This window comes from Astyanax mexicanus, chromosome 7 (assembly GCF_023375975.1).
Source record: "Astyanax mexicanus isolate ESR-SI-001 chromosome 7, AstMex3_surface, whole genome shotgun sequence".
NCBI lineage: Eukaryota > Metazoa > Chordata > Actinopteri > Characiformes > Acestrorhamphidae > Astyanax > Astyanax mexicanus.
This window is the reverse complement of record NC_064414.1, coordinates 30,763,345-30,890,000: the sequence shown is the minus strand read 5'-3', so window position 1 is coordinate 30,890,000 and position 126,656 is coordinate 30,763,345. Positions and strand designations below refer to the sequence as shown.

General features: G+C 38.1%; 1 protein-coding gene across 1 annotated transcript; it reads right to left on the bottom strand.

The window, feature by feature from the left end:
- Positions 1-5,472: 5,472 nt before the first annotated feature.
- col13a1 (collagen, type XIII, alpha 1) lies at positions 5,473-72,324 on the bottom strand. Its single transcript, XM_049481168.1, has 41 exons — positions 72,304-72,324; positions 64,500-64,535; positions 62,561-62,587; positions 59,660-59,710; positions 57,062-57,097; positions 56,186-56,212; positions 55,824-55,850; positions 51,810-51,836; positions 51,700-51,726; positions 51,561-51,587; positions 47,370-47,432; positions 44,258-44,341; positions 44,067-44,108; positions 43,918-43,935; positions 43,119-43,145; positions 42,702-42,746; positions 38,769-38,795; positions 36,929-36,964; positions 30,591-30,635; positions 28,186-28,221; positions 28,051-28,095; positions 23,439-23,516; positions 23,273-23,299; positions 23,111-23,146; positions 22,948-22,998; positions 22,797-22,820; positions 22,660-22,704; positions 21,729-21,773; positions 20,334-20,468; positions 20,082-20,153; positions 19,898-19,942; positions 19,641-19,691; positions 18,108-18,134; positions 17,915-18,001; positions 14,792-14,827; positions 13,720-13,773; positions 13,414-13,467; positions 12,624-12,659; positions 9,889-9,975; positions 7,992-8,030; positions 5,473-6,914 (listed from the first exon to the last, which is right to left on the bottom strand). Exons 2-41 carry the CDS (start codon positions 64,518-64,520, stop codon positions 6,912-6,914), a joined length of 1,770 nt encoding a protein of 589 aa, XP_049337125.1. The 5' UTR covers positions 64,521-64,535; positions 72,304-72,324; the 3' UTR covers positions 5,473-6,911.
- Between the last annotated feature and the right edge of the window lie 54,332 nt (positions 72,325-126,656).

Below are 126,656 nucleotides of genomic sequence, written 5' to 3'. Positions count from 1 at the left end.
CACATTAATACTCACTAGTCTGCGTGCAGCTTGGTTATCAAGGCAACAATAATTTGACATAAATGTAGGGATGACAAAAGTCTATAGCTTTTTACTACCACAGTAGAAAGATGACTGTGTGCACATTATTTAGCACATTTATGTTTAAAAAGAAAAATCAAACATGTTTATTTTTTCTCAACCGTTTATTGAGTGACATTGACCTACATGGAAAATGCCTGAATATTTCAAAAACAGGTTTTCTCTATGAATGATTTAAAAAAAAGTTTCTATAGCAAAGGTAAGTTTTGACTTATAAATAAATCTTTGGTTTGCGTTGGATTTTGGTGTACCAACATGCATACACTGAATCTGCATTAATAAATCTTTACATCTCAATTCAGTATTTAATTTCAAACCATATGTTTGAAAGGATGATAAAACAAGAATTCAGTCCAGATCTAAGTCAGAGTGAGTTCAGAACATGTAAGCTAACAAAACTGTTAGGTGAACAAAATGAAGTGCATAAAAAACACATATCAGCATGCAAGTGATTGTTCCTGATAGCATGTCATTTTAAACTGTGTTACTGTGCATAAATGCCCTTATATTTATATTTACTTGGTTAAATTGTGTAAGAAGAAAACCTACAACTAGTCCCATGTGTACATGCTTTCTGTAAATGTGATATTTAGTGAACTGACTGACTATCACTCAAAGAATCAGTACTATCCTGGTAAAGGTAAAATGAGATATATGAATTAAAATCAGAATGAATCGAACATAGACTGGCATTCAAGTCTACAACTGTCAGGTCTTGTCTATGTATCCAAAAGACTTGACAGTTGTTACAATACAATAAAACAGAGAACATCAGAGAATATTTTAGCCATACAGAGTGAATTCAGATGAAGTGTATTTGTATATATTTTTATACACAAAGACACATATTGCAACATGTGTATTTAAACACAAACTGGATCTGTTTATTTGTAAAATTCCCTTAATGGCAACAATGTAAAACTGTGTATTTTCAAATATTAATTGTAGCAAGAATGTAGCAAGAATTGTTTTGTTAAAATATTTGGTAAATCTCACGCATGTTCATCAACACTGTTTCACAGAGATGGCAGAGGAAATCTCCCCAGTGCTGAACTTTACCTGGATCCACCCTGTATGCTGTGTGTTCAACGCCATCATTGCAGGTATGGCATGCATAAAAAAAAGAACTTAAACAATCTACAAAATGTTCAGCTGAAGACCACCTTCAGCTTCCAAAACAAACAAAGCAACACATAACTGTCTAAAGGATTCCAGTTTCCAAATAAATGATTGCAGGTTTACCTTCTAATATTAAATATCCTAACCACACAACAAATACCCTGTACAAAGGACAAGATAAGATCAAGACACAGTACAGGTTGTGTCATTAGGGAAATGTTTTGTTTAAAAAATAAAAATAAATGACATACAGTACAAACATTGCAATATCCATACACACTCCTTACAATGTGACAATGTGCAAAATCAACAGTCAAAAAGTAAAATTATATACAGTATATATTGTATGTTTTGGTGTAAGCAAGAAATTCCATTTGTTGTTGTAATTGATTTAATGGGACATTTTTAAATACTGATACTACATAAATCAGAAGCATATTTTTGCCACAAACTGCTATTTTCAAAACTGATTTTGAATCCTAAACTATTATTCTGAATATTACTGAATAATATTACTGCTTCAGAAATTGATTGTGTGTATAGGTTGATTTCCTGGTCATGAACTTAAACAAAAGAAGCCAAATTTGTGTTGTTTAGGAATTCCAAATGGAAAAAAGCTGCTTTTACACATACATGAATGAAATTAACAAAGCATTGAGAAGCTGCAAGTCTCAAAATGTGACTTCCTCTTTAATAATAAACATTTACTGCATACACTGGATGAAGTCTTGAGCTGAGGACAGCTGTCAAAATACACAATGACTTCAGGAATGCTTCTGTGCATTAATGAACACCTCATCATCATCATATCCAGATTTTATACATAGAACCAGGTCACAGTGTTGCTTTGAAAAGTGAACAATATTTCCAGAATTAAACTGTGGTTGGTATTATAATGTATGGTTGCCTTTTACATGCATTTGCGGCTTTGATAATAATAGCTGTGTACCGGACAACTAAAAATAGGTTGTTACTGCATCGACAGCTGTTCAGAGTCTCTAAACAGAACCTAGAGCTCCCCTTTGGCCTTCCATAAAAAGTAAACCTTTAAAAATGTCAAATAATCATCTTGAGGATGATTAAAAATAAAGATCATAAACATCTTTGTGGCCAGAAGGCTGAAAAATACATTTTCGGTATTTAGCTGACGCCCTTATCCAGAGCGAAAAATATATTCTGAATTTAACAGCAAAAGTAATGTTTAATGGATTATCAAATGCTGTTTAAAGGCAATCAACAAAGTTTAGCTGCCCAGCAATAATAATAATAATAATAATAATAATAAAAAAATCCTCATACCTCATACCATAGATGATATGTTTCATTACATTTGTGATCTACCGTGTTCATTTAAAGCAAATGTAAATCCACATTTCTCGAACATTTAAACTTCTTACTGCATTAGAAGTTTAACAGCATAGAATTTCACTAGCATAGAAGTACTGTATTAATTCTACACTTGTATAGAAGTATTGTAGTACCGCAGTTCTACACTAACTTTATAAAAAAAAAAGATCTAAAGTGTGAAAGGCTGTAGCTATTTCTGAACGCAGGTGATATAGCTGTACATTGTTTATGTTACATTACATTAATGCCATTGTGAGCTGTCATATATTATCTTAAATATATAGATATATTTTTCATTTTACAATAAACCAGTTTGCATTCCTTGTATATACACTTAAACACACTGTGAAATGAATGGAGAAGTCAATCTTTGAGTGAAGGCACAAACACTTTTCAGACTTGGCCTCTCAGATCGATTAAACGGCAGTGAAAAACTGAAATCAGGAATCATCAAAAATAGCTCGTTTTGCTCGTTTGTTAGTCTGGAAAAACATGATCATTGAGATGTCATGTTCGGTGAGCTGCACTGAATTCTCGGATCACAGTTATTGGTGTTAAATAAAAAAATAGAAGTACAATACTACAAAATGTTCTTTTTTTCACATAGTGAACAAGATAAGAAAGAAATGAACGTGTACAAAATGTGGTGAAAGTGATACACTATTGGTGTCTTGGCAGTTTCTTCTGTGAGGGCCTCAGCAGAAAAAGGGCGAATGAAAATTCCTTTTGTAGGTCCTATCAAAGTCAAGTCTGCTCACCTGAGCCCTTCTGTGGGGCCTATCGGTAATGCAGGGCTTGCTGTAGCCCACTGGAACATCCATCAAACAGCCGCCACAGAGCACAACTCAAAGATCTCTTGCAATCTCTTCAAGTTTCCTTGCGTAGCTTAAAATAAAGACTCAGCAAATCCAGGTGGGTCTGTTGGTAGTGTTACTTCTTGGCCAGCTGGAAAGGATTCTGACCCTTTTAATGAAATAAAGATGAATTACTCAAAATGCTGCAGGTCCTTTATCTAAACTACACATATAAATTAAAGGGGCCATATTGTTAAAATAAATGTAGTTGGTAAATTTGGTTTTATTTTCCCAACAAAATAATAATATTTAATTTAACCATACCTTTTTAATCTCTTGTTACAACCTATTTTTAATTGTTGTATTGTTTCTTTGTTCTGGTAGTTTACCCTGTACTGTGCTTTATTTACAGAGAAGTCCAGTCATTACTTTTCCATTGGAACTGACCAGAATGGATTTCTGAAAATCACCCTCTGATGAAGGTAATTCTTAAATGTCTCTAATTCTAAAATTGTTGTCTTTACCCATTGAGATAACCTTAACTGTAAACTACTTTTGGCAAAATGTGCCCAGGCTTAATTTTAGAATTAAATTTAATACAATTAAAATAACAAAAATAGTTACAATTTTAGATTTTCCATTTAGACATTTGGAACCTTTAAATGGTTCCCCCTACATCTTCTCATCCCATTACTACAGCAGTGCTCACCAATCCTTTTTTGAAACTTTTTGGACTTTTGAGAATAATGAAATGGGTCAGGTGGGCTTCAGTGAGCCTGGAGCAAAATGTCTGCATTCTGGCAGATCTCTTGGAGTAGGTTTAATGTCCACTAAAGGGAGCTAGGGGTGTGTCACATAGTATCATTCGAGATATCCCTAATAATTATTGAAACAATAAAAAAAATAAGGCTGATTTCCGTTATTTCAGAGCCCTCTCTGGTGATAATGCATGAGCATGCGGAAGAATCATTTTAAACTGGGTGGGTGTGATGCAGTCTCCCTTCTGAGCGGATGAATTCCAGGTTATGTTAAGTCAGAGAAAGGGAAAGAGAGAGAGAGCATGCTCAGTCAGAAACTTCACTTCAGCTACACACTTTGTTTTTTTACTATGAATGAATGAGCTACTGAGCTACTGAGTTTCCCCTTCTGAAGTCTCCACTGCTCCACTAACTGCTCGCGTTCAGTAAAACTGAGCCGGATCCTCTTTTAGAGGCCGTATGTGTGATGTAAGTACCCAACACCCCAGTTTTTAGAATGAATTATTAGGCTTAGGAGGGATGGTCATTCCCTGGTACCAATAAATCCCTTCTTCACTCAGAAATGCTTCTGCTTTCAGTTTAAAAACAAAATTATACGGACTGCCACTTTAACATGGAGATTATATTGAAATTATAATTATTAAATTATTGATATTATATCTGTTTGAAAGCAGTGTATTTTGTATTTGTTTTGCTATTTACTCTGAACCTTTGAGGATGTGTTTTGTGTAATTTTTTGTTTTATTTCATACAAAATTACAGTGATGTTAAGTTACTGTTACAAAATAGACAAAAATGTTCAGTTTCAGTTTCTACTGAATTTTAACATTTATTTGTTGCAGTAGTATGCTCGTAATTAAGTATTTCTCAGTGTTTTTTATGTTGGCATGAATAATGTTAATACAGAAATTGCTTTAAATATTGTAATTTATTTTTTAGATATTAATTTTATTTATTTTGATTTATTTTATCCCTCCCTACACTAGTCTACAGCAACAGCTTTTTGAAACACATCTATATGAATTACCAGTTACATCTACATAAACTAGGTATGTTTGTGGCTTAATATTTAATAATAATTTTATACCAAATTTGACAACCTTTTTCTTTCAACTTTCAGTTTCATGGCCCCTTTAATATTTCCCAATCTATACATGGTTTAATAAGATCATAAGATCAAACCAAACCACTTTCTTTAGTCACCAAATGCAAGTTAGAATGACACAAACCCAAAACAAGGCCAAAGTGAGTAACATACAAAAACACTCATGCACAGGAAGTTCTTTCTATTGACTCATCCTCAGATTAAGTCATTTGTAGATATCAGACCTTTTGGCATTCAGAATCAAAAAAGAATTAGGCTAAAACAGAAGGAGTTTGACTACAATTTATTTTCTTTTTGATGTTCATGTAGATAGCTTTTCTGACATTGACACTTCTTATGACTACTATGGCAGGATAGAAGCATTACAGCACATGTTAGTGTGAGGTATTACAGGCTGATGATAAGTTTACTGAAGCGGAATATTATATACCAGACTGAAGTTCATCTCAATGACAGGCAAAAAAGAATTCAGACAGAGCTTTTCATGGTAAGCAGCAGCAGTCGAACACAAAACAACAATTTTATCAAACAAATCACTTCTTTAACACTTGTTACACAAACATTATCATCACATGAACAGAACACATGAACACAGACAAACAACTGTTAGCTAGGGGCCTTCCTCACGTGACCCTAACATACTGAACTGTATGAACGAAAAAGCATAACGTGTCCGTTAAGTAAAATGCGTGTATTGCTTGGCTTCTTTCTTCATTTTCGCTGGCCGGATGAGGTACAATAGGGCACAGGAGCGTAATAGCAAAATGCAGCAGCTTGCTTGTCAGTGAGCAGCAATATACATAAGATATAAATTAAAGGAAGACTTCATGAGTATTGGTCAGATGTGTAACATGGCTTTGGTACTATTCTAACACAAGATCAAGAGCATAAAAAAAGGAAGTAGTTGCTTAAAGCAAGATTCAGAACCGTAATTGCTTAGTTATGTCTCCATGTAATGCACGTCCTAACAAGGCACAAATAATGCATAAGGCTTTTGCATAGAGAAAAAGAGACAATCTTTTTAAAGCTGCCCAACAACTGCTCTGTTAATTTGTTAACTTGCTTAAACTTTGGACTGCAAAGATTTATACAGAAAACCCTCTCAAAGAGATTAAAATATTTACTGAAGCTGTGCCTACAAATACCAATAATTTATGCACTGTAAGTCAGACAAGTAAAGCGTTAGAGAAATCTCTATAGTTTGATGAAACATATGGTGAGCACATTTTTATAAACGAGCCCCTGTAGCTTCCAGTAAACATTAGAGATTACAGTGTTGCATCTATCAGTTCTATGTAACTGCTGGTGTCAATTTTAATCTAAAAAAACTAGGGTTTTCCTCATGGAAGGCCACTTCATAATTCCAGCTCCACTGATCAGTGCAGCGTGGTCTGATACAACTCATCAAAACACCTTTATAAAATAAGTTAATAGGCACATATCAGTTAACATAATGCACAAATATCATGCATATGCTGCCACAGTATGCTTCCTCCTTAAACAAAACATTTTGACATAATGCATAGGCACAGTATAAAATCCATTACTTAAACAATATTACCAGTATTAAAAATAAACAATCTGTACAAAAGTCCTGTCAGTATTTTTTTTGCGTTTTTCTGTATTTTTTTCCATCATATAACAAAGCAAAACAATACAAAAATAAATATTCTATATACAATCAAACAAGGCATTCCGGAGTTAACGTCACTGCAAAACAAGAAGCAGAGACAACACAGCACGTTATTTCATGCATGGAGGTGAAGAAGTATTTCATTTATATTTTGTATTCTAGACAAACAAATACGTGTCACGACAACTATGTTTTTATATACAACAATATATTGCCCCTAAAAATAATTGCAATAAACAAAATTATTGGCATTTTAAGAATATTTAATGCTAGTGATATAATGGTACTTTTAATAACATAATAATGCAGTTACATCCTTTTAAAGGAGAATGACCTGTATGTATGAAGACATCATAACTAATGCACTGATCATTGTGTTTTTTATTTTTTATAAAAAAATAAAAAAGAAATTCCCATTTTTCCCCAATTTAGCTAGGCTAATTGTCTCACCCATTCAGCTGCTAGTCAGCTGTATATCTCCATTACTGGTGATGCCACAACTCGAGGAGGGTGAAGACTAGCACATGCCTCCTCTGATACATGTGAAGTCAGACACCGCCTCTTTTCGAACTGCTGCTGATGCAGCATTGCTGAGTAGCATCACAGCACACTCAGAGGAAAGCGCAGCGATTCAGTTCTGATACATCAGCTCACAGGAGTTTTGCGCTGGTGCCCTATGGAGTGATGTGGGCTCCGGCAGCTGATGGCAAGCTGCATGATTGGGATTCAAATCGGCAATCTCCCGATCACAGTGGCAGTGCTTTAGACCACTTACATACTGCTGAAGTTCATTTGTACGTTAACAAACATACAAAGAAATACAATGGTCGATGTAAAGGTTTGCTTGTTATGTCCAATAGTTTTACGATACACGATTTACAATTTAATGCATTAAAACAACATATATTAAAAATAATGTCAGTTAAACTATAAAAAAGCTAATACAATCTAATGGGTAATCCTGTACCAAGTGTAAGTTTCATTTAGTATGCTATAATGATAAATTCAGTTTTAATATCTAATCTATTTTAGAAAAGACACCTTCATTTCTAGTGTGATATTTCATTATGACATTGGAGGATTAGTACATGATTCACACTAACTCCAAGCAAAAACACTGCAAAAAACAAGGTAGGACAATAAAATGCACCTACTTTATTCCAACACCCTGGTACTGGTAGACCATCATCACCCTGAGAAAGAGAGAGGCAAGCGTGAGATAAATGATACTCATTCAAAATCTATGTACGTAAAAAAATGACAAAAGCATAGATCAGCACACAAGCAGAAACAAATCACATTTATACAGGTGCACTGTACAAGTACCAACATTTTACCTTAACATTTTTATTATTAAAATCAGTGCTTGAAGTGGAGCAAAAAAAAAATGCTGGTATCCATCCTCCTTACTGTTAGAAACTTCAGTTTCCCTCATTTTTTATCCCAGTTTGTCTAACAGCATGAAGATACATTACAGAGAAATATATTTGTCATTTGCCACTGTCTGTTTCTCTGCAGAGTTGACTTTCTTTCATTTGGCTTGGCTATGTGAAGGCAGAACTTAAACAGATTAATTTCATCCTGTTACATTTCATACATAATTTAATGTACTGGTAGCTTGTAAGTCTCATTACACAGGAAAAAGTTCCAGTACCCCAAAGAGTAAAATGTAAACATTCATAGAATGCATACTAGTGCTGGGTGGTATACCAGTTTAATTTTAAACAATAATAATAATAATATTAATAATAAAAATACAGTGATATACCGTAAAACTGTCAAAATCTTGAAAAATACTGTGATAGCAGAGCATACAGGCCCACTTCAAGCACTTATTTCAATATGCTAACAGCATAAAACATACAGATGTGCACATACATTTAAAATTCCTGCATTTTCTTGCATCTTTAAAGAATAAAGCAACTCCACTTCAAGGATGCCAGGCCGAACTGCTCTTGTTTGATGACCCATGTGGATGTGCAGTGGCTAAGTAGGTTAGTTTATGTATGAAGATGTGTGTTTGTATAGAATATGGGGTATAAGAATGCTCATTAAGAATGAATTATTTGTTATTAGCTACACAAACTGGGTATCCATACATTGATGTAAGAATCAAAGATGTGTAAGAAAGATTTTTTTATTTTAAATTATGTTGCATGCATATTAAGATTGAGGTTAAACAACTGTTGCAATTAACTTCTAACTAATTGATTATTGCAGCATTAACTCATTTATTAAAGTATTAATATAGGATTTTTTACTGCAAAAAGATTTTAAATTTGTTTTCATATCAAGGAAATTCAGTGGTTAGTGGTTTTAGTGCAAAAAGATCCAATATCAGCATCAGCACATTAAAGTGTTAGTAGTGTGTGACCTGAGTGTAAGAGTGTAGTGTGAGGTGTTTTGTAAGCCGGTGAACGTGCTTTAGAAGGCAGGTACACGTAGAGAGCGAGCACCATACCACAGGGCACGGGGCATCCAGCCCGTCCAGGCCTGGCAGACCTGGTTCACCTTTCTCCCCTTTAAAGCCTCGGAAACCCTGTTCACAAAATCAGTCACGTAAACATCTTCCTGTACCACAGCGCCCCACGCAGGGCGCTGCTGAAGGCATGGCCACTCCACCCAGAGCAGCCTGGAGCGAGGCCAGTCTGGAGCATGCAGACTGGGCCTGACACTGACAAGTAGGGGCCATGCTTCCAAGCCAAGAACCATTTATGCGCCTTGATTAAGAACTAATGGAGATGAAGTTCACTAGATACAGGAATTTGCTAAATGAATACATTTAAATTGAATGGTTTCTGTTTAGTGGACTTAGCAGGACCCCCTTTCCTGTCAGTGCTAATCCTGAAAATAAAATAAAAAACCCATAGAAAGTTCTGGACCTTAAGCCTCTTAAAACTCACAGACTTGGTCCAGAACCTCTTGGATGATTGTTATTTTATCACACCGAGACATAAGGTGATATCTGTGACTGCTGGGGAAGCTTGTTCTTCATCCCAACAACCACCGTCACCTTTAGCCTTAATGTTCCACATTGAACAAAGGACATACCAATGGACAGGGGGCATCTAATCCAGGGGCTCCTTGGTCTCCCTTATCCCCTTTGGCCCCCCTGTTGCCTCTCTTGCCCCTTTCCCCCTGCAAACGACAGTGCATTAAAAAAAACAGACTTTAGTCCTCCCATTAAACTAAAGCAGTAAAGATAGTAAATATAAGTTCATTAGAACTTATCAAACAGTAATTTAAGACATGTTTATATGTTATATAGGTTTATTTATATATATAAAAAGAGTTGATGTACTTTTGTACTGACCTATAATAAAGCATTATGATAGAGGGATTGAGGTGTGAGTGGAGGGGTTAGGGAAGAGGGGTTTCAGCCAAAGCTGTTGGTGTGCAAACTCTGTACATTTAATCATCATTAAATATTTAATTATATTACATTTTACATGTAAGTATCCCAAACATTAGTCCTGGGAACTGTTACATTGTTGTATACACAATTTTTACCCATTGCGTAGTAAATTGTAATGTTAAATTGTAATAATTGTATTAATAATTTTTTTAACAAACATGATGAATTTGTAGCTTAATAGCACATACAGTATTTCCCAAGACTGTCAAATAGGCCAGGAGATTTAAATATGGTCAAACTAACTCTTATTGTGTAAACTGTAAAAAGATTTTTAAAAAATGCAGATTAATGCTTAGATAAGCATAAACATAATGTGGACCATCTACTACGCAGTATTTAACAGAATTACAGAGTTACAGAGAAGATTTAAAGGGTGATTTAAAGGGTGAACTGCTCTTCACATGAGAGTGTAGAGAGAATGTAGTACTATTAAGCAATACAAGCTCTAGGTTCAAAAACTTAACCAAGAATAAAATATTTAAAAAGTTTATTTGCAAAAGTAGTTAAATTGTATTCTTTAAACCTCCCTTCTTCTGTTTTTGCAAATTAACTCCTAATTTATAATAGCGTTAAGACACTGTGGTTCTTTGATGAGTCAGTAAGCCTCACAGTGAAGAACGCTAAGCTGCAGTTTCCTTCTTTAGATCGTAACAGGCTACAGGATGAATGACAATTATGTCTTAAATCTTAAAATGTAGAAAATCTATGAAAGTCAAAAGCAAGAGATCATTAGGTAATTTGAACTAAGGAACAACAAAGCACAAAATACAGTAAGATAATAGAGAAAAAATAATCTAATAGTTCTAAAAGACAAATATATTTTTTTTCCAAGTTTTACTTGAGGTCTATGTGTAGAATATATTTCTCTGTCTGCACACCAAAAAGTCTAAGGCTTTGGGAATTTGGGATGATTCTGTCTCTAGACCAGACTGCACAGCTGAATACAGCCATTATCCATTAAATGTTTCTTCCATGCATAATATTATGCATTCATATTAGATTGTCCTGTCTCTTTTAAAACATTTTTAGGTTATATTGTCACAAATATTTTTTTTTATTTTACTGTTAGGAATTATTTAAGGAAATTAAATCTAGTCCTGGATTCAAAGAATAGAAAGCTTTCTTTACATAATTGGGTATAATTCTTGTCCTAGATACCGTTTGTTTTTTTAATGCTGTGTATCTTTGTGCAATATCCTGTTAACTCATTTTATTTATTTGTGTATCAATTTTATTTAGTTGGAAAGCCAAAATGCAAACCTCTTTTTTCATGTTTTAGCAGGCTCTGAACAGGGTAATATCTTAATTTGGTTTTATAGCTTTGTAACGATAGAAAAACAGTGAGAGCTGTGCACACTAGAGACAGAAAGGATCAAAGGCTAGTTGTCAGGGTGGTAAGTGGAGGAGGAGAGGAGGAAGAGGAGGAATGAGGAGGAGTATTAACCCAGGCTACAACATTAGAGGAGCAGGAGGAGGCCAGGGAGGGAGAGAGGGACAGAGAGGACGACCCGGCCCGACAAAAAGAGCCAGGGGCTACAGGCCAAGGTGCAGGGGAGGAAAAGGGGAGAGGAAGACCTGTGGAAAAAAGAGAGGAAGACAAAAGGAGGAAAACAGTAAAAACAGCACCGTGTCCGACAAGCCCACCTCAGCACCTTCTACTAAACCACCTGTCACTAAATGGATATAGATCTGCCATTTATATCAATGGAATTTAATATAGAGTATCTTGATATGTGATCCAAAATCTAAAGGCAATCAGTGATGGTTTCTGGTTCTGCCAGTAGAGGGTGCTGAGAGGAACACTGACATGTCCTGACTTTCAAGGTGGAAGTTATTCAAGCAATAACTCAGGAAATTAGTGTTAATAGGAAGAAAACAGATATTCTGGAAGGATGAAGAGATGTAACAGATGCACAGCATTTTAACATATACTAAATGTATATATTGAATATGGTATTAAATAGAAATATATGTTGATGAATAAAAAGACATTTAAAAAACTAAAGAAAATTTAAATAGAATAAATATTATTACTAACACAACATTTATATCTGTTATTTTAAATGGCCCTTAGTTAAATATATAGTAGATTTGTGAGCATTACTACCACAAGCACAAAGTCACTGAACCTAGCATGGTCCTGCTCATTTTACCAGCAACTGCATTATGAAAAAAAGAATAAAATGAATAAAACTAAGTGCAAAAAAATCACTATTTCTAAAATGTCTTACTATGACATTAACCTGTGAATTTGACTCATTGGATGGTAGCAGAACCATGCTGGTTTTAAACTTCACCCAAACCACACTTAAGACAATAGAAGACCATTTACTTTTACTTCAGATAGCAGTCAAACACAATCAGATCTTACCCGATTTCCTTTTAGTCCTGGTGGTCCTACTAAACCCTGTTAAAGTAAAAAAATGTGTGTTTATATGTGTAAATCAATCATTATATCTTTATATTATTTATCCATATATTTGACATGACTTTTAAACATATTTAAAAGTACTGTTCTTTATATTGAGTCAGTACTGAAAAAGGTTAATGATGAATGGACCAAAAGAAATGGATCAGAAAAGATTTGGAGTAAAATATTATTAAATTAACTTCCGCTTAAAGCTAAGCAGCGTTTTTCTCCCCTTGTAAAATTGCATTTACAGTGTAGTTTCATAAGTATGAACTTATAAGGTGTACAAACAGAATGCACTCTTGGCCAAGTTTAAAAAAAAAAACAATCAATTACTAAGTTACAAAGTTAGTGTCATAAAATTAATACTGTATTCTTCGCACTATAAGGCGCACTTAATAATGCACACTTAATATCCTTTAATTTTCCCAAAAATCATCAGTGTGCCTTATAATCCAGCATGTCTCATGTATGAATTTTACCAGACAGATCGTAAGGAGCAATAAAGCCACTGAAGTAAGTTACAGCATTTTTCAGGACTTTCATTTTAGTTCTCCAGCACAGAGACTCGAGACTGGAGCAGTATTAGCATTAGCCGCTAACTGCGCTAAGCGCTCGCTTTTTCCCGTTTTTCTGTTGAGTCTAAACTTTTTCATAAGACTCTAAATAATACATTGACTGCTATTGTGTTGATCGCTTACAAAAACACTTAAAGTCAGGATGGCTGCTGATATATACTAAATATACTTACAGGGATGCCTTGAGGCCCAATTGGTCCTGCTACTCCCATGTCTCCTTTCTCTCCCTATAAGCATAAGATTAGATAAACATTTGCATCATTATAAGAGCCAGACTTTGGTTATATGTTTTTGTTGATATGTATTGATGGACTATGTGCACAGAAACAAACAACCTTTTCTGAGGTATCTGATAATGAAAGATGTTATGTTTTTTGCTTTCAGTAATATTGGTAATGCAGAGTGGTTGAACATATTGGTTCAGAAATTACATTCTAACATTATGACTTTGATGGAGGTCAAGAAAATGATGTTCTTACCATTTCTCCTTTTGGTCCTGCTGGTCCAGGTATGCCAGCCGGTCCTATTAGACCCTTTAAACATATAGACAGCAGTTAAATTTAGTCTGCTTTAAACAGAATCCAGGGCACGGGGTGTCGGGGTCATCAAGGGAGAGAAAGGGTTAAGGCCCAGTAGATCAACAAGCTTTTTAGAGCTGTAGAGGTTTTTAGAGTTAACTAAAGAAACAAGGTCTACTAATTCAGATACCTAATATCCATTAATGTCCAATATTCGACCAAGATTGTAAAGATTATTGATCTACTGGGTGATGAACAGACACATGAGAAGATAATGACGAGTCCATCTTCAGCCGTGATTCCTTGACTTTGCACAGGATTCAACAGAGGAGCAGTTAGACTTTATAATTATTTTTTTTTTTATTATTTTTTTTTTTGCTTTTCTTGCAGTCTTCTCATCCAGGATATGCCATTCTGTAACAATACTACATGCAGCCGCATCCCAGCATGCTCTCCTGGTATGACATCACAAGGTCAAAGCTTTTCTGTTTAAAAGAATACAGCTCTCATGGCGACGTGGTTATTTCAGAGGCCAGGCTTGTTTAAAGACTGAGTATGGTGGGCTGGAAAGGCATGGAAGTTCACAGAGGAGACTATTCATCTTTAAATTGGAACTGTCAGTGTGTTTTGTTTATCAGAATTTACCCAAACTCCCAATCAGTTAGCTACATGCTGACAGCTTGAGAAACAAACTGAGTAGCCTGTTTTAGAGACATTAGGAACATTAGGAGGCCACAGCTAAACAGGCTTATGTACAACGTCATTGTGAAATTATCCTCATGCAAGTCCAGCCCTCACGAAGAGTCTAAACAAAGGCCCTGACCAGCGGACAACATGAAACACAAGAAAGACAAAGACAGGCAGAGACGAGGACAGCCAAGCAGACGTACGGACACAAATGCAGACAGACAGACAGGCAGTGGCAGGCAGACAATGGAGGCAGCAGGAGAAGATGGGGAAAGGAGAGAGACAGGTAGAGAACAGAGAGAAAAAAGAGAGAAGGGGTGAGGGGAACGGGTCTTGCGCCACTCACCACTGGACCAGGCTTGCCGTCTAAACCATGAGCCCCCTGGACAGTGTGTAAACAGTTAGAGAGCAGAGAGGAGAGATGGAGATGGTGGGGGAGGAGTGTGGGGAGGAGACGAGGGGGTGAGTGAAGCAGTGACTTTTGTGACATATAAAACAAAACTAGTTTTGATGGAAGGGTAGTGACAGTCTAGATGATGATGATGATGATGATGTGAGAAATAGACAGTAACTCCTTTTAACCAGACATGGAACAACATCACAATGGCACATCTTAATTTCCTTTCCAGTACAAGTACTGGCTAATACTGGAAAAAAAATACGAGACCACTTAAAAATGATGAGTTTCTTTGATTTTACCCATTTAAAAACCTCTGGAATATAATCAAGAGGAAGATGGATGATCACAAGCCATCAAACCAAGCTGAACTGCTTAAATGTTTGCACCAGGAGTGGCACAAAGTTATCCAAAAGCAGTGTGTAAGACTGGTGGAGGAGAACATGCCAAGGTGCATGAAAACTGTGATTTAAAACCAGGGTTATTCCACCAAATATTGATTTCTGAACTCTTAAATCTTTATAAATATGAACTTGTTTTATTTGCATTATTTGAGGTCTAAAAGTTCTGCATCTTTTTTTTGTTATTTCAGCCATTTCTCATGTTCTGCAAATAAATGCTCTAAATGACAATTTGGAGAGATATGTTCATTTTACTCAAACATATAATTAACAAACTATAAATAGCAAAATCAGATAAACTGATTGGTCTCTTTATTTTTTCCAGAGATGTATACGTCTTACTATATTTTCGGAAATTAGCTTTTTTAAGACTCAATTTTACACTGCAATGGCTGATAAGACATACATATTGTATGTATAGGCTGCAGCGTAGATTGGACACAGACGCATAAATTGGCCTCAAGAAGCAGTGTTTCATTTAATTCACCATTAAATAAATAAAGCAATTTTTAATGTGAAATCATATGAAATACATAGCCTATTTTAACCTCAAAGCTGCCAGTTTTGTGATGTGAAAATTTTACATGCAAAAGGAGTTACTGTGCCATTGATGGTGTGACTAAAACAAATATACCAATGACTTGAACACCAAAAAAACCCACCAAAAGTTAGGAAAAAAAGAACCCTTTAGATCAACACTGAAGCAAATAACAATAACATAATAGAGTAATACTGAATAATACTGTTTCAAAATGAGACACTTTTTACCCTGTGGTTCAATATTCTTGACCTAGCATTATACCCATATACATTCATGCCAAATGTCATGGGACAGAAACTACTATATTATTGACCTGTCTTGTGGAATATTCATGTGTGATCTCCTGCATTGAATGTGGATGTGATTTCTGCCAGAGTCAATTGTGTTGTTGCACAGACAGTTCTAACCAGAAGCTGCCGTTTACCATCTTTATCACCCACTGCTCTGTCTACTGTGGGCAGAAATGCCTTCTATGACATATTCCTGGTTTACACATGACACTGTAACTACTTTAACTAATTTTACTGGCATCCACTGTCAGGCCTCGCTCCAACAATAATTCAAATCGCCTTGCCATGAGCATGATGGCCAATGTTCAACCTCACTCAAATGTTAACACTACACACAAGTTATACAAGTGGGGTTATTTACAGGCCATCTGATGTAACACTTTATGAGCAATTCACATATTGCTATCCCATGACTTGGTATGTCAGTGTATACAGATACAATATAAAGGAAAGACTGTGATGTTTTATTTAACCTTTGCTAAAAAGTCTATAAAGGCAGTTTAAACATTCACACATTAAAAGTGTTTATCCATTAAAATGAACAAAACCTTAAATATCTAAAATAACCTAAATATCTCTTACTATTTTATATAATAGATTCATTTTTTTTTTTACATATTTGTAAAGTGTAGGTACTTACATAGGTAGTAAAACAATAAAATGTAATGCCTGAAGGCAACAGTGATGTAAGCCATTCAAGCAATGACCCACAAACAATACACTGTCCAGATTGTTGGACAGTTATTTTAAAAAACAAAACATCAAGAAATGTAATATTTAATCCACCTTACAGGCAAATCTGTTAACTAGCTAGTTACGGAAACTCCCAACTGTCAAATACTTTAATTGTGTTGTCAATTAAAATGTAAATAAATGTGTAATTTACTATCTGGCCTATATTTAATACTTATAAGCTGTAAATCTAAAATTCTTAGACAATGTCCAGCAGTCTCTCTGTTTCAGTAGGTGTGTTTAACAGTGTTTGTACGGTCATAAAAAACCTGGAAAACTTATGGAATATTAAAAATAGCAATTTCCAGGCCAAGATTTGGAAAACTAAAATTATCGTGAAAGTTTTGGAAAAGTCATGGAAGTTTGGTCTACAAATATTTGTGTTTCAGTTTATCGATGGAGAAAATGTATTTTGAGCTAACAAATTCATCAGCACTGAGTTAATTCAGTAATTTAGCCATACACAATGGAGCTCTCAGGATCTGACACTCATTATTGAAGATTGCGTGTCAAAATTGTATCTAATTTATTTTAGGCCTACTATAATCAATTGTAATTATAGTATTTAGTGTCCATGTCTGCACTGAAGTTTTAAAAATCAAATGTGCTTTGAAGGCATGGAAAATTCATGAAATTATCATGCCAATTTATTGTTTAAAATGTGTATGAACCCTGGTTTAAATATTGGAGCTCCAAGACCAGAAGTAGAACCCTGGTCTGGTTACTTGTTAGTGTAAACGGTTATAGCTGAACAGTTTGCCCCTGAAAAGCTGACTACAATTGCACAGGAAACACAGAGACACTCACTGATTCATGCAAATTGACACCACTGCAACCAATAAGCCATTAGCCAGTGATGCCCAGTGTAAATGGCAGAGAACCCAGTAGTACATTAGTCAGCTCAAAGTGTTTTTATGGACACAACTTTACCTCAAAGCATTTAGATAAGAGGACAAGTTCATTTCAGTTGGCATATATGACATATTGGAATGTTATGGAACATGTCATTAGTCAATATGCCTACCTACAACATTGTATTGTTGTATATGACTATATTAATATTTACTTAACCTGTTATCTGAGTGTTATATTAGAAGTTTGTACTTACAGGGAGTCCCAGATGGCCCCTGTCTCCCTTTTCTCCTTTTTGTCCAGACGCCCCTTTCTCTCCTCTAACACCAACTCCTGCATCCCCCTGACAAACACAAGCAGACGATTACTTCAGTCAACGAGGTTCATTACCACAAAGAAAGTACTTGAATGTGCTATTGATTGATACTGCAGTACAGAAATGTCCTCACCTTTGGCCCTGACAATCCTGGAGGTCCCTGAAAAGTCATTGAGAATGTGTATTTGAGTCATGTCTTTAATTATGGGGTATCAAAAATGTAAATGCAATCATAAGTCTTCAGGAATGCTGTAAATCTTCTCTATAGCTGCACTATAGAGATTCTTCTCGCATTGGGACATGAATAAATCTCACTGATAGTCTATCTGTCTTAATGACAGTCCCACTACACTGGGGGTGCCAGAAAAGAGGCAGGCCAAAACCATCACATAACTGAGCTCAGCAGGTGTTTTAAGATCTTTTCCATGTATGCAGCTCACTTTCTCGGGCTTGGGTTACACTGATGCATTGCTAAAGTGTTTTTGGGCTTTGTTACATTATTGAACTGAAAGATCAGATTGCAGTGATTTAATATGAATGCATTTTGATATTTTATATTGGATTGGGAACTTACAGAATAATACTATGCAATACTATCCACTAATGCAATTTAGATATGTATACATATACAGCATTGTGCAAATGTTTTAGGAACCTGTGAAAATTTTAGGTAAGGAAAAAGCTTCTTATCTGTGAAGTAAGTGTTTATTAGCTCAGTAAAACACTAACATTACAATAAATTCAAACAGCAATTTTATAAAAAGCAGTGATTTTACATCTCCTTATCTCTTCTCATCTGAGTTTAATAGAGTTCTTTCCTGTTCTCATCATCATATCAACACCTGGTTTGGTAAATTGGTAAATTTGGTAAATCAGGTGAGCTGCTGACGGAACTGAACATGTACACATGCTGGCTGAGAGCATCCAGAAGAAATCTGCAACTAAACTTTGTTCTTCAGCTTGGCTCACAGGATATAATATACTTAGTTAAAAATGAGAATTTCTTGTTACGTTTTACTGTATGTTTATTTGCATCTGTTTAAATCATATGTGGTGTTTTTTTTTTTTTTTACAAACAGTCATAATGCTGAGATAAATGGATTAGTGTAATTTGCTTAGGTGCCTAAAACTTTTGCACAGTACTGTTTATTTATTGACCAAGGAATTGTTACAAAAAGTCGTACTTAGAAGGAAGTGTCAGATTGTAATGCCATTCAGAGGGAAGATAAAAGGTTGCCAGAAACAATAAATGATTAAATATGTGTAGTTGCTGATAGTTATTGAGCTACACATGCATAATGTGTAATGCATTTGTAACATGTGTAACTCAACATGCTAGACAATCTTGGCATTGAGTTGTAGAGGTTCCTAATGGTGTCCTGCAATAATCTCTAGTAGATACGTAATGGAAAATGAGAACAGTGGAAAATAAAAACAGCAAAATAGTAGTACCCTGATGTGATAATTAGATAATTAGTTAATGTGTTAATCAGGGTAATTCTCAGTGTATGATGTCGGTTACAATATTAAAAAATGTTGCCAATATTATTGCGTACAATACAATATGACACACCCCTAATGACTAGTGTGTTTTGGATGTCTAGTTTACAGTTTGGGTTGGTTTTTCAAAAAATAATATTAGTCAAATAAGTTATAACATCCTTACCATTGGCCCAACTGGCCCTGCAGGGCCGGGAGGTCCCGGAGGTCCATAGACCTAAAAAAAAAAAAAATAGAGGAAAAGTAGTGTTATTAGTCAATATTTATCAATATATCTCAATCTTTGACTCTCACTATAAATGATAAACATACTGCTACATTTTGCCAGTTTAAATAGGAATATTCTTTTTGAATCAGAACTACTTATCGTCTTTTTTTTTTTACTAATTTACTAATACATAAAATAGTGAATTAAATATTTACCAGGTCTGCTTTCTCTCCTTTCTCTCCAGGTTCACCTTTCTGACCCTGAAGAACCAAGTAAAAAACATATTCAACCATTTCACTGATAGTCTTCATGATATAATTGGAAGAGCATCACAATACACTGCACACTGGTGTCCTCTGATGCCTCAACAATGTCATCTTGAGGGGCACCATTGCGTACCATTGAGCCTGGTAATCCAATGGGGCCAGGAGGCCCTGCAACCCCTTTTTCGCCAGTAGGGCCATCTAAACCCTACAGAATACAAGAAATTAATGATTGAATTCATAAAACTTTGTATAAACTTAATTTGCTTTTTTTTGATGAACGCAATGCTGCCCACACAACAATATTTCTAGCACTATTTCTTAACCCTAGCATCAAAACCAAGACTTAATGTATTTAAAAGTAGTAAATCAATGTTTAAAAACGTACAGCTGATCCAGAGGGACCCATGTCTCCTTTGTCTCCTTTAGGCCCAGGGAAGCCCATGACTCCGCCTTCTCCTCGTGGGCCCTCAGGTCCTGCGGGGCCGATGGGTCCTGGCTCTCCTGTTTTTCCCCGAGGACCCTGAAACAATAAATAAACTAATATTAGTCGTCTGCTTTGAAAAACCACAATACATGGACACAATATGGACAAAAGTATTGTAACACCTGCTCATTTGTCGCTTATTATGCAATCAATCGGATTTAAAAAGAGTTTATCCTGTCACAAGAGCATTAATGTGGTCTAGAAGTACTGGATGAAGCAACATCATTCCAGAATACACTGTTCCTCTGCATCACAGCTCTAAGTTGGGGGATTTATACCCCTTTGTTTCTATTCCTTGTCATGTTCTATAGCCAATATTTTTGTACAGGGACTAGACAAGTTGTGTGTGTGCATTTGCATATTTTTGTCAGCAATGGGCAAATCAATAAAGTTCAGTTGATTTTAGAAGTAGCATTAAGCATGAATACTGCTGTATTTTTTGCACTATAGGGCACACTTAAAAGCCTTTAATTTCTTTTCCAAAAATCAACAGTGTGCCTTTTAATCCGGTGCGTCTTGTGTATGAATTTTACCAGTCAGGTTGTAAGGAGCAGAAAAGCCATTTCGCTTTAGTACAGTGCTATTCAGGAGTTTCAGTTTAGTTCTCCAGCACCAGGGCTGAAGTATCATTAGCATTAGCCGCTAACCACTACTCCCCTGTTCAGAGGGGAGTATTTTCTGCCTGTAGCCTGCTGCTAACCTTGGCTAGCACTGCTGAAGTGCTCGCTATTTCCCCATGCAGAGGGGAGTATTATCAGCCTGTAGCCTGCTCCTAACCCCCGCTAACACTGCTGGTACGGTTAGCTGCTAACGCTAATTCGCCAGCCTTAGTGCTGCAGAAATTCGGAAATCTAAGCTTACTGTAAATAAACAAAAGTGCTTTACTCACCAAAAAAACTGTTTTTTAGGAGAGAAATCTGTGTAGATTAACACCCAGCGCTCGTTTGACTTTAAAAGAAAGTATTTTTTTACTACATTTTATTTACTTAGCTTTGCCTAGTTAGCTACCCACTCATCAACACCCAGCGGTGAGACCTACTTAATTAGAAGTTCCTTATAGTGTCTTTAAAAATGCGCCTTATAATCCGGTGCGCCTTATATATGAAAATAGACCAGAAAATAGACACTAATCGATAGTGCACCTTATAATTTGGTGAGCCTTATAGTGCTAAAAATATGATAATGCAGTCTTTAGCAGAGGTGCCCAAAAAACACTTGGACACACACTCGCATGAACCAACAGACCTAAAACAGAACTACAGTCTATAAAGTACAATAAGGAAGCTCAGTTTGTACCTTTTCTCCATCAAGACCAGGAGGTCCAGGAAGCCCAACTTCACCCTAAGCACAAAGAGAGACAGTTAGAATATATGTGAAAAAAATATGTAAAATCTCACTGAATGTCACTGAATCTGCCGTTACATACATGACTACTGCAATAATAATAATAATATATACTGTAACTGTTAAAACAGAGTAGCAGTCAAACACACCTTCACCATTCAAAGTTTTTATTTTTTTTATTATTTTAATGTTTTATTTTCCAAAATACCAAACCAAAATACTCTGTGAAGCTTTTAGTTGGGCTCTTATCTGGGTTGCTGATCAACTTATTGAACTTATCCTGTGCAACAGAGGTGACTCTTGCTGTTCCTTTTCTGGTGCAGTTCTGATGAGAGCCAGTTTCATCATAAAGATTTTGATGGTCTTTGCGACTGCACTTGAGGATACTTTTTAAGTTTTCGAAATTTTTTGACTGACCTTTATTTTTTTTTTTATTTTTTTTTAAATATTTTTTTTCTGTTCTTAGTTGAGTAGTTCTTACCATAATATGGATTAGAAAATTACTCAAATAGGGCTGTTCACTGTATACCACCAACTATACCTCTTCACAACTGATGATCTCAAACACATTTAGAGGGCAAACAATTCAAGTTATTAACATTTTTATAAGGCACAGCTGTTAACTGAAAGCCATTCCAGGTGACTGAAGCTTTCATCTAAGCAAGCGGAGCTAAAATATAAAACATTTTTTGACAGGTACTGTTATATCAGGCATTTCTATTGGTTTGTTCATCATGAAAGTTTGACATGATATTAAGGACCACTATTATATATATGTTATGTACCTCAAATGATATACATAACTACAAGTCTTCAAAAATGAAGGTACATGATTCTTCTTTGACTGTAAAGATATATGAATATATACATATTTATTCTTTACCTTGGTGCCAGGCAATCCAGGAGGGCCAGGTAAACCAGGTGGGCCCTAGAGTCACATCATCATCATTTTAAGTATTAGCTTAATTAATATAATATGTAGATATGTGGAATTACTGTTTTAGTATACTGACTACTTACCATTAAAGGCACATTACGAATGTCCTGAAAAATAATCATGAAAAAAAACAAACATTTTATTTGGTGTCTCTATATCTAAATAAGCAAATAACTGTATAATGTAACTGAACAATATAAATGTTTAAAGATGCAAGATGGAGCGGTAAATTACATTCTCATTGATTAAAGCTTTTCCTGGTTCTCCTGTCGGACCTGGAGGACCCTGATGAGTAGAAAAAAAGAGAATATATATAATACACACAGTATATTAATACATCACATACTGAACAAATAAAACAAATACAACTCAATAAAAGGATTGAGTTTGAACTCACTCTTGGTCCAGATGGGCCTTCAGGTCCTGCTTCACCCTGCAGACAGAAGAAGAAGCAAGAATGTTACATGTTACCATATCTGTATAAAAGGGAATAAGAGAATGAGACCTTCTTGTATAACACAACATTAATCAATAGCAGTGATAAACAAGCGCTGCTAACCTTAATGCCTTGATCACCTTTGTCACCCTGTTAAAAAAACAATTATGCTGCTGGTCAACACAATGATTATGGGTCATAATAACTGGTCATAAGTAGTAATGAGTGAGAGAGTGATGGTAATTGTAGTAATAGTGGAACCCATTCTTCAGTCATGGTTCTACATTACCTTGGGTCCAGGAAATCCTGGTGTTCCCGGTTCTCCTTTTATGGCAACTCCTGAAGAGCTCGGCTCCCCCTTTTCACCCTGCAACGTAAACCAGCTCAGTGTCAAAAAAGCATTTCTCAAAAGCAGTTCTAGCATCCTGTATTAATTGCAATATACAAGCAATATACAGCAATATGCACAGTTTTTAGTTATTCATCTTCAAAGTGAAAAGAGGTAAACAAATCCTCTGCAGAAAACACAGGTCTAGACATTTTATTGCACAAATATTTGTTTATTTGCTTAACACATTTATGCTCATGACTTTTATAACACCCTAAGGATTACTATTTTGTCACTACATGAAAAGCAATGGGACTTGGCTGAAAAGCAACTTGGGATTGGCTGAGTTAGGAACTATTGGAGCTTCTGTGAAGTTTCAGAGATTAATGCAACATTTTTGGGAGAAAAAAAAAGACAAAAAAAAGGCATAGACAAACGTTGTGGAATAATTAATAGTCTAAGGCTACGTTCACATTACCAGGCTGAAGAGACTCAAATATGATTTTGTGCTCAATGTGGTTTAGATCTGATTTTTTCATGGCTGTGTGAATGCGCCAAATCCGATTTTTTCCCAATCAGATTAGAGTCACTTTTATATGTGGTCCTAAATCAGATACATATCTGATCCACAAACATGCGACATATATGTGAAAGGTCAAATCAGAATTCATGCTCCTTTTTGCTTGTACCCATCTGTTTGAGCAGCTCTGCAGCTATAGCTGTAAAAACAGCAAAAGCAAACCGCCTGGCCTTTTTCACCTCCTCGACCTGAGCATGTACTTCACACCAGCTGTTTGCTGTTTTTCTCCACTCCAGCAAAAGATGCTCCACATATGAGCATATGCTAACACAACTATTTCACCTTTATAAAGGTAAGAGTCGTCTCTCAAATATGAGTTTTTTTGTTGTTGGTGAAGAAGGCGACATTTATACATGTATTAATGTGCGCATGTGAGCCGCTTTAGAGACAGATTCGTTCACATTACACACAAATACAGGTCCCTTACATTTGTAAATGTGAACCGTCTATTCTGAAATCGGATTTGAGCAATGTAGCTTGTAATGTGAACGTAGCCTACTATGGCAGAAAATGCCATATTTAAGCTTTTTTCTGTGGATGATAAAATATGCTAAAATATTTCACTTACAAACTAAAAAGGGGAAAAGGTAAAACATGGCATAAAAGACTGTGACATATTTGAAAACCTGTTTTTTCTAAGATATTTTGGTAAATGTGCAAAATGAGTTTCTTTCTCTTTCAAAATGCATTTTATTTCTGTAGAGGGGGTGCAGATATATTTTCACTTACAAAATAAAAACAAAAACAAGAAAAAACCCCAACCTAATGTGATTGAGGTGTTCAATTTATGCTTGTTTATATTGTGGCGGCTCTGGGTTGTGTGTGTGGCTGCCTGCAGGCATGTTTTCTGTTCTGTTTCTGTGTGCCAGGATGACAGGGGTGGGGCATCTCCCTTGGGAGGGGTTATGCAGAGAGGGTGGGCACCACTCTGGATCTGCCATCTGGGAAACAGACAGCTGGGTTGGTGGCCTTTGGGCTGTTTGAGCTCTGTGGGGTTATGGTTTTAGCTCTCCTAGTCTTGTTCAAGACTGTAAGTGAGTGGCAAGCCGGTTCAATAAAGGAGCTGTTGAGCATTCAGCATGAGTCTCACGGGTCTTCCTTCCTCTTCCACGCCACATTTGGTGTCAGAAGTGACCCTGCTGGAAGATATTGAGCTGCTGGCAGGGGAAATCAAACGGCTGAGGAGGAAGACAGCGGACCAACGGACTAGAGGCAAGGCTCTCCAGCGGAGTGGACTCGGACCTGACGGCGCCAGCTCCGCCTTACCCCCTACGACGGCAGCGCTGACTGGACAGCCTTCGAAGCTCAGCTTGAGATCGTGGCGGGCGGTGCGGGCTGGACGGACGCCGAGACGGCAGCCAACCTCTGCCTGGTGCTGCGGGGCGACGCGCTGAGGGTACTGATCGAGCTCCCCGCCGAGTGCCGCTGCGAGCTGCCTGAACTGACGCGGGCGCTGAGAACATGTTTCAGCCGCCAAACGTCGGAGGCGGCCGCCAAAATGCTAGTGGTGGACAGACAACGACAGCAGGGAGAGACACTGGGCGTGCTGGCATCGGAGATGGCCCTGCTAACCCGCCAAGCTTACCCAACGTTTCCGCGAGCTGCCCAGAGGAGGCTCGCGTTGGATCACTTTCTGCGCGCCCTCGAGCCGAGCAAGCTGCGCAAACACGTGAGGCTGGCCGACCCGCAAACCCTGGAGTCCGCGGTGGAGGTGGCGGAGCGGTCCGAACTCATCCTCTCAAGCCATCCTGGACCGTGGGGGGCGTCGCCGGTTGCCCGTGATTCGCAGAGGTGGGGTCGGAGCCGGTCTGATGCCCAACTGGAGTGCTGGCGCTGCGGGGGGCGTGGCCACAAGCGAGCGCACCGCAGCCGGCCGGGAAATGGAGCCGGGACCACCCAGTGAGGGTTACGGTCGCCCCAGGAACGCTATGCTTACCCTCGGGATCTGATTCCGGAACTGCCGGACTCAGCGGCTATTTCCTGAAATGCACATTGAATGGAGTGACGGTGAACGCGCTGGTGGACACGGGCTCGTCAGTCTCACTGATACGGCCCGAGCTAGCGACGGAGGTAGCGGCCGAGTTTGTGACTGACAACAGCCAGCGCATCGCTCTCTCTTCAGTCACCGGGGATCCTATAGGTCTCCTAGGATTAACGGAGTTGACGATTGATGTCGGCAAGGGGCCCTTTCAACAACAGTTCTGGGTAGGACGCATCAACGACCCGTGCATTCTGGGCAAGGACCTGCTCTCACGCGTCGGAGCTATCATTGACTGTGCACGGGGCTCGGTGCTGGTCACTGGACTCCCCGTAGAGATACGCGACGAGTTAGGGGTAAGTGAACTGGTGGGAGGGAATGTGTGTGATTCGGTGCGTGATACGGTAGAGGATCCGCTGGATGCGGGGTTGAGTGTAGATCCGATGCTCAGATCAGATGCTGGAGCGCAGTTGTGTGGGTTTATCTGGTCCCCAACAACTCCGTTTGCGCGAACTGATCGGCCGTTTTCGCACGAGTTTCGCTGTGTCTGAGCACGAGTGTACTAAAACTAGCCTTGCAGTTCATTCGATAAACACGGGTGACGCCCAGCCCATCAGGCTGAGGCCGCACCGTCTGGCGTTAGCAAAGCGCGTAGCGGCGGAGCAGTTAGTCCGCGAGATGGCGAGTACGGGCATTATTGAGCCTTCGAGCAGCCCGTGGTCGGCCCCGGTGGTCCTTGCGAAAAAGAAGGATGGAAATTGGCGCTTTTGCGTGGATTATCGGCGACTTAACGCTGTCAAGAAACTTGACTCCTACCCGCTCCCCAGGATCGACGATACGCTGGACCAGCTGTCTGGCTCAGCCTGGTTCAGCTCATTAGACCTGAGGAGCGGATATTGGCAGGTGCCCCTCGCGGCGGGGGATAGGGAGAAAACCGCTTTCTCGCTCGGCTCAGCCCTATGGCATTTCACGGTGCTTCCGTTCGGATTGTGTAACTCACCGGCTACTTTTGAGCGTCTTATGGAGCGTGTTTTATGCGGGGTTCCGAAGTCGTGCTGCATCGTTTATTTGGATGATGTCTTGGCGCACGGAACCGACTTCGACTCCGCACTGTCTCACCTTGAAATGGTGCTCGGCGCGATTCAGGCGGCTAACCTGAAGCTCAATCCGGCAAAGTGTACTGATTGCGACTGATTGTAAAAAAAAAATAAATAAAAAAAAATGTTTTGTTGTACACGGGGTTTGTGTTGGGTTGGTGGGGTCGCCGGGACGGCTGACCCTTGGGAGGGGGGCTATGTGGCGGCTCTGGGTTGTGTGTGTGGCTGCCTGCAGGCATGTTTCTGTTCTCCTGTGTGCGAGGATGACAGGGGTGGGGCATCTCCCTTGGGAGGGGTTATGCAGAGAGGGTGGGCACCACTCTGGATCTGCCATCTGGGAGACACACAGCTGGGTTGGTGGCCTTTGGGCTGTTTGAGCTCTGTGGGTGGATGGTTTTAGCTCTCCTAGTCTTGTTAAAGACTGTAAGTGAGTGGCAAGCTGGTTCAATAAAGGAGCTGTTGAGCATTCAGCATGAGTCTCAGGGGTCTTCCTTCCTCTTCCACGCCACAATATTATTGCTTTGTTAATGTCCTTGGTAACACACTGAACACACTAAAATGATTTTTGTTAAGTCAGTGCACTGTACAGAATTAGCATTCATAAACATCAATCTAAAAACAAAGAACTTAACTTAAGTGTAATAGCTACATACAACTAACACAATGGAAGATGTTATAAAAAAAATCAAAGAAAACAAAGGTATTCACTGCACAAAATCAGGCCATTGTACCACACTGTCATGCACAGACATGTGGGAATGACATAAACCCATGAAAGTAATGAGCAAATAAGTAAAAATAAGAATTAATATGAAATACTTTTTCTCAGTAAGTGACACACAGCATGTAGCACACAGCATGAAAACAATCCAGCGAGAACTTCATGCTACTTTCATGCCCACTTCAGGCCTCAAATACCTTAAATCCTCGCTTCCCGGGAATACCAGAAAGACCTGCTTGACCCTTTGCAACAACAGAAAGCACCATTATTTTATTTATCTTAGTTTTCCATCCAGTTAAGCCTAAGTTTTTCTACATTTTCCAGGCCTTTACCTTTCTCCCAGGAGTACCTGGATAACCAGCCTCTCCCTGAAGCATGTGACCAGCAGGGTGAAGGACAGGAAACAAGAAGAAAGGATGTAGCAAGAAAAAGAGGAGAACAAAAACTATAAGCAAACTCTTGAACTCTAAAACTCAACGAACACAATTCCCCAGGCAGCAGGCTGTGCCTCATCTCATCAACAGAGCTGAAGATCATTTTTTGTAATCATGACTTTTTTTTTTCATACATGCAGTATCAATACAAACGGCACGGGTCGAAACAAACAAACTCTGACGTTAACTGTAAACCTTCTGCGTCCCTCAGACGCCATCTTTTCTATTGCAGTGATTAAACAACATGCTTTGATATCAATATTTGGATCGGCTTGTCAAGCTTCGCATGTTGCAAGCACGCAAATAGCTGATCACTGGCAGCGGCGCAGCGGCCCGCGCACTATCACCATGTTATTCATAGAGAAGAACACATGATAGTCATTTGTTTCATGTCTGGCTGAGCTCGGCCTAATGAGCAAACATCAAGCGAGTGATCTGCAGATACAGCTGGAGTTGAATTACACACAGTTAGGCTCTTCACATGCTCTCTCGCTGCTCAAGACTACCGAGCTACAAATAGAGAGGGGGAGCAGGAGAAGACCGTGCTTTTAAAGGAAATGCTGTGTAATTGCTGTAGTCAGATTTTTGCTTGTTGTGGGAACAGTGAGACCCTGTATACAGTAATATCTTAGGTTTCATGCAGAGTGAGTGTAGGGATAAAAAAGTACAAATGAACAATCTGTCCTAACAACAGGTCAGCTCTTCATCAGCATGCATACAAGTGGAGAATGCGTTTGATCACCCATGGCACTCGTATAAGCCACATTGAAAACCTCTGGAATATAATCAAGAGGAAGATGGATGATCACAAGCCATCAAACCAAGTTGAAATGCTTGAATGTTTGCACCAGGAGTAAAGGCATAAAGTTATCCAAAAGCAGCGTGTAAGACTGGTGGAGGAGAACATGCCAAGATGCATAAAAATTGTAATTAAAAAACAGGGTTTATTCCACCAAATATTGATTTCTGAACTCTTACAACTTTATAAATATAAGAAAAGTTTTCTTTGCATTATTTGAGGTCTGAAAGATCTGCATCTTTTTTGTTATTTGAGCAATTGGGGGGAGGCAACTGGCTAAAACTGATCAAGTACCAGTTGGAGTGCCACTACTTGCAATAAATTATAATGATATGCCCACTAGGTCATCAATAATTTGATAGTATGTCTTAATGAATGCCCATTTAATGGTGTCTTTCTGCCCTTCCAGTAGATAAGGGTGCTGTTATGAAGAACCTTTTATGCCACCCACACAAGACTGAAAATGGGGTGCTCTATAGGATAAACTCATAGTAAAATACAGTAATTTTCCAAGTAAAGTCAATTATGTTTATATAAGTTTAAATATAAATGAATTTTCATTGTTTATTTTTTTTTTCCACCTAGTCACCTAGTTAGTATTTTTCACACTTTTATTTTCTCAAAATTCGGCGGTGTGCCTTATAATCTGGAACATCTTATGTGTGAATTTTACCAGTTAGGTTGTAAGGAGCACTAATGCCATTCCGCTGAATAACAACATTATACAGGAGTTTCAGTTTAGTTTTCCAGCACTAAAACTGGAGTAGCATTAGCATTAGGCGCTAACCGTTATTTTCCCGTTCAGGGGAGTATTATCGGCCTGTAGTCTGCTCCTAACCATGGCTAGCAACACTGGAGTAGCATTACCTGCTAACCGCGGTTGCTGTTTCAATCGTTCAGAGGGAGTTTTATCTGCCTGTAGCCTGCTCCTAACCCTGGCTAGCACTGCCAGAGTAGCGTTAGCATTGTCCGCTAACCATGCTCACTATTTTTTCAGTTCAGAGGGGAGTATTTTTGGCCTATAGACCAAAAAATAGACGTTCATTGATAGTGTGCCTTAATATTATAATAGTATTTAAATTTTCGGTTTCAGCAAAACGAAATACTTACTATGAATCCTTTATTTATGATAAATTTGTAATAAAATTAAAGATGTAAATACTGAGTTTAGCTTATAATAATGTAATGTTAATCTTAATCAAGGATGAAGACTATTTTATCATACATGGTGCATAGCTTTTATTGTGCAGTAGCTGCCACTGTTTGCCACTTTTTATCTGCCAATGTTTTCTTAATACAAAAATGTGCAGCAAATTGAAAAATCCTGCTTGTGCCCATGTTAGTGTACACACCTGCATTATTGTCTTGCAATCAATCAGATATGCACTATAATATGAACACACACATATTGGATTTGGTTTTGTTGTAACATGCAGTATGGACTGAGATTGCTGTTTAAATAAAGCCATAGTAGTGGTGCAAAAGCAAATCCCAGGCAAACTACCTTCAATCCATGTTTCCCAGGAATTCCAGGCATCCCTAGCTCACCCTGAAAAACCAGCATAGGTTTTACATATTTTCAGTGCTTGAGAGAACATGAGATTAAGTCAAAAGCTCATCCAAACCATGAATGAAATATTGGACGGGCCTGTAGATGTAGTCATGCCGAACACGCAGTTTAAATGCCAGCTCACTTCTGTTATTAAGTCATGCTCAACCACAATATTAGCAATTCAGCAAACAGCCCAGGAATTCTAAAGGCCTCCAAAGAAAGCAGCAGTGCCAGGCAGACAACGGGCACCCCGGGTGGAGTCTGAGAGGACAGGGCTGGAATGCAGACTCCAGCGGGTCTGAGCAGGAGGCAGGTGGCAGAGCCCGGCTTTGGCACACTCCTCTCCTCTCTGACCACACGCCGCTCTCTCTCTCTCCACACACTCGCTGATTATGTGAGACTCTAACAGGTGCTGTGGGCAGAATCCTTGGAAGGGTCACGCATTGTCAGGCGATATGGAGACACGCTATGTGTGTGTGTGTGTGTGTGTGTTTGTGTGTGTGGCATGAGCGTGTGCTAATGATCCCAGGCACTTCTGAAGGGCTTTGGTCTGGAGTTAGGGCTGCTGCATGCTCAGCTGACACCATAACCACCAACCTGTCATGGACAGTCTGTGGGGACAGGGTCACCAATCGTCTGTAAATTTATGAACCGTCAGTAAAAATATCTTCATATTTCATGGTCTATGAAAATTCATACTAGTGCATCTCACAAAATTAGAATATAATTTAAAAGTTGAAAATGTGAAACTCATATATTATATAGATGTATTGCACACAGAGTGATCTATTTTAAGCCTTTTTTATTGTTGATGATTATGGCTTACAGCCAATCAAAACCCAAAAATCAGTGTCTCAGAAATGTTTTATATTATATAAGGCCAATTGGTACATTTGGCAGTGTGGGCAGTGTGCCAAGTACTGCTGGAAAATGAAATCTGCATCTTCATAAAAGTTGTCAGCAGAGGGAATCATGAAGTGCTGTAAGATTTTCTAGGAAAACACTGCACTGACTTTAGACTTAAAATATAACACAGTGGATCAACACCAGCAGATGACATGTCTCTCCAAACCATCACTGCCCACACTGCCAAAAGTACCAGTTGGTCTTATATAATATTCTAATTTTTGCAGACACTTATTTTTGGGTTTTCATTGGCTGTAAACCAGAATCATCAACAATAAAAGGAATAAATGCTTAAAATAGATCACTCTCTGTGTAATACATCTATATAATATATAAATTTTACAATTTGATCCGAATTACTGAAATAAAGTAACCTCTTCAATATGTTGCCTTCTGGATCTGGTGCCAGAATTCAGATGCACCATTACTGTGACAGACTGCTGCTCTGTGTTGAGATTTAGGGAATTGTTACTGTAAAAAATAACAGTGGCAGTAAAACTGTATTCAACATTGTCACATGGTTAAACTTTGGCAATTAATCTGCGGTCAGATTAAAGTGATGAAAAAGCCCAACTGTGCTCATTTCAGTGGAATTGGGCAATCAGCCCAGACTTTATTTAACAGACATGTGTGAACAAGATAGCAGTAAAAATTTGGGATGCACTGACATGAATTACTGTTGGCCAAAACTTAACAAAATACACTAGCAAATACTAAACTGTTTTGATTTTTTTGTACTTTTGCCATTTGTATTTACCCATGCTCCATTTTCAAACAGCACCTTACTACTACTTGTTTGTACTACTAAATTTATTCATATTAGTTTACTATAAATGATTAGGTATTTTCATTTATTCAGACAAATAATTTAAGTTGCCAGAAGTTTTTATAGTAAAGTTTGACATGATCTGTATTTTTTGGCCCTGTGAGGAATTTACTGATATATGATGGAATTGTTACATAGAAAACGTAGTATCCAATACAAAATACAATAAGAGACCACTTAAAAATGATGAGTTTCTTTGATTTAACCAAATTGAAAACCTCTGGAATATAATCAAGAGGAAGATGGCTGTTCACAAGCCATCAAACCAAACTAAACTGCTTAAATTTTGCACCAGGAGTGGCATAAAGTTATCCAAAAGCAGTGTGTAAGACTGGTGGAGAACATGCCAAGATGCATGAAAACTGTGATTAAAATCCAGAGCTATTCCACCAAATATTGATTTCTGAACACTTGATTAATTTAAAACTTCATGAATATGAACTTTTATTTGGAATTTGCGAGTTGTCCGTAGTTTATAGAATAAAACAACAATGTTCATTTTACTCAAACATTTACCCATAAATAGCAAAATCAGAGAAACTGATTCAGAAACTGAAGTGGTCTTTTAATTTTTTCCAGAGCTGTATACCAGTGAAAAGTTGTCTAAACTGATCAGTCAAACCAGTAGAAGCCAGTTTAGGGCTGTTAATCCTGTATGGGTCAGCAATGACTACAGCAGATGAAAAGGAGCCAGAACTGACTTGGGGAGAGGGCTTTGTGTGCACAGTTCCTGGAAGATGAAAGAGTGTGGCCGTGTGGTGGTGGGGAAAACAGAGGGGTATGGTGATGAGTGAAATCTTTAATCACCCAGAGAGAGGGAGAGAGACTCTGCATCCCCAAAGCATTCGGCGGGAAGCGGAAGTCTCTTTGATCCGCTTCTTTTCCAGTCAAGTCATACTATACTTGTCATCTTTGCTATTCGTCATCATCATCTCTTCATCCTCTGTGAGCTTCTATTTTAGCACAGGATCACCTGACACACTGCGGACAGCTCGCTGGGCTTACTGTGTGTAGATTGATACAGGCTGCAGATGATTTATCAGTCTATCAGTGAGTGGACTGAGATGATATGGATGAGGAACTGTGGGAGGGTGAAAACAGCTTGATCTCTCAGCTTGAATCTCAGCACCTGACGCACTGAATTTACTTCATTCAAGCATCAACGTCATTTTCATATAAATAAAACAGATGCTAACATTTGTTCTTCAGTCGATCTATTTTTGGAATCAAGTCTATTAATATAATGGTGCTATGTAATAGGCAAAATTCTGGGAAAATGTCCTGTAAAACATTCTAAAAACTGTACAAATTTGTTGAAGGAACGTTCAGGCAACTGCCCCACAACCATGTTTGGCGAATGTTCTAAAAAATGTCATTTTGATAGCTGGCTAAGCATGTTGAAACAGTTTCTAAAGAGCGAATTCAACTTAATCTTAAACTTAACTTTATCTTGTACAACAGAGGGAAGTCTTGGTCTTCCTTTCAAAGTTCTTAAACTTGTTCAGATTGACTGACCTTCTTTTTTAGAGTATTTTTTTTTCTTTACTTAGTGGAGGAGAAAATGACAAGATGTGCAAAGCTGCCATCTGAGCAAGAGGTGCCTACTTTGAAGAATCTAAAACATAAAACATGCTGGTTTGTATACTTATATATGCAAACTATACTTTTTTTATATACTTTTTGTAACTAAATCATTCCATATGTTGTTCTTTATAGTTTGGATAGTTTGACCTTAGTCATTTAATCTACACTGCAGAACATTTTAAAATAATAAAACCACTGAATTTAGGATGTGGCCAAACTTACGACTGGTACTGTTTGCTGGAAAAATAAATGCCTGTGTTTTTATCTTATCTGTTAAAGCAGAGTTATTAGAAGGGTTATTGGGAAATTCCAAATTATTCCACATTATTTCCAAGTTGTTATTCCATCCACTCTTAAAATCATAGTTTCCTATTTTTTCTTTTTGGTTCAAAAGTCTTTAATTGGTAGTGCTTCCTGACTTGAGATGTGTGTAATAAAATAAGTATCCAAATGTGAATTTATAGATGTAGGTACAAACAGTGGAACAACGTGTTTCTTGAGGTCCTATTGTTCACATTAAAGTTAATTAAAAAACTAGTGCAATGAGATATATGTTTTTTATGATTAGTATTAAAAGTACTAAAACATGGAGGGGTGGTTGTATTAGAAGCTCACAGAGAGCTGCAAACAGGCTTGCTGGTTGACCTTTTAGGTTGGATTGGGCAGGTTTAAACAGAGAACCACTGCCTATTGGTGGTCATTCACTCTCTTTCTCATTCTAAACAGAGTATAGTCAAAGGAACTATGGCCTCGCCTTACTGATTCATTCATTTCTTTCACCTTAGTGATGAGAGGAGCACCACACCAGTGACAGTGTGGTACTGTTTTTGTCAGTACAGGCGAGTATACTCTCTCTCTCTGTCTCTCTCTCTGTCTCTCTCTCTCTCTCTTCTTATCCCTCAGGGGAAATAGTCAGACATCAACAGTCTGATTAAACAGAGATCTGAGACTCAGACTGAGCTTCTGTCAGCCACTGAAGCTGTAGTCGTCTCCTCTCTATCTCCTGAACTTCCTCTGAGTCTCGCCAGTCTAACGACTGCAGTGCTGACAGCGTGTCTATATTATGCAGCTTTAGCCGAGGCGCTTTTCCCTCTCCGCAGACGGTCTTGCTGAGTTTAATGAGGAAAACAGACACACAAAACACACACGCTACTGCCACGTGCTGAGCAACCTGCACGAGCCATAGTCACGGTAACGGGCCTAGCTAGCTACAGCACGGCAGCGGACTTGGCAGCGGGGAGAACAGGTGGGAAAATAAAGTGGGTACGGGTCATCAAGGTGCAGAAAAACAGGAGGCTCCAGAGGATCAACATGAGGAGAACAGATAGCAAGAGGAGCAGTCACTCCCAGTCAGCCTCTCCTCTCAGCAATGAACATAGCAGCTTCCTCTTCCATAAAACAGCCTTTGGCAGAGCATCTTCACGACTGACTGTTTGCATGCAGCTGTCTGTGTCAGGTCACATACTGTAGCTATAGCTATAGCATTCTTTTTGCAGTCAATAGAGACAGTTAAGATTTGTACGTGTGTTTTAATTGGAATCAAAGTGAGCTTTTCAAATAAGCCCTATAGTTACAGTCCACTTTAATCTAACCTGGGTTCCATCTAGGTCCCATGAGTAGTGTACAACTCAGATGGGGTTAGCACTAGCATTAGCTGCTGGAAATGGAATTAGCATTAGCTGCTAACCGCTATTTTCTTGTTTAGAGGTGAGTATAATCAGCCTGTAGCCTGCTGCTAACCCTGGCCAGCACTGCTGGAGCAGCATTAGCATTAGTCGCTAACTGTGCTAGCTCTTTCACCGTTTAGAGGGGAAATATATCAGACTATAGCCTGCTGCTAACTTTGGCTAGCACTCCTGGAGCAGCATTAGCATTTGTCGCTAACCGTGCTAGTTCTTTTGCTGTTCAGAGGTGAGTATTATAGGCATGTAGTCTGCACGTTTACCATGTTAAAACAAGCTACGTGGGATGAACCACTAGCTAAACTCACCCTGGCTTAGTGCTGCAGTTTTACTGTAAATAAAAGGAAGCACTTTATTCAGTTTTCAGGAGAGAAATCTGTGTAGATTTATATCATTGCTATTTGACTTAAAAATATATATATATTTTTTTGTTATTTATTACAGTTTTGTTTACTTAGCTTAGCTTTACTTAACTTAGTTAGCTACACCCCACCAGCACCCAGTGGCGAGACCTGCGGAATTAGATGGTTCTTATATTGTCTCTTAAAATGCGCCTTATAATCCAGAAAATAGATGTTTATTGATAGTGTGCCTTATAATCCAGTGCCCCTTATAGTGCGAAAAATACAGTATGTGTGTTTACTTCAAGTATTCAGCCACATTCAATCTGTACTTCCAGCACATGTACAATGAGTATGGTTGTTTATGGTTATCTAAGAAAGTGTTAGACCAACTTTGAACAATTTTTTTAAATCACGGTAATGCTAAAAAATCTAATTTCACAGCTCTGTAACTGAGCAGGCAAGGGATATTTAGAAATTTACAGTGTTAGCAAGATTGCAGTGGAACAATAAGAGTATGTAGCTAACAATAAACAAAATCTTGCAGCTAGTGCTGCTTATCACTGCATAAACTGCAAGCTCACATGTCTATAATCATTCACTGATGTGTCTAACCCATATTATGCTGTTAAGTAATCTATAAAATGGACAAAAAAATCTAGCTATTAATTGCTAGCTCCAGCTAGCATTAGCCTATTAGCTCCAGTGCAAAGCTAAGCAACAAGCAAGTGTTGGCTATGTAATATACTCATTTAGGGTTAGAAAAATAGTTGAAATGTGGTAATTTGTCCAAGATATCACCGTTACACTCCAATACAAACAGTTATATTATAATAATAATCAATAGAAAGGTAAATAATTATGACTTCATACACGCTATTAGCAAAAAATTGCCCACACTCAAACCATGCTGCACTGAGTAACATTAAACAAGTTCCTCAGACAGGATACCTTCTCTCCTGGAAGCCCCACACTCCCCTCTTCACCCTACACAACGTCCAGGCAGAAACATTGTCAGCACAGCGATGGACGAACACACACGGGACACATACACATTTTACAGCAGGACCAAAAGGGACATGTTATCTTCTGAAGGCATGAGTGACCATCATCTAATGGCACGTTCTGGAAAGAAGCCATGTGCTGTAAGTCAGGGAGGAAGCACTAACATCTAAGAGGAGGCTAACTCTTGATCTAAGCATCAGGTCCACACAGGGTGGTCCTGAGAGCCTGAGACAGAGCAGGCAGGGGTGTGTGTGTGTGCGCGTGTAAATGTAAGTGTAAGTGTACTAAAAAATACTGTATTTTACCTCAACAGTTTTTCCTTTCAGTTTAATAACTCAATTTAGTGGCAATAATTATGTAATAATAATAACTATGTAGCATATTTTATTAGAATATTTATCATGTTTTTGGTCATCCTAGACCAATAAACCTTTTGTTAATTTTCCAAAAAAAAAAAAAAAATGATTTTAAATAATAATACTCATTGCATTAATTTCCCACTATTAATAATGCTTGATGTATATTTAAGGCATAATTAATATACAACATAGTATCTAAATATTTATATTATTTATACATTATACCCACCCCACAAATAATTAACTATTGTTACCTCCTGATTTAGACATTCTGCTTGAGTTTTATATTAAATAATTAAGCCACATTTTCATTATTTTGTGTTACCTCTATAAGAGATACAAAATCAAATAAATCGAATATATATTCTCTAGTAGTAGTAATTTTAGTATTCAAAGAAAACTGATTTATTTGATGTTCTTCTCTACTCAGAGTTGTCACTTATTCTCTCATTACTTTGTATAAAAAAATTGTCTTAATTATTTTTCTGATTTGTTATTGTGTTTTTGAGCAAATCTCCCATTCAATTTTTAATAAATGATAATGTTTTGAAAATACATAAAATTATGTTTTTAGATTTGCTGTGTCAAATTGAGCTTAAGGTCAGAACATTGAGTTATGGCACAAAATTGTGTAAAATATCAACTCTGCTATCCTCAATTCGGTTTACTTAGAGACGACTGATGGTTCATATGTTTTAATTTTAAAAAAGTAAAAAAAAAATGTTTCTACCAAGATTTTACAGCACTGAACTCCAAAGAAGGGAACACCTAAGAAGGCTGCAGACGCCGTATCACAGCGTCATTATCTGTTCTGATATTTTCTGTTTGGTCTCAGACCAGCAGACCAAGCTCCAGCGAACCCCCCCACACACACTGATAAGAGCCCAGGGTTTATTTAAGATATCACACCCAGCTTCTGTCTCTGCTGCTCGCCAGCCCACACACACACACACACACACTTTTTGGTGGAGCTTCTCTAGCGCTGCTGGCGACGGAAGACAATACTCAGCATTCATGAGATAGACAGGCAGAATAGTTTCTGGCCTCTGGGGGCTATTTGTGCACAAGCAGGTGTAAACTTAATGTACCACCCACACATGTTTACAGACTGAAAATATTCCCGCTGAGAAACGGCCAAATGACACTACGTAATCACTCCTGCAGACGCACTGGCCTACGTACTGCACTCTTATTAAAATAGGCAAGTTAACAGGTCCATAAAGCTGAATGGAATACTGGGAATGAAATGGATGGTCCAATCATGCCTAAATGCCTCCGCCTACTTCCAATGAGGAGGGAACTAAGCCTTCTGAATCTAATTTCAATGGAGTGCAACCATGCCGGTAATCTTCGCTGCTTGGAAAACTGTCATGTGGGCCATCACAAAACATCCAATCCAGAAACACAAAACACACTCTTGGCCTTACCTTCAGCCCTTGATCCCCTTTGGATCCCTGTGAAGACAGATAGAAGGAAAAAGCAGAAATCAGTCATCATGACATGCTGTGCTTTAAACATTAATATGCCAAAAAGCCAGCATGATAAGCCTGCGATCTGAAAATAGAAACTGTAACCAGGCCTGTCATAATAATTACATTATTGACTAACCATATGACAGATATATAGACACAATCTAAATCATTTTTCTCATGTCAATATTGCTTGTTGTATTTCATTGTTTCAGGAGTGCTCGTTATATGTATCTTATATGTGAATTTTGTTTCAAAACAGTGTTTTTATTTTATTAATGTTTTGTTTTCTTAGGATATTCAAACATTTTAATATTGCAATTCCAATGTCTAAAAATCTCATTAAAGAAAAGTTGCAGTAACATTGTTTATCGCAGTTATTATTGGGACAATACAGCTCTGGAAAAAAAAATAAGAGACCACTTAAAAATGTTTTTCTTTGATTTTACCAAATTGAAAACCTCTGGAATATAATCAACAGGAAGATGGATGATCACAAGCCATCAAACCAAACTGAACTGCTCGAATTTGTGCACCAGGAGTGGCATAAAGTTATCCAAAAGCAGTGTGTAAGACTGGTGGAGGAGAACATGCCAAAATGCATGAAAACTGTGATAAAAAAACAGGGTTATTCCACCAAATACTGATTTCTTAACTCTTAAAACTTCTTAAAACTATAATAATGAACTTAATTTATTTGCATTATTTAAGGTCTGAAAGCTCTGCATCTTTTTTTGTTATTTCAGCCATTTCTAATTTTCTGCAAGTAAATGCTCTAAATTACAATATTTTTATGTGGAATTTACAACAATGTTCATTTTACTCAAACATATACCTATAAATAGCAAAATCAGAGAAACTGATTCAGAAACTGAAGTGATCTCATAATTTTTTTTCCAGAGCTGTATATGTAAATTAAACATAAATTAAACTGTGTTTTTATTTATGTTTTAATTTTTAGGATATTGAAACATGTTTACATTTCAATTCCAATGTCTAAAAAAAATTATTAAAGAAAAGTTACTGTTTTTTAACAAGAATGTGTAAACGCATTATTATGCAACTGTTATAATTATATCAGTGGAATGCAATGTTCTGCAAATGACAATAATATTGTTTATCGCAGTTATTACTGGGACAATTTACTGTACAACAACAGGTTAACCTGAAAGGTCCATAGCTAACTATTCATAACAGCTGATTTACTAGTATAGTATTAAAACTAAAAAAACACAAAAATAATGAACAGTAGGACATTAGCAGTACATTCTCTATACTCTCTACAACATTACCCAATAAATATAACCCCTGCCATTTCCTTTATTCATTAGAATTAGAATAACACATAGGAACATGTTTATGTCTTTGCTTAGCAGCATAACTTGGCAATGTTAAGTAGAAATGAAGACATCCAGGCACTGGACAGGTACTATATTATATGATATAATTGCAGAAGAAGAAGAAAAGGTAGAAGAAGAAGAACAGACCACTCTTTGATTAACAGTGTTGGTAATGTACTGGAACACATTTGTTTTCTCTAATTTTAAGCTTCGTCTTGTAAAGTCATTTCCTCAGCTCAGGGGATTTGAGTTGTGAGTGCTTTGTGAAAAAGATGTATCTTGTCAAATTGAGAATCAGGAGTGTGGTAGAAAACAGTCTTAATTCTCAAAGGAGAATGTGTCATATTTATTCAGCTCTTTTTGAGAGATTCACACCAGCAGAATTCAAAGCAAGCTTAGAGTAAAGTCCTACAAGGTCCTAAAAACACCACCAGGTGGTGCAGTTCATGTACAAAAGCCTGCTAGATTCAGCCTTCAGCCCCTTTAAAACAGCCCAGGATGCACTTTGTGTGCTTGGATTATGTTCCACCTGGGCTGACTTGAAACATTTCTCAATCAAAAAAAAAAAACATCTGAAAAAACTTAATCCAGTGTTCAGTGTTTTGAAAAGGATAACAAGGCGTTCTCCCGCTGTGCCCCATATGAGGTGGTTACTCATAATCTGGCCTGAGATGTTATCTGGATGCGTGCATGGGAAAGTATCCACGCCGTCTGCGCCGTCAGCCGAAGTTTACAGGGCCGGATAGTGAGGGAATAGAGTAGCAGGTTGTTCCAGGGTTCAAATGTGTAAAGACTTTATCCAGAATCAAGGTTACACAGTACAAAGCGTGTGGGTTATTTCACAGTCAAGTTCATTGAAATTCAAAATCGAAAAACATATGCAGCCAGAGCTACAGTGAGCAGTCCTCACAAAAGTGTCAATCACATGCTCTGCTCTTCTGGCAGGAGCTGTTCCGAGGGAAATGACTACGGTGGGATACATATATGTGTGGAAGTGTGTGTTTGTGGGTGTCCGTGAGCGCACATAAGCATTTGTGAATAAGGGGAAATTATGACACTGATAACAGAAACGAATACGAGGCGTGAGGGGGAAACGTGAAGAGAGTTATTGTGGAAATATCATGCAATCACGTAAGCCGAGCAGCATTAGCTGGCTATAACTGAGAGAGGAAGATGGAGAGACTGGAGGGAAAGTATGCATGTGGGAGTCTGTGAGAATCGCTTAAGCTTTGGGAAGAGAAAGAGTCAACTGATTATGATGAGATATCAAGAGATAGGGTGTGCACTGCTTGCTCCTAATAGTCTCTTCCTTTTTGCATGCATGGATTGCGCAGATCTTTGTGTTTTTAAGTAGTTGATACATATTTGTTTCTATGTGTCATATCAACTTTACTAAGATTCTCAAAAAATGTGGTAAAATGTAACAAGTATATTGTCAGTGTTAACTTTTTTAACTATTTTTGATGTATTCTGATGTTCTTATTTGATTGTTTTTGAATTTGGCAGCTGTTCTTTACATTGTTTCGAATTTCATAATGAGAAGTTCAATAGAAGTCCTCCAAAATGACTCAAATGCCTTTCTTGGAAATACAATGCTTTTGCATGATGCTGTCAATATACACTGAATATACACATAGGGGTGGGCGATATGGCCCTAAAATTATAAAACGATATTTCGTGGTATTTTTGTTATAATGATGCTCTGTGAGATATGACAAAACATATATTTAAAGAATACACTATTCTACTGTACTTTTTATTGCATGCAATATGATATAGCACTTTCCTAACTAAGTAATTTAAAAATACAAGAATTTTATCAGATTTGTAACAGAAGTAAATGATCCAGAATGTCATGATACTAATAATAGACTCCATATATCTCCATATATCCAGGATAAAAGTAAATTAATAATACTGGACAGATATAATCTGTCTCTAGTAGATGTATCATGGGTAATGAGAACAGTGTGACGTTTTTTTTGCTAAAAACAGCAAAAAAAAATAGTTCCCCTTATGTGATAATTAGGGATGGGTGATATGGCAAGATATTTCAGGGTATAATATCGTTCACGATATTCAAAAATGTTAGGGATATTATTGCGTTCGATGTGATATGGCACACCCCTACACTGAAATATAACATGTTGTAGGACAAGAACTTTTTTCATGTCCTAAGGAAGCTTAAGAATACTGCAGTGACCTACAGTGTATGTTTGTGAGGCCTTCACAGCACTGAATGAGGATGAATTTGGTTTTCAAACTCACACACCAGATAGTACCTCACAACTTACACAGGTGTGGGCCTTCCCAAGCCACCCCTTGAAGTAATGCTTCATTAACAATGTACGTACTGCTTGTGTATCCCATGATTTTGATGGCAAGATTAGTATTTATAATTTAATTACATAAATTTGATGCTTTTATTTAATTGTGTTTCCCTTGTCACAATGCAGAGTGAATACAATTAACAATAATTATTGACAACAGTACCCAATAAAAGGGTTCCACAGTGAAGCTAACATATGAGAAATGTATTGTCTCTGCTCACCTTGGGGCCTTCAGGTCCACTTGGGCCTGTCTCACCACGATCACCCTGAGAGAAGAGAGAGAGAGAACACACAGCAGGAAGTTAGTCTGAGGGGTGCGGTAGAAGAAGAGAGAGAGCCAGCAGGATGTGGAACATGTAGTAGATGACTTGACTGCTTTGTAATCATCCAATATGTCTTCAACACATATTAACGGCTGTGAATCGCCAAGTCTCTATCCCCAGTCGGTAACTCCTGAGCTGATCTGGACAACTGAACTGTTAATCACACTTTCACGAGTGTTTCCATCAAGCTTCTGGATATCTTAGTGATATATCTGCTTCTTGTGTGTTCTGTTCTCATGCACAATTATTTAAAATTATATTTTACAGACAATCAGAGAACAAATCCATTGTATTACTGTATTTTTATTAACCTACCTTTTGTCCTGGTACTCCTGGTTCCCCCTTTTAATTAAAATAAAATAAAAAAAGAAACTTCAATACTGACATAAAATGTAAAATTACATGAAACACTTCATTATTATATTCATTATTATTTCATTTTTCCCAGGCTGACTGAAACCACTGGACTGAGATCATGCACATAAAACACAGATGTTTTTTGGAACAACGCTAAACAGCTTTTTTAATTTCCTCATTTCCTCATATTTTTGATCACATGGAGTCATTTCCGAACCATAAAATGATGCAGACACCTTTTTCAGGGAGGTATTTGTTAATAATGAATGGGATATATCCAAAACCAAAAACACTAAGCAGGTCTCCAGCTCCTGCTGAGATATGAAGTGGTGTGTTGTTTTTATGGAGAGCCAGGGTGTGCTGCTTTATGGCTCTTGCACGTCTCAATGTACCACAATTAAAATTCTCCAATCTAAATAACCCATGGCAATTAATGCATCAGGGGAAAATGGAGTGGAGTTCTCCAACGCTAACACAGACGAGGGAAATGCGGCGTATCCACCCCTTCTGTGCTGGCAGCGGGAGACGGGACCCACCCTGCAAAACGGCAGAACTTTGCCTGAACTTTAGGCCTGTTTACAACCCATTTCCACTCTCAGAAGGGGCGAAGCTTCAACTCTTGAAATAGTCTAAAATATTCTAACAGGTCGTAATATGCAATTAGGCTTAGGGTTTTGACAAGCTGCAGAAATTAAGCACTATTTTCTCAGTGTCTCGCAATTTAATATAACATTCCTTACATATCTAACAAGCTTACCTTCATTCCTGTTAGCATCTGTCAAAATATAAACAAAAAAAACATCTTAATATTATCTTGAAACATGAAATAACAAGGACAAGGTAATAAGTAACATACAGTACGTTTTGATATTTCACATCTGGCTTCTGGACGACACAAATACTCACCCTTGGGTCCTTTCCAGGTTTTCCAGGTTCTCCAGGTTTTCCCTAAATCAGGAACAAATGGTTGAGTACTCTATAGGCCGCCTATTATTATACTCAATTGGATCCCTTATGATTAGATCTATCTGCAGTAAGAATGACGTCAAAAACTGTCAAGAACTGTGACATAAAAAAAAGAAACTCATCAGACTTACCGGCGGTCCTCCAGCGCCATTCAGACCTGGGGGCCCCGGGGGGCCGGGAGGGCCGGGCGGTCCCTGCGCTCCAGGCTCGCCCTGCTGAGAGACAGTACATTACCATCTGAGACCGAGAAGCACGTGAACATTACACATGAACATAACAATAAATTCAACCTCAGCATCAGGGTCCTCTCAGTTTCAAGCCAAGTCAGTCACTAATTTATAACATAACTGAAAACTGAAAACATTTACCTGATTAACTGAGCCTTGAGCTTTGAACGAATAACCATATATCACGCATTGTGGTGAATATTGTGGGCAATACATTCTTTTCCTTTTAAATTTAATAAACTTTATACTTTTTACTAGACTTATATGTCTTCATTTGTGAAGAAAATGACTTACAAAAGTAAAAAATAAGTGAAAAAAAGAGAAATGGTTGACAAATAGTTATTCGTTGGAAGGGCTCAATTTCAATGACTGAGAGGGAAAAGAAGAGCACCCTTAAAGCTGAGTTAAAAAAAATATGTAATGAAACATATCAGTTAGTTTGTAGCTAGGAAAATGACAGGGGAATGTAAATGATTATTCTATTTTACCGAGTACCATGTTTGGAAAACAAGCTTAGCCATCAAATTTTGGCTCCATTGAAACTTAATCATGGGAACATGGGTTGGGCACAACTAAAAACCTTCATCCTCCTGACCAACTGCTGACCAACAACTGAACAAAGCCTACACTATTAGACTTCACAGACCTCTCAGAACGCTTTCTCAGACCCCTTTTTTTAACAAGGTCATTTGGATCCAAATCCAAGTGGTCTCTTAGTTGAAACGTACTTTGGTGCTTTAAACTTTCAGCCAGAGTAAAAACACAAAACAGAAGAGGAGACTAAACAAAATCACTACAAGAAAGGTAGTTACACAAGAAGGAGGATGAAGACATAACAAATAAGACTGGGCTACCAACTAAACAAAAACAGTTGAAAAAGTGGAATAAGAAAAAAATGCTTGTCTAGAACTAGAAATATATATTATGCTAATAAATCGACCCATGTTCTGTTATTACAGAGTAGGCTTAACCCTCCTATTATGTTCGTTTGTCAGGAAAAGCAATGGTTTTCCCAGGTTAATTTGACCTGGTGCATGTTTAATTATCCAAAAGACATCTGAAACTAAAAAAATCTTAACAAGCATTGTGAATATTTTATTACTAACATTGCAAATTTTTATCAATATAGTCAATATTTAGTGCAGTGGTGTTCCTGACCTATAACAGGTAATGGTTCAATTAGGATCGTTTTTCATAAAAAAAATAATGTTCAAACTTTCACTACTTTTTTACTTTTGAAAGACCAACATATAAAATAATAGTTTTACATAACATTAAAACATAACTTTGCAATTTTGTTTTAGTTTTTTGCAGGGGGTGGTTGCAAATACGTGAGATGATCCATTTTCATATTATATGTTGATTACACTAATTAAGGCAAGCAGAAAAAGTTTCATACTGAAAAAATACTTTGAACTATTTTTCCTAGTTTTTCAAACCTTAAGACGGGTCAATTTGACTCGTAACATAACAGGAGGGTTAAGATAATATCACTCGAACTCTGAAAATGTATTTAAATCTACAGTAATCTACAACATCAATTAACATAACCCTAACAAGACTCTAACAAGACCCAGACCCTCAGACCCTTTTTTTCACATTATCTCTGTAACTCTGTGTGGTAGCTAAGTTTAAAAACCAGATCCAAACCCAAAACCCATCCATCAGCCTACGAGCCATATTTTATGCCTTTATTTCTTGACAGGACGTGTCTAGATATGATTTATTATCCCAGATGCAGATCCATTAAAAGAACACATTCCACTATCCCTATCCAGAGCACACGCAAAAACCAGCACAGGAAGCCCAGGCTGTCAATGGTGGAGTGATTTCCACTCTCCTTTTAGCCCTTTCTCTGGCCCTCCACAGTGTGGACTGGACCGTTGTCTCCAAACATGGTGCCCTAATCTGGCACGCAGACAGTACACCTGTAGAAACAAGATGGAGGATGGATGCCAGCCGGGGTCAGCCTGCGCCAGGCCTATCTGGAGGGAGCGGGCCAGAGAAACAGAGAAGCCTGAATGCACAGAGAGGCTTTGAGAGCAGAGGGGGAAAAGGGACTGGCAGGCCTCACCCTTTTGAGAGTCCTGCTGGTCCCGTTGCCAAATAAGCTCTCTGTCTCTCAGTTTTGTTATCTTTAGACTGACGCGGATTACAGAATGGGATTTTTTCTTAACGTTTGCTTTCTCCGAGGCGCTAATTCTTATACGATGCTCGATCTGTGTTCACCGGGTTTATACAAATGTCAGCTAGACACGATCTGTTCTAGGAAGCCGTGATTGAAGCGGGTGTTGAGATAACATCATTTGTCTCGTTCAGCCGCTGTCGTAAACCCTCCGTGGCAGATGTGTTTTCCAACCTTTCATCACTGAAAGCACTGGAAAAGAAAAAGCTTCCTACGGCGCTTCATTTTTGAGTTTCTCCAGATAACTTCCTGCGAGTGTGCTAATAATTAGACATTTCCTTGTCTGACATTTCCATGGGGATAGCCGAGACAGAGGACGAGCGCGAGGACAGAGGATCTGCAATTTCTAGGAACGTTTTTATTGGAACACTGTCAGCTAGCTCAGCTCACACAGGCAGCTGTTAGAGCTTGATAGAAAGACAGACAGACAAAAGGTTGACTCTCTGGGCACGGCATCAAGCTATAAACACCCATGGCTTTGAAAAAAGAAATGCCCTTTCAGTGTTCCGCTATTCCGCTATTCCAGTTTTCCTAACAAGCGCAAAGTCACAACCGCAGCCATCGAATTGCTTAACTATTGTAAAAATCTCAGATAAATCAGATTTATTGGACTGCAGCCGGAACAGCCTGATAAAAACCTGTGTAACAGTTCCTGTCCTGTTCTCACATTTCCAGTGCTGAGTGAGAAGGTTAGCAAACACGCTCGTGCCAGGGGAGGGTTACTACAGGGCCAGGACTTTGGCTGGCAGACGGCAGACGACGGTTGGCATCCTTGGCAGGGGGTGTGTGGGGTGGGTGGAAGTGGATGAAGGGTGGCAGAGATAGATGTACCTTCAGGCGCTTTAGAATTAGAGGGCTTATTGAGGGCATGTTGCGCACGGTGATGGGCAACATCTGCTCAGGTCACAAAGAACAGGTGGGCCGCGGTGCAAGAAAGGTCAAGAGACGGGGGAAAAAAAAGAGGGAAAAGAAATAGAGAAACAAGTGAACACTATAGTGAATTGCAGGGGAACAGCAAGGCAGGGAGAAAGAAAGAGAGAAGGAAAGGACTGGAGAGCCAGAAAGAGAGAGAGAAAGAGAGAGGAGGAGAGACAGAGGCATAAGAACTGACCAACAAGACCCAGTGATCTGAGTTTGAGTGGAGAGGAAACTACTGCAAAAACTTACTGAAGAATCCGAATGAATAAATGTAGCATCAGTGGCCACATTGAGCAAAACTGTCACTGTCATAAAAAGACCTTGCATCTCTGAAAAGCAAAGATATTTTCTAAATGTTATTGTCTACAAATATCTCATCTCATCTCATCTCATCTATTCATTGTTAAATGGTGGTTGGTGTGGTGCAGTGGATAACATCACTACCTGCTAGTGAGCTACCACGTCATGTAGGAGACATGTAGGTTCAATTCCTGGTCTTAGTGACTGTGCTGAGTTACAACAATAAGAGCAGTAGGGGTGGGTGATATGGCTGTAAAATAATAATGGTATTTTCGCGAAAGCGATACTCTTGGCGATATGACAAAACACAGAATTTAAAATAATTATATATATATATATATATATATATATATATATATATATATTTTTTTTTTTTTTTTTTAAGAATACACTACTGTAATACAATATCATATAACATCTCTATATATACAGGATTAAAGTAAAATAAATGATACTGGACAGATATAATCTGTCTCCAGTAGATACAGTATATAATGGGAAATGAGAACAGTGTGAATTAATCTTTTGCTAAAAACAGCAAAAAAAAGTAGTATCCTGATATGATAATTAGGGGTGGGTCATATGGCATGATATTTCAGGGTATAATATCGTTGGAGTTCAGCTTAGCCTGAGACTAAGATAAGGCTGAGTCCAAATGAGTTTGAGAAAGAGACGAGACAGAGATGGCTCATTTAACCATATAACACTACTAATGAGAGTTGCTAGGTTTTAATAAGACAGTGATAACACACTCATTGATTCTTTTTAGAGTTGTTCAACCCATTATCTCCACTGTGACTTGATTGCTGGGTCCTGCAGCTCAAGAACTACAGCTGTACAGATCAGGCTGGCTTCAGTCTTGCCACAAAGAGAGTTCAGCAACAGACTTACTGTGGCCTGTCCTCCAGCACAGGGGTGGACAATACGCCGTTTCTGTTGAAATCACCAGCATTATGAAGTACAGATTGAAGAGTTATTGGCCCATTTCCCACTGATGTAAAGCAGTTTACTTAAGACTGAACGCAGCTTGCCTTCTTTCTGAGATATGTGTTTGCATTTCATGTCTCACTGGGCATGTGAATATATTTGTTCGTAGAAAAAAGCTTTTAAATCTTAAAATAAACCCTGTTAATTAGACCATGCCTAATTTCAGTTAATTTGAGGGAAAAGTAGGCAAAGAAATGCAAACAAAGAAAGTGGGCACGTGTTTTCAGGTTGACCCTCTCCGTAAGTAGCCAGTTGCTCTATAATTAGCAAAAATGCTTCAAGGTGTGCTACGATGAAAATGGGCAACTTTAACAACTGCACTAATTATATATAGTGGATTAAATAATGAAAAAAAATGCATTAATACAAAGACAAAAAAATCTTAAAAAAATAAATGTTTCATTATTTAATTAATCATGTATTATCATTTTAAATGTGGATCTCTCGTAGCATAGCACACCTTTAAGCAGACAATTTACATAACTGCCAAAAGTCCCACAGCAATATAAAAGCCCAGAGGCTCAGTCAGAGGACAGGCCCAGGCCGGCTCTCTCTCTCTCTCTCTCTCTCTCTTTTTTTCTTTCTCTCTCTCTCTCTATCTCTCTCTCTTTGCAGCAGGGCTGGAACACACACACAGTTCTGGGCATTAGGGACAGGAAGGACCCCACAAACCTTCAACATCAGAGCCTGACTGGAGCGTAATGCTGCCAGAGTTTTCAGTGGAAGTCCCTGCTTAAAGTGGCCCAACACGCACACACACACACACAAACAAGCACATATATATATATATGCACGTACACACATATACACACACACAAGCGCACACAAACACATATAAAAAAGTGATTCCTATCTCTCTTTCAATAGTAGGTCCTTCCAGTCTAGCAGAGACTATGCAAAGTCTATACAGAGGCCCCCCCGACCATAACCTCTGTGTAACCACCTACCAGACAAGACCTCCCATATAGAGCCCCTCAGCCCCTCATTCACTTTACTGCTGTCCAGAAAAAACTGCCTGTCAGGAACCTAATTTAGATTTCCCTAGAGATATTTGTTATATGTAATTATCTTTAATGTTCAGAAGTCAAGTTGACATGATTTTTCGATACAATTTAAATGTAATTACATAATTCTACCACCAATTACACACAGTCATATTTAAATTCTGTAAGGAAATGTTTAAGCCTGATTTTATGACCTCATTTCCTTTGTCTGATGTCAGCCCTTACAAAAAGCTGCACAGAGCTTTGCAGGTAAAACTATCAATAACCACATGTGATTCCAAAATCTTATATAATACAATTTACATGTGATGTTACATATGTGAAATTGTCGACAACATCATGTGTCTGTTTTCATGTTTTTTTTATATAAAAGAAAATTAAATTTAAGGTTTATTTCTTTTCTAAAATAAAGAAAGTAGATAAAATTTTTTGTTTTTCATTACCTTGAAAAAAAGAATCATTAAATACTATATACAATATACAAATACGCTAACTTATGTTCATATTTTTTACTTAGTTAATATAGATACATATAAATAGAATTTTTTTAAATTAAATACATGTAATAAATAAGCTGTAATTGAGAAACCATGTCTTAATGTCACACAAAAACCTCACATGTTCAAAAAGGTCTCCAAGCTTTACAGAAAAAAATAATTTCTATTTATCCATTTACTATAAAAAAAATGGAAAAAAGCAAAGCCGGTTTTAATGCCATAAAATTACGATTTTTGTGTGACGGTAACAATTATCCAATTATAACATTCTTTTTCTGCTGTTTGCAATAACTGATAAATCAATAAAAATATAAGGTTAATGCTGTTTAACTTGTTTTTAATTTAATTTGGAAATTGAAAGTTTGTATTGCTAAAAGCTAGGCCTTTTACAATAAGTACATGATCTACTTATTATACAATATACTGTATATGCAAGACCTCAATCATTTTTGCTGAGGTCAATATTGCCAATTATATAGTTTTTAGGAAATGAAGCCCATTAACATTAATAAAGCCAGTATGACGAGTTTATACTAGTGATTTTATTTTATTTATGTTTTACTTATTTAGAATATTTTTTTATATTCCATTTCTAATGTCTAAAAATGTATTGCTCTTTATGCTATTATGTCAATGGCATAAAAAGATTAAGATTATAATAATTCTGTGTATCGCAATTATATGTTCAAAAACATAATAATGCATTTTTTGCTGTAAGCTTTAGATAATACAGTTTTACTTTACCGCAAACTGCACGTCAAATATTACAATTTTATAATATGCATGCCATTTTTACAATAATCTAGGGTTCAGAAAATGGAACGCATCTTAAAATAAGACTGAAATACATCTAAATTGGTCAAGAAAATCATTGGAAAAATCCCTCACCACATAAGAAAGTCTTTTTCTTGGCAGCCACCTAAAATCAGGCCTTATCAAATGTGCAGTCACAGCAGGCTGCTGGTATAATTGTCTTGTTTGCAGTGGAGTGGTGTTCCCCCCGAGAAGGCTTTGATTTACGCTGCAGGCCTCTACATGTGCTACTACATGTGCTACCCATCATGGATTACAGCAATTTGTCAATCCGCTGTTCTTTTCTTCCTCTTTTCGTTTCACTTTGCAGACAGGCAATTACTCTGTTTATATCTTCTTTGGGGGCAAACAAGACAAATTGCTGAGGTAAATAGAGGATCAGCGTACTGTACAAGCTGGAACACCAACAGATGCTGATGTATTCTCAGGGGTTCGAGGCACAGCAGAGATTTTAGATTGCACAGAGACGAACAGAAACAAAAGAAAAGCTGCTGCTCACTTACCCGATGTGTATAATCGCCACACACACCCTGAAACACATGTACATAAATATAGCATGTAAGATGGAGTGGAGATTCCTCTTGTACAAAGCTTATTTACTGTGAGAACAGTTTAAATAATGAAGATAAACTGCTTATTTACCTTCTCTCCTTTTGGACCTGGTTCACCCTGTAAAAATATACAAATATGTGTAAACATATATGCATAAAAATAGTGCAATGGAATTGATGTATCAGGAGGTAGATACTTACAGGGGCTCCTTTGGGGCCACGAGCACCCTAAAAAAAAATAATAAAAAAAAACAATGCAACAAGTATTCTTGGTTAATTTGTTGTTTAATTCAGTTTATGTTTAGTGTTTGATAGCCGTTATTGTTATCAGGAAGATACCAGCAGTTAAGGTCTTATAGATGTTCTGTGTTGTGGAAGTATTTAGGTGGCTATTCTAGATGAAGAGCTATAATAAAGTAGCTCCTTTTAAAGCGACAGTACATAAGTTTGGGGATTTAGGGTGAATCCCATTTCTCCCCTTGGCCCTACCCCTTACCCCTACCCCTCTGTTTTGCGCGTGCACGTCAAGGGGTAGGGGTGTCCCGATTCCTGTTAGGATGAAGTGGTAGGGGTAAGGGGTAGGGCTAGTTAGCCCTTCAAACTGAGATTTTCCAGACCCACACTTCGTACCGAGGGGTATGAGAATGACTGGCAAGATGGCGGAACAAGCGACCAAAGAAAGTATTTTCCATGTTAAAAATTACGATTAGCACTGTATTACCTTAGTTTATTGTGTAGTTTTGATGTTTTATGACTGAATTCTTCGTAACAAGCATAAAAAGTTTGCTAGTAGTTCGTTTCGGTAGCTAGCTAGCTAGCTAACTTTCCCGTTCCACCTTAAATGGGGCAACAGACGGCAGGCGCTACCGCATTTAAGGCGGAACGGAAAAAATAAATCAAATAAAAAATAATCAGAGCTAATTTCAGCTCCCCATCACAGAGGAATTAAGGAATGGACAATATTAATTAATTTCTGCACCTCCTGCCCCCTTTCTGTACACATACCATGCCCTAAAGTTAACTAGTTAACCAGCAGCTAGGCTACTGAACTTTAGCGCTCCACTGCTATCATCACATCAGCCCAGCAGGGTCACCTACACACCACCGCTAGTAGCCTTGTCATAAATCAGTGCTATTTATTTATGTATTTATTGTTCATTGACAAACGTCATTGTGATATACCAGTGATTCCTCTGTCACTGAGGACCCACATTCTTGCACATTATATTGTTTTTGTAACACATTACCTGCTCCAGGACCAGTGTTGGGAACCAGTGTGATATACAATTTCTAGTATATTATGGAGGCTATTTTCAATAAGATTCACCTTTCACCGGGTGCTTGAAGGGTTGTCCCAATTCCTAGGGGTAGGATTTTACCCCTTCCCCTTGTAACTCCGTTCCAAGGGGAAGGATTACACTCGAAAAGAAGGGGTAGGGGTAAGGGGTAGGGCCAAGGGGAGAAATGGGATTCACCCTTAGAGACCTCTCTGGTGAGAATGTGTAATTGCAGTGAGCATTCGGTAACATACTTTTAAAAATGTGCGCTATGGTAAACTCTCATTTCGGAGAGGATAAATCTGGTGATTTTTTGCATATGCCTCCTGAACATGCTCTCTTGTAGCTTGCCAGCTCTCTTCAGATCTGATTCTTATATACAGCTCTGGAAAAAATTAAGAGACCACTTAAAAATAATGAGTTTTGTTGATTTTACCAAATTGAAAACCTCTTAAATTTAATCAAGAGGAAGATGGATGACCACAAGCCATTAAACCAAGCTGAACTGCTTACATTTTTGCACCAGAAGTGGAATAAAGTTATCCAAAAGCAGTGTGTAAGACTGGTGGAGGAGAACATGCCAAGATGCATGAAAACTGTGATTAAAAACCAGGGTTATTACACCAAATATTGATTTCTGAACTCTTAAAACTTGAATATGAAATTGTTTTCATTGCATTATTTGATGTCTGAAAGCTCTGCATCTTTTTTGTTATTTCAGCCATTTCTCATTTTTTGCTAATAAATGCTCTAAATTACAATATTTTTAATTGGAATTTGGGAGAAATGTTTTCTTTAGTTTATAAAATAAAACAACAATGTTAATTTTACTTAAATATAAACCTATAAAAAACAAAATCAGAGAAACTGATTCAGAAATTCAAGAGGTCTTAATTTTTTTTTCCAGAGCTGTATATTTTTTTGCTTTGTCGATACATGAATAAGCAGAAGAAGACTGCTGAAATCAGCCTTTCTGATATGTCTACGTTTGCAGTAGCTCTTATATCAGCATCATTAGCAGCATCACAGTTGCTCAGATAAGTAGCAAAAGCTGTTGGAAAAATGGCCCAGCAGTAGAAAAATGGCTGGAAAAAAATCCTGGGAAAACCTACCAGATCACTCAGTTTTTAGAATGAGCATATTTGGCTTTGCAGGGATGGTCGCAGAAGCACACTGACGCCACTTATTAAAATATTTTGTTCCCTGCACTCAGGAATAAGACTTCTTTCCATTTAAAAGGAAAAAAAATCTTAAGGACTGCAGCTTTAAAAGGATGTGATGAAAATAATTCAGTTTTCACATCAGATTGCTCAATACACATAGCATTTCTACACTTGTAAAGTTTGTCAGCCAAATATGTGAAACACAAAACCATGAAAATCTCAAACCAAATGCCATATAGCCTATCCACAAAATAAATCAATACAGTGTCCATTCCAACACAGTCTTGCAAATATGCTTCACGTTAAATCTCTCGGCGCCTTTTAAAACATTCCTCGACTTTGTTGAAGAGAGAAAAGCGGAAAGGAGCTCACAGTAAAAACATGAATCAATTTTTCAGCTATTCGGCATCGGCAGCAGACGGACTGGTCCAGGCCTGAAGTGGACAGCCGTGTAAGATTGTTTTGGCAGGTGGGAACCAGCTTCTGTACGCCGGCAGCAATCCAGAGCCAGAGATGGGCCGAGCGCTCTCACAGAGGAGCTGCCAGTGCCCTCCAATAAAACTAATCCTCCTGTGATAACCTACACACTCTGAAAAACATCTAACGACCTGAAACATAGACACTCTGGGCCTCGGACACGGCCGCCGCTGGAATGATGAAATGGACGGAATGACTCCAAGCTTCCAAGGTTCCATGATGTTCGTCGTCCAAAAGCATTGGTTAATCTGCTTACTGCACTGCTACTCTGAGTGGAATGAGGAGAGAGGCAGGGGCTGAAACTGAGAGGGGGTTACGTGTCATTAAAAAAAAGTAAATCAAAATCCCAGATGAAAGTGCGTTCGTAGGCTTTTTTTTTGAGTCACTGTGTTTCGTTCAAAAGCTCTTCAGGGGCCTTTCAGTGGTGATACTGACCCCATAAAGGTGTCACATTGATTGAGGGGGGTGAGGTTTTATTCATGGCACCTCGTTGGAGGACTGCCTCACATTTTGGTTTTCACAGTAGTTCATGGCTTCCTGTCTCTGCAGCCACTTCAAAGAAAAAAAAAAAGCCATTTTGCTGCATTTTATGACCAATACTTTGGAATGCATGGAGTATTTCGATATATACAGTACAGTATATATTAAGCCTGGAAGTGCCTTTCAGCACCTTAACTGCAGGCAGATTCTGGAAAACATTATGTCTTATAAATAAGATCACAAGCACACAAAGCATGGAATTGAAAAAAAAATAAAAAATCATTTTATTTTTGTATTACTGAAGCCAAACGTTAAAAAAAAAAAAGAATCTGCTAAAAGCCAATCTACGTTCACTTAAAAAAAAGATCCACAAATGCTTCCTCTTCTCCAAACCACTGGCATCATACAGTTATTAAGTTACTCAGCCAATAAATCAAAGCATGCTCTCCTTCTCCCACAAGAATCACGCGGCCACTTTAACTGAGCTAAATAAACACTGGCGATACAAACCACCTTCAACATCCAGAGGACTACTGCTGAGTTTTATGGACTCTGACACATTTCTCTTTAGGATAATCTCTTCTGTGAGTGACTGAGAGCCTGTCTTGGTGGGTTTAAAAGCTCAGTATTTCACGATGCATGAAAAACACACTGGGGGTTAGAATATGTAGAACATGTAGCCTCATGAGTACTAGTATTTACAGTAGTTTCAGTGTTTTTATATGCTTGTATATGAGAAGTATATGAGAATATATCTATAAAAATGTCCACATTGCACTGCAGTTTTTCTGCTTTAAATGCACACAAGGCATGCTTACCATATCTCCTTTCAGACCGCTTTGACCCTGCAGAAATAAAGCAACAACATTTGGCTCAGAAATGCTGAAAAGACTTCAATTATTATTTCCTAAGTGCAGACGGCGATTCATTTCACACACACACTCACACATACCCCTCACTACCAATCCCATTCCCTGTCAATAATGTGGTAATAACAGTCAGTGTATTACAGAAAAGTGCCATAATCATGATTAGCACAATTACGCCTGTCATTATTAGAATGACTAATGTTAACAATTAGCCCCATTTACAAAAAATTGCCACAGCACTCAAACCCGACTAAATGAGTTTAAATAGCTGAATGAATCAAAAGTAAATCAAAGTGCGACGTAAAACTCACAGGCTTTCCATCCAGACCAATGGGACCCTGTGAAGGAGAGCAGAAACACAGTTAAACAGGCTTCATAATGAGAGAGCGTGGGCATTCACATGGCCGTCTAGACTGTTACTGCTCTGATGTGAGGATGTTTACAAGAGAAAAAAAAAATGTACGTAGGTACGGTATTTCCTCGAGGGGTCAGGTCAAGGCACAAGTCAAGTGTACAGGAGTAGCGCACTGCTGGAACAGTAGGGCTACTGTATTCTGTATTCTAGTGGGGCCCAGTGTGTATGTGTGTGTGTGTGTGTGTGTGTGTGTGTGCGTGTGTTCAGCAGATTATTTCATTCTTTATGGATAGTAATAAACACCATAAGAGCCTTTAATCCCATTTAATTACATACCACTTCAGTTTCCGAATCAGTTTGTCTGATTTTGCTATTTATAGGTATATGTTTTTTCTATAAACTACGGACATTTTCAAATTTATATTTTAATTCATAAATATTTGGTGGAATAACCCTGTTTTTTAATCACAGTTTTCATGTATCTTGGCATGTTCTCCTCCACCAGTCTTACACACTGCTTTTGGATAATTTATGTCACTCCTGGTGCAAAAATTCAAGCAGTTCAAATTGGTTTGATGGCTTGTGATCATCCATCTTCCTCTTGATTATATTTTAGAGGTTTTCAAGTTGGTAAAATCAAAGAAACTCATCATTTTTAAGTGTTTTTTATTTTTTTCCAGAACTGTATATATAAAAAATATATATATAGTGCTTTTACATAACTCAAACATATGTAAATGTAATATAATCACATTAGTATTTAACATTTGTTACATCAAGAAAATCATTTCAGATTGCTTATTATAGTTAAGGTCAGGTCACAGAGACATACCGGAAAGCCAGGAAATCCTCTAGTCCCAGGCTGTCCCTGAAGAGAGACAAAAAGAGAAAGGGAGTAAAGAAATTGGATTATTTTCTGCACACATACACACACACACTTACACAAACACACACATATATACACAATACAGGCACAAAAGTCACATTCTCACACACATCCACAGAAACCACAGAGTGATGTGAACTTGTTGAGAAGAAAGGTCATTGTTAGAAGCTCAGTTGTGCAGTACTGTAATTGAGTTTGAAAGCAGAAGGACTTCCTGCTGCCTATTGGGAGCGCTATGTGTGGGACGCAGAGAGAAAATGAACACCAGTCTAAAACACTGCAGTACACACTGAAATCCTACACTACACTACAGTGCAGAACACAGAAAACCAAAGCTAACAGGGCCGCACTGATCCAATAAACCAACGGCCAAAGTGGAAGTCAACAAATTTAATGGGTAAGTGTCAATAATGATTAGTGCTACATTCCCGTGAACACAATACCCATTTTGCCTTGCTGGAAAATCTTTTACTGCCCTTGAGACAGGAAGAAGCCATTCAATACCCCCGAAAAGAAAGGGGCAGTGGGCAGTGAAGGAAAACCGGGAGAAATTACAAGGAAGAGGCGAACGCAGCTAATGAAAGAGATTATATGTCTGGCTCTCAGGTAGTTATTGAGAACACAGAGGACATCCCAAGGGAACGCAAATCAGAGGTCTGGAATAGTGAGAATAACAGCAGTCCGGGAGTTCGGAAAATTACTAATATGACAGAAAATGATGGACAGCTAAATGCACGCTAAATCTGATTATACTATATATATAATTTGCATTATAGAAAATATAGAATAACCTTATTCCGGCTTGTTTTTTTTATTAAAAAATGTCAGCTGCTTTTTACTATGTGTGACTGTTCTATGCAGAATGGCCAAAAATATTTATGTAACACTTATATATAAATCCTGTATTTATAATACATTATAAATGCATGTATCATGCATTATACAGCATACAGTACATACATGATACCTTACAATGATTGTAATAATCATTATAATCTTGTATGATGACTTGTAAGTGCTTATAGGGACATAAATAACATGTTATAAAATACAAGCATGTGACCACCTTATACTTTATGATAGTATAATTTTAACATAACAACAATGAACATACTTATATGCATAAAAGTCATTTTAAATGTATGACGTCAGATTTATATTGTACTTTATAATGTGTACTGTATGATGCTCTAATGAGAAAATACTACAGCAATTATTATAAGGAATTATGAATGCTATATAATGCATTTATAATGTATTATACATACAAAATTCATAGGAAGTCTTGCCAACATTCTTAGGTCAGCTCTATACATTTAATGGCAAAAACCACAATATCATCAAAGTACACATCAAATGACAGCCCAAATGATGTCTTTGTCATTTTCAGTGAAGGTAATTACAACAGCAATCTGTTAAGGTAATCCCTCTGCGTGTGAAAAATGCAGCACCGCCGCCCCGGTCGGACTCACCTGGCTGATTTAAGCCACCATTTCTGCCAGATTCTCCACACTTCACCTTCAAATCAACCCCCACAACCTCTTCTGAGGTCAGAACAAAGCCTATGTTGTCAGCTTCACCTGCCGGGAGAGGCCCCCCCAGCAATCCTCTTCTGACACCTTGCTCTGCCATGACCCTTCCTGTCTCGGCCTGCTGTCTTCTCCTAATGCCTTATTACAAGTGGTGGGCCAAGGGTACAGAGAGGCATGCAATCAGCAAACTGAAAACCAGATGTGCGCTCCTGCCTGAGCAGTCTGCCGATTCTGCCATAAGGTATCCCCGGCCCGTCAGCCAGGGGTGCTGGAGGATGGATTGGGAAACCGCAGGACAAAGCGTGGCCAAAGCCCTTCACAGCATAATCAGAAAGGAAATTGCACTTCTGAGGGGGGAAACATTACCCTTTTGTCTTACTTCTGCTCGGAATGTGGGGAGAAGGAGGAAAGTGGGTGCCGGGGTTTTTGGGACAAGCCCCATTTCATCTGGAGTCCGACCGTGCACTCATAGACACTGCACAGCACAAAACCGAGCAATCTAGGAGTCCAGTGTCTGGATCATTATCTCACAGGTCGGGGATGTTTTCATTTCTTTCACTAATGAAGATGGGATTTCAAATGACCATCATTACAGGCAAATCAAAGCCCCTCAGTGCTCAAACGAAGCCTAAGTATTTCCATACAACCTGCTATGGGATTTCTGTCTAATGCATCTCCATTAGTGAAGCGACATGCTTCAAATGCAATATGCTTGTGCACTTGAGCTCTTGATTGGGCAAGGAATCTTTTCTGAAAAAAATACTGCTCACACATGAGAGGGTGTGACACAAATACAAATGCCTTCTCCGTGATGTATCCATAGTAACCCACCCATGCACACAGAAAAGGTGTTGTAAATCTGCTGTGTAGTATGAAAAATTAGATAAAGGTCAGTGTACCTCAAACAGCAAAAGGCAAAAAGCTAAGCTAAGCGCTCATTCAAAGCCAACTGTTTCTCCCTGGAAGTGATGTAAGATTTTAAGGTTTTATTAGTGGTGGTGAAGACACTTACAGGAGGTCCTCGTGGGCCAATGATAGACAGACCTGGCTCCCCTGGCACTCCCTAAGGACAGATAGAGAGACAGAGAGGTGATGAGGAGAGGAACTGACAGAGGAGAAAAAGAAAGTGGCACTCTCTAATCTACTTTCTGCATTTAAGGCCAAATACAGCACTCAGCGAATATATAAATATATATATATAAATAAATGTGTACACCCAAAAACCCCCTCTCTAAAACACTTTGTGACATCTGTTGAACATAACTCTTGCCAGTAAGCTTCCACACAGACAGCAGTCTTAGGACACTTGCTCAGGGAACATGCATGCGCCTGTGTGGTGAACGTGTGTTTTTCGGTCTAGAAGTACTTCAGCAGACTCTGTTCTTGGTTCTTGTTTCAAGGTCATACTTTACGTCTTGACAGCACTGCTGGGAGGGTTAGGGAGCGCTGCAGAGTAAACAGCGCAGGGCCCGGTGGACCGGTTCTCTGGCACAAGCCGGCTGATTTGCGCCGTGTCAGCCAGTCCACAGTGCTGTACCCAGCCTCCCAGCACAATCCCACAAAACTCAGAGGCCAGACTGGAATGCTATCCAGTTTCCAGCACTTTCCCTAATTAGCTCTCTCTGACGAAACCTTATCAGGGAGACATCTGTGATGACCCAGGCATCCGTCAAATTGCAGGTGAATTTAATGTTTCTGAGCGAACGCTGGTTTTATCCAGGGGCCGTATTTGCTTTCACAATCAGGTTTTGTACATCCGTGGCCCTTTCTGGCTACTGGAGAGCGAGGCTGACGGTGCCCACGCCGGGCCATGGCCAATTCAGGCCAGAGAGAAAAGAAAGCTTTGCCCTTGGGGTTTATGGTTACCCACATAATCTTAGAGAGATCTGTGCAATTGGACAACTGAAGATCTAGAGATATCCTTCCTAGTGGCTTGAGTTACCGGTCCTTGGCAGCTGGGAACGGCCATGTAACAAAGAGTCCAAATATAATCAGCCAAAGCAAGAACACATTCTCCCTAGGAAACGAAAGGCAAAGAAAATGCACCGCATGTGAAGGTTCTACCACACTAATGAAAGACGTTGGCGTGGAAGATTTAATTTCCTCTTGTAAGGCATCTATTGTGATGAGGGAAAACTGTGTTATGTCAGTGATGCTTGAAAGATCCAGCCAATTCATTGCTAATTAACCAGCTTTTCCACACTACTGCCCTTCCACATACTCCCCCGAAAAATCAATATTAGTCTTGTTAAATGGAAGAAGTCGAATCGAGCTTGCCAGTTCCAGGGCTGGTAGAGTCCCCTGTTTCTGTGCCAGCTTGCGCAGTAGAAGAAGTTGTTTGGATATCTAATGAAGATCTATATCCAAGATCTGCTGTTCAATCATGACTTTCCCCCAGCAGGAAGCTACAGCTTAACCACACTTAAGGGGAAGTGGCTAAAAATGAACTCCTGGAACAATTTGTGCAGAGAATCATGAGGGAAGCTCATGGATTGTTTTGGACGAGGATCTATTGAAAATCTCTAAAACCATACCTTGTCTGCTTCTCCATTTCCAGACTTGGTGGTTAGGCTATTTCAATTTCTCCATCGTTCCAGAGAGACTCTAGTATAACCACGATCTGCTGGAATGCAAGGTTAACCAGCTTGCCCACTGCCTCTCTCTGTGGTGCTGAGGGATAGGTTACATGTTTCTGCTCTGGATCCATGTTCTGTCTCAGACACCACAAATCACAGAAATACTGGCCTAGACTGATGCATAGATTTAGTTTTGTGACAACTACACAAAAATCTAAACTCCTAATGGAGCGGCTGGAAATGTTTCATGTTCAAAAAAAAAATGGGGAATAACAATTTATTAAAATCTTAATATTTTTTTAACAACAATGATTATTGATGGAAATAAACAAATATATTAGTTAGAGTGGCTTACTACTGGGTCGGATCAAATATTTTATGGCTTCATGAATTTTACAGTTTTTTTTTTTCATTTGGACTTTTCTCAAGAAAGGTAACAAAGGTAAAATTTTAGGAATGTATTGGTGAATAAGGCCCATTGTTATTCAGGCAAGATGATGTTTAACTAAGTATTAGAGAAGAAATGATGACTGCTTTTTTTATAAGATCGAAATTTTAAAAGAGCAACAGACAAATGAATTAAATTTAACATATTTAACTTTAACACTTATAATTTAACCATACATTGACTTTGAGGTTAAGGTTGAATAGTGGCCAACTGCTTATGGAAATATGATAAAAAATTATTATCGAACTTGTGATCATTTAAAATGCCTCGATCCACAGTGGTGTCATGTGTGTATTGAAAATACGTCATCAACATAGAAGACATTACCATCCACAGTGGACAGAGCAATGGGTGGTAATGATCGTGACTGGCAGCATCTGGCTAGAAATGCCTGAGTGAACAGACAATGGACATTTGAAAATCCATCAAGCTAGAAGCTTCCATTAAATCGACCAAATAATCAAAGTATTCGTGACAGCAGCAATTACTGTATAGCAAAAATGCACAGTTATGCTTTTTAAACTTTCAAATGGGATTTTGGAATAAGAGGATAGCCTTTCTAAATTGCCTCCATTCCAAACATATCTATAAACACAACAGGGAGTTTTAAAATAGAGGGGTTCAAAATCTCCAGCCCAGATTTTACTGAGCTGCTGCACAGAGAATAAACGCAGGTAATCCAAGCATTGTGGGAAATGTGTTCAAAAAGTATCCCCTCCCACACCCCCCAAACCCATTCAAAATAAAGCCCAAAGCCTCCCTGATATAAATCACGATACCTGACTGCACTGTACTTTGCACTAAGCCTCCCCCTTTCAAATTAACACAACCACCCACAGTGAGAGAGAAGTCTCAGTTATGCTCAGGCAGGCTGTCGTCCTGCACTTACCTTTTCCCCCGTGTTTCCCTTTAAGCCCTGGTCAGTCACAGCAGTCGCATGCACAGTGTGAAGGAGAGACAGAGAGAGGAATCGGGGTTAGAGAGGCACAGAGAGGACACGGACATGCAGCAGCCTGAGTGTGGGGGGGCGTTTGGGAAGTTGGGGAAATGGGAGCATTGGGATGTGGAGGAATCGGAGCATTTGGGGTGAGGAGAGCAGGGATACTGAGATGGGAATATGTCATGTGATTGAGGTCATGAAAGCCCTGGATGCCAATAATGTTTTCTCATAGGTAAAGCAGTCATTCGAGGAGGTCTGGGGGAAGGAAAGATAAGTTATGAATAATTCAAAAAAAGCTTCCTTTGAGGATCGGCAGGACCACCGAGTAGCTTAAAACTGGGTGAAATATGGGGTGCTTGGTTCAGGGCTCACAGTAGGAGTTCACTGCTGCTAAAACCTGTTATTAGAGAGAGGAGAAAGTGACCACACAAAGAATACTGGAAGGCCTAGAGGGAGCATAAGTGGTCCGATATGAATCAGTCCGTCTAAAAACCGCCTCTGTAACTACATTATTTATTGCAGTAATTACGCTTTTGCTTATTTTGCCTGAAAATGTCAATTTTTTGCCAGAAAAAAAGGACTACTTCATGGGACAGAGGCTAACGCACAGCTCTCGCTAGCACTGGCTTGATTTCTGTAATAGCACACAATGTGTTGAGTTGGTCTGAAAAGATACGGCCAAATTTAGAACCCACAAATCTTCGTAAACAAGGAGGCTAAACTGTGACTTCAACAAGGGATCACGAGTTGTCCTTAGTGAAATCTGCTTTTCTCATCTTGAAAATGAAATACGTGCTTGTGTATTGTATCTCCACGGCTGTTTTTGGTAAACATCCAAAGCTTCCATTCCAACAACTCCTCTTGGGATCACCACTGATTTCAGGCTCTCAGAAGATAATGAACAACTAGAAAATCTCTTCTGATTTAAAGTAGCCACATAAAACTATAGCAATAGGAAAGAATGAAAATGACTTAATTAAGAATATAATTAATTATTGAAATAATGAGAGAAAGCTGTTTTTCAGACCCTATTTAAATCCCATAAATCACACATGGAGAGAGTGTGGTCTGGTCGATTTGTCACAGCACTGCAGGACATTTCCTGATCATTACAGGGGAAGATAAATCACTGTGATCATCACAGTTTACACAGATGGTGGTGGTATATGATTATTTCTACAGGGCAATGACCATTGGAATTTATCACTATAGTGAAAGCTCTAACAAATAGAAAAAAGAACACTTTCAAATTCAAATAAGCACAGCATTTAGATTTATGGAGTATTCAGCTATGTACACTCATCATCAAAAAATATTTGCACTATTTTTTATAGAAGGTGTCAGGCTGCAAAATCATTTGGTGGGTAGATAAAGTTTACTAGGACAAATGAAGGTTTAAAAAATTAGCCTGATATGGGCTATCTTTCTTGAGTAGTGTGTAATGCATGTGTAACACAACATGCCAAACGTCTCGGCAAGGACACACTGGCATAGCAACTGAGTCTCCAAGGCAGCAAGCGGAGGGCCACTTGTTGCAGGACCTTATTAATGCTTATTAACACCAGGCTCTCAAAGTGTCTATAATTAAGACCAATAATAATTCTCACAATTGCAACCCTATCCATGAAGCTTCATTCCTTTTGAAAGCATCTATTATTTGATGATGAGTATAATCGACTACAAACTGACTCCAGAAGGGTCCAGACATTTCTCAAAAGTAAAGGCATGACCTTTTTTATATGGTTATAGCTGCTATATGGGAGCTTTTCTTTAGATTGATGTAGACAGCATGCCACTGAGTATTACATACTAGTTACTGTAGAGACTATAAACAGTTTGTGGAGACTAATTAAGTGGTCTTTGTGCACAAATCTCTCAAATCACTCACCATTCTTCCAGGAATGCCCATTGATCCTTTGTCTCCCTGATGGGCAATGCAAAGTCAAGAGGAAAGTGATGAGCAATGATTCTCATTTAACGGATCTCTACAACTACTATCACCAGTTTCTATCACCAGCTTCACTTTACAAACACATTAGAAGGCCTGTCACGATAATTATGTTATTGACTTATACCTCAAAAACTTTGGATGGCCCTAATTTATTTCCTCTTATAGAATGCACATTAATGTGAATGATTGAGTGTTTCGTTTCATTTTATAAAAAAAAAAACAATTATATTCCGAATGCAATGTCTAAATATTCTTAATTTAAAATCAAATGTTTATTGGTCTATAAAACCATGTAATAGCCCAATATTGCAATCACAAAATCATTATATCATTAGCATAAATAGTTTAATCGTTTATTGTTATGTTTTGACCGGTATTTCATCCAACAAAAACTAAACAAAAAAATACCATGACAGGCCTACATATACAGCTCTGGAAAAAAATTAAGAGACCACTTAAAAATTATGTTTTTTTTTTTGTATTTCTCCAAATTGAAAACGTCTGGAATATACTCAAGAGGAAAGCAGATGATTACAAGCCATCAAATCAAGCTGAACTGCTTGAATTTTTGCACCAGGAGTGGCATAAAGTTATCCAAAATCAGTGTGTAAGACTGGTGGAGGACACATTAAAACTGTGATTAAAAAACAGGTTTATTCCACCAAATATTGATTTCTGAACTCTGAAAACTATGAATATGAATTTGTTTTCTTTGAATTATTTGAGGTCTGAAAGCTCTGCATCTTTTTTTGTTATTTCAGCCATTTCTCATTTTCTGCAAATAAATGCTCTAAATGACAATATTTTATTTGGAATTTGAGAGAAATGTTGTCTGTACTTTATAGAAAAAAAACAACAATGTTCATTTTACTCAAACATATATCTATAAATAGCAAAATCAGATAAACTGATTCAGAAACTGAAGTGGTCTCTTAATTTGTTCCAGAGCTGTAAGAGTTCTATATACTTAAAACTTTCCCAAAATGATTTAGTAATATTTAGTACTGTGTATCATTTATAACATATTGTATGCATACTTTAAAAGACATGTCGCTGTTGGTAGAGTCAAGCTGGTCAAGTCAAACTGAATTAATGCAGTGCTCTGGACTCCCAAGCATTATCATAATAGCTTGTTGAATATTGGCAATATTGACAAAACTGACAATATTGAATATTGGCATGCCATAGACTGCCTGTTTCATACAGTATGGGTCAATGCCCAACAACTATGCAAGAAACAAAGTGCACAGAGGGGAAAACTGGTCAGAAAGAACGGAAAGCTTCATAAGTGATTATTCAAATCCAAATAGAAGCATAAGAAGGTTAATACACTCAACCCCTCACTATTACAGTCAGTCCATCCAAAAGCCCTGACACGATATTGGCTGGCTGACCACATTGTAGAAGAAATTCTGATGAGGTGGCGAAAAAAGAGATGACAGCCATGCATGAGCATGCCTGAAGGTCAGTTTGGAAACCCCTGGGTTTGATTCAGTGTTAGAGAACGTGATGGGGCCAGTAGAGTCTGCACCTTTTCTCCTAAAGCTGTAATCTGAATCAGATATGAAGAGCTGAAATGCTGCCCACTCTGTGCAAAAGCTATAAAATCAAAACGGTAGTCTCCCAAGTGGCTGATAAAAATACTGCATAGTATGCAGAGGTATGTCATATACATCTGCAGGAGGTTGTTCCAGCTAGGGCTCGAATCTATTCTGCACTCAGTGCAACTGCTTCTGAAATAAATATAAAATAATCTTTATGAGCTCACATGCCCAATATTTTTTTTAGGTTTATTTAAAAATAATAATCTGTAACTGGATTAAAATATTATATATCCATCATTAATAATCTTTTCCCATCATTTTTAGGTCTCTCGCTTTACGTGAAGGATTAAAACACATTTATATTACAATATCCATGACTATATGCTATATACGCTTCAAGATAGCTACAGTATAAGTATAAGTAATTATGAGTTCCTTGTTATTAGTGTAAAAAATACCTAATGAAGCATTATGACAACAGTTTACGCATTATAGCGTGTCAGTAGTGACCAGCACTCTTGGAAAAATGTTAATGGTAACTTTCTATGAATGTCTGGTCTATTATTTCTATGAATATCTGGTCTATTAGATCCATAAGGTATTACAAACATTTATACATATTTATATAAATGATGAATGTATAACATTTTATAGCCATGTTCATTTTGCATTATGAATTGGGATCATAATGCATCATAAGCTGAGCTTTTATATCTGTCAATCTGTCAAAAAATTAAGAGACCACTTCAGTTTTCACTTTTTAATCACAATTTTTATGCATATTGGCATGTTCTCCTCCACCAGTCTTACACACTGCTTTTGGATAACTTCATGCCACTCCTGGTGCAAAAATCCAAGCAGTTCAGCTTAGTTTGATGGCTTGTGATCATCCATCTTCCTCTTGATTATATTCCAGAGGTTTTCAGTTTGGTTAAATTAAAAAAAAAACATTAGTTTGAAGTGGTCTTTTTTCCCATTATGGACATCTGTCACTTTATTTGGAGGAAATTATAAATGAATATGAGCAATTATAATATTTAACATAAACATAATTCATGAGTGGATAAAAGTAATTATAGCATGCTTTGTAAAGGCAGCTTTGCTAAGGTTATTAGTATTGACATAAAACATCATATAAGCACAGCCAATGATGCATTATGATAACAATTCACAATGCATGGTAAACATGGCCATAATGTGTTATGCATTTTTATAAATATTTACAGCCATGTTTATAATGCTTTATAGATACATTATAAGGTGTTAAGAGTATGTTTGTGTTTTATTATGAGTGAGTCTAATAGACATGACACTCATAGAAAGTGTTACCATGTTAATTTATTGATGATAATTTGTTGGTTTTGATTCATTAAGCTTAAGCAAAAAGACATTACATATATTTTGGGTATCGGTATCGAATTCAAAGTATCAATGACATGATAGTAAATCCCATGCTCAATGCCGTATGCTAATTATGATAACGAATGATTATCTCATTCTTAAAGCTAGTCTTCTACTAACACGCTGAGTTAGTGGACGAGGGTGATAGCTTTCCGCCAGTGGTGACAGCTTTCTGATGTCTTACTCCACTGATGTAACATGGAAAGAGAGGCCCCTGTAACCCTGTAGCACAGCCCATTAAACTACAGGATCTACACTAGCTCTGGAGCTCTGGATCTCTCCGGCTGGGTTTGGTTTGTATGTTTATGACATATTAATGGTTGCCAGTTATTTGAAATTTAAAGCTCTAGGAAAAAATAACTTATAAATAAAGCAGTTGGTCCTCAGCCCTTATTTGACCTTCAGCGTTCATCTGTTAGAAACTGTTAAATGCCCCCAGAGGAATGCTGACTCAGTCCAGCTGGATCTGTCCAGGGTGCTGATTTCAAGAAATGATATTTTAATTTTATGAGTCTGTGTGAATTCACATTAATAGATTAATGAATAATGATTGTGCATCCACCAGCACAATGTTTGCAAGCCTTACAAACCAATTTTGAATCCAATGTAAGTGGGTGTGACAGCTGAACAGTACCAGTTTTCTGACTTTCTTATATCTAAAAGTGCATGGAATTCTTGATGGATTTAATGATTCTTTAAATTAAGATTTAAAAACAAGAACAATAGTTCTCTCCTTCAATTCTCGATTTTATTTAATCAATCACATTTCATTATTTAATTAATCCCAATTCACTAGCCGGGGCAGCAATTGGAAGAGAAGTGAAGAGAAGTGTTTATTTATTTATTTTTTCATTTCTTCTTGGGTTTACCTGCTTTGAGATCAGCTGTTCTGCCATTGGGTTCAACAACACTCTGGGCTGGAGAGCTGTTAGTCTGTAGCACTCCACATCCCATTACACTTCATTTTCCAAAACAGATTTTTTTTTTTTTTTTGTGGCCCGCCACGTAATGGCTTGGAAAATAGCTGGCCCACAGCCAAACTTAATTGCCAACCCCTGCTTCAGAGCAGTGATTCTCAAACTGGTATGTGAAGCATCCTAAAATGGCTTACCAGAGGGTCTCAGAAATTGTACTGTATTCACAAAATATTAATTATTCTATCATTTTCTAACTTTAAACCTGTTTGTATTTAGTGCTTAACCCAATAGATATTATATTCAAGCCCACATGTAAGTTATTTTCTTTTATAACTACAGTTCTATTATTGTTATCATCATCATTATCAGTTTCATAGGCCCTACCATAGAACCCTGTGGAACGCCACAATTCCCAATAGCTTCTGTATTAGATTTATAGCTGAGCAATTAAAGCTAGCATTAAAAAAAACACTGTAGAAACTTTTAGACACTGTAGTTCATTACTTTGTGTCACACTCCTGTTGATTGTGAAAGTGGACTATCCCCTCCCCCCCAAAAAAGTTTGAGAAGCACTGCTTTAGAACATTTAGAACATTGCCGAGACCAGCTAATTCATTTTTGTTTGATTTTGAGGTCAGAAGCAAGAATGTTTACTGTCTATCATCTATAATGCTTATTTTTTTGCTGCTATTATTCCTCCAAAACTATTAACGTCCCACGTTTTTATAGCTGAAATACACTTTCTAGAATACGGAGGGCTACAATCCAATAGGCTTTATTTTGACAGAAACTGTCCAAAGGTCAGTGAAGAGGCATTAAACATGTCTCTAAAGTGACGGAATGTAGACATCTCTCAGGTGCATTTACAGGGAATATGGGATTCAGTTGGACGGAGTTTCCTCTCTTAACCGGTCCACGTTTAGTGCAGCCAAAAGCACCTGCCCTACCCGTCCCTCTTTATAAGACACAAAGGAGGCCTTGTTAAGAATATACTGTATATGCAGCTCACATATCTGACAGTAGTCTCTCCAGTGTAGTCACCTCAAACCTGAACTCATTTTAGACTGAACCATGCAGCCCCACTCTACTGCAACACTCAACAAAAAATACATCAATCTTCTGTACCATGAGGAACGAATCGTCACTGTCATGAAAATAAAACCCTGTGTCTTTATTGTAGCTGGCTTTGTATTTTTGACATAATTTACATCTTTATGATGTTTTTAAATTGTGATGAAAAGTCATTACTAATGGACCAATAGAAAATAAGTCCAAAATGAGTGAACAAAAAATGACATTGACTTTCATTGAAAGACAAGAATGTTTTTTTATTGTGACAGTAACATATATTATGTATATATTCACCTCTTATACTATAAATTTTGATTTATTTACATGTCTGTCAATCTTATGGAATAACATCACAAAGTAATATTTTGAATTGTGTGGTCACAAATTAATAAAATCCAAATATTTTAATACAGTAATCAACTAAACTATCTGATCCTCTAGAACACATAAAACTATCAGTTTTAAAATTTAATTTGAAATAACAAATTCAATAGCAATAATTTGTTCATGTAGATACAATTATTTGGCTTTGGTTTATATCCATTTTTAATTTGTCTATTTTGCTATTTAACAGCTGTCTTGTCCAATATATAATCTATATGTACAACAACAAAAAAAATATTTAGTTGTGATTCAAATGTGGCTCATATTTGTCTTTTTAATGAATCCAATAATGTATCGATACCTATAAAAAAAAATCATACTTATTATTAAATACTTAGAAAGTTGAACAATTATTTTTTACTGTAAACCATAAGCTGTGTTTTAAGTTTCCATGTAAGTAAATAGTTAATTTTACAATTATTTATTTAACTTTTTAAAATATTTTTATATTTTTGAATAATACATATGTTTTAAATGTACAAATATTTGTTATTAAGATGAAGAAAATAATTTGGTCAGAAAGGTGTTACTTTGCTTAAATATGACATTCTTTAACAATGAAGAGCAAAAAAATAGGGCTCTTCTGTCACCTAACAGTTGTAATAGAAATCAATACAAGATGCATTTAGTGTGTGAATATGGTTTAGATCAACACATTACAGTCCTGCAATGACAGTATCCATGCCAATGGCATCATGCTGTGATGGATATATAATTATACAGTATATACATTAAATATCGCTATACTGTGTATCCTTAAAAAAATATTTTTCTTGCACAAATAATCATAAATCTTATGCAAACACTGACAACTTGACCAAGTATCACACAAAACGTCAGAATGAGTGACCTGTTTCTTCCATTTCAGCCTCTTTTTGGGAGGTTTAATGATTGGGTTTCACAAGCAGAGCTGTCATGAGTGAGGGGGGTTGCCAGTTATAATTGGCAGGTGAGAGCAGAGTTCAGCTCTAGGGTAGCCTTCTTACTGCATGCTATGATGGGGACCAGATGTGTTTGGGTCTTTGTTAGTAATATTAGCATTTCACCAGAACCCTCTAAAGAGAGAGAGAGGTAAGGTAAACAGCAGAGAGGCTGAGAAGATACCAGCTAATGCAGAGACATCGTTTAAAATAAATGACAAAGTTAGACAGCATGTGTAAACCTGAAATGAGTTTACTTTAACGTTTACAGAAAAAAGGTCAGTAACATTGTTATTACATTAGTAATGCAGTATATACTGAGTCTCTCTGCTGAAAGGAGTTCTCCTTGTGTCTTACTGGAGAAACTGAACCAACATTTTTTGTTTGTTTATTGTGGAATTCATAAATATCAAATATTGCTAGTACCACATCTTTTGTACTACGAGGCACACTTAAAATCCTTTAATTTTCCCTAAAATGTTTCTCTAGCTCAATACCTTTTGCCAATCAGAGATGAGTATATTAGACTGTAGTCACGTATTACAGTGTTAAAACAAGCTAAATGGGACTGACCGCTAGCTTATAGCTGCCTGGGTTACTGAAACACTCAGGGTTCTTCAGTCTACCACTATTGGGCGGCATTTACTAGCGCTAACCATGGCTGGCTTGTGCTGCTAAACAGGACTGGCTAGTGCTGCTAACTGTGGCTGGCTATCACTGCTAACCCCGGTTGGCTTAGCATTTGCCAACCACGGCTACCACTCACCCTTGGACAAAATAAAGAGTTTTCTTTAAGAATTACAATTTTGTTATTTCGGTGTCCCCCAGCGAAACATAAAGACACCCTTTAAGTTAACCCTTAAGTTCACTTTAAGTATACATTTTTACTAGTGTCGCTTAATGTGCCTTATAATATCCTTATGTATGAAAATAGACCTGTGCCTTATTGTTCAAAATATGGTACTAGTAATAAAAACATTTAAAGGTGCTTGAAATAGTTCTTTGAAGGATGTCATAGAAGAACCACTTTTCTTTCCATAAAGCTAAAAGGTACAAGCTGTACAGGGCTAGGAAAAGTAACATAAGCTGAGATAGCTTAGCCTTAGCATTTGTTTGTTTACCAAAAAAAATGGCTGTCGTCTAAATACCTTCTTTATGTCTCTTTCCCTCATGACCCTTCCTGTATACCCCGTTTTAAATGAAAAGCCCTCAGTAAACTTCTGCAATTATTATTCTATAATTTCATAAAACTTTAAAGACATATAAAAAGGATACAAATAGATTCACTTTATGTAAACACTTTTTAATGGAACTAAATGTGGTTCTTCTATGGCATCACTCAAGCAACCATTTGAAGCACCTTTATTTTAAGACTGTAGTGTAAACTGTGCCCAATGTGGGTCAGCTTCTCAGTAAAAAGACACAAGAGAATGGGAAAGTGCCACTCTTGAAAAAAGACAGACAGACAGACAGACAGACAACAGGACAGTTCTGAGAGAGTTACCGGAAAGCCAGCTCGTCCAGGAGGACCCTGAAAAGGGCGAGAGAGATGGGTACAAAATAGAGAAAGAACCTGTCAACATTGCAAATCAAACATCCAGTCATCCAGCCAAGCCATAATAAAATGTTACTTTTGTCAGTCCAAACCAATTTAGAAGGATTTTAATCATGCGACTTATGAATGCAACTAAAGAGCTTTTGGATACCTTCAGATTTTATTATGGCAAGCAGGCAAACACACAGTGAGAGCATTCCACAAACCACGAAACACACTCCAACACCAAACCAACAGGCTATCATTACATTTAGACTCTGAAATCTTTTACAGTAAGACATTCTTCTTTCAGTGTATAAATTCAAAGCTAAAATGGTTTAAGGTAAGATACTCTTGTATCTTGTATTGTTTAATATGAAAGAACAAATGTCTTAATGAAAAGAGAATTGATTTTTTTCAGATACACACACATGCAAAGAACATATCACAGATTTGGTTTAAGTGCAGGCAAAGTTTTCCCTTTTTTCCCTTCCCCCATCCAGCCATTCTACCTTCTATTTCTAAAGTAAATTAGTCAAAATCACTTGTTCTGAAAAGACAATGAGAACAGAAATTTGTTCTTTTATCTTCAACAAAAACTGATGTCAAATGAAAAACTGTGCTTTTTCATTTCTTCACAGAAATAATTGTGGGTAAACAAGGGATAAACGGAGGGATACATCAGTTGCATCCTTCAAATTGCCTCAAAAGTTGGATGCATTTCTCAGCCTTCACTTTAGGACAGCCTTCTTTGATGTAGCAGCTGAGAAATGGAGCCCACCCTGGATACAACCAAGACTCCTGACTCTACATAAAGGCAAATCTTAGGGTGTATTCAAAATGCTTTCTAATTACTAATACTAAGTCATATTTGAGTGTAAAGTATGTACAAACAGTATAAACAAAAGTGTTTAATTGAAAAAGTTGAGTACAGTATACTCAAATATCCGCTCTACATACTCAGAATCGGTCATTTTTTAAGTGTGGTTATGGTGTGTAGTATGCAATTGGGACGCAGCCTTAAGTCTGCTTTTGTGTTTTCTAAGCTTTGAGCAATTTGTATCCACTTATCTTGTGGCCCTATTTTAACAGTGTTTAGGGGAGCAACCACACGTCAAGCGTGCACCACACCATGCAGCTTGATTAAGGGCATGGCAGTGTGTCTTTGCTATTGTAACGACGGGAAAAGTATGGCTTGTGCTGAACGTTTGACTGTTGACGTCTGCCTAGGTTGTATTCATTATGTGGTGCACTTATGTTTTCTGCTGCCGAGATAGAAATACACCAGAACCTAAACACACCTCATTTTCAGACCACCACGACATCGGCATGAAAATAGACTGTTGGTCAGGTGAAAGATAGCAATGAGCATTGCAACGCTCTGATAATACAGATTGATATACAGTTTTCTGGTTCTTAGATGTTTTTTAGATATATTTTGCTTGTGGAAATAAAGATGACGTTTATAATGCTACACTCACTACAGCCAAAACCTGACAGATGTTTGATCACTCAAACAGAACTACACTTTCCATGACCAATAAACTTTTTGACACACTTCATCATTAAAAGAGGTGTGGTAGGAGATGTTTTCACTCTGAATAATTGTGCGGGTCTGTGTGTGTGTGTCTTGTGTGTGCATTCATTTGTATGTGTATCTTATTCTTGGCCTGCAGTAGAGAAAGGGAAGTCATTTATCAAATCTCAGCCTGAGAGGAAACTGTTACAGGGAGACGAAAACATCCTTACTGCCATCCTCAGGCTGTGCTCTTTGATCTGTCTCTACTCCATTGAAAAGCAATAGGTTGTACTCAGCCATGGATGACCATGGAAGTGATGCAGAAACAATTGAATAACAGCTTTTAGCAATGAATTTCTGTAGAGAGAGAAATATCTTCTGAAACATGTTATTTTTTTATGACTGGAGAACTAATCCGCTTACACACTCAGTATTTCATAAGTGCAGAGCAGCTCCCTAGGTGGTGCTTCTCTACTGAGAATGAACTGTGAGAACTGATTTGGGCTGGTTTCTGGACGGATACGGAATAATTTGTTTGCATACTTAATGCAGTACAAAGTCAAAGGTTTGGACACTCCTCCTCTCGTTCAATGTGTTTGCTTTTTTAATGATTTTTTACATTTTAAATTTAATATTGGTGATATTAACCTTTTTTTTTGCTTGGTAATTTAACAACCTCTCCCAAATATTACAAAGAAGTCTCAGAGATCCTAGACTATTTAAATATGTCTTAATTTGATCTGTAAATATTAACAGATTATTGATTTTTTTTATTAATTGATGATTTTTTTTTTGTCATATTTTTTTGCTTGCAAGGACTATAAAACAGTTTACATCTTATTGGGAATCTTATTGGGAAATTATAATCTATGTTGTTTTTAAGATGAACATGCAATAATTTTAATGTTGGGTTGTAATTGTAATTAACAGATTGATAAATAGTTTAATGGTACATAATGATAAAGATTAAAAATAGACATTTATTAAATAGACATATAATAAAAACACTGTATTTTTATTATATTTTAACATTAATCATGATATAATAAAATAACAACCCAGTAAGCCCCATCACCACAAACTTGCAAAATAATGTATAGCCTTATAATTGTATAACCTAATAAATGAATGTAGAGGTCTATAATATAGTGTTTATATGAGTGATAATGACAGAAATGAGCTGTGTGTGATGAAAGATCATGAAAAGAGCATGTGAGCTCTGAAAGCAAGGTGACACAATGTGCATGTGAGAGTGTGTGAGAGCGGCAGCGTGAGGTGTGTGTGAGCTGGAAACAGCTGTATGGAGTGTTTATGTGTAGCATATATTCCTCAGGAGAGAACGACCTCTGCTGGGTACCGTGTTATGCAAGTGAGTAGGTGTGTGTGTGTGTGTGTGTGAGGTCTAAGGAAGAAACGTGCATATAAGCATATAAGTAAGAGAGGGGGTTCCAGAGCATCTGAAAATGTGTGTAACTTACCCTGAACAGAAAGCAAAGCAAAGCAATGGATTTACTAAAATTAAATGTGTTTATAACAGGGATATAATTTAAGTACAAAAATGTAGTCATATTTTTTTTGGTAGGAAATAATTAAATAATTTGTTGTATTCGAAATCAAAACTTAACATAGCAAACTTGCATTGTTATGTTATAAAACTCGCTGCTAATGTTAGCTAACCTAGCGCTAATCTTAGTACTCTCCCTGGTAACGTAGCTAACTTGACACTAATGTTATGTTAGCTAGCCCTCTGCTAAACTTAGTTCTCTCCCCGCTAATGTAGCTAACTTGGCGCTAATGTTTTTATGCTAGCATATAGCTAGCTTGCTGCTAATGTTACTATGTTAGCTAGCCCTCTGCTAACCTTAGTTCTCTCCCCGGTAAAGTAGCTAACTTGATGCTAACGTTACTATGTTAGCTAGCTCTCTGCTAACCTTAGTTCTCTCCCTGGTAATGTAGCTAACCTGACGCTACTGTTACTATGTTAGCTAGCCCTCTGGTAACCTTAGATCTCTCCCCAGTAATGTAGCAAACTTGACGCTAACTTTACTATGTTAGCTAGCCCTCCACTAATCTTAGTTCTCTCCTTGGTAATGTAGCCAACTTGCCGCTAATGTATTTATGTTAGCATGTTAGCTAGCTTGCTGCTTATGTTCCTATTGTGGCTAGCTCTCTGCTTACCATAGTTCTCTCTCTGGTAACGTAGCTACTTGATGCTAACTTTACTATGTTAGCTAGTCCTCTGCTAACCTTAGTTCTCTCCCAGGTAACATAGCTAACTCAACACTAACATTACTATGTTAGCTAGCCCTCTGCTAAACTAGTTAGCTAACTCACTGCTAATGTTTCTGTTACCGTGTTATCTTGCTCACGGCTAATGTTACTATGTTAGCTAGCTCTCCGCAAATCTTGGTTCTCTCCCCAGTAATGTAGCTAGATAACTTGCTGCTAATGTTAGTATGTTAGCTAGCTTACCACTAAACTTAGTTGTCTTTCTTGTAACCGGCATTAAACGCACAGTCTGAAAATTTAATACCTACAGCAAATTTACAGTAAATTTAAGAAAATTAAAGACCTTATTTTTAGACCTTATATATTTTACCTGGATTTTAATTTAAGACATTTTAATACTTTTTAAGGACCTGCAGGGACCCTGTATAATATAATAATTCTTCTACATGAATAAAGTGTAATGTAAAATGATTTTACTGTAATTTAAACAGAGCTGGGAGCCCAGGTGCTGAGTGGGAACAGGCCACAAGTGGGTTCCGGGCACTGCTCAGACTGGCCAAGCAGGGCGTCTGGTAAGGTCAAAGGTTGCCCACCGGAAAGAACCCCTCATTTGAGCTGCACAGTAGCTGGGCACATGTGGCTCTCATTAAAGCTGCATCGCTTCTGGGCCAATGAGTAGGAGATTCAGAGTGGTGAGTGCACTCCAGAGCACTACAGCACAACGAGGGCAAGAGGAGGCTACGGCCCGAAACGTTCTAGAGACTAACATAAGATTGGAATAAGCAGCCAATGCTCATATTTGTATGAAGCTTGGATTAGCCCTTCCTCTGCAGATTTACACCATGCAAACAGTCTGCGCAGCTGTGCAAAGTCTGGGGGAATATGACTTATTTAATGATAAGACTTTTTTTTGGTTAATCCTTTCAGGAGGAAAAAAATCTGGAGAAGTCCTCACTACGTAACTGTGTGTTTGAGAAAAGTTTAGGATTATAAATAATTTTTATGATATTTATAAAGCTGCATATTTTTGCTACTGATACAGAGCTTTTCTCTGTTCCTCTGAGCATATAATACACTGAGTATCTGTATTTTTAGCATCAGCATATGGACGAGCATTGTACTGTTGGAATAGTGTGCAAGAAAAAGTTTTTATAAAAAGTTGGGCTGCCAATCTACCCACCAACATTCATTCCTGTCAGATGATTCTTTCTGGGTGTCTTTGGGACTTTGAGACAATTTTTCTGACGATGAGTGTACTTTCTGGACCTGAATTTGCTATAGTATTTCAGGTGGTTGCTCTGATATCTTAGGTGGTTGCTGTGGTGGTTGCTAGTTAGGCAATATTAGTTGGGATTGCTATGTTGCTGGTTCAGTGCTGATACGTGGTTGCTCTGGTGTTGGTACAGTAAGTAGGTGGTTGATATGGTGTTGCTAAGCATTTTTTTTAATGATGTTTACTAGGGTATTGGTAGTTGATTGGTGACATAGTTGCTATGATGTCCCAAATTGGTGAATATAGAGAGTATAGGTGGTTTCTATGGTGTTACCAAGAGGCTGCTGTGATACCCCATGTGATTGGTAGGGCTTTACTGTACATATTGTATTTGTATCGTCACGACGTAAACTTATGGATATAAACCATAATTACAGAATTTATATATCCTAAATTGCCTGTAAAATGTTAACAGGTAAAATTAGCTGGTATGATATTTATACATTTAGATATAAACCCAATTTCTAGAACTCTCATATTATTATGGGATTATGGTAGTGCACATCGGACCTTTCTGAGCATGCTCTAATGGTTGTCAGGCTCACGTCACTCCTGATTGGTAAAGGCCGTGTTGAAATAGTCCTGCCTCAAACGCAGCTAAAGGCTATGCCCCTGTGAGCTGACCTGTAAAGAATGAGCAGCAATTATGTATTTAAACTTCTCAAAGTGTTCGCTTTTTCCCAGAACAGGAAAAGGCCAATTTGGCAAAGTTGTACAGTTGCAATCACACCTGTAAGTATGTTATCTTAACGTAGACCTACTTGTGTAAATGTTGGCCTAGGATAATCTAGGCACCTCAGCTCCTTGCTCTTTTCTCAGAGCTGTCTCAAGCTATAGCAACATATCAGCATAAAGCAGACAAGCTGAAAGCTAGGACCATCCATCAGTTCACACGAGTATTGGACGACTAGTGAAAACGTGCACTGCACTTAAGTCACATTACCACTGATTACCAATGAATCACTGGATGTGACAGGGATTGATACCTATGGTTGTTACTTGCTTACCCAAAGATTGATAGTCCATGTTTTAGGTGGCTGCTATGGTGTTGCTAGATGGTTGTTGTAGCATTGCTAACATGTTAAACCATATGACAGTAGCACTCTAAAGTAACACTCAGACACTCCACAGAGGTAAGCATTACACAAACTAACTAGGGGAAAAAATGAGGACAGGATTTAACATGCTTTTATGAATAGTAAAACTGAAATTTGAATATGAATATATTCTTATCTTAGCTAAAATACTTTCCACTAAATATTAATTTCGTACCTCTTTATGAAAACGTTAGTTTCCTTTGCATTATATGAGGTTTGAAAGCTCTGCATTTTTTTTTATTTCAGCAAGTAAATGCTCTAAATGACAATAATTTTATTTGGAATTTGGGAGAAATATCTGTAGTTTGTAGAATAAAACAACAATGTTCATTTTATTCAAACATATACCTATAAATAGCAAGATCAGAGAAATTGAAGTGGTTTCAGAGCTGTATATAAAATACAATTAAATAAATGTTATATTTATGATTGTACAAATTTGCTTTTAAAGGTTTCAAAAACTGGATTGTTATATAATCAAGTGTGATGACTCTCTTGGTCATCTGACTTATCTTTTCCTCCACATCTTGTCCTATTTTGTTTTATGTCCATAAATAAGAAAAGGACCTGACCAGCATGTGATCTGTTTAGAGAGGTCTGTATCTGCAATGATATTGATTTTGTATATTGCTAAAATAAAACATGCTTTAAAAAAAATAACTTTTATTTATTTAACCTATTCTTTATTCCAGCTTATTGCCGTTTGATTGCACCATAAAAAAATCATAGTTTAGTCTTTTCACTTATATGTCTGAACATCGAAAGCATTTTTGGACAAAAAACTTTGGTTGCCAAATATTCTGTGCATTTCTAACCACAATACATGTGCATGTCTTTATTTTTGCTTCAGAATTCCAGCTGGTAACTAAACAATGAGGTGACAGTCCTGCTGAAAAGTTTGTAGTCCTGCTGTTTTGGAGAGACCTGAATGATTGATGCGGCTCTGTGGAAAAACATCAAGCGTATTTCTCACGCAAGTGACAGTTCAAATATCCCCTTGTTTCTAAGGCTAATTTACGATGTTGTGATTATTCATCCTTTAGAAATAAGCACGGACGCTGTGAGCAGGTAGTGGAACGTGCGTCTGCATGTGTGCGTGATCTCGCAGGGCACTGAGGCCGCTCTGTGTTATTTGTCTGTGGCCGCTGTTGTTTCATTAATCACTGCCAGGGCTCATAGCAGGGGCTCGACCTTCAGTCTCTCGCTGCAGGGACGCAGCTGTCCAAAACCGCACCTAATTTTAGTCTGCTCCTGCCCTCCGCCGCTCACCTCTTCTCATCAAGATGTCCCACACGCACACAGAGCGAGGACCTCTGTACTGCAGAGTCAGAATACTACTGAGACACTTTGATCTTACCCTTACAAGTTAGGGGTTTTATGGCAGGAATAACAAACGCATGGTGTAAATTAACATTCATGTCCATTCACTTGTAACTCATTAAAATGAGACAAGAAGTCCTGATGAAATAGTAAAGGTGCTTCAAATGGATATTGTCTAGCTTTGTCTTCAAATTGAATAATGTCTTGAAAGAACCTTGTTTGGTTTCATATAGAAAAAAAGGTTGTAATAGAGATAGATGTGTGAGTGTGAAGAAACTTCTGGTCTGAAGTTTCTTCTGAGGAACCTTCCTAACTAATGTAATGGGTTTTCGCATGCTAATTTGGGGTAGTGTACCTTATGGAGAGAAACCTTTGACATCTAGACATGCCTCTACAATACACTCAAAGGGCCCTATTTTAGTGATCCATGCACACTGGTCAATTGCGTATCGCGCTGCTGGATTTAGGGCTCTTTGGTATCGTGAGGGCACAAAAAAACTAATAATGGGTGTGTCTTTGGGCGTAACATGGCATAAACCAAATCAGTGTGCCAATTGTTATTCCCTTTAAGAGGCAGGTGCACTCTTATCTTAACAGCGCAGCACTTTGTGCATCTCAAAAGAGATACTGACCGGCACGTTCACACTGTGAAGGTGTGTCAACAGCAATGTTATTTTATTCTTTATTCTGTTTATTGTTGAGTTTAAAGTTGGGTTTGTGCTCTGCAGAGCGTCCATATGTGTGTGATCATAAATGCAAAGAGCATTGCTACACGCCTTGTGCAGTGTGTACTATAGGGCCCAAAGTCTTTTTGCACAGCTGACAGAGTGAAAGATATAGGATGAATGCTTTAACAAATTGCCTGCTGCCTAGTCCATCCGTCAGACAGCCACTACTCCCTTTGTTGGCAGGGTTGTTGTGAATGAGAAACCTGGACAGCTATACACTGGAATCCTATCACTTTTGGCAAAGAACTCAACAACGACAGTCAATATCGAATATGGAGGCACTCTCAATTCTGCCTTCAGTGTGGAGCAACACAATGCCCCTACTGATGGTGTGACGACCTGGGGATTCATCACATATGGCAGTCAGTCACCCATAGCGATGATACCAGGGACACTAACAGCTCAACAACATGTGCAATACATCCTGTGGCCACATGTTTTGCCTCTCATGGCAACCTGGGATTCCAAATGGCGTTTTTCTGCAGGATAATGCTCACCCACATACAAAAGTTTTCTCAGAAATGTCTCTGCCAGATTGTAACTCCTTCGTGGTCTTCCTGGTTGCCAGATTATTGCTAATACACAGGATGCCATACAGAGGTGGTAGAACGTGATACTTGTACAGTTTTAATCAAAAACCTTATCCTTTTGTTCTAATGTAATAATTAATAGCAATAACTCCAACAACTGTTCTTTTTGTGAATGAGTCTAAACACTTGAAGTTCTGTTCAGTTCAGTTACTGTGGGATAATAATAGTATTTTGCGCACTATTAGGTGCACTTAAAAATAAGTACAGCATTATACAGGAGTTTCAGTGAAGTTTCTCCAGCACCGAGGTTGGAGCTGTATTAGCATTAGCTGCTAACCGCAGCACTAGCTCTTCTGCCATTCAGAGGTGAGTATATCCGACTGTAGTCAGCGTGTTGACCGTGTTAAAACAAGCTATGTTTTATTAACCACTAGCTGATAGCGCCCTGATCTCTCACCGGATCTCTCAGGGTTCCTCAGTGTAGCACTGTCAGCATTTACTAGCGCGAAGCACTGCTAACTGCAGCTAGTGCTATGGCTAGCACTGCTGCTAACCGCACTGTTGAAAATATTGGAAATCTAAGCTTACTGTAAATAAACAAAAACACTTAACTCACCCAAATGAACAGTTTTTAGGAGAGAAATCTGTTTTTTTAAGAATTACAAATTTGTTTACTTAGATAGGTCAAACAGGCCATCAATACCAAACTCACTGGTTGGATATTTAATCTTCACAAAAGGTCAAAAGGAGAATTGTGCTTTGATGATTTTGACGTTCCACCTTTTAAACTGGTATGAAACTTAACTAAAACTTTTTAAACCAAATTTAAATTCAAGTTTCAATTTTAAGGATATTTAAAGTTTGCTGACAGCAGACAGGTATCAGATTTGAAGGTGCGTGTAGGTGCAGTAGTCACATGATGAGCGGGAATGATTTGTAGAACACACACTGTGCTATTGTGTAACTCTATTCAATTCAACAATCACACAAACACACAAATGCCACAAAAATTCACGTCACTTTACCACAATCCAGTCAACAAAGGCAACAGGTCTGCTGTACTTACAGGAGGTCCTGAAACAGAGAAAAGAGAGAGAAGACATCATTAGAGAGATGAATAAAGAATTTCTGCTGATCTTACTGAATACTGAATATCACTGTATCCCAATGAAAAACATGTATCTCTAGTTTTGTCTGTATTTAGATTTCTCTTTCGCTTGAAGCCCATAACTCTTCTGGGTAACACTTTCTATAAATCCTGCACTTATAATGCAGTAAGAATGCATTTATAATGCACACATAATAGCTTATAATGATTGTTATAAGCTTGGATAATAATACGTTTGAACGTTCTCATTCATCTAATTTTTTCTACATGGTAAATGAATAAATTAAGTCATCCAGACTATTAAGGAACACATAATAAATCATGTAGTAACTTAAACATGTTAAACAAACCAAAATACTCTTATATTGGGTCTGATGTTATCTTGAGGTTTCTGAGGCTGGTAACTTTTTCAATCCTATTCAACAGAGGTAACTATTGGTCTTTCTTTTCTGGGGCAGTCCTGATGAGAGCCAGTTTCATCATAAAGTTTTTAATGATCTTTGATACTGACTGAGAAAATGCCAAAATGTGCAATGCAGTACAAGTATGTTTATTAAGAGAGGTGTCATAATGCCTTATATTAGTATACAATGTTTTTTATAAAGAGATCTTATTATTATTCAAACACTCCAAAATCACATAATTTTACTTTAGTAATGTGCTATGTATGTCGCTGTTAGCACACATTGATTATTCCATAAGCTGACAATAATTATAAGGTATTATGTCAGCCATATGAGGCATTATAAAGGCATTCATCATTTATATAATGTATACAGGAGTCATAAGGAGTGTTACCCTGTTCTGTACACTGTAAAAAAGTTTTACTTTTTTACATTAACTTTCATTCAAAGTTAGGAACATTTTTGCCTTCTTCTTTAAAGTCACCATTTTAAAACATACTAGTGTTTCATTGGACAGTGATGATATTTAAATGATCTAAGCCTCTCCTGCTTATTTATTCACAGTCAAACAGTCAAAAAATAACAGCTTGAATTGTTTAAATATTAAAGGTCAATAGAATAGGGTCTAATTATTTATACTGGGTTGAGTCCGCTGGCATTGTATACATCTCATTCGAAGCAACAAAGGATGAACCTGAATTTCCACACAGCGGACCGGCCACACCTCGTGGACGGCATATATTTTCTGTCACGTTGAGCCCAGCTGAAATCAGTGTATCATCAGAGCCTGCTTTCTCTCCCTCTAAGTATACAATCTAAGGCTCTCTGAGGAGAACTGGAGCACAGAGCAGGTAAAGGTCTTCAGTAGTGAGTCATTCTGGCAGCTCGGTACATAAATAAAGGTTGTTTAATTTCGGCGCAGTGTTTATAGTGTTGTAGATCACAGGGCTGATCTGAGTGCACTTCTAGAGAGCCGGCTGCTCTCTCTGGCAGCGAGCTACAGAGTCCACCCACAGGCCTAGAGACAGAGGCTCTTATACACTGGAGCTTTTTATTGAATGGGACAAAGCTATCATCAAGCACATAAGAATCTGAATTGTTAATTAGCTTAGTACATTTTCAGAAACAAATAATGTACAATATTTGTGTGCAAGTGGAAGCAATGACTGTATATACTATACAGTCTACTTAATACTACTGTATTTAAATAAAAAAAGGTTATGAATAGTATTTGTATGTAAAATATTAAAGGTGGGTAATTTTACAGATCTAGGCCTTAGAATAGGCAAAAAATTAGGATACATAAAATAGACTGTATGTGCACAATACAAAATTAATAAGAAAAGGGTGTATATGCATGCATAAGTTATGTGTTTTTGCTAACAGTATAGGGTATTGTATCTGCACTGTGTATCTGCATTCTTATGCTCATTGTTATCTTACACCCCACCAGCAGTCTATTTTCAAACCCTCCGCCTGCGTTGTTTAAATAGCAATGATACTTGTGAATATATCTATGTTGATGAGCGTGGTGGTCATAAATTTCGTGCGTATTGCTATCTTGTCAACACTAAAGCACCACTGACTGAATACAACCTAGGCAGGTGTCAACAGTCAGACGTTCATTGCTATCTTGGTAGTGAATTATCAACGCAGCAGTGCACAAACCCATAGCGCACAAGCATGAATGAGCAGGTCAGTTTCCTCTGATGAGAAGTGTTGGACATGTCCAGAAATCAATGTGCCAAAGTCAGAGCACACCTGGCTCTTAAGGGGAATGGCAAGTAAAACACCCATGATTAATTTTTTTACGCCCAATTTTTTTACGCCCAAAACACACCCATGATTAATTAATAAGAGAATTAGCCGACTATTGTTCAGCACCTCCAGGAACTCCTTCAGAAATCTGTCCTCAAAGCTAAATGCGACTACTTACAAGAATCTGAAGTATAAAACATATTTTGCATGTGTTCCTATAGAGCTTTAATATATTTATTATTACATTTCCAATGTAAATATCATAAAAATAAAGAAAACACAGTGAATTAGAGGGTGTGTCCACATTTTTGACTGGTACTCCATATGTTCCATCAATGCACAAACAGGGACATCCATCACAATGTTTCATACTAGTCCAGACCAAAGCTCCCATATTTGATGTTATTTTAAGTAAAAGTCATTTTCATTCAAAATCAAAACTAAACAAAACCTTCCCCTCTTCCATCTGATGTGTGTAGTAGTAACTGTATGTGGTTTTACTCCCATGAGAACGAGGCTCACCATAAACACTCACATTAGGACACCGGCATATTCTACATCTTAACTCTTTTTACCGACAAACCGGAAAATCAGTGGTGACAAATCGTTTCCTCACGTCACATAAAATCATTCAGGTCAGCTCCTCCAGGGCTTTTTTTTCAGCCTCCTCCCTCTGGAGAGAACTGGACAAATGCAAACCAAACCATCAAAACAATCTGTGACACGCAACAAAACATTTCCAAAAGCTAAAAATCAAATCAAGCTGTTGAGCTGCCATAAGGAACAGCTTACAATAGGGTTTTTTTTTTCTTGGCTGCTTGCGTTTAAACGTGCACGAAAATAGAAGCTGGCGTATGATGGCTTTGCTCTGAAATGGCCTGGGAATGAAGAGAGATGAAGAAAAGGACATAAACCTCTGGGGTCAGTAACTGAGAAGAGCGGAGAAAACAACGAACAGGAACTGTTTTTAAATCTGACCCTGCAGACCTCACAGACAGAGATGTCTCCAAACAAATTGTCCTCCAGTATGGAGAACACTGACCCGACCACTCCTTCAGGCTGCCCATAATTCAGACGCGTGCAATAACCGAAGCAGGCATAAGTAATGGTGCGGTCACGCCGGTGACAAACCTTTCCTATGGGCCCTGCATTATGCCTTCCTTTCCTGTTTTGGGAGGCTTGTATTTTTCTAGTAATCAGAGCAGACATTTATCAAAGCCGCTGCTGAGGCTGCAAGTGCAATTTCAGACCAGAAAGCGGCAATCTGTCAGAACCAGAGTGGATACAACACACGCACAAAACGTATGATCCCGCAGCCATGCCAAACCAATTACAGCCACTTGATCAAAAATGGCACGGCACGCTACTGTTTTTCCAAAGTCACTCCATAGCAACAGCTTAAAAAGTGCAACTGCAATTAAACACACACAGAAAACAGAGTGTAAGATTTATGTTAGAGGCCTGGCATTTAGAGGTCAAAGATTTAAAGCATTTCTACACTTTTACACTACTACACTTCTGAGCTGAAACACTGTAGAACATAATAGCTCAAAAATCTCTTTTTTTCCAATTAAATCATTCTTTGGTTCTATAGAGAGTTATCATGTTGATGTGTACAGCTCTGGAAAAAAAATTAAGAGACCAATTTAAAATGTATTATGAGTTTCTTTAATTTTACCAAACTGAAAACCTCTGGAATATAATCAAGAGATAGATGATCACAAGCCATCAAACCAAGCTGAACTGCTGGAATTTGTGCACCAGCAGTGGCATAAAGTTATCCAAAAGCAGTGTGTAAGACTGGTGGAGGAGAACACGCCAAGATGCATGAAAAAAAACTGTGATTAAAAACAAACCAGGATTATTCCACCAAATATTGATTATTTCTGAACTCTTAAAACATTATGAATATAAACTTGTTTTCTTTGTATTATTTGAGGTCTGAAAGCTCTGCATCTTTTTTGTTATTTCAGCTATTTCTTATTTTCTGCAAATAAATGCTCTAAAATATTTTTATTTGGAATTTGGAAGAAATGTTTACTTTAATGTGTACTTAAATATATAATTGCTATAAATAGCAAAATCAGAAAAAACCTTATGACCAAATGCCATCAAATTATCACAGAAATGTTTCACAATCTAGTGTAAGAAATGCCTTTGCAGAAGACTAAAACCTGTTACTGCACCAAGGGAAAAAACCTGCTTTTACCCTTCAATTCAAAAGGAGACCTAAAGGAACAGGCATGACACAGGCCAGCCAATCAGAAAAGAGTCCTTAAGTTTAACAGTATTCAAATGTTTATTTCTTAATAATCATGAATACATTAATGCATTTGTTTGCTATATAAACCTATACTAACATCATAAACCATCATAAACACTAAAACCCCAGGGTGATGTCAACCATCCAGAAAAAAAACTGCTTTGCTATGGTGGTGGCACAACTGCTGGCACAAGTGTCGTTTTTGGTGCAGAGTTGGGGCACTGAGGTCTGAGGGGTGGAGGAGTGAAAGGTGAAACCCTACACACAGGCATGTGGAAGCGTGTACTCGGATGCCTGGCGCATTCTGGGCTCACCACCACTTCCTGTCCGGCAGCCTACTCAGGGACATCTATAGACAACCTTCGTCCCCAGACACATTCAGCCCCGGCTTCAAATATACCGCAGGGACTGGTGTCTAAAAACTCCCACTCTAAAGAGGTTTAAGCTTTTTACAAGGCAACCCCACAACACATGCTGCCTACACACTAACACCATATATAGCAAAACATATATTTATTCCGTTTGTTAAATATTTACACAGATGCACTTGACACTGCTTTTAAACAGGCTGTTTAATGCACAGGCTGTCCTCTCTCCAACTTTGGCTCGGACTCATATCTCAACCACCTGTCGCCTAGTCCTTATGCAAGGACCATAAGATGGAACCGGACACTTTTTGGATGCACACAGAAACACATCAAAGCTCCCGACACACCCTGACTCTCTTTATAGAGCTGAACTCGGGAAATACAGTACTGTCTTGTGGGGGTGGGCGATATGGTCGTAAAATAATATCAAATCATTTCTGGGTATTTTTGCGATTTATAGAAAAATTATATTCTTGGCGATACGGAAAAACTTTTTTTCAAAACTTTTTTTCAAAACATACTGCTGCAATAAAATAAACCTTAAAGTTTTAGTGTCATTTAGTGTAACAGTTTCAGATATTAAGAAGAAACAAAAAAAAAACATGCAAGTGCAAACATTTGTTTATCTACAAATTAATAAAGTGTAGTATATGTAAATATTTAATGCAATATGTGATTTAAATCTACTTAGAATGCAACACATATTTTGCAGTCAAAATTAATTGGCTAACAGTGGCAAAAAAAACACTTCCAGGGTTTAGCCAAACAAGTGAATAGTCAATTATTTATACCAAAACATACTGTTTTGATGACTCGATTAGTAATCGCAATCAGCAGCAATGTTAAAAATGCTCGGTATTCAAAAAATAAATTTTAAATTGTAGTTTTGTTACTTTTCTTTTCAAAGCAAATTTAACTATTGCATTGGTGACAAATGTGGTAAAGTTAATGAAAACCTGTAAAAAACTGTCTTTCGATGTTTGATGTTTAACCAAATGTTGAACAAATTTTTGACCTAGTTTGGTTTCGATTTTAGCCTAAAATGTTATGTTTGGTATAATCCCTCTAAAAATTAAAGTAAATAAAATCACAGTGATTTTACTATGATTAAAGTGTGACAAGCTAATGCAATGTAATATCAAATCTTCTGTCATATTATTTAACTATTTAAACTATTTAAGTCCAAACTATTTAACTATTAATAACTAACTCTGTACGAGTATTTATGTAGTGTAGTAATCACCAACATGCCAAAAGTTATGGGATAACAGAATTTGAACTGATCATAAAGTGTTTTCCCAGGGGACGATTTTTTTGAGATGTTAGCCAACATGCTAACACCCGACAGCAAGAGGAAGTGAATTATCAGAGTTTGAGTAAGCCTGATTGTGAGTGGGCAGGATGGGTTATTCCATTTCTGCAGTTGTGCACGTATTTATCATTTCTCAACATGTATATGAAAACATCATAAAATGCATTCCTACACACAGTGGACAGTGGGCTCAGGGGGGGGGGGGGGTAAAGATCATGACCAGTAGCATCTGTCTAGAACTGTCTATTCAAAGATATTCAAAGTGGCTCTAGCAGAAAATAACATCAACATTCATTGCAGGACACTTTACATGCAAATTTAACAGGTCAGTGCAGTGTTCTATAGCTCCCATTGGACATGGCAAAAGTAACAAAGTCATGACAGAATTTCAATCAATACAAAGTAAAAAACACAGTAATGTAACCGCTATGTATTAAAGTGTATCCAAATTCAAAACTGTGATTTTTTCCTTAATATATCCTTTAACACGATTAATAATTCCTTTTCTGAAGGAAGCTTTACACAAAGCGAAATTACAAAATGACTCCCCTAAAGGGTTTTTAAGGTACGCAGCCCAGGTCAGGTGGGGCACATCATCTCCAGAGCTCTAGAGATCCAGGAATAACCATGGAATTCCATGCCCCAAAAATATCCAAGGCCCGTTTCCCACCACCACTCCCCTTATCCTTGGCCAGTCTCTCGAATTCCCATCTTCTCCAATAGCCCCTGTAAACACACGGCACCGGCCAAGAACAAATGTGTCGTCTTTCAGCCTTCCGCACTGTAAGCACAGTACAGGAATGTCACGGCGCTGGAGGAGACAGGGCACCTGAATAAAAAAGCGAGACGTTTAGCTTGGCCACTGAGGCCAGTGTTTAAAGCATGGAGGAACTCCGGGATGCTTCTGCAACTTCCAATTAGAAGATGCACAAAATACTGATTTTACTCCTCAGTTGCACTGAAGCATGAGGTGTGTGTCCACTCGCAGGCTTTCTGTCTCCACAGAGCTCCACATCTGTCTTCATCAGGATTCACATTCCGTTCCTTTGGCCACAGGCACGCATGCAACCAGCGAACTGGTCCTTATTTCAGGGTGTGAATCAAGCGAATGAAAGAGAAATGAACTTTTGCACCTTCCCTTTCCAAGATATCCTACTGAATCTGGAAAAACCATTGAATGCACTTCATGCCTTTTCACAACTCTTATATATAACCTTGTCAAATATAAACGTGCCCAGGCCCCAAATAAAAATACGGTTATGTGACCACTGCAGACAGCAGGAGAGATTAGTTGACTTGCCTGAAACAAAGCACACCCCTACCGTCCTCAGGGAGCCAATAAACTTTAAACAAAGGCCCTATCAGGTTTAGATAGCTCCACAAAAACCTCAAATCTTGAAAAGCCAACAGTCCATCATGCTCACTCCTCCCGCAGCGAGGCCTAGCTCACTCCCGAGAAGCCCTGTCCTCAAAAATGACCACACTTCCAAACGCACAATGGAGGCCGGGACACGGGGTTAGATGGCAACGCCTCCGCTCCTGACCACGAGCCCACTGTTGACAGTCGATCTGCTCGTGAGCATCCCTTGCTGTGTTGTTGCCTTGTTAAACACCAGTCCCAGTTCAAGAATGGATCAGCAGACAAAGCCATTTTTCACCTCCAGCCTTGGCTCCCACCACACTGACATCATGCACTGAGAACTCTTCACTGAACAATGGGAAGAATAGGAACGCAAGCCTACATGAGCCAGCTGTGGCAGGAGACAACACGGAAACATTGAGAAGATTGATGAAGAGAATGATGATACTGTGCTCAGATGATACTATGCAGCAGTATGAGATTTTTACGGTGCGATAGCCGACCAAATAGTGTATATCACTTTATCATTTTAACTAAGCTTTGCTATAGTTAAAGCATGAAATAATTTATTAATGGAAGGAAATTTAAAGAAGATATCCAGTGTGAAATGGACTTGGGTTGTCAAATAGTTTGTCAAATAGTTCACCTCCATTCTTCCCCAGGATTCCAAAATACAGCATGTTTAGCCGATGCTCCAAACAGGCTTATAATGCTAGTGATATGGGGCATAGTGTTGCCCATGCAAAGAAATGCATGAATATTCCCTGAATTAAAGTTCTCAAAGTTCTTAAAGTTTCTTGTTTTAAATGTCAGGGCCCTCGGAATTCTACCAATAAAATGTGAAGCTACTTTGAGCTTGATAATGATGTAAAAATATAGATTTCTTTGCATGGACAAACAATATGCCCCTATCACTAGTATTGTAAGTCTGTTGGGTGCCTCAGCTTAAAGAGTTTTATTTTAGAATGTTTGGGATGAACATTGACAACATTCTGGGCTTTTCAATAAAGTTTGTACTTATCATATTTCACTACACCCATCAATGAATCAATTGACTTTCAATTGTTTTAATTTTTTTTCTCTGGCATTCTCTGTTCAGATTCGTTTTTATATAATACCGGTATTATGCAGATGTGTATGGTATGATAACCATCCATTTCTTATTACACTGTATATGACTGCAACACTAATTTAGATCTTTTCCAAGACAATATAACAGAATAACTGCATTTTTTGTAAGATTTTTCTTACTCAACTTCAAATTCAACGCAGACTGTTGTCTTGTTTTCTAAAAAAAAAAAAAAAACCTATTATGCTCTTTCAGCCACGAGCTGTGGTGAGGCCGAGACTGGAATATTTCCCCAAATAGTCCTCAGAGCTGAAAAAGTGAGCCACTAAGCCTGAGATTAAATAATTACAGCAAGCCTCTTACAGGAGATCGCCACAAAGACGCCATTGTGCTGGTGCCAGAGCAGCCACTATTAACCTGACTTTACCATTATTCTCCCAAATTGCTCTCAGGAGGGAAAAGTATACATTAAAAATGTGAGCAGCTCCTCCAGTCTGGGGTAGAAGAAAGGCTTCCTACTCCAATCCACTGAGCTGACTTGTGAGCTGGAACAGCACATAAATCGTATTCTTTGGCTCTTTTCTGTCCCTCCGTCTAAATCAAAGGCTTGGGGCGCCAACAACTGAAATGTGGCCCTGGAGAAATCCATCCGTAATTGCAGGCCTAAGATATGTCCAGAAACAGGCGCTGGAGACTGCATTTGAACACCTATCGCTACTCTGTAATCCAATTTTGACGTGACTGCGCATGGAAACACCACATCACAGCTCTCGTGCCCCGTGGATGGATGTACCAGAAATTCAGAAAAAAACAATGAAATGGACCTGGTGTCGCTTCAAACACCAGGTTGGATTTCCTTGACTTACGATGTACTATAAAAGAGTGGTCAGAATTTCACTGTGGGGCACCTGGTTTAATGAGCGTTTGCCCTGTCTGCTCTTCATTTCGATGGCAGAGAGCTAAATTCAGTGGGCTGACGTGGCTAGGTTTTGTTTGCTCTGCACTTTTGATGGGTCCTGCTCAATGGATCACAGGGACAAAAGGAAAAGGCAGGAAGCAAAAGAAGTATTTGACTTCATTAGGAGAAAAGGAGAGCTTTGAAGTGACAGGAATGTCAACGGGGCCACAGAGAGAAGTAGCTTCCCATTTTTTATCCACGCCCTTCAGAAATAAGCCTCTGTTACAGGCCCTCAGGTCAGCTTATCTATCACGAGTAAAATGCAGATTGAAAAGAGCAGAATTGCATTAACACCTGCTGGATTGCACAGATGCGTAAGACATTATACTTAAGCAGAAAACTGCCAGAGGCACAGACTGACATAACTGCATGTGCAGAATAGAGGAAAAAGAGAAAGAAAGAAAGAAAGAGAGAAACACTGGAGTATATTTGGGGTCCCGGATGAAACAGAGGTTCCAACCATACATACTATCTTTATGGCTAACACTGATGTCAAAATGTTTTTTTTTTTTTGTGTAATGCCATAAAAGGATCTTCGCTCCTTAATTTGTGCCCTTTTTCTTTCAGCAAATTTGGTTTTCTTTAAGCAAATGGTTGATTAAAAATCTCTAAAGTTAAATTCTCTCAAGCTTATTAGAGCTATTTCAGAACAAAACTCTTTACCTGACTTACTGCTCAAAATTGATTATAAAATATGGTTTAAAAAAACAAATAAAAAGACACTAATAACTGGTTTCTGACTGTTAAATTTAATAAATAAAAGTGAAACGTAGAGTAGGGAAATTATTTTCAATGGCAATAGTGAGGTTACTGGATTTATAATGACACTTTTTCGTTTCTTTTTTTTTATACTTCTTTCTACTTCTTTTTTTCTTACTTACCTATGTTTATTTCTTTTCTTTTACATACATTGGGAATGTACTTAGAGTATGTTTTCTTTAGATTTTTGTGTGCATGTATAATATTTGTGTGTTTTACGTCTGATGGACCCCAGGAAGAATAGCTGCTATCATTACAGGAGCTAACAGGGATCCAAATAGGATAAACAAATAAAAGCCCAAAAGATTGTTGGTGATCTTAAAGTGTCTTTTTCTCTGTCTCTCTTCAATCGTTTTTGTTCATTTTATTTTAAAGCTTAAGCTGGGGTTAGTCTATGTGAATTTAGCTCTGAATTTAGCCCAGATTCTCAGCTTGGCTTAGACTTTACTATAGTTGATTCTACCCATTTAGCATGTGAAGAATTGGGCCAAACTCGGCCGATGTATAGCAGCAACGGCTGAAACTTGGCGTTGGTCATGTGAATTTAGGCCCAATGTGGTTTATACTTTTCAACCAGAGAGTTGGCAAAAGCGGCACAGATGCTTGTCGTACAAATTGGGGTGTCGGCAGATGTGGCTTGGGCCAATTGTTGTATTATACTCTGCAAATGGGGTTGTTAGCACACGTGGCTTGTGCCGATTCCCATATTATACTCAGCAAATGGGGGTGTTGGCATATGCAGACCTCGACCCAGATATGAGCCAAGCATTTAGGCCAGCCGGGGCCATGCAGCTCAGACTGGCATGTGGTAGTCAGGCCAGAAATGGCCCAAATGATTATTGCTATCTGTGTAGTCTGTAGAGTTTTTGTCGACCGTGGTCATCAGGTTTTAGAATAGTCTTTTACCCAACAAGACTAAGCATGAAAATCCATTTACAAACATTTAGATTGTACAGACTATTTTGACTGCTCCTTTCCTCAAATAAAGTAGTTTTTTTTTTTTACTTTTGTTTTCAATCAGTATAAAAAAGTGATGCAAACTTCAGTAGCCGCTAATACTGTGCTTTCAGGTTTACTTGGGGCCTCTTACATAATGTTTTGTAGGTTTTGGGGCCATGTTGTGATGAAAAGTCAAGTAGTGTATGATATTTTCATTTCATTCACTATAAAAACAAAATCAGGAGTATTCAGTGGGTGAGAAGTGTGAGAAACCAGTTAGTCCATAATCTGCTACAACTAAAAGTTTTGCAGTTTACCCAAAGTTTGGGATTGGGATTTCTAAAAGAAGGACTTTAAAGGAATCCAGCTCAAACTGTCTAAACCATCTCCACTAACTACTCAACCTAACAAGCAGAACTTTATGTGGCCTCACGCTGATATTAGCACAGTGTCAAATGCTTGATGTAACTGTGAGAGAGCAACAAACAATCTTTATGGTGTGAACTATCCGGTGTAGAGTTGGATCTTAGCCCTGAGAGGAGAGCAGGATGACTGAGAGGTGTCAGAAAGGAAAATCCGAACCGGATAGAATTTAGACCGGATATATTGTTGTTATTATGTAAGCTCTGATTTGATTTTAACTACGTATTTACTGTAATTACTTTACAGTAGGTCCAAGATGACAAATGCTGAGTAAACAGAGTGAGTAAGAGGAGAGTAAAAGAGATTTGAACCATATTCAGTGATGAAGTACTAAGTTCTAAGTTTGCTTTAAGGCTGTTGTCTTTATTATTCATGCTAAATATCTGCTGAAAGAGCAGAGGTCCCTGGCAAGAAAGAGCTAACATACACACATACATACAGTACACACAGACACACACTTAGAGCAACAAGGAAAACCCCACCACTTCTCGGGTAACAAACACTACATTACTTATTGAAGACAAATGATTGCCTGAGAAAGGTTAAAACAACATCTCCACTACTGCTGGACAGACATTTTTACGCTCGCAGTGTGCAAGAATGAAATTTAGGGTGTTTTATGCTTCTGCTATGACAATACTAATTGCAGGGTGCATAGGGTACATATTTTGCAAGGCCTCCTTTAACCTTTGGGATCGTTAAGTACGACAGTTGTGTTAAGAGAGTGATAAAAGGCAAGATTAGTGCTCTTGTTTTGAAACTGATGTCTTTCTCTCTCTATGTATTCTAGTAAAAAAAAATCCCTACTTAAAAGGAAAGAAAGCACACAATCTAATCCATCAACAGTAGAAAAATACACAGTAACGCTGACAAATGTCGTCATTTCCAGGCAGAAAAAGAAGCAGCGTATTCTGGAAATACCAATTAGTCTCCTTTATGATCTGGCCTCGTGTTATTGCGTCGGAGTTTCTCCGAGCGAAATTCAAACAAGCTCCGAGGAGGGCTGAAAAGTGGTTTGACCCAAAAATGACATCAGTCTTCGCTCAAGTCCGTCTCAGACAAATTTGTTACTGAATTTTGTCGTTGGTTAAATGAAAAGCTGCAGACGCGGGGCCGTCCCAGAAGACCACCATGCTGAGGGCCTAACCGCCAACATTTAAACAGTGTAACAGTGTAGCAGACAGCAGAAACGAGCTGCGATGAGATCTTAGCGAGACTGTGTCTACTGCTATTGGGTTACTGAGGGAAAGCGGCGGCATCTTGCCATGCCAGGAGTTATTAAAACAGAAGCTTGATGAGCAGGCTTCGGTGGCATTGCTGAAATAAACGGGAAGCACCTTGATGCTTTTACCATGTGTATTCGAGCAAATGGCACCTAGCCAAGAACGCTCCACATACACACACACACACACACACACACACACATGCACACTGTGCCTGGTGTTAAAAGTGCCTATCAAATGAGTGTTGCCTGCCGGCTGATTGCAAAAACAGAGCGCTTGGGATAAACATCACACACAGGCACAAAAGTGTTAAAAGAACCGCACAGGACTCCTGCTGGGGGGCCAAATGTGGAGTAGCTAGGCAGAATTGCCTGTGTAATGTATTTATAATATGCTCGCATGTGTTTCTCTAATGGCTGAGAAGTTGAAAACCCTGGCAGGAACCTATCCACCATTACTGTACAGTGAGTACGGTTATACAGTTGTAGTTAGTAGAGTTCTGGCAACAAGGGTGAGACAAGTCTACTGGGGCTTATAGCCAGTGGCATAGGTGAGCATTCCAATTAAGCTTCTTAAAAATGTTTTTCTGGGCCCCTTGGTTCATAGAATGGTGGAACACTGCAACCATGATACCATAAATTCCAAAAATGGGACCATTATATCACTTATTGCACCTTTGTAACTATAAAGCTATGCCTCATGGTAAGCTATAATAATGTGCAACCATTGTTATTACCATATGCAATTTTGTACAATGAAAAATCATAATTTATCTTCATAACAGGCACTTTGACAGCCTAATGTTACAGACTATAAGAGTTTTTCTCAAATAAATACCCAAGGATACCCAAGGAAAATGTGTGGGATACTATTGGATGCATTCCACCCAAACTACTAAATCTAAAGGAACTACGTGAATTTTCAAGCTGACTGTAATGGATTATGGCAGGACACCAATCCCTCTACAACTCCATGCCAATTGATTGTCATTTATTGTCCCTGCTAACCTTTGTCATCCTTAGCATCGCAATCCGAAGTGCAATCTGACCCATCCTTCTTGGGGTTCAACTATTTCTGCAACTATTTCTTTGATGGTGAGTGTATGCGTACAGAGTGTAATGAGCATGGCTTATATTTTCCTCGGATGGCTTACAGCGGCCCAACCAATCCTAAACGACTGTATAAAACAGTTTACAGTGCGCATGGCTTGGATTTTCTTAGGGTGGTTTACAGTGGTGTAACCTTCTCTCCTGTGAGAGAGGGCGCACTCCATGACTCGCGGCGCGACTCTTGGATGGAAATGCGGGCCGAGCTGTTCCTTCAGCTCTGAGAAGAGAAAGATGAGCCAGCGGCTGCGTCTCAGATGCTGCTTGGGCCTGACAGCTGAAATGCTTTGACATTCGGGTGTCGGGAGGGCAGAAATAATGCAAGCCATGTCGCTGGGCTCCTTCTCTTTCTATTAATCCTCAAAAACACAACAGTAGGATGAAAATTTAATGGAAGATTAAATTTAGAGCAAAACATCAAAGGAAATTGGTTTAATTCTGAGAAAGAAACGTCATATATTAGACAAATTCCATCTCAGCGTGCTCTCCAACATTTAGCTGAGAACTAGGCTAATCACTGCTAAACTCCAGCAGAGCAGAGTCTCGTATTGTGCGCTGAGAAATGTAATAAATATCCGGCTACTCGCTGAAAGTGTTCCCTTTTAATCTAAAGTGAGCCTACTGTTTTGGACGAGGGAACGGGTTCCGATAGATTCGGTTTCACTGATTATGGCCTTTTTCCAGAATCCGTTTCTTGCCGACTGCAGAGGAAATTGAGTGAATGGAACTAAACTGTGAAGAAATCCAGCTCGAAATGAAATCTTCTGCAGATTTGAAACACTTATAAGCATTTAAATCTCTTCATTCAGGGCCACAGGGCACCATTTGGTCCATGACGAAGAGAGGCCTGCTCTCAATCAGGCCCGTTCACGAGCCCCTCTAACGGCATATCAAAATAAACACAGGCTTGATGAGGGATGACACATCTAGCCAAAAAAAGAGGCAAACGGGAGTAGAAAGGGGAAAAAGATGGGAAAAAGTCACATGAAAGTAGCAGCTTTCCTCGAGATGAGAGAAACAGGCCCAACCTCAAACACTAAGCCGCATCCAGAGAAGTCAAGGTATGACTAACACGCTAGAATTCCTCTATTCCCCCAACACACAAAGGTACAGAGTGTGCCTCCGTGGCCGGCGTTCGCCGCAGCTGCGGCTATGGGATCTGTCTGAGAAATCTCAAGAAACAACACAAATAATCAGAAGCGAACCCGAGCGTAAGCTGCTTGTAAATTGTTGCTGCTGTGTGCAGCGACCCTCGCCGCCTTGCAGCCGGAGACGTAGCTGTTGCCGGGTACAGCGAGAACATTTTCAACACCCTTCTCCATTGCAGCCCAAAATAATCCCCCAGTGACACCAACGCTTGTGTGCCGGGCTGGGAGTGTCAGACCAGGGTAGCGTTTCAAACACACGGAGTAAAAACCAGCCATTTCCTCCTCGCTCTACTGTAAACCATCTGAGACGGATCAACGCATATTAACAGCTGAATATCTCTTTCAATAAGGCTCAAGTCAGCAGTCACAGGATTTCCAATGCAAGAAACACTTCAGTTCTGATTAGAATGCAACACTTTGGCTATGTTCAGACTGCCAGCCCATATCTAGACTGAATCCAGATGAAACCACATGTAATCTGATTTTTGCAAACCGCATTTCGAGGTGGTTTGAAATACGATTGTAATTAAACTTGTGACTCATTCTCGACAGTCAGTGTTTTCTTAACCCAAATAAATTAACATTTAGGATGACTTTTCTATTTCTAATTCATTTAAATTTCAGATGTCCAATTTCCAATTCCAAGAGTGCTTTTTTCTGGGGCATGAATAAATGGATAATTGGTTAAATGGTTAAATGGATCAATTTTAATGCCTTATGTTTGGGCAGTGCAACCTTGATGAGTAAATCTCACCCTTTTCTCACTGGCTCCTGGCACCATCTATTTGCATGCTTGGTGTGTGCACCCCATCATTCACCAACAGTGTGTAGTCTTTCCCTGTTGGCTACTTTGCCCTATCTGGTTACGTATTTATCATTTATCTTGTGTTGTGCTTGCTTCGCCTCAGTGTTGAAGTCTGTAAGAGCGAGTTACAGCTTACTCTGCTATTGGGTGTGGCTGCTGGCTGAATACTACAGTGACCAATCCTGTAGTTATGCCATACTCATTTATGGCGATTTTTTAAATGTAAGTTATGTCAAAATAATTGAAATAGGTCATGATATATATATATATATATATATATATATATATATATATATATATATATATATATATATATATATATATAACAGCCACGCCCAATAACAGAACAAGCTGTAAATTACTGTTTATAGACTGCAACACTGAGGCGAGTCAAGCACACCTCAATATAAAAGATAAATAAGTAACCAGGGAACAGGGAAAGATTACAAACTGTTGTTAAATGATGGGGTGAGCACACCAAGTATGCGAATAGATGGTGCCAGGAGCCAGTGAGAAAAGGGTGAGATTTACTCATCAAGGTTGCACTGACCAAACATAACTGATGCAAACAGGTTTGCAAACAGTGCAGACATTTAAAAGTGTGGCGCCATCTTTTACCTTTCCCTTAAGTTGTCGGCACCCAGAGACAACAGTATTAAAAACAGTGTTTTTAATATGCTTCCTGTGCACTTTTAAAGCTATTAATGCCTCGTTCTAAATGTCAGGGCTCTCCGTATTCTACAAATGAGGAGTGAAGCTACTTTGAGCCTGAATAACGGTGTAAAAAAAAGCGATTTATCTACAGGGGTAAAATATGCCCCATATCATCCACTCTAAGGCACGTTTGTAGACACTGTAAAAAAATGACTGGCTCTCAGAAAGCTGCAGGAGAATGAAGGTAGGCTATTTAACAAAGGTAAGTACTCTTTATCATGTATTACAGCACCCAAAGTCAATGTTACTCCAGAGTTCTCCTTTAAAGGTTTAACAAGTACGATTTGCCTGCCATCTAAACAAGCCTTTGCTCTGCATGTGAATCCACTGTGATGGTTCTGTTCATAAACTTGGACCCAGATCCAGAGGTTTGAATTAAACATAAAAAATAAAGGATAGTCTGTGCTGTGTATGATTTACGCTGCCACGGGGACGTCAACGGGAGGAAGCTCTGAAATGTGCTGTGTTTGGGAGCGACTCGGTTCACTCCATTCACGGCCTGCGTGCAGGAAGCAAACATACTGACCACAGCAAGTTCCCAAAAACCAGAACACACTCCCAGAACACACTCCATCATCACGAACAAAACACAAGAATTATACTGTGTTTCCATGTGTCTTTTTATATAATCTCATCCCTGTCTTTCTGCCTGAGAGCAACAGAAAGAGCAGTGTGTCTCTGCAGATGTTCGTCCCGTGAGCGTCCGTCCTCTCCTCATCACCCTACACAACCATGTGCCACCCCAGCCCTGGAATCCAAACACACTGCCGTCTCTGCTGAGGCATAAACCACTCCACTTCACCAGAGCTCACTCTGAGGTCAGCTCCCATGTTAACATAACTATAGATAGACTTACTACCCAAAGGAATATATAGAAACGACTATAAGTATTACTGAGAAATAACCATTTTATATATAAATATATATATTAAATATTATCCTCATTCCTGTTGTGTTCCTAGATTAACTAACTAGTTTTTGGCCAGTATAGTTGATAAAAAATCCAAAATAAAACATATATCATCACCTAATATTATAGCAGATACTAAATCAACCAAGGTTGGTGTAAACGTTTCAAGTTTTGAACTTTAATTTGAAAGTATTTATGGCCTGTAAGTCTCGCTGACCTGTGCTTGTTTTTGAGTAAAATGAGCATAACGTTTTGGTCTATTTTGATAAGGGGTGGACCAATATATCAGTATTGCGATATGTCATATAATTCTGAATGCATCAAGTCGTGAAATATCAATATTTTTACTGTAACCTGTTGTGAAGAATATCAATGGTTGGTAAATTCACAGATAAATATATATTTCACAGATGGTGTGAAGTATGGTAGAGAGTTATCTTGTGATATATCGAGTATCGCAGAATCACAGTATCGATATATCATAGCTACCATGGGCAATGTATTGTGATATCATATTGTGAGATTACCCGTGATTCCCAGTCCTAATTTTAATTATATTAAATATGTATAGTGATTATTATTATTACAGACAATTTTTTTGTTAATGATTAGCAAGAATACTTGTTTTAAACCTTTCTAATTCTATTCTTAGAAGTAATAATATTTTTTTTTGCCAGCCAACATTACTGATATGGTTTTTATTAGAAAATAAAAGACATGAGCCAGAAATTACTTTCATGATTAAACACATTAAAGGACAATCGTAAAAAGCATTAAAAGCCTTTCCTAGAGGATAAAAAAAATGATGCAAATTGATGAGTGATGTAGCTTAAGTTAGGTTTCCATTTCCATTTTTAAGAGCTGTTTAATGTTTGGTAGGTAGTTTTGGTGGTGTCCCAGATGGTTGCTAAGGTGTTACCTGTAAAATCGTTGGAAAAATTATGTAATATTTATACAAAAAAATAAATAAATAAATCCAATATTCTGCAGGCCTAGTTCTTAAAGAGTCATCTATGTATTTCTAATAGTCAATCACTTTTGACTGTACAAAAACACCCAGGTTTACAATTTTAGAGAGAACACTTATAAATTAGAACTAAATAGGAGGAATAAAATATATCCAAAAAATATTTACTTGTATTATTAGTAAGTATCCGTTCATTATGTTGACAGATGTAAAGCTAATAATAAAAAGAGCCATTAAGGGATTATAAAGTCCATTAACTCTTATACAGCTTCTCATTTTACCTAGAACTCTAAAAGCTAGAAGACTAATAGCTACTAAAAAATCATAAATTTAGAACACATTGCACCTAGGGCTGGGGCGGTATTGATTTTTTATAACCGCGGTAAAAAACTGACGCATCACCGCGATATTGCGGTTAACCGCGAGACCCCAAAACACCCCCCCCCCCCCCAAAAAAAAAAAAACAACACCACAAATTTATTGGTAACAAATCTTTATTCTTCAAACCATACAGCCTACACACAACCTCTACATAAACCATAAATACAGCATAACAAGTGAACATATGCTGCCTGTATAATTCGTCATTGTACAGCTAACCTGTCTTTTTCCGAGCAGACTTTTTGAAGGAGGAGCTTGTCCGCCTCCCCCTTCTCCATCCATAGATCTATTTTAGGGCTGGCCCGAATAGCGGTTTTGAGCTCAGGATATTCGGCAGTAATTGGTAGCGAATATTCTAATATTCGTTTAAAAAAAAAAGACGAATTAATCCACAGCAAAATTTTCCACTGACCCCCGGCCCCGAAAAAAATATATTTCTCACCCCTTTCCTCGGGCCGTTCGGGCTCAAGGCTCAAGAAGTCTGTGATAGGCGTCTGTTTTTTTTTTATTCACACTCTTCTTATTTCTCATTAAATATCTACTAGATACAGATTATATCTGTACAGTATCATTTATTTCACTTCCCTCCTGAATATTTGGAGTGCATTATGTCTCCTTATGTTGTGTAGTTATGTAGTTTTCACCCCAGAATTTCTGCTGCCTCACACCAGGCTTCGGCTGCATCGCAGGGCAGGAGCGCAGCTGCGTTACGGCTATTTCGTTTGAATTGTGCAGTGCAGAGTATTACAGATTTTGTATTTTTGCACTTGGGCTATTAGCTCAATATTAAATATTTCGTTTGTTTATAAATTATTTTATATTCTTAAACCATGTTAAATTATATTCGATTGGAGGAAATTAATTCAGACATCATTTCTTTTTTGTCCCGTTACCGTTCCGCAAAAAAAATCCTTCTTTTAATCCCGCATCAGCCCGCCACATACACAGTTTTGCCGCACCTGCCCCGCGGTCCTAAATAAATTTAATAAATTACATTTAGTGCTTAAAATAAAAAAAAATATTTATTAAAACCGCGCTGAATAGTGCGGTCACGTTTCTTACCACATTACAAAAAAAAAAATCGGTGTGTGTGTGCGCGTGTCGGTCCATTCTCCGCTCCTTTTTTGTGCTTAGGGTTTTTTTGTTGCGTGCATGAGAATCACTGCGTGATTATTACAATTTTCTTAACTATTTATTAATGTGCTCCCACATCCTCTGGATTGATTAAACTCCTGTTCCCGCCAATAACAATTCAGTTCTGTCTGTGCCGCAAGATATCCTGACGGGACCCGCGTCATATAATATGTTGATTAAAATGTCGTGACGTTAAGAAATCGGCTCGCAAGAGACAACCGACCAAAAAAAAAGACATTAGTTCCATTTTAAAATAATAGAAACCTGTCCTTTATGTTTGACAATTTTTGTTTCACTTTACGTGTCCTTACTCATCTGAAGTTTATTTATCTGAACTGAGTTTTATATGGTTATATTTGTAGCGGTTCTGAACTCAGTTCCGCGTGCTGTGAAAGAGACAAGGCGCAGCGCATTTTACCTCAGACTTGGTCAGATACAACATTTCAGTAAAGATGGTGGTTATAGTTTTATATCATTGCTTTGCTGTTTGAACTACACTTCAACCAACCTTACTATTTTTCCCAAGACTGAGGCGCAATGCCGCGCGTTCTCCGCGGTGCTCACGCAGAACAGCCAACAGCCAGACAATGAATTAATATATTTTACTTTCTCAAAATGTGACCACGGAACACCTTACATGGCTCTATGGTTTACCTTGAGGTGGGTGAATTAGTTTGATGTGTTGGCGAGAGGTGCAGACACCACTTTCCGGCAAAACTTGCAGATGATTCTTTTCTGTTCTGAGTCTTTTTCTTCCTTTTTTCTCAACTTACTGAGCCTGCCCTGTAGCTTCCTTTTCCGAGCCAATATTAGTGCTGCTAATCTTCACTCTCTTCAGCAGCCTCAATGGAGACGAAGTGAGCAGGAGACTCCAGAGCTGTTCTGGCCTCAATGAGTACCACGCACCGCGTTTTGCTTAACCCATTCGCCGCCGCGCCAATGCAGCGGCAGCACAGATAAATGACAAAAAAATTTATATTCGATATTATGAATTTTGAGATCGTTTGACACCAATATCTATCGCGATCAAAATATATTTGATATATTGCACAGCCCTATAGTGTAGGACTTACACTTGACATATTAATACTGAATTCACCACAGTTGTGCTTATATGGATCATTTTACTACCGCTCAAAACGCAGTCAATCAGATTTGACAGCCATAAAAAATGCGGTAATGACGGTAATGAGCTCATCACCGCGGTGACGTCCCATAACCGCGGTATTGCGGTAATAAAATTATCGTCACAGCCCTAATTGCACCCAGCTGAAAGTAAATCCATTTAGTGTATTTCTTCACGCTCAATAATTACAGGGAGAGTTGAAGGTGTTTGGAATAGGAACTGCCGCATGGCAGACGTGCACTCAAAAACCATTACACAATATTAATAAACATGGAACAGGCCTTGTTTGTCCTGTTTGCGTTTCTCAGGCCAGAGCATATGGCCTTTCTCACATTCAGCAGCACAAATTGCCCGCGCTGTGCGAGAGAACGGCTAAACAACTGCCCTGGAGGCATTTCAGCATCGGAGGAAGTCAGCAAGCTCTTTACAGAAAAACAAATGACCCGCTTCACCCCTCGTCAAACGGCTAAACACTGTCTGTGCTCATAAGCTTCTCAGAGCCTGAGAGAGCAGACTTCAGGCCTCCACTGCCTCAGGCCTGGCTACGTCTGCTGAAAGGGCTTTTTCCCATACAGCACAAGACAAATACGCTCCAACTGGGTGTAAAACTAGGTTCGACTTTTCGGGATGACTGAAGGATATTTGGCACTTGTCATCAGAATTGTCAAATAAAGACAAAAATAATTGTCAACAGAAAAAATCCAGTCCACGCTGTTACAAGTAGAGGTTCTTTGAGGAGCTTTTAGGAGTTCTTTCACTTGAAACTGGGAAGGACCCTGATAAGTTGCTTTGAGAGACTTTTGAAAAAATGTTTCCAGAAGGTTCCTTGAAGCTCCTTAAGGGGATCCTCCACAGTTTTAAATTGAAGAAACTCAAGATCCTTTTAACAGGACATAGAAGGACAACTCCGATGTAAAATTTGGATGTAGTAAAACATAATTTGGGTGTAGTAAGACATGATAAAAAGTACTTGTCTTTGTTAAAGGCCCACCACTGCACTCCTACAGCTTTCTGAGATACAGTAATTTTGTTCTTTTTGCTTAGCTCTCTGTACAACATATTATCAGGGCATGTTTTGCACCAATGAATTGCTTTTTACAAGGTTATCCAGGCTCAAACCGCCTTGGTAGAATTCGGAGAGCCCTGGAATTTAAATCAAGGCATTAATAACTTTAAAAGTGCACAAGAAGCTTATTTAAAAACCACTGAATAACGTGTAAAAAGTCACTTATTGGGGCAAAATATGCCCCGATATGGCCGTTGTACAGAGTGCTAGGCAAAAAGCACAAAACTACTGTATCTCAGAAAGCTGTAATAGAGCGGTGGTGGGCTATTTAACAAAGGTAAGTACTTTTTATCATGTTTTACTACACCAAAAGTCAATTTTACACTGGAGTTCTCCTCCATAACCATGACCATATATATACACTTCAGGCAAGTTCCAAATTAGGTCTTTAACTTAGTAAAAATCAACATTAAATTACTATTTAAAAGATACCAACAAGCAGGGATGCACTGAATGAAATTATTTGGCCAAAAATGCCAGAAAAAACTCATTTGGTGCTCAACTAAATAAGTAAAAAACGACCAAAGAACTACTGACAAATAATGTGCTTTGTTGCTTTGCCAGAAATTTAGTGCTTTATATTTTATATAGTAGTTTGTTATTGATTTTCTTTTAGGAAAAACAAAAAAAAATACATTTAGACTATTTAATTAATAAAATAAAGATGTTTAATTTTGTTTAGTAGTAGTAATGTGCTTACTAACACAGAACTAAGTGTTAATAGACATAGTTTATTAACTGATCCTAACCTTACTGTGTTTTTCTACTACTGAATGTTTCATTGCAGCTATAAGATTGTCACTTACATTTAAATTCACTTTTTTATATATATTTATTCAGATTTATTAAACTTTGAGAAATCACTGCTCACTTTCATACTTTTGCTCTGCAGTGTACATCCAAGGGTTTTTAAGTATAGCGATGAAAATGCGTGTCTTCAAACCCCATTGGCTCAGCAACCATCTGTTGCTAGATGGTTATGCTTTGAACAATGTGGGCCCCCGTGCAAATCGTCCTCTATTTTTCATCGCGGAGCCTCTGATCGTCCAAGCAGAACTCCCAACCAAATCCCAGCACAGCTCCCCTGCAGCCTTTACCTCACACACACAAAGCAGGTGAGACGAGAGACAGCAATCCAACCTGCTCATGCGTACCGGCCTCCAGCTTCACTCAGTGGTGTCCTTCCCAATCCGTCCTCGAGGCCTCACGTGTCGGGAAATCCCTCTTAACACACGCCACTAATCACACGCAGAACGACCGAGGCTGAGGCGTCAACCGTGAAGACAAATACCCCCCCAGGTCAAACAAAGAGAGCGATGTTTAGACTACTGGACTAGGACTTCATATAGGTGACTATAGGCCACAGACAGTCAAATTATTATAGTATTAAGTATGACCTCAGGACGTGTGTGTGTGTGTTTTTTAGAGACTGTGTTTCTGCAGAGCTCTGTTAGGGAATTGCAAAAGTGCAGTGCTTGTTTATTCCATGTCTCTTGAGTCCCGTCCACTCTGGTGGCATGTACACCCATGAACCACAGCCAAGCATTTTCAACAGGCCACAAATTACCAGGGTGCTGAGGGACAAAGGTGATGAGCCTGGCCTGCTTTACCTCGTTCACTTTCTAATTTACTGAACGGACCGACCATAAATAAATACTAAAATACTCCATAAAACATACATATAATAACACATTTATACAAAAAACATGATATAACAACAACTATAAAACTGCTGGAACTGAAGGTTACATACACTGAAACAAACATTATGCGTAAAATGTACTTAAAAAAGCTTTCCCAACTTTCTGCATTTGCTTTTTTTAAGTAAATTTAATTTCAGATAAATTTAAGTAACTTCATCTCAGTTTCAAGACTTAAATGTTACATAGAGTAAATAAGTGAACTGAACTTCAGTCAATCCTTTCTTTTAGTAACCTTTACTTAATATCTGCATACAATATTACCTAATTACAATTACTTAATTCATACAATATTACTCAAATAATTTATGATATATAATATATTATAATTCCTGAAATGTTTAGTTAAAACACACATATTACACTGTCTCAACACATAGACGGCATGTAATACATTCTAAGAATATGTATTACATGCCGTCCATGTGTTGAGACAGTGTATTATGTGTGTTTTAACTAAAAAATTTTACATTTTAGGAATTATAATATATTATGTATCATAAATGATTTGAATAATATTGTATGAATTTAGTAATTGTAATTAAGTAGTATTCTATTAAGAAATTAAGTAGATGTTACTAAAAGAAAGGATTGATTCAGTAAAAATAAATTAAGTAAAGGTTACTAAAAGAAAGGATTGACTGAAGTTCAGTTCACTTATTTACTCTATGTAACATTTCTACAAGTCTTGAAACCGAGTTAAAGCTACCTAAATTTATCTGAAATTAAATTCACTTAAAAAAAAGCAAATGCAAAAAGTTGCAAAACCCTTTTAAAGTAAATTTTACGCATGATTTTTTTCAGTGTAGTATACGTGTAAGGAAATTTAAGTATATATATTAAACTGAATATATTAAACCGTTCTGGCAATAAAGATATAATCTACTACTTTATTAACGTGGAAAATCTAAACTTTATTTCTCTTTAATTTTTTTAATTAAGTCCATTACTCTGAGTAGGGCTCCATGCAGGTGTTAAAGGCAGTGTTACAGGGGCCATATTACACATTTTTCTTCAGCATTATGTTTCTCCCTCAGGTCCACTTACCATGTTTGTGTGGATTTATGTTCCAGAAACAGGTGCATTCTGTTATCCCCCGAAATGAGACTTGAGATTTATTTACTGTGTCTATAATATAAGATCGCTGTGCAATCAATCCACTCCAATGCTCCAAAGGGTGAGTTGAGTTGGCACCTACTAATTTAACATTTCATCAGAAATCAAGGACTATTAATAAGAATATTACTACAGTAAATAAGAATGTTATAAAATGTCTGAATTCTTCTGGAGAGGCTTAATACTATGTATAGTAAATTAAATCAGTTATGATTGGTTGCTATATAACACTTTGATGGAGAGAATAAAGTGCTGTAGTCTAAAATGAAGACGATCCAGATGAATCAATATGCTAAACAGAAATGACGATGATGAAGAAATGAAATATAATGTTAAAGTATCTAAATTTATCTGTCTCCCCAAAAACACAACATGCTGCATATTTCAATAGCACAGACAGTACCAGTCAAAACATTGGACAGAGCTTCTCATTCAATGTTTTTCTTTATTATTTTTTTCTACATTGAAGATTAATATTAAATACATGAAAACAATTAAGGGACACACTTGGAATAATACAATCCCCTGATTTAAATCCCACTGAGATGGGTTATTTGGGATAAGCTGGAGCACAGACTAAAGGAAAAGCATATCTATACTATCTATACTATCTATACCGCTTAAAATGATAAGTTACTTTGATTTTACCAAATTGAAAACCTCTGGAATATAATCAAGAGGAAGATGGATGATCACAAGCCATCAAACCAAGCTGAACTGCTTGAATTTTTGCACCAGGAGTGACATAAAGGTATCCAAAAGCAGTGTGTAAGACTGGTGGAGGAGAACATGCCAAGATGCATTAAAACTGTGATCAAAAACCAGTGTTATTCCAACAAATATTATTTTTTTAACTCTTACAATTTTAGGTCTGGAACCTCTGCTTTTTTTTGTTCTGATGTTTGTATGACACAATTTGCACAAAACTGTAGTTTTTTGAGTGCCATCAAGTAAACAGACCGCACACACAAAAAAATGTAGGAACTGAAACACAAGCAGGCATTAACTTATATAGAATGTGCAATATCATAATATGTTTTTTTGAGCACATTATGATAGTCCCAATATACAGTCACAATATATATGACCCAGCCAAATTCCCCCTATCAGTGGGTATCACAGCATCTCAGAAATCTTGAGAAACGCATATAATAACATAAATAAACAAAATTACTGTGTGGGCCGGGCTTGGTGAAGAACATAACTGGGAGATAAAAGCCAATATATTTATATATTGCTTTAAGTGTCACTTGAAGCACCAGTAAAAGTGTGAACATTCAATAGGTAGAGACTCACAGCTACGTAGTATTAGCTAAATTTATTTCTAACCACATGATGGCACACTAGTCCGGATCAGATAAGCATATGTATGTTGTTTATTGGTATACAAAGGCTATTGTTGGACAAATCCCATGATTTAGCTTATGCTATAAGTTATGCTTTAAGCATGCATGTGAACATATTTGTAGATAAAGCATGTATTTAGAGTTTGCTTGTGCTTTAATACTTTGAGGATTAAAAAATGACAATAACATGGGCGTTATTCAAAGAATACCTGCTTAAAAATACACTAGTCTTAATAACTTAATTGCTATAGCTGGGATTTGTGTGATCTCTTTCCACAGGGAAGAGGAATTTGCTGCACATCTCCAAATCTACAGCCCTGGATTAGGATCTGTAATCAGCTCGCTGATGTGCAGAGAGCTGACGCTGATAGATGACAATCACGAGGATCTGACCGATCGGCGGACAAAAGAGGAGGCGGTAAACACACACACACACACATTCTGCTTCAGTAATCCTGGATTACCATTGTGCCCTTTTGACAAGCTAATACCAAAACTCTCCCTGTACCCCGAGTCCCCCTCAGGCAGACTTTACCTGCTGGAAAAATGGCTCAGATCCTGCCTCCTCTCCCGTCGCAGGCAGGGCTACAGTAAATTATGATGAATGATCAAGTTTGGAGGTTGCCCTCCAGTCTGGCTTTATCAGCAGGCTTTAGTTCCAGCAAGGGGCCCAGAGTCTGAAAGGGGAGCATGAAAGCTATAGCAGCTATCAGCCGTCTCAAGTACACCGCTCTGATCATGCACATGCTTACAGAACTCTCATTATAGTCTAGAGCTGCACTTATATCGTTTCAGCTTCGCCGTTGCAATGTGAGTATATACATTGTAAAAAACTTTCTGATATCAGGCTGCGGAATCATTCATTCATATCCATTTCTGATGAAAATGTATGTATTTCTAAATATCACAATATATATTGCAGTAAAACAAAATTTCAAAATGCTATTTTTACCCAATATTGTGATGTCCTAGTAAAAACAGCCAAATGTATTTGGGTTGCTCAAGAAAAAAAGAAAAAGATTTTAAAAAACAAGGACACCGTGTAAAATATAACTAAAAATGAATAAAAACATAATGCAAAAAATTCCAATGATTTCCCTCAAGAAATCACTGCATTATGTTTTTACTCATTTTTATTTATATTTTACACAGTGTCCTTTTTTGTTGTGTTTGCTGTGTTGTGTCCAATTGTGATCCACAAATACACTCAAGTTAAAGTTGCATTATGCAAAGAAGAAGTGATGAGTCAACATCCAGTCATTCAGAAATGCTTCATCTTCTCTAAGCCAATGCTCTTTTAACATTTAAAAATGTAAAATTTTGATTTATCTGATCCCAAGGAACTGTTTTCAATGTTGAAGCTGTCCCTTTTTAAGGCTTTGCCTTATTGGCATCGTAACTTATATGGGACTGGTTTTGTAAATATATAGTGGCGTGAAAAAGTATTTGCTCCCTTAGAGATTTCTTTCGTTTTTGCATTTTTGTTTTACTAACATTTTTCAGATTATTAAAGAAACCTAATATAACCCAAGTGAATATAAAAAGCACTTTTTAAATAATGACTAAAAGGAACTAAAACATCTCAAAATGCAACACCTTATGCTGCGACCTGAAGAAATTAAAGAACAGATGAGAAAACATTGGAAAGTCATTGGCATCCATCCGTTTAGAAATGGTTACAAAGTCATTTTCAAGGCTTTGGCATTATTCATTAATGGAGAAAACATGGAACGCTGGTGAACCTTTCCAGGAGTGGCTGGGCAACTGAAATTATTCCAAAAGGGCATGGACAACTCATCCAGGAGGTCAGAAAAGACCCCAGAACACCATTTAAAGAACTTGAGTTCTCACTTTTATAAGAAAGAGATTGGTTGAAAATGGTCTGTAGGGGGCGAAAATACTTTTTCATGCCACTGTATATATATAATTGTAATGTATAAGTATATTAAAAAAAGAGAAATGTATCTTATTTTCCTTATCAAGTCAGAGAACTCAACCTAGCACTCTAATTTAAAATCCAGTGGTTGATAATAAGGTTCCACCACTGTCCCACGCTTTAACTCACACACACACACACACACATCCACACACTACACCCCGTGAACACACCTCTGCCTGCCATCCCAGAGAGGGGCCTCACAGTGAGGGGCAAAGTATCCCTCCAGCACTGTAAATAACCTTGTTTATCTAGAGGACATCAAACGGATGCTTCACGGGCAAGACGAGCAAACCAACTGGGGCTGAGCTAATGACGGGGGGGTGCGGAGAGCAGGCCATGTTTACATCCACAAACACTATTGCCTTTCTCTGCCTGGTCGTTACTGTCACCCCCCCCCCCCCCCAGCCCCCCCCCCCCCCCCCCTGCGACCAGAACCAAAGAGCCTGTTGATGTTTTCACACACACACCTTTCACAGATGAGAAAGTGCTTTCCCACCCAGAGTGCCATCACTGTACACTTCCAACTGCCCCAGGCTGAGTACTCTTAAACACAGGCCTATAACTGACCTCTGACACCAGGGAGCGGATACAATAAAAAAACACAAACACACACACAGGTCTGTGATCTCATTTCCACTTTCTACCATTTCTTCCATTATTACTAGTGAAGACTTTTAATTTTCAGTTATGATCAGTTATATACTTCAACATTGGGGTTTGTGAGGTTGTGAGGTGTTATCTTGTCTACTTGAGGTGTAATGCTGGCCAATGTGTTCATGGCAAGGCTACATGAATTATTGAATTATTGCAGTTAATTGGGGATCTCTGATAGTGAGTGCACGATAGATGAAACAGTACATTTCTCTCTTTTTTAAGAATTCAACCTTCCAATTTCACGTGTGTCATGTATGTTCTGAACTCAGAAAACACTAACAGAAGGCAGTACCACTCACAGTGGACAGAGTAGTGGATGGTAAGTATTGTGACCAGTGGTTTCTGTCTATAAGTGTCCATGTGAATGAATAAATAAGCAAATCTAGCAGAAACCACCCAGATGAAATTTCACCTGGGCTATGAATGGACCAAATGTTTCTAATCTGAATGAGTTCTGGTATTGTTGGTTGATTTTAGGGCTTATTCTGGCCATTTTCTAGCTAGATAATAGCAGATTAGTTAGTTGGGCCAAAATTGGCCCATCATCCCAAACCACAACCGGGCCAGAAAAATGTGGCAGATTTGGGATCTGGCATTGCAAAAGTTTGCTATCTGGTCCACATAAACATTCAATGCCCTACACTCTAAAAAACAGAGGTACAATATAAGCACTTTTTTGTACTCAAAGGTACACTCTTTATAATTGTACCCTCAAAGGTATAATATTGGTCTTTAAAGTGTTAGATTTGTTCCCTCTGAAGTACAAAGTAATTTCTAACAGCAATAAGTACAGATTTGTACCATTTAACCAGCCAAAAAGTACATTCAGTATTCTGTATCACTGTACTGATAAACAATATATATTTAAATTGCGAATTTTTTACTTGAAAGCCAGAGAATTTTCGATCATCAAGTTTTTGAGCTATATTTAGTTGATGATAATGTTTTTAATCTTTATAATCTTTACTGGCACAAACACCATGGGTACAAAAAAGGACTTTCAATGAAAGGTACTTTTTTGTACCTCAATATAAGGTACAGCCCCAGTGACAAGCTTTGTACCTTTTTAAGTACAAATATGTACTTACTTTTCTTAGTGTGTACACATATCCTGCAAGTCAGTAAAGACTTTAGCTTCTCTGGGACAAGGCAAAAACCAAGGGACACCTTGATGTGTGTGTGTGTTAGAGGCAGGAGACGGTTGTCTACACATAGGCATGACAATAGATTATATTATGGGTGGACGAAAACAATGGACAGCAATAATCTAAAACACTCAAATCAAAGCCCTGCTATTTATTCTATAATATCCAGAGTAAGGTACTGAACATAATGTCATACAACACATTAAGTACTGAGGAGAACTTCTACTGTGCTCTATCAGAATTCCACCCTTCCTATACATGTCTACTTCTCTCTATTTTTCACATAGAAAATTGACACAAAAAATTATGTCCCGAAACATTCTTTGCCTGACATGAAATATTACATACCAAAGCTCAGTCGTTATTTAAAGCGACATTTTTACAGGTTATATACCATTTTCATAAAATCTGGAAGCCTTGTTTGGTTTTCTCCCTTTTCATATTTTCTCTAAAGTCCCGAGGAGGGCTCTGTCCCGCTTAGTTGGCGGGACAGGATCATTTGGAGCTTATGAAGTGAGGAAGCAGGCTAGTTTCTTGGATGGCCCCCATGTGTTGACAGCAATGCAGACTGGTCTGCTGCAGTAGCCTGTGACCCCTGTCTCTGTCTGCTTACTGGGATCCAGATACTGATAAGTGGCTATCAGAGCTCTGTGCTTGCTCTGCAGCTGCTTTATTACACGGCATCATTTAGCCACTTAGTTTTTGATCAGAGTGGATAATAAAATGAGTGCATGTAAAACCAAGGTTGAAACGAAATGAAAGAATGAAAAAAAAGGCATAGAAAGGTCATAAAAATAAATTAAAGATTAAAAAAGAAGAATGGGGAGCCTTTTCTTCATTCTGAGTGTATTTGTAAAACTTCAAGGCCCTCCTTTATAGGTGGACCTCTGTGGAAATGATCAGTTCTGCTTGCCTTCTCTTGAGTTATGCGTTGCTTTGCATCTTGCATCTCTGAGGTTGTGACTGGGCTCTGTGGTATAACTGGCTTCTGGTGTGTTCATTATCAAACTGACACACACATGTACGCTCACTCTCGACCGCACTACATGAATCAAACAAGCTCTCTAATAATCACATGTGGTCAGAGAGAACCTTTGTAGTCCTGTGATGTTATTTGAGTTATTTGGCAAAAGGGTTTAATTAAATAAATAATAAATCAAAAGCAAGAGACTCTTATAAAGTGTATATATTCTCTTTCTGCCATTTATTTTTTTTTTTTTGCGTTCTTCTCCTCCGCTCTCCCCCTCATCAGGAAGTCAACCAGAGGTCCCTAACTTCTTGGCGTCAGTGGGAATGGAAGCTAGGTCAGGCTCCAGAGTCCCTGTTAAACACATAGACCTCCTTGCCTCTGAGACTTCTGTCTCTAACTGCTTTGCAAGACAAAAGGCAAAAAAGCAGCCTCTTCGTGGGAGTTTTTTAGCATTTTTTCACGAGTAAAGAATCTAAGGCACTTAAGAATGACGCTAAAGCGAAGATGACATCAAATCCTCCTGGACAAAAAGCTATTTAACTCTTCTAAATAATGAGAGAAGAGACATGGATGAGAATCAGATGATTAATCAACATTAAGAGCGATGCTAAATATCAAAAACAGCGTCAGTTCATCGTGACATGGACTCCACAAGATGTTGGAAACATTCCTTTGAAATTCTGATCCATGTAGATGTGATTGCATCACAGAATTCCTGCATAATCCTGGAGCAAATCTCAGATTTTACTGCATCCCAAAGGGTTCTATTGGAATCAGATCTTAGCTTCTAGATCTTTAGTTTCTGAATCAGTTTCTCTGATTTTGAGGAATAGCCAAAATAACAATGAAGATGCAGAACTTTCAGTTCATATTCATAAAGTTTTAAGAGTTCAGAAATCAATATTGGTGGAATAACCCTGTTTTTAATCACATTTTTTATGCATCAAGGCATGTTCTCCTCCACCAGTCTCACACACTGCTTTTGGTGCACAAATTCAAGCAGTTCAGCTTGGTTTGATGGCTTGTGGTCATCCATCTTCCTCTTGATTATATTTTAGAGGTTTTCAATTTGGTCAAATCAAAGAAACTAATCATTTTTAAGTGGTCTCCTATTTTTTTTCCAGAGCTGTATGTTCCACCATATGTGTGCCTCAGCCTCGAAGAATTAAAAATCTTCAGACTAGGCTTCATTTTTCAGTTTTTAAATAAGAGGGTGATTATTGAAAATTATTCAAAACCAGTTCAAAAGGTTAATAATTTGGAAATTCTGACATATTCGTGTCCATGTTTTTAATTAATTAATTAATTTTTTTAATTCATGGCTTATGTGTGAAGATATGTGATTTCTTCCCATCCAGTTTGTGACATTAAAACAACAAGAAGGAAAACTCAAACCCAGAGCCAACTAAGCAACTCAAACAGCTTAAACCAGGGGAAAAATGTATCTGGATTAAAGTAATTCTTCATTACTTAGTGAGTAACTAAGGTAAAATGTTCAATTAAATTGATGATAGTAATTTAAGATCATATCACCATATCATCAGCTCTATCGCCAACTATCCAGCTTTATTGAGCCAAAGCTGCTCAAAACTGCAGCCTCAGCTTTCTGTTCTTGGGCTGAAAAAAATGGAACCATGCGGAAAACAGATCTTCTATACTCTTCTATACTTGTATTATCACAGTTATACAGATTATACAAAGTTATACATCTAGCCAAATCTGGGCCATTCTCCTGTTGACCTCTCTTATAACTTTTAACTGTTAACTAGGTGCTTCTTCTTTATTTTATTGTACTGTTCTGAGTAAACTACTGAATATAGAGGAGAACAGAACACATTAACACAGTCCATGACACCAAAACACTCAGCTTATAAGGCCGATATATTGTTATATCATGGTTCTAAAAACACTTAGAGATCATAAGGTCTGTAAAAAGAGTTGAACCTAATCACAAAAGTCTCATTCGTCATCACAAGCCGGTCACATTACTAATACAAAAAAAACAGAAGTCTAGTTAATTTTACTGCTACTTTTACTTACTGGGTCCTTGGGAGATGCTGATAAAACATCAAAGCTCTGTAATAAAACGTCAGCTCTGTATCAAATCACATGAACAGAAGCCATGCAGACGGTTATCGTTCTATATCTTTCTTTCCTTCTTTTTTTTTTTTTCTCTTGCTCTCGCTCTGCTTTTTGGCCTGAAGGCACATGAGGAGACATTCGTACAAAGCAGAACTCGGAATAGAGAATGCAATAAGGTAGAGGAAGAGGGGGATGATGAAGAAAGTCAATGAGAAAAAGGCCAAAATGAAAGAGAAGGAAGCAGTGGCCGGATAAGTACAGGGATCTATTAGGGTAACAGTAATGAAAGAGTAGAGTAAGGTAGGCAGTAAGCGACGGGTCTCAGACTTGACAGGACAAACAAAGGAGAGGAAATGTTGTATGTCTTTTTAATGAACCTAATTAGTTCCTAATTGCTTCACATGGAAGTAGGAGGAGAGTTAAAGTGTTTTCAAGAACAGGAGGGTCATGGGAACACTGAGCTGATGACTGGACAGCTGGACATTCACAGGACAAACCAGTGAATTTAAAAGAAACGAAAGAAGGACATTTTAAAAATGGAAGCCTCTTAAAATAGCCGTAGCTATCAGCTCCACTTCATATAGCCCATAAAATGGTCACTTCATAGGCTCCAAAAGGCTCCATGTGTCTGCTGACAGAAGTGGCCTACTTCACCCTTGCTAAGTGACTGTGTGTAATTCTAGAGATCGGGGGCGAGAGGTTGAGGGTCAAAGTATGCCCCCCAGGATCTTCTTTAGCCTGTAATATAACACTTCACCGAGCCTAGCACCAGCTTTTTACTGGTGATACATTGTGGTGTTCGAGAACCTGGACACTTCTTAAGTCTGCTGTCTTTAATAGACTACAGGAGATGTGAAATTTTAGCACCGTTTTATGTTGAACCAACAGTGCTACTGCCACAATGAGTCATATTGTATATATACTACTTATGACAGCTGCCCATATCGCTTTTCACTGGGCGCCAGGGAAGAATATATAGTGCATATGCACACTGTTTACACATCACCAGTGTCACGCAAACACCTTTTTTTTCTGTAAACATTTGATTCAGTTTCATTCACTGTTTTAAAATGCTCTTTATGAAATGAATGATCCAACAGAAATGCTTTAAAATGACTTACAATAATATTTTTGTTGCAAGGAACTCCAATAAAAGTTTAGAATAATTTTCCTTTTTGTGTGAAGTTGCTGTATTAAATGACATCAACAAAATGCTTGGAGATCAGGACATACTGTTAGGAGGTCAATCAGTTTAAAATTTCAGAGAATAAACAAAAATAACAACAAAAAAGTGCATTTTCTGAAAGAAATACAGAAAGGTTATTCATCTAAAGTTGGAGGAATGAAGATGAGGATGAGAAAAAGACAAGAAAATGAGTCCAGTCACAATGACTGTTACTAGAGCAAGAAGACCTGCCATTAAGGAGAAGTACAAGTGGATTGGTAGCTTTCGGGCAAATTAAAGTCTTGGGCGTGAATGAAAACGTATGGGAGTGAATGGGACAAACAAAGGATAAAAACAAGGGACAACCAACAGCTGAATGCAGTAAAGTTCAGTTACTTGTCCTGAAGTTTAAAGTACATGATGTTTGGTGGCTTTCCGGATACAAAAACTCTATGACTTAAGCGTGTACGAAAACGAATGGGAGATCCCATGTCATACGGGCCAAACCAAGGACAGACAAATGCAGATACCAATCAAACAATTTATTAACACAGGGAGAAAACCTTACGGGAGTAGTCACAGACAGGCAGGGTCAGTATCAAAATGGTAGTGACAACAAACTACATACCAGAGTGAGTAGGCAAAAGGGTCATACACAGAAAGTCCAAAAGGCAGCGGGCAAGGCAAAAAGGGGTAGTCTAAGTACAAAAATTGGTCGGCAATAAAAAACGAACGATTGAAAGGGCAAGGCAAAAGAGTAGTCCGAAAATAGAAAAAAGGAGTCTAAAGAATCTAAAGAAACGCTTAGTAGAAGTGCTAGCAAGCTAGATGTAATAATACCCGGCGAGGGAAGAAAGGAACCAGGGGAGGTTTATACAAGGCAGTCCAGGTGTGAGCAATCAGAAGCTTGGCGAGCATGAACGCTGTAGTGTTGCATAATCAGGAGAGTCAGGGAAAACCAGTGAGTGAGCATGCTGGCAAATGGAGTCTTTGGTCAAGCAGAAGGATGGTTAAAAGCTGCATATATACTTTACCCAATGACAATAAACAGCAATAAAATAATAAGAAAGAATAAAAAAATCTCATATTAAACTTGCGTGACCAGAAATGAAGACTTTTTCAAATGATCTCCAGGTGACACAATCGTTCCATGGCCTCGTCATTAATAGCATGGCTGCGTACGTCACTGATCCTGTGCGTTTTGGTTTCATATGAAAAAGGAGACTGAACCTTAGAGGAAACGGTATAAGCAACGCTCCAAGGCCGATTTACGAAATCAATGCCTGATGTGGACATAAAAGAGGAAGGTAAGTCATCTATGTAGGGCTTTCTTATGCGCATACATCTGTTTAAGTCTTTATTGGAATAAAGACCGCATTGATGTGAAGGTTTTTGGTAAGAAGGAGGCTGATTCCTTCATTACTTTGACCTTGCTTTTAAAGTCCTGGTTTTATGCGATGATTTCTACCTCATCGTTGTGCCCTTGTTGTAGGCCACATGTTCCAGGATCACCTCCTGTACTATCTTGAGGAACAAGGCCCTGGGGAGTTACATCCTTTAGTGAAACTTCAGTGAAAGGATGAAACTTGCTGGTTCAGAATGCCTCTGTGTCTTAAAAGCTTTTTAGGGCAGGTTTAGTGTGGCAGGTTTTGGTATTGGATCTGTAGGATTCTCCTTTAACACGTCAAACAATTGCAAAAGCAAGAATTTCTCTTGCTGAGAAGATCTATTCAGCTGCATCATCAGGAAACGACACTTAGCGAGGTGTGTAACTCATAACCGAGGAGTCAGTGGCGGTGGAAAGCTTTTGATTGGTCTAATGGTTCTAAGGTTGCGAGAATTCAATCCCCTCATTCCAGTATAAATTTCTCATCGGAGGCCGTGTTCTTACCAAAAATTAGTGAAGCTGATGCAAAGCAGATGGACGCTGACTCTCTGCCCTGTTCACATAGAGACACACTAATTCATGCCTCTAATGGTTCTTAATAACCTGCAGACTTTAACAGACCTCATTTACACTGCATAAAAAACCTCCTGGAAACTTCCTGGAGATTTGGAAGTTTTGGTTCACCTGTGGAGGGGGACACGGGCCTTTGTGAGGGTCTGGCGGCATCCTCCTCTGCCGATACTTTCAAGTCCATAATTAGTCCCGCAGTCCAAAAAGTGATCCATGACCTTTTGAAACGAGCTACTACAATTCCAACTACTGTGGCCGCTATGCCCAGTGAAAAAAATACTCCGAAGGGGGATTTTTTTTTCCTTCCTACTTTCAAATTCAATAAAAAGTGTTGTTTTTGGCAGCCGGCCCAGAGCTGTTAACATAAGAACGGTCTCCCTCTGAGCGGCGGAGAGTGCAGCATGCGCCACGGTGCCCACAGGAAGTCTGCAGCAAGCTAGAGGGCCTCTTCAGACCATGCCAACACACACTGCACCTCAGGGAATTGGGGCCAGGGCACACACTCTCATACAGACACACACACACACACACACACACATATACTGTACATACACACTGTACCACAAATAAGGATCTGGTTTAAAGCCATAATCACAGACATGTAAAGCCATGCTCTTTACATTGAGTTTATGGTATATTCCCACGGATTTGCAAGGATTACACCTTTTAAACGCTTCACTTTACAAACACACAATCGACCACATTGGGAAACGCAGAGCTTTTGACTTCATTTCACATAGACAGGCCACATGTAAATGCCATTCTTACAGTAACTTTTGCACTTCTTGCATGTCTTGCACTGAGTCCTATGATCTTCACAAATTCTCCATTCAACTAGTTACTATGTTCCTTTTAATACTTGGCCATTTAAACTTAAAGTCGACTTGAGTATCAGGATTATATCTGGATGAGACCAAACACATAAAAAAATGCAAGTGTAAACACACCGAAACACATTCAAACCCACTAGGAATAGCAGGGATTAAAAAGAGGGTTTGATTTTATTTTATATAGACAATCCATAGTAATAGTAATAATCCAATAAGAACCTTTAAATTCCTTCTCGCACTTTTTGCCTTGAGTTCTATAGTGATCACATTCAATCCTGTTTACAGTTGGTCGCTTCTTCTTCAATCGTTTGCTAAACATACACTTACCGACTTCGAAAAGACTCAAAAAAAGTCTCTCACATCTAAAGACAAGTTACAGACTTTTTAGTCACAGACTTCCGAACGACCATGTATGTGTTTTTCTCAGACGTCCTCTGAGAAAATTACAAGCTGAATTATCTACTGTTTTTCGCTGAACTCTGTGGTCCTCTGGTAATTTTAGTCCTGTTCTGAAGCACGACTCTGAGTTTAATCACCTCGCGTTTAATAATATAGCTATTTGTCCACTGCCATGCACCATAATTACATTTTCGGCACGCGTTTCCACAGAGATCCATGTAAACACAACAGAGAGTGGAAATGGAGGAGCTACGCGATGTCATGTGACCGAGAACACCTAAAAAAGTCACTGGTTCTCTTGTTTTTTCAAGAGCATCAAGATTTTGTAAAGGGTCACTATTTGCAAGACTGCAACTTGCAGGGATTCTTTCTGAGATTATTTTAGTTTTTTTTTAATTATTATAAATGGGAAGACACGTCAAAAAGAGACACTTTTGCTCACTTCACAGCTCCACCGGTTTCTCATCCCTTTGTACCCTTTGGAGTCTCATGCCACTTCAACTGTATTTCAAACACACCTCTCAAAATTAACTGTTGCATTGCACTATTTTACACTAACAACTACACTAGTACATAAAGAGTACTAGTTTGATTGATTGATTGATTGATTGATTGATTGATTGATTAAGTAGAAATCAGTATCGGCAAGTACAAAAATCCATGGACTTGTTGGAAAAAATTGTATCGATACATCCTAGTAAAAAAGAATCCCTAGAATCACTGAGCTACGAGCAAATTACAAACAAATTTCAATTTGACTAACTAACACAACAAAGTATAAACCCACGTTAATAAAATATTTTCAAGATACAATCCAAATAGGTGTAAACAGCACCTATTTTTTCTGTGTGTGTTTCAGAGGGTGCTGAAATCATTCACATTAATGTATCACAATATCACTGCCAAACAACACTCTTAGCCACTAGACTGTTGTGCAAACTGTGCAATATGGTCTATTACAACTATAATGTTTCATTTCCAGCTAACTGTTCAATTACGTTTCCTGGGAATACTTACAGGATGTTATGCACAGATATAGGTGATAAGCCTTTTTTTCATACGTTTGCTTCGTGATCTCGAGCGGATTCCAGTAAATGTTCCATTAAACCCCATTTGTGGCCATTATATCTACAAGTGGAACTGATTATCGAGCTTCTGCAGAGTGGTGATAATTCTGACCATGTAGAACACAAGCCAACATAGATCATTTTGTAGGAATATCTGTTACCAGTTCCTCTGTGTTGAATGCGTAAGAACTATTTGGAAATCAACCGTCTCCAACAGAAACAAAGGGTTTGCATGATCCACAGAGATTAATCTCCTTCGCTCTTTCAGTTTCTCATTAAAAGCGACGCCTCTAGCGTGTGACTGAAGCATCTACTTCAAACCAGGGTGGAAATGACTTCAGATCAGCTCTCAGCACTTCATTTAGATTGGAGAGCCGCTGTGATGCTTGGGCTTGTCTCTATTTTTTAACACCATCTGGAGAAGCACTCAAGCAGCATTCATTCCTGTGGTTGTTTGGTAAGATGTTTATGTTTCTTGGTGCCTTCCCAAAACATTTTACTGACAGATTTAATTAATAAAACTCGTAAAACTATAATCAGCGTTATTTTGGTCCACAAAGCAATGAAGGTTTTCGTTCGGTTAGCGTTAGGAGCGAATGACTACGACTGAGGATTTTTGAACATGATGACAGCAGGTCTGAGAAACTAATATGAGCTTAAGAGCGCCTCAGGATGTGGTTTGTTGATGGATGGCCAAAAAAGTCCAGAAAACAGCACAGAAAAAGAAAGTTATTATTTGCACATTAATTCATCATCCAATCATGACATGTTCTCCCAGAGCTATGTATATGATTTCATAATTTTACCTCCATATCCATCATCCAAGTCTTGGCAACCATTTCCACATCTCTGCACGTATAACAATTGTATAGCACCGCATCGTATTTGTTTGTCTGAAAATTAAACCACACTATTCCAGATATGCAGACGGCTTGGTCTGGATGGATCTTCCACCAAACGCTGTCCAGGAGCAATTTTCGCAGCAGGCTCAGTGGCGCTGGGCTTCTATTACACCCTGGTTCACCTTCGCAGACTCACTATCACGCATTTATTTGGAGAAGCGAAAACAGGCGCACATTTCTGACCACCCACAGAGCAACGTCCATGCATTTCCTCTGATTACTTATTCCAGCAACATGCCCAGAATGAAATAAGATGAAACCGGACCCCCGCATTCAGAGCCTGATTTAGTGCCTAATGCATGAAGCGACGATGTGATTTAGCTTCTGACCAGGATGAATGGCGTTCGCTGGGATGGGCTGAAGATAAAAGGCTGGCTGTGAGAAGAGACGCGTCGGTCTGCAGTGTGCTGATATGCTGCGTAACCGCTAAACTGTTCAAATAAACATGCTGAATTGCACTTAGTCAGGTAGGAGAACCTCAGGAAACCAGCATCACTTACTTCTGGTCACTTTCTCATTTTACAACAACAGTGTGGTCTGTGCAGAAACCTGTATTAAACCACAGACAACTCAAATTCAAAATTCAATTTTTGGAGCTTTCATTCACAGGTTCATCTAGAGTGTATTATATGTATTACAGTTTCTATGCAAAAATAAGAGTATATGTCAATTTTTTAATAATATACTAACTAAGTACACTGAAGTCATGGGATAGCATTATGTAAAGTCAATGTGTAGTATTACCTCAGAAGATGGCTTTGAAATGCCTAGATCTGTTTAAGTTGTGAGGTGCTATCCTGTGAGTGAGGATGAACACTGGCCAGCATACTCATAGCCAAGCAATGTGAATTATTGAGTTTGAGTGAGTTGTGAAAGTGGATGCCAAATGGAGGGGATGTACAGGAAATGCATCTTAGAAGGTATTACGACCTACAGTGGACAGAGCAGTGTGTGGTAATGACTGTGACCAGTGGTGTCTGCCTATATTCGTCATTGCAAATAGACAAGCTTTATTTTAATGTAATTTCATGTAATTAGTCTGGAAGTTTTTTTTTTATTAAACAGCATAGAATACATCTCAAATTAGTAAAAAAAAAAAGTTTAAAAGCTTAAAAAACCAGTGTAAATGTAAAAGCACAAAAATCCACTATATTATATTTTGTTCCATCCCCCACTTCACACATCACTACCTTCTAAAAAAAAAGAAATGCCCTTCAAATTGTTCTTTAAACCATGACAAACCATGAAAAGAACCACTTTTAATTCCTCTGTGGCATCGCTTAATGAACCCTTTGCAGCACCTTTATCTTGTGTAAGTGTGAGCTGGCCCAAGTCCTCACCTCGTCAGTTTAATATGGAAATAAGCGCGAGCCAAACCCACATCAAAATGGTTTGATCTGGAATAAGCATTAGGATGTGTCTGCTAAATATCTAGCAATGGGATTCTAACAAGTTTAGAATGTGGACATTCTTCAGAAACAGGGGCAGACGTTTCTATTGGGCAGCAGCAATTCTTTTAGTCAATCTCAGAATGGATGTAAAAAGCAGATGGTTAACCCCACAGAGTTCTCCTGCATCTCCAGCTTCCTCTCTTCTTTTTCTTTATGTGTGCTTTATTTTAAAGGCCTCCACAGCATTGCAAGAGCTGAACGCATCCTTCTGAGCTTTGAAGCTGGCATACTATCTGCAGTTTAAGTTGCCTGTCGCCTACGCCACATGTGAAGCGAAGCTTCTGTGCGACTTTTTCAGTTGGTGGTTTTTGCTGCTATTATATCACATTATATCTGCAAGGAAGAGTCTGGATGTCTGCAGGTGAAAATAAGTGAAAAACTATTTGGAGCATTTCTATTGGTCCATTCATCCAGAACTTTCGAGACAGTCTTAAGGACATCAATTTAAAAACTTAACAAACATAACAAATTAACCAATTAACCAAGTGTTTCTATAAAAAATATATCACCAATTATGACAAAATATCAAAGTATCATTTTAGTTTGCAATATATTCTCAATACCTGGCAACTTTTGAGACAGTCTAAAGGACATCAATGTAAATTAACTTTTTTTTTTTCATAAAAATCACATGACCCATTTGATTTTTTTTAATCTCTGTAAAAGTGTTTCTATACTAAATATACCACCAAATATGATTGGTACAAAATATCAAAGTATCATTTTAGTTTGCAATATATTATCATTATCTGGCAACCTGACTGTTTTGAGACAGTCTAAAGGACATCAATGTAAATTAACATTTTTTAAAATAAAAATCACACCGCCCATCTGAAATTTTCTCTGTGAAAACGTTTCTACATAAAAAAATATACCACCAATTAGGAGTGGAACAAAATATCAATATTATGAAATATTGTATAATCATTGAATGCAATATATTATCGATAACTGGTATTAAATAGTAATATTTTTATTTAAACATAGGTCCACTAAACTCCCCAAAACTTGTCCCCTCCCCATGTGACTTACTAAAGCTACTGCTTTATTGTTATTAAATGAACAGATTAAACCTGCAGCAAATAGGGTATTTTATCCTCTTCAGTAAATCAGTTGGCGTGAAGTATCATAGAGAATTGTCTTGCAAAATATCAAGTATGGCAGAATCACAATATCGAGATATTGGTATCATGGGTCATTTTGGTTATTTTGATACTATCGTATCGTGACATGCCCTGTGATTCACTCTACTACAACTACCAATTGAAAAGGAGCATGTGAACCCCTGCAAGAAGTTTGCTGAGGCCTTTACTCTCACACTGCTAGTACTCCTTATCCTTACCCACCCTTCTTGCTACCTCCCCTCCTTCCTAACACTGCCTCTGCCCATCTGAAGAGTCTGCATGTCTGTCGGCCGGCGGGGCCGAGCAGACGACACCCCTCGCTCCCCCTCAGTGCGAGTGTTCTCTGGCAGTCGGGGTGTAAAGTAATGACTGGTCAGGAAAGGAGATCCGCCAGTGCCTCTTCCTGTCAGCAGACACGTCAAGGTGAACTTGGGACTCCTTAAATAACCAGCACTGCTGACCCCTTCACCTTAGCCCAGCATGAAGATTAAAGGACTCCCCTCGTTAAAAGGGCAAAACAGCCCTTTTTTGACTACATTAGCATTTGTGGGCATTTTTACATTCAGGATTAACTGGCTTTACTGCACTGGCTTCATTTGGATGTGCTCCACTGGTGCTTGAGCTGGTACTATCTCTTTCTCTCTCTCTCTCTCTCTCTCTCTCTCTCACACACACACACACACACACACACACACACACTTGCTCATACACAGGAACATTCTTTGATGCAGCCCGGTCTACATTGGTCTGTCATCAGGCAGGGCACTGGACGTTCCCCAAGTGCTCATCATGCCAGGTGCTTGATGTCCACCACTGACCTGTGGAAGTCCTGACACTAGAGGCACTCTAACAAGGAACAGCAGAAGCCATGCAATAAAACAATCCAAATGATTCCACACACACACACATGACTTTCCAGGTAATGTAATGCCTGGTGATGCCAGGTAATATAACATTCTCTTATGGATATTGGGATGTATTTAACAAAAACTACTTTGATATAACCTTTATGTGAAACTACTATGAAATCAATATGCAAGTTCTAATGTGTTAATGAGACTCAGCTCTAGCAGTCTACATGACCCATATTGTACTATACATATTTAACAATGGGAGTCAATGTAACAAGACTTTTGACATTTTGGATCATTTCTATTCGATTCCATTTATCAATATTTTTTTTATATAATCTAAACAACATCCTCCATATCGATTCATTCATTAAAATTCATTCAATCCTCCTTTCAATAAAGCAAGTTATTTTTATTCCCTTTACTTTGAAGACACACATGATGCACAACAGAAGTCCACACACTTCTAATGAACGCCTTTAAAATTTATTTTAAGTTGTACCCATTGCTGACAAAGATGTGGAGACAAACAGCTTGTCTAGTCCCTGTAAAAAAAAAAAGTGCTGCCAAAAGAACAAGGCTCTCTGAGGCAGATAAACATAAAGTTATTTACACTGTGCCCAATGCCAGGAGTATAAAGACCCCCGCCTTAAGCCATGAAGTGCTCGAACTGTGTTATCCAATCTGTTTTATTGGAGTTGGGATGACAACATCCTGACCTCATTGATCCTGTTGTTACTGAATGATTGCTATCAAATCCTCATAGCAAGGCTCCTAAAAAAGCCTAGCAGACAGACTTTCCTTATTGTCTGTCTTACATATTCAACTAATTATAGGTAGAAAATTCGACCACAAATCACGAAAAATACCTAAAGCTGAATATCTCTATAAAAAACAGAAAATAATTTGTTTTTCCATTACAACGGTAACAAACTTGAGTAGTGTGATGGAAGGTGTTTATTGAAATGATTCATAATCAATGACGTGTGATGATTCATAAACAATGACGACTATTAATGATATTACTTTTTGTTCTATGCGATGATAATGTGTACTGTGACCATTCTACCCTCAGTGAGCTTTTTTGAAATGCTGAGTAAGAGTTTTCTCTATCTGGCTATGTGTATGTGTTAAGGAATGCACGTCACAGTTGTTCTACAAATTCTGGCGCCAGGGTCATCTTCCTTTCTGCTTGCAATGTTTTGAGAACCAGCCTGATATGCTCACTAAGGGATTATGTCATATCACATGTCAGAAGAAGTTGACGTGTCACAATGGTGGCACTGTGCCCATAATTGGGAAGTAAGGGATGGGAGGATCTAAAAGGTATAAAGAGAGCTTGGCACCTCTTGCAAGGCAGGAGTTCACTCTGTATTCATTACGTGTGGCTTCTCAATAAATCTTGTTACTCATTCTGATCAAGACTCAGAGACTCTGAATATTTCTTTCTTCCTGTCATTATTTTTCCACCACAATTTGGCGTCACGGAACAGGATGAGCATGGTCTTGCGGCGGAGGGGGAGAGACTAGCACCTGCCGAGGACGCTCTCCAGCAAAACAGCTGGGCCCCAGAAGCAAGGGAAAATTCCACAGAATAAAGGACAAGTACCGCGGGGGTAAGTGCGGCC

Bases quoted from the DNA above. Each gene is read 5' to 3' on its own strand.
- col13a1 (XM_049481168.1), bottom strand. From the start codon at position 64,520: ATGGGCATTCCTGGAAGAATG. The intron at 59,711-62,560 runs GTAAGTGCAGGA...ATCTGTCCTTAG, and splicing joins AGGGAAACACGGGGGAAAAG to GGAGTGCCAGGGGAGCCAGG. The intron at 55,851-56,185 runs GTGAGTTTTACG...TTATTTCTGCAG, and splicing joins TTGGTCTGGATGGAAAGCCT to GGTCAAAGCGGTCTGAAAGG.